Consider the following 144179-nt stretch of genomic DNA (forward strand, 5'->3'; position numbering starts at 1 on the left):
TACCCTCTTTCCTCTTGTGGGGTCCTCAAGTGAGATGACAAAATGCCCACATGATGAGATGAAGTGAGGTGAATGACGTAGGCTTCGTGACATAGCGTTAGGCTACTATTGACCTTCTTTCTGAGGATAGTGAGAAGAAGAATCATCTGCTTTTGGGCCTTGGTTGAAGGTGGAAAAGCAAAACTACAGATAAGGGAGGACCTACTGTACTAAACAGTGGAAACGTCCAGCTTGTGTAGTGAGTGAAAATGGTACACAGGTACTTTGAGTAAATATACTATAGGAGAGAAGAGAACTACGTTCGATAGGGTTCTACACAGTGTCACAAAAGTCCTTTTCTCTCTTGGAGAATTCTCATCACAGGAACCCATCCTCGTTAACACTATCTTCAGGAAGGGAAGCAAAGCTCCTATCAGTGTGATCATTTCTGCCTCCAATCAATCACAAAACTATATATGATATATCTTAACCCAATCATGCCGCTTCCCACAAGACTATCTGTTCCTACTTCCTGTTCCTTCTTTAAAATTGAAGTAGAGTTGACCTATGATATTCTGTTGAATTTTAGGTGCACATAACATATTGAATTGGCAGTTACATATATTACAAAATGCTCACCATAGTAAGTCTAGTTATCATCTGTCACCAATGTTATTACAATTTTATTGACTATATTCCTTATGCTGTACTCTCCTATAGTCCTTCTTTTTAAAATCAGTTTAAACAGGGATTCTCATAGGAAATAAGGCACAAATAAAACTGATTTCTTTAAACAAAACACTTGCCATGATGGGAAAGGAAAATGTGACCAAAAAAGTTTGAACAAGGAAAAACTAAAGCTTGCAGAGCAACAGGTCCCTTTCTCATCTGGTTATCTCACACCCTTTGCACTTTTAAAACGCTGTATTTTTAGGGAAATGCGAAGTGTAGTTCACATTAACATTATATGGTTCTCTTCCCCATCTTCTTCACCAAGACAGCTGGCCGGTATGCAGGCATTACTTGCAAGACATAAATATTACCCAAGGTCCCACCGTGGCATATTTATCTAAATAATCTGTGAAGTTTCTAATTAGAACAGGACAAACCACACCCACACTACAAAACCCCACAATTATTAACAGGAACAAGTGAAACAGTTAGGTATGATTTAAAAGCATATTCCATCATATTCTTAATGTATTAAAAAGGTAGGAAAACCACTTACATTAATATTTTAATGTAGGATAATAAAAGGCAAATCACAGACAAGCATTAAAACTTTTCTTTCTTTCTTTTTTTACATTCTAGGGTACACGTACTAAAAAAAACAGAAGAGGAAAATCTGTTCAGGGGCTTTTTTCTGAACGAATGACATCATAGGTTTTCCTGTAACATGCATCTAAGCAACTAAGTTTAATCTGTCACATAGGACACTGAATGGTGACAGTCTCTCACATTTGTTACTTATGATTCCTAAGTGGTCAATATTGAGTATTTTCACTTCTGAGTAAGAGAAAAGGCATTTTGGTCCATTAATTCACCCACTCGCTCCTGGAGGACATTAACCAACTCTGCTATAACGAAGACATGAGTGTCATCAATGTCTTGAATGATGAACTTCTTTCCTAGGGCATTTGATTCATCCAAGTACAGCAAGAACTGCTTCATGGCTGGGTCACTGCAGAGAAAACACATAAAGATGAGACGCCCTGTTGTCAAATTTCACGGGAACAACTAGAATTGGGCTTGTAGAATTTTTAGGATAATTTAGAAGTTCTAAACTGTTAACTCAATCCCTCACTCCCTCTCAAGCACTAATGATCTGTAGACATAGCTTCATTTTAGAACTGCTGGTTCAAGTTTTAGACAAAGAGACCGATGATAAGATTTTAAAAGAGTAGTTTGTCACTGACAAGTGAAAAATAATGTTCAAAGCTTGGTAGTTAACAGGGCCAAAGAGTCACAGCTCCCTTCACGGATTGAAAAAATGAATTTCCTTACTTGCCCATGACCATGACTTTTAAGAAGCCAAAGGATTTTCACTACCTTGCCAGTGAAAAATTTATTTACAAAACCAGTCACTTTGCAAAAGTCAGAACTGCATTCAGTCTCAGCTTTATCACTTACTTGTGTGACCCTAATATGTATTTAATCTCCCAAAGCCTCAAAATGAGGCTACAGGGCAGTTATGAAAATTACAGAATAATGCCAAGAATAGGCTCTGGCTTGCAGCAGGTGCCCAAGTTATTTTTCTTCCTTAAAATTTTAAACTTTGTAAGTCTGAACTATCATTCAGAATCTTTAAGGGAAATCCTACCAAAATCTCCTAGAGAATACTGAGCTCAAAGAGATCCAAATTTAATTCTATTTATTTGTGGTTTTCACTCTGTAATGAATAGAGTAAGTCACAAAGGAAAAAGGGATATAATGTCTTGGATTTACAGAAACATATCTGTCATAAAAGCTCTGAATCACACAAAAGGGACACCCTTTAGACCTAATGTACAATGTATTTAGCAAAAATTGAACATGAAAATGTCAAGCTGCATACAGTTTTCAAATCTTAGAGAAGATGTAACTTTACAAACTCTTTTGGTTTATTGAGGAATAACATCAATTGCAAAGATGCTTTAATTCAAAAAGGGTCAGTGTAATTTCCTGAAAACAAAACTGAATTTTAGTTCCTTCAAGTACAAACCAGGTGTGAGCGAAACTAACAAAAGTAAAGGATTTATTTCAGTCACTAAATGGGTATGGTTCATGGTGTATTACCTATTAATAAAGCCAAGTCTTCCTGAAAAGATGATTTTCTTAATTACTTTTAGTAACTTACCATTACAATGATTTTATGAACATTTTACAATGTAAAATGATGTGAATAAATAGGTCTGCCCTTATCAGATCTGACACAGATTTTAGTTTTTAAAGTGTATTTATTTATTTATTTATTTTATTTATTGAGAGAGAGAGAGAGAGAGAGACAGACAGACAGACAGACACCCAAGCAGGCTCCACACTATCAGTTCAGAGTCTGATGTGGGGCTCGAACTCACGAACCATAAGGTCATGACCTGAGCAGAAGTCAGATGCTTAACCAACTGAGCCACCCAGACGCTCCAAAACTGACACAGATTTTAAAATTAGTTTCTAGTATGTCTGTCATCTTAGGCTTAGGTTCAGAACACTTAAGTTACACTTGTCCACACAGATTTGGCAAAATTCAGTTACAGTCTATGGTTAAAGTATTGGAATGACCATATTAACATGCAGAATCAATTGGTTCAGATGTAAATTTGCTAAAGTTCACACACTCATTCAATAAATATTTACTCAGCACCTGTCATATGCTAGACCCTATTCTGGTCCTGGGGATTCAGCAGTGACAAAACAATCCAGCACTCTCCTGTTGGGGTGCCTGTCTGGCTAAGTCGGTAGTGTACGTGACTCTTGATCTCAGCGTCATGAGTTCAAGCCCCATGATGGGCATGAAGCCTACTTAAAATAAAAGTTAAAAAAAGGAAAAAAAAAAAAAAGAACCCTCCCTGTTACTAGAGCTTACATTTACCAGTAGTGCTACGATACTGCACATGCACAAAATAGGGAAGCGGGATGAGAACTGGCAGTCATGAAACTGCGAGACTCCCAAGTTCAAACAGGGGAGGCAGGGAAGGCCTGACTGAGCAGGTGACATCTGAACAAACACCAGGAGGAGGTAGTGAGTGAGCCACGTGACTCAGGCAGAGAGAAACAGCAAGGCCACAGAGGTTGGAGTGCGGTGACTAAAGGGAACAGAAGTGGGAGATGAGGTCACCAAGTTCGCTGTAGCTGGGCCAGATCACAAAGGGCCTCAGAGGTGATTTTAGCAACTCTGGCTTTTACTGGGAGACATGATTTAACTTGCAAACTGACTTAAGTTTTATTATTATTTTTTGGAACGAGAGAGCGAGTCCATGCATGAGCAGGTGGGGAAGGACTGGAGGAGAGGGAGAGAGAGGATCCTAAGCAGGCCCCACATCCAGCACAGAGCCCAACACAGGGCTCCATCTCACGACCATGAGATCATGACCTGAGCTGAAATCAAGAGTCAGACACTTAACTGACTGGGCTACCCAGGTGCCCCCAAACTGACTTAAATTTTACTTTTTAAAATATTTTTAATGTTTATTTTTGAGAGACAGAACTTGAGTGGGGGAGGAGTAGAGACACTGAGAAACACAGAATCCGAAGCACAAAGCTTCAGATCTGAGCTGTCAGCACAGAGCCCGACGTGGGGCTCAAACCCACAAACCGCAATATCATGACCTGAGCCGAAGTCAGAAGGTCAACTGACCGAGCCACCCGGGTGCCCCCAACTGACTTAAATTTGAAAAGGAAGGATCATACAGCCTGTGGGGTTGAGAAAAGACTTGGGGTGGTGGTAGTGGTGGAGGCAAGGGTGCAAACAGGGAGACCGATCAGAAGGTGAATGCGGTAACCCAGGCAAGAGATGATAATGGTTTGGAAGTAAGTGGTAACGGGGAGATGAGAAGCAGTTGCATTCTAGACACACGTTGAACGTAAAGCCAACATAATTTGCTAAGACTAGACTCCGACTTTGAAAGAGAAGAATTAAGGGGACTCCCAACATTTTTGGTCAGAGCAAATGAAAAAAATGGAGTTGCCTTTTAGTGAGATGAGGAAGTAGGAAGAACAGGTGTGCTGGGAAGATCAAGAGTGGGTTTGAGGCACGTTGCACTTGAGATAGGTTGGCACCCAAGAGCAAAACTGCGTAGGAAAGTGGGCATACGATTCCGGATTTCAGTAGCAAAGTCTGGACCGAAGAGCAAAAGTCAGTCATCAAACCCCAACAAGGAAGTGAACACAGCAACAGAGAAAAGAACATGGACCAAGCCCCAGACTCCCCAACATCAAGAGGTTAGTAGGAAAAGGACAAATCAGCAAAGCAGACTGGAAAGGAGTGACTGCAGAGGCAGGAAGAAAGCCCTGAGTTCTGCAAGGTAAGTGAACAAAGGACATTTGGGGAGAAGAGGTGATCCACCGTGATAGGTGCTGGTAACAGACAGGTACAGGAAATAAGGATTGAAACTTGACTACCAGACCTTGGCAAGAACATGTTCAGTGGAGTCACAGGACAGAAATCAGAGAAAGTGAATTTAGACAAGTCTTCCAAGAAATTCTTTTTCACAGAGCGGGAAATAGAGCGGCAGCTGGAAAAGGATATGGGAATCGATAGGTTTTGCTCACCTCCTTCCGGGGGTGGGGATGGGGGTGGGGGTGGGCGGGTATCACAACATGTTTAGAATGCTGATGGGAATGATTCAGTAGAGAAGGAAAAATTACTAGAGCAGGAGGAGGAGGAAGGCTGCTGGAAAGCTGTCCTGAAATAGGCAAGAAGGGATGGGGTCCAGTTCCCAAGTAGAGAAGCTGGCTTAAGACAGGAGAATGGATACTTCATCATAGCCAGTGGGGGGAAGGGAAGAGTATATGCGCACAGATCAATGGGACACACTTGCCGACTTTCTCTCCCAATTGCTTTTCCTGTATTTTTGCAGTGAAACAGGAGAGTTTTTGGAGGTAAAAAAGTTGAAGGTATGAAGTACCACATTCGTCTATTCTAAGAAGTACATTTCCCCCCACATTTTAGCATCTCCAAAATCAAGATGACTCTTGCAATCAATGGCATGATACAGTATACCTGGTAGTGATTTTTCTTGGAGGCACAAAAAATACCAGTAAGTTTTAAAACTACTGAAATCTTGGGGCACCTGGGTGGCTCAGTTGGTTGAGTGTCTGACTTTGGCTCAGGTCATGATCTCACGGTTCGTGGGTTCTAGCCCCGCATCGGGCTCTGTGCTGACAGCTCAGAGCCTGGAGCCTGCTTCGGATTCTGTGTCTCTATCTGTCTCTGCCCCTCCCCTGCTCATATCCTCTCTCAGAAATAAAATAAAAAAATAAAAAAAATACAACTACCAAAATCTTGAATTTGATGAAGTAGAACAGCTGTATTAAAAGGGGGACAGTAAAAAGACTAAGAAACAGGGATTTGCCGGCTAGCATTGAGGGTCCACATGAGTTTAGGAGTCGTGAATTTAAAGCCGTGGAGGTAAAGGTTCAGAGCAGGTGCAGAGTGGCACAGAATCACATTTGGTTAGTGTGAGAGAGAGGCAAGGGAGCTGACGGTCTTTAATTGAACGAACAAATGCGGCCCGGAACCGTGGAGCCTCAGCGGGCTGAGGAGGACGTGGGGTGCTGCTGGGAAGGTCAGGGGAAGGCGGGAGATCAACAGACCGCAGGCCTGGCAGAGCTGAAGAAATTAGAGGGAGGGCATTAGAGGGAGTGAATGGGCAAGAAGGGGTGGAGGTCAGGGAGACGCCCGAAGTGGAGAGAGTGAAGGGAGGGCAATACTGGCAGGGACAGATGAGGGCCGCCCACGGCAGCGAGAAAGGCTGGGACAGGGTGGAGGACAGGCTTGGGAACAGGAGGTCAGGAGACTGAGAAGTCAGGGTATTGAGGGGACGATCCACGTGGATACTGAAATTACCAAAATGCGCAGAGGAGAGCTACTCAACAGTGACAGCCTTCACGGAAAAGCCTTGAAGGGAAAGACGTGGGTGTGTGCACATGATCACATGGGGGAGGGTTAGTGAGCGGGGTCCTCTGATGGTGAGAGCTGTGGGTTTCTATGAAGACAAGTCGCCATGTCTGAAGTGGCAAGGAGGAATAAGGCAGATACCTATCCAGTTTCCTGGCCCCAATGGTACATGAGGTACCACAGAGGAGTCAATGCTTGGGAGGGTTGTGGGAGAAGTGGTGTGCTCAGGAGAAAGCTCGTGCTCCCACAGTGAGACAGAAACAGGGGGCTGGAAGACACAGGGGGTCCTGCGTGGCTAGGGCTCAGAGGGGTGGAGGTGGGGAAAAAGCAGATGACAGAGCTGCAGGTATTGAGTGTCACAAGGATGAGGGGTGGCCTGGAAATCTGTGGCTTTCTGGGTGACTGAAAACAGGAAAAGTAGGGCTAAAGAGTATGAGAATGAGGGTCTCAGGGCAGGTAGAGACACAAGACTGAAGGCCAACAACAGGCAGATGTGGATGCATCAGAGCGGGGTCTTCTAGAAAGATAATGTAATAGTCACGGATTTAAGCAGATACAGATAAACTGCACATTTCCAGGAATTCCCTAATTTTGGCAATTACACAGAGTAAGAAATTTTTGTAAACCAGTTAATATGTTGTACATTGAAAAATCTCACTGAGGTAGACAAATTACCAATGACTGACAAAAAGGCTGTGAAACAAAGTTAAAAAGGGCTTAAAGAGCAAGTCTAGGGCGCTGGTGGCTCAGTCCGTTGAGTATCTGTCTGACTTCGGCTCAGGTCAAGATCTTATGGTTCATGGGTTTGAGCCCCACGTCCGGCTCTGTGCTGACAACGCAGGGCCTGGAGCCCACTTCGGATTCTGTGTCTCCCTCTCTCTGCCCCTCCCCTGCTCATGCTCATGCTCTGTCTCTCAAAAAAAAAAAAAAAAAAAAACACAAAAAAGCAATTCTAGAAAGAAGGGGAGGAGGGGCGGCAGGGAGTAACAAGCAGGTTTAACAGGGTTCTTTCAGTTGCAATTACAGAAATGGAATCGAGGAGGTTTACAGAACAGGGAAATCAAAGCTTCAGTGTCTCTATAATGCCATTGTTTTTAAAAACTGTGTTGTTTCCCTAAACGTTTCCTTGCCCATACAAATAAAAGGGGAGTGGGGAATAAAAGAGGACTCACTTAACAGACGGGGGTGAGGGACAGACAGAAATAATCGGCTTTAGTGTTCTGCAGCTGGGCCATTTCCCGTCTCTCCCTTCTCCCTCTGCCATCAGGGGACAGGAAGACTCACTCATCTCTCACATGGAGGCCCTGGTGCCCATTTTACCCTCAGGTCCCACAAGAATCTCAGTATTTTCTTTCTTTTTGAGAGAGGCCGAGGAGGGAGAGACAGACCCCTAAGCAGGCTTGCCATCCAGCATGGAGCCTGACACGGGGCTGGAACTCATGACCAAGAGATCAGGAGCCTACGCTGAGTCAGACACTCAACCGACTGAGCCACCCAGTTGCCACAGATCTCAGTACTTTCAATTAAAATCATTCAGAGGCTTCTTTGAAGGATATTCTTCACACAACAGAACAATTTAAAATAGATTTCGGGTCCAAATCTGATAGATTACCTTGTTACTGTCTGAGCTCAGCACATTCACAGAGGACACCAATTTATTCTAGTAATTGGCTGCTCTAAGAGGTTTTAGAGATAGCAAAGGTTAAGTGGTTATAAAGACTAATAGATCCCCAGAAATCTTCTAGATGAAATAAATTTACATTATTTCAACGAAGTGAACCCCAAACAACTGAAACTAAGAAGTGTCAGGGGAGCTCACGTCTGTGCTCTGATTCAGCACGCTGGTGTTTTCAAAATTTTTGCCATTTGCATACCATCCCTGCTATTTTAGTCAGCTCTTGTAACACCTGCATTACATATTATTTTTTCTCTAAATTGCTTTTAAAGCAACTTAAAAAAATTTTTTTTAAACATTTATTTTTGAGGAATAGAGACAGAGCACAAGCAGGGGAGGGGCAGAGAGAGAAGGAGACACAGAATCTGAAGCAGGTTCCAGGCTCAGGGCTGTCAGCACAAGCCTGACGTGGGGCTTGAACTCATGGACAGTGAGATCATGATGTGGACCGAAGTCAGACGCTTAACTGACTGAGCCACCCAGGCACCCCTAAATCAACTTTTAAGCCTAACTTGATCTGGTATGAATCATCAGTCATCCTGATGTGTTTTTTTTCCCCCCAACTAAATTAAACTGGTCATATACAAACTATTTTTGTGTTCTCCCCCCTCCCTTTTGTGTTCCACTACAAATCATCTTGAACACCAGTGGCATTCCCCATACCTGGGGAAACACTCCTAACTGACAAATGAGATACTTACTCACTGGTCAGTGAGACAATGAAATGACTATTTCTGTTATTAATTGCCTCAATTAAACTTTTTGAAAGGAAACAGAAAGCTGTCAATTTCAGACTGAATTCTCAAACATGTACCTAAAAAATATAATTTGTAATGATTCAAAAGGACACTCAAAGTTTAGGGGATCTTTGTTACGAAACACTGAGGGACTGGAATATCTTGCCTGAATACAGGGTTATTTATTCCACTTTCTCATGAAGAGAATCTATGGGAGAGTCTGCTGGTAAGAACAAAGCAAAAAAACCCCCAAGTGCCCACAGACATACTCGGTTAAAAAACTGGGATCAGGGGGGCCTGGGTAGCACAGTTGGTTAGCGTCCGACTTTGGCCCAGGTCATGATTTCGCAGTTTGTGGGTTCAAGCCCCGCATTGGACTCTGTGCTGACAGCTCAGAGCCTGGAACCTGCTTCGGATTCTGTGTCTCCCTCTTTCTCTTCCCCTCCTTCGCTCATGCTGTCTCTCTCTCTCAAAAATAAATAAACATTAAAAAAAAAAAAGTTAAAAAAAAATAAAAACTGGGATCAGGGCTAGTGAGCAAGAAACAAACGTATCTCCGCCCTGGAGATGTGACGGGCAAATGTCAATCAACCCCTTCCTACATAACCTGAGTATAAAACGTGATTCTAAAAAGTATTGCGAAGTCTCTCCTAGATGATGTAGTTAGCTATACGACAGATCACAGAGTCACGGGTCACCTGCACAGAATTGTCAGCACTGCTCATACCATCAGAATACTAAGATTGGCTCAGTCAATGGTAAACAATCCTTCCTGATCATAATTAGCTACAAGGTAGAATTCCTTAAAAATCTTACACTTGCCATGAGTAGGGTCTTAAGAGAAAGAAAGGGCCACCACAGGAGTCATTACATCAACCAGAACGACTGTCCCAAGTCCCCAATAGGACACACAAGAGGTTTATTGTTAAACAGACGCAAGACACTAAAGAAAACAACTGGGCTCAGCCAAAGCCCAATCCCCACCTCAGTCAAACAAAATATGTATTATCTATAAAATCACTAACCCTCTCCATGTCTTAGGGTCCTAAGTAGTAAGATGGAGAAGTGCCACTTATGTTGCAGGGTTGCTGGATTAGAGACTATACCTAAAACACTTTGCTCACGGTAGATACTCAAATGAAGAGCAATTACAGTGCCAAGAGTTTCTGGGTGTGTGAAAGGATATAGGTAGAAAGGTTCAAATGACCCCCTTCTGTCCCCATTAAAGGATTTGCTTGTACAAAAATGTTGTTCTGTTATTATTCCGTGAATACATATGATATTATTCTAAGGCTGCACATGCACAAGTCCTTTTACAAAACTTAACACGACATAATGCTTAGTTCTGTGTTAGACAGATTACATAAGGCTTATTTGCGTGGGTTCTGAAACCAGAATACTGTGGTTTAAAATCCAATCTTAGCAGCTGTGTAACCCTGAGCAATTTATTTCTCTGTGCTCAATTTCTGCATCTATAAAATGGGGATAATAATACCTATATCTCATAGGGTTGTTGCGAGAACGAACAGAATATTACCAAGTGCTTAGTACGGTATCAGTAAATGTTCAGTGTTACATCATGAAGGCATTCAGCCCTTTTTATTTAACACTGTATCACACAATATCATCATCCCAGATCACTTGAAACGTTTGCAAATATTTTAATAGCTACATTATCCGATTAGGAAAAAAGTCACAATGTTTTAAGTTTTCAATTCCAGTTAATGCAGTATACTATTAGTTTCAGGTGTACAGTATAGCAATTCAACACTTCCATTCGACGCCTGGTGCCCATCACAAGAGCATTCCTTAACGCCCACCACCATCAATTCTTTATAATTAAGAGTCTATTTCTTGATTGTGTCTTTTTTCCTTTTGCTCATTTGTTTCCTTAAATTTCACATGGGAGTGAAATCACATGGCATTTGTCTTTCTCGGACTTATGTCACTTAACATTACACTCGCTAGCTCCATCCTCAAGGCGTCATGTTTTATTAGCACATTCAGTCACCTACATTTTCATCTGCAGTTCTGGTCACTTCCTTAGGATAAACTTCTGGAAGGGGAATTACTGTGGTAAAGCATATAAATGCTCAAAAACCTATCACAAATTGCTTTCTGTATTAGGTCTTTTTAAAGACTGTGCTTCTATCACCCCTATCGTTAGCTCGGTGAGAGCTGCTTTTTAAAAACTAAGACTGGAAGCCAACATTCACTTCATTTAAAAGCTCTTTGATGTAACTTGCCAAAAAAAGAGGTCTGGTGCACAAAGCTTTTTTGTACTGAAACTTGAATCCAAGTTATCAGAACCTATTCTTATCTCCACTATTATCACTGTGCTAATAGAGAAGCTCTAAAGGAACATTAATACTCTGGGATTTAGGCTGAGATTACATTCCTTGGCTCAATTATGTTAACAAAATTCATTCAGTACACAAATATTTACTAAGCATCGCCCATGTATAGTTTAGGCACTCTTCTGGGTAGCCAAGAAACTTCTGTGAATATGGCCCTTCTAAGAAGCAAAGGGTCACAAGAAATATATAAATGCTGCGAAAGAACAGAACAATGGTAAGACTAGTTTTGTCTTAGTTCTTTTTTAAAGTTTATTTATTTTGACAGAGACAATGTGAGTGGGGAGGGGCGCAGAGAGAGAGAGAGAGAGAGAGAGAGAATCTCAAGCAGACTCTGCACTGTCAGCACAGAGCCCGGCACAGGGCTCAAATTCACAAAACCGTGAGAACATGACCTGAGCCAAAACTGAGAACTGGACGCTTAACTGACTGAGCCACCCAGGCGCCCCTTGCTTTTGTTCTTAATTGCTCTCTTAACAGTATAGGTTTAGAAGCCGAACCCGTAAATCTAATAACTACTATTTCTTCAGATTCTTTGCTATTGTGCTGTAAGCTAGTTGGGAATCGCACCTTTATAACAAATCATCTTGCTGAAGCACTTGCCGCACCCAGTAACCAAGATAACGGTCGCCCCAGAGGTCTGCTCTGGCACCTGCAACTGGACGAGGCCATTTGTTGGACACAGGCTGCTTGCTTCAGTACTGCTCTGGTTGGCTAGATTTGGGAAATGCTTAGTGTGAGGCTGGCAGTTGACAGTGGTGGACCCCAACAAAGAGGAAGTTTTCACCAACCTCATTGATACATAAAAACACAAATTTGTCAACAAAAAATTTCAATTTAGCTTTAGATTTTGGCAGTTGATAAACTTTGTGAGGAAAGAATCTTCTTATATCCTAGCACCTTGATTTTTCAATTCATAGAGTTGGGCCTAATGGCCACCACCATAATCTGACTTATTTGCTTCATTTATTAGAGACTCCAAATCAGTTGAAAGGAACTGACAGAGGTGAAATTTATATGGGGCACGAAGTTCAGCCATTCTAAGACAGATGTCAAATTAAGACTCCCTTCTTGAATGAGGCCCTACATGGCTGAGAAGTATTTTGCCGGCTGCCTGAACAGAATATGTGGAACAGCGCTATCCATGCCATTATAGATGACCACGTATGGTGATGTGGCTGGAATTTGGAAAGAATCACTGCAACAATGAAAGTAGTTTTAAGAAATTCTTGAGTGGTTTGCCTATGAACTCTAGACCTATGAGATTCTGTACTCCACACACCTACAGGCCCCACACAATCCATGGGTATTATGAAGTAAACAGACTTATGCTAATACTATATTACTAAGAATCTTCTTTTTGGCATCAAATACAGACATGAGGGAAACTGAAGGACTTTTCCAGTTACTGTCCCAACACGGACACCTGATTGTGGAGTTTCCATCAGCCCTGACCATGCCCTTTATAAACCTATTATTTCTTAAGCCTGGAGTCTTTTTGGAAGATTTCTATCTTTGGGAAGACAGTAACCCTGTTGAAAAATTGTGCAGGCTACACTTTGGAATTCACCTTAAAGGAAAAAATTCAAGTTTTGCAAGGACAGTGTCCATCGGCAAAATAAAACTTTAGTAGTTTTGGTGCAAAACAATTCTCCATAGGAAAACTCATTATCAGACTTAGGCCAGTTAAGTGCTTCTCTTCCCAAACTTTAAATGCCTTTTAACAAGTATCTTTGCATGCACAATTCTGATTTAGGAGACTTGGAGCGAGGTCTGAGACTTTGCATTTCTAACAAGTTCCAGATGATGCTGTTGCTGTTAGTCTGGGGATTACACACAAGAGCAGAGTGATAGAGGGGCCATTAGAGCCTACGTAGAATTGAGGCTTGGTTCCATGACAGCAAACTGGGCAGAGAGCTCAGCCAATAGGAAAGAAAACTAACACCTCAGGTCCTCTTACAAATTTATACTAGGTCCTCAAGGCTACAGTGAAAGCCTACCACTGAGATCTTAATGAGCCTCCCAGGATTCTGCTCTTTAAAATGCAGTCCAGCCTTATTTTTTCAAATTAAAATATAGATCTAACACAATCTTAACCATCAGGCCAAAAAGATTATTTTGGAAACACACTAAATTATTCTGAGGTATTCTTTCTTAATTTTTTAATACTTATTTTTGAGAGAGGGAGAGAGAGAAGAGCTTGCTGAGTGGGGGAGGGGCAGAGAGAAAGGGAGAATGAGGCTCTGAAGTGGGTTCCGTGATGACAGAAGGGAGCCCCACGCGGGGCTCTAACTCACGAACCACCAGGAGATCATGACCCAAGCCAAAGTCAGACGCTTAACTTGACTGAGGCACCCAGGCGCCTCCTGAGATTATTCTTGAATAGGCAGCAATGACAAAGAAAAGAAGGGATGTGGGACAGGATTAAGGAAAAGTAGCAGGGAGAGTGAAACAATGTGATAAAAGGGGTATCATTAGAGAAGGGAATGAATGGTGTGAAACACATGTTCAGCTAAAAAAAAAAAAAAAAAGGCAAATTCAAATCTTTGCCTAACATGCCCTTCCTCCCAATAAATTCTAGATAAATGAAATTTTGCACATCAACAAAAACTAAAATACAAAAATCCGACAAGAGAGAAGTTAAGATTTATCAAATCCAGGGGTGGAGATCAAACTTAAAATTGGAAGAAACAAAAGGGGAAAAGCGGACAGCTGACGCTGTATGTATGTGTATGCTGTATGACTCTGCAGACGCTTTTAGGCAAATAGGCCTGAGAGATGGAATGTGGAAAGGGCTCACAGAGACCATCTGAATACAAACAGGCCCATCAGGAGATCCACCTCAAAATATCCAGAGGCCCTAACTGACCAATGGGCTACTTACAACCAGGCATAGTTACCAAAAAGGGGAGAGAGAATTCGTTCGGTTCCCATCCCCACACCTCATCTTCCTCCTTTAAAAACAGCCTTCACTCTCTCTGCTTGCTGCTCCCGTGCAGTGTATTCCATAAACTTCTATCTCCTTTGTTCTGTCTTGGGTGAATTTCCATCCCCTGCGCCATTGGCTTCCACTCGGTCGTCGCCCCACATGTGGGGGCTCCCATCTGACTGGACAGACACCACATTTAGACACCGTATCCTCTGTGTTAAAAAACAGTAGCATTGAAAGACCAACCAGGAGAATGTTTTTATAATTAACGAAGAAAATTTTTAAAAATTTATTTATTTTGAGAGAGAGAGTGATGAGAGCGCACAGTGGGGGAGGGGCAGAGGGAGAAAGAGTGAGAGAATCCTAAGCAGGCTCAAACAGCACGGAGCTTGACGTGGGGCTCAAACCCATGAACGTGAGACCATGACCTGAGCCGAAGTCAGACGCTTAACCAACTGAGCCAGCCAGGTGCCCCAATTATGACAAAGTTTTAAGAAACATACAATACAAAAAAACTAGCTTAAAAGTATTTTCCAAAAGAAAACAGCACTTTGTGTTTAGAACTTATGGGACCTAGATCCTGTCCCCTTGCTTTCCTCAGTGAACACCTCTCCTCTGTGAGTAGTTTGTTCTCATCAACATAAATTCTATTCTCTCCATTAAAACCAAAATAACAAGAACCAGATTCCCTTACCATATCCCTCTTCAGCTTTCAATCCAGTTCTCCATTCCTTTGCTTATTATTACAACAAAACTTCTCTGAAGATTCTCCACTTCCTCATCTTCCTTTCCCTTTTCAAAGTACTCCAATCTGGCATCTATCTCACATTTCCACTAAAACAGCTCTCATCTTAAAACAAAACAAACCAACAAAAAAACGTTGCCTGGGTGGCTCAGTCAATTAAAGGTCTGACTCTTGATTTAGGTTCATGTTATGATCTCACAGTCCTGAGACAGAACCCCAAGTAGGGCTCCCCGCTCAGGGTAGAGCCTTCTTAAGAGTCTTTATCACTCTCTCCCTCAGCCTCGCCCCCACTGGTGTGCGCATGCTCTCAAATAAATAGATTAAATTAAAAAAAGAAGATACTAGGAAAATCACTGACTTCCAGTGTCTTCACCTTATTCTCTCTCAGGCCCACTCACCTTCATTAAACATCCCCTCTTAGCTTCCCTCCCACGTCAGTGGTTCTTTTCTTCTACGCTTGTTGTCTCCTTTATTCCAAACATTAAATCAACCAGCACTGCTCACCACTGAGCACTTGAAATGTGGCCAGCCTGTGATTTGGGCTGCAGAAAGTAAACTACACACGGCCGTATGAAAAAAGACCTAGCACGATTTTGAAATCTTAATCAACTTTGACGATTTAGGACACGTTGAAATAGTTTGGATACACTGGGTTAAATAAAATGTATTAATTTCACCTGTTTCAATTTACTCTGACCGTGGCTAATAGAAAATTTAAGACAACGTGTGTGGCTCACGTTGTATTTCTATAGGACAAAGCTGCTTTGATGCCGCAAGTATCCTAGGGTTTGGCTTTGCTCCTCCCCCAGCCTTAGCATCACAAACAAGTGGAGACAGAGCAAGAACTGGTCCGGTAGTAGAGGTCTTCAGGCCGTGGTACTTGGCCCTAGATAGCCTGCTTTGAAATTCAATGCCGCTCATTAAGGTTTCTAGTTTCTTCTTTGGAACGTGTGCCTCGTTTAAGAAACCTTCAATTGACTCTTGACTTTCTTACTCTTTCAAGACCATAGTTTGTGATGGTGGAGACTCAGGCAGACCCTAAATTCTAGTCAATCCCTGAGGGTGGGATGACAATGCAAGTACTGCTCCTCCAAAGAGTGTTGATCTAAAAAATACACCTTCCCTGGAGGCACCTGGCTGGCTCAGTTAAGCGGCTGACTTTGGCTCAGGTCAAGATCGCACAGTTCTTGGGTTGGAGCCCCACATAGGGCTCTGTGCTGACAGCTCAGAGCCTGGAGCCTGCTTAGGATTCTGTGTCTCCCTCTTTCCCACTCGCGCTCTGTATCTGTCTCTCTCAAAAATAAACATTAAAAAAAATACACTTCCCCTGACCAAAACGTGTTGGAAATAATGCCACTTATGCCACTGGCCAGAGACACTGAAATCTGGCACAGGAAAGAAATATACCAACAAAATCTGTTCCACTTGTTATATAAGAAAAATGAAGTTAAGAAAGTTGAAAGACTTGATTCGTTTAGATCTTAAAACAAAAACATGGATTTTAGAGGAGGTATACATACATCAAGATTCAACATGGAGATTTAAATTTCATTAAGTATCAAAACTACTAACCATTCTATCAGCACTCCTTTCAAGACGTTGACCATCTTTTCCAAGTCAGAAGGTGATGACCTTTAAAATGCTAATAAAAGAGATAAGGTGACAATAAATTCGAAAGCACCGACTTCAATATACTTTGGAGATTTGCCTCTGAAATGAGACAAAATGTTAAATGTCAGATTAAAGAGTTAAGTCTATGAAAAACATAGGGCTAACGTTAACAAGACATACAGTTATTCTGATTTTTAACAAAATTAAAATGAGCCTATTGGAACATTAATGCTTCTTGCAAATGCTACCCGAGTCGACCCAAAAGAAAGCAAGCCACCTAAGTACGCCCGCGTACCCAAACCAGGTTTAGAACATGAGTCACAAGATTTCTATTCCCACCTGGGCTAATGATAAAAGATACGATCCTGGGAAGCAGGAATCACAGAATGGTAGCTCTGAAAGGGATGGTGAGGCCATCTCTTTTCACAGAAGAGCTAGAGCAAAGGGACAGAGCTAAAGCTCCCGGGTTAAAAAAAAAAAAAAAAAAAAGGAAGAAGAAGAAGAAGAAAAAGAAAGAAAAAGGGGGGAGAAGAAGAAGAAGAAGAAAAAAGAAAGAAAGAAAGAAAAAGGGGGGAGAAGAAAAAGAAAAAAAGGGAGAAGCCAGGTCACCAGATCATGTGTTCCTTTACCAACTAACTCAGTTCCCCAAGGATCTGCCCTAGGAGGAAAAAAAATCCCACGCGGCAGATGCGAACTTAATCCTTAAACTTCTCACACGGGGTGCGAGCCATTACCTCCCCTATTGAATTCCACGGCTCAATTACAGCGGGACAGCCTCCAGGCCTCTTCAGGAAGCGCCCCGAGGGGGTGCGAAACACTGCCCGGTATCCCAGCACTTGCAGGACCGGCTTCTGAGTCTCTTCTCCCCCTCCCTTCCTTGGAAACCCACGATTTTCTACGCACCCCACTTTGCCGTCTCGCTGGAGGAACTGACACCACACACCTCTACCCACAGATCCAGCAGTAACTCCGCCTTGCAGCGTCTGTGCCGGCTACGTCATCGGTCAGCGACGCTCTTGTGGGCGGGGCGCTAGCTGGGCCGAGGGGGCGGGGCGCGACGGGGGCGGGGGCGGTATCACGTGCCGCCGGGAGGCGGCTGAAGGGCTCCAGCTGCGAACTGCCGGGAAGGGTTCGCTGCCTGCCGACGGGGGTCGGCGGTGAGCGGCTGAGGGAGGGCCGAGTCCGCGTGCCGGCAGGTAGGAAGGGGAGTCCGGGCTCATGGGGGCGGGCGAGGGTGTCCGTGAAGCCGGCACGGCGGGGAGTGGGGAGGGCGGCGCCGGGGCACGGCTCCCGACCGACCTGCTGACCCGCCGCCCCGCTGCCCCGCCGCCGGGCTTGAGGGCCTCTCTCTGAGCCTGGGCCGCCCGACCCTTCGTTCCCACTCGCTGCCCAGCTCCGGCACCTCTCTGAGGCCCAAAAAGCACCTGCCGGTACCATCAGCCCCCCCCCCCCCCCGGTAGTCACGGAAAGATGATGGGAAGGAGTAGGAAACAGTCCCCTCATTCAAATCGGCACCTGCCAAACCACAGCTTCTAGCTCTGACCGGAGAGGTTGAATACATTGAATGCTTTTAGATTTTTAAACCCGGTAACGGTCATTTTAAAGTGGAAGACCCCAGAGGGTTCTAAAATTAATTCTTTCCCCAAATTTTGATGTATAGTCTAATAGAGCTCTCACTTTATTTTTTACCAGTGGAGGGATGAGCTTCTTGCTTAGGTTCCTTAGGTTAAATTGTACTTCCCCAAATAAGTTACTGCTGCATAGTATTACTTCGTGTGTTTGTGTGATTTATGAACCAGCTCTTGTATTCCATTTTCCTCTTTTTAGCCCTCAAATTTTTGCCTCTTTTTGGTTTCGGTATTGCTGCTTCCATGTGCGTGCTCTCTAGGTATGGTTCTTCCAAAGTGTCTTTTTTTATTAATTTTTTTTAATGTTTATTTGTTTTTGAGAGAGAGAGAAAACGAACACAGATGGGGGAGGGGCAGAGAAAGATGGGGACAGAGGATCTGAAGCGGGCCTTGCACTGACAGCAGAGAGCCCAATGCGGGGCTCAGACCCACAGATCGTGAGATCATGACCTGAGCAGAAGTCGAATGCTCAACCGACTGAGCCACCCAGGTGCCCCCCCCAATTTTTTTAATTTTTAAGATTTTTTAATCCAAGTATAGTTAACATACAATGCCATTATAGTTTTAGGTGTGAACAGTATAAAAATTCAACACTTTGGTCATCACTGTAAGTGCACACTTAATGTCCTTCACCTATTTCGCCCATCCCCCTATCCACCTCCCCTCTGGCTACCACCAGTTCTCTATATTTAAAAGTCTGTTTGCCTTTTTTCTTTGTTTTGTTTCTTAAATTCCATGTAGGAATGAAATCTTACTGTATTTGTCTTTGACAGATTTATTTCACTTAACATTATACTCTCTAGATCCATCTCTGTTGTTGCAAATGGCAAGATTCCATTCTTTGTTATGCCTAATAGTCCATGAATAGATCTCGTTTGCTTTATCCATTCACCTATGGATGGACACCTGTGTTGCTTCTGTGTCTTGGCTATCATAAATAAGCCTGTAATAAACATAGGGGTGCCCATATCTTTTCGCATTAATGTTTTTATTTGGGTGAATGCCCAGTAGTGGAATTACTAGATGATAACGGTAATCCTGTATTTTTTTTGAGGAACTTCTATACTGTTTTCCACAGTGGCTGCACTAGCTTGCTTTCCCACCAACAGTGTATGAGGGTTCCTTTTTTTTTTTTTAAAGTTTATTTATTTATTTTGAGAGAGAGCCTATGTGCGCATGAGCAGGGGGAGGGGCAGAGAGAGAGAGAGAGAGAGAGAGAGAGAGAGAGAGAATGAATCCCAAGCAGGCTCTGCACTGTCAGTAGGGAGCCCAATGTAGGGTTCAACATGGGATTTGACAGTTCAACAAACTGTGAGATCTTGACCTGAGCGGAAACCAAGAGTCAAATGCTTAACTCACTGAGCCACCCAGTCTCCCTGAGTGTTCCTTTTATTCCACATCCTTGTCAACACTTGTTATTTGCAAGTATGTTTTCTCTCTTTCCTTTTTTTTTTTTTTCCTTGCATGCATTCTACTTGACCGTTTGGCCCGAAGCCTACACATTAATCACCTGTGTGTAATTCGAAGCACCTCCTCAAAGTGAACTAGTTCTCATCCTTCGCAGTTACTTCAAAACCTGCTTTTCTTCAGGTGTTTCCCTGAATTGTCCAGATTTAAAATCTCCATCCATTTATTCAGCAAACATTTTCGTGCATTTGATATGTGCCAGACACTGTTCTAGACACTGGGAATACAATGATGAACAAACAACTAATTACAGTGGGAGGAGAAAGACTAAAATCAGCTAACAAGAAGGTAGATGGTGATGTAACAGTGACTGGAAAGACTGCTTTGGTTAGAGGGTGTCAGAATGGCCTCCGAACCCCCAAATCATATAACTTAGGTAGGTTCTGGTGAGGAATCTGCAAAATGATTGTAATATTCACCTGGCAGAGTAAACTAACAAAGAGCTAAGAAAAGTTTGAGACAGAGGAGTAATGTTATAAAAATATAAAACTACAGCATTTAAAACAGAGTGACAGTAGTATGAGACAAAGCAATGGAATCGAATAAACATCCCAGGAACAAAAGAAAAATATGTGAGTATATGTGTATGTACATATGTAGGCATACATATGCATGAATTTATGAGGTAAGAGAAAAGATCACAAATCAATGGAAAAAGGAAGTTTTATCCAATAGTGAAAAAAATGGGCTTCAGGAAGGTTTCTGAATTAAAAAATGACTGTTATATACCAGCAATAACTAACTAGGAATTTTAATTTAAAAAGTTACTATTCATAACAGTATTCAAAACTAAAGGTATCTAGAAATAGATCTGTACTGAGCTGTATAGTCCCCTAGGGAGAAAATTACAATGCTCTATTGAAACACAGAAGACCCAAGTAAATGAAGAGATATACCATATTCATGGGTGGGAAGACTCAATATAAAGGTGTCAGTTTCCCCCAATTCTACAAATTCAGTATAGTTACAATGAAAATTGCATGTGATTTTTCACAGAACTTGACACGCTGAACCTAAAATACATATGGAAAGCCAATGGACTAAGAATAGCTAAGTCAATTTTGAAAAAAATGAAGTCCCTTCCTCCCAGATATCAGAACTTAATATGAAGCTATAATAATTAAGACTGTTTATTCTTAATTACTAGTATTGATTCAGGCATAGAAAAGTAGTCTGATGGAATAGACTAGAAAGCCTAGAAATGCATCCACATATATATGGGAGCTTAGCATACTATGAAATGGTCTTATAAAACCAGGGAAAGCATATGCTATTCACTAAATAATGCTGAAATAAATGGTATCCATGTAGAATAAAGACTAAATTAGGTTCTTATTACTGTCTGTTCACAATAGTGATTTCCAGATGGATTAAAGACTGCCGTATGAAAGACATCTATATAATATTTAGAAAAAAATATAGAGAGTCTGTATTGTTTCCAGGAAAGTTTTTATTTTTCACATAAGATTTACCATTTTAACTCCTTTTAGGTATATAGTTCAGTGGCATTCATGTTATTGTGTAGCTATCACTACTGTCTATCTCTGGAATTTTTTCATCTCACTGGGAAGGATTTCTTAAGTTACAAAAAGCACCATTGAGGTTGCTATTGCATTATTCCAAATGAAAGATAATGTTGATTTGAACTAGAGGGGTAACAGTGAAGATGAAGAAAGGAGGATGGATTTGGGATGTGTTTTGATGGCAGAGAGCAGGAATTGTGCATGGTTTGGATAGGGGGTGAGGGGAAAACAAGGAATCAGGGGCAACATCTAGGTATTTTGCTTGAACTACAAGGTAGATCACTTATCATTTATCACCAAAACCATTTGCTGTTTGGTGACAATGAAGAGGATGAGTGGAGGAAGACTATAGGAAGAAAAAAATAGAGAATTCTGTTTTGGATTGTTAAGTTTGAAAGACCTGTTTGACATGCAAGTGGAAATGTTCCAGTAGTGGTTGGATAGATGAGTCCGGAAAGACTGTGGCTGAAGGTGCAACTTTGGAATGACTGGCATATAGATATATTTAAAACTGATCTATTAGAATTGGATTTGGCTGCATTACACAGAAAATGATAATAATGGCTTAACTCTGCGTATGATTCCATAAGTGGGCAGGCCTTGGCTGGTGTGGCAGCTCCATGGTCATCAGGGACTTGGGCTCTTCTGTCTTGCTGTTCTGCCATCTTCAGCGTGCTACCTCATGGTTTAGATGGCTGCTTTAATTTCATATGCCACCTGCTCATAGCAAGAAGGAAAAGGAAAGATGAAAAGCATATATTCTTTTTTAGAGAGCGAGTCGGGGAGAGGGGCAGAGGGAGAGAGAGAATCCCAAGCAGGTTCACACTGAGCCTGATCGACATGGGCTCACCTGCTCCATCCCATGAGCCTGGGATCATAACTTGAGCTGAAATGAAGAGTCAGATACTCCACTGAATGAGCCACCCACACACCCCAAGGCACATGCTCTTTGAAGGACACTTTCCAGAAGTGGCACATGACATATCCACTTATAGCCCATTAGCCTGTTTTTAATTAGTGGTCACCTTAACTAGAGGGAAAGACAGGTAGTCTTTATTCAGTTACCTGTATGCCCAGCTACAATTCTAGTGTTTTATTAATAAGAATGAAGAGGAAATTGGATATTTAGTTTCAGTTTGGTTTCTTCTTCAACCAGGGCAGTGAAAATGGTGAAAGCCCTGGTGACCCCCCTGTTGTTAAATTTAATGGAGCTTTTGAATATTTGTTTCATGTGGTACTCATAATCCCTCCCTTTTTACTTTCTGTGTCTTTCAGAATTTCTCCTCTGTTATTAAAATTAGCATTTCATATTTAATGCAATCACAATCATAATCCCAAAGATTTTTTAAAAATCAAAAATTGACAAGCTGACTTTAAAACTGTGTGAAAGTGCCAAAGACCTAGAATAGTCAGTCTTGAAAAGGAAGAACAGAAACAGAGAACTTGTACTACCTAGCTTCGAGATTTGTAATATAACTCTAATAATCGACATGGTATGGTATTTATATAAGGATGGACAAATAGATCAATGAAACGCAGTAGAGTCCAGAGATATGCCCACACTTAAATAGTCAATTGATTTTTCAACCAAGGAACAAGTTAATTCAGTGAGGAAAGTAAAAGGTTTTCAACAAATAATGCTGGAACTGTTGGATATCCATATGGGGGTGGGTGGGTAGCGAAACTATTGCATCCAATATACAAGAACTAATTTGACATGGATCAAAAACCTATAAGTAAAAGGTAAAACAAACTCAGGATTTCTGTGGCTTTGAGGTAGGCAGCAATATCTAAGATAGGACACAGAATGCAATAAAAAAAGATTTGATAAAAGAGACTTGAAAATTAAAACTTCTGTTCATCAAAGGGTATCTTTAAGAAAATGAATAGATAAGTCACATACTAGGAGAAGATGTTTGCAGTATATATGTACATATATCTGATAAAGGATTTGGTTCCAGAATGAGTAGAGAGCTAATAACTCATTTAAAAAACACAAACAGTCCAAGTGAAAAATAAGTAAAAGCCTTGGCAGACACTTCACGTACAAAAAAATGAATGTAAATGGCTAACACAAATATGAAAAAGTGCTCGACATTGTTAGTTTTCAGGGAATTGCAAGTTAAAAACACAAGGAGATACTGAGGCGCCTGGGTGGCTCAGTCGGTTAAGTGCCAACTTCGGCTCAGGTCATGATCTCGTGGTTCGTGAGTTCGAGTCCCGTGTCGGGCTCTCTGTTGACAGCTCAGAGCCTGCGGCCTGCTTCGGATTCTGTGCCTCCCTCTCTCTCCTCCCCTCCCCTGCTTGCTCTCTGTCTCAATCTCTCTCTCTCTCTCTTTCTCCCTCTCTTTTTCAAAAATAAACTAAAAAAAAACCACAAGGAGATACTACCACGTGCCCACTAAAATTGCTAAAGTCAGAAAGGCTGACAGCATCAATTAGTGGTGAGGATGTGGAACCACTTGAACTCTCATGCTCCTTCATTATTGGTTACAGTGTAAAATGGTACAATCGTGTTGGAAAAATATCTGGCAGTGTCTTATAAAGTTAAACATATATCTGCCTGATGACCCAGCAATTCCAGTCCTAGGTATTCACCCAAATGTATGAAAATGAAAATGTATGTCTAGAAAAAGCCTTGTATCAGAATGCTCATAGTAGCTTACGGTAGGCAGAACACTGGTCCCTCAAAGGTGTCCATGCCCCAATCTCTGGAACTTGTGAATATGTTATGTATGTGGCAAAAATATTTAGCAGATGGAATTAAAGTTCTAGGACTTAAACTAAATTTAGATTATCTGAGAGAGCCTAATATAATCACATGGATCCTTAAAAGTGGAAGAGGAAAGCGGAAGAGTCAGAGATAAGGCAATGTGGAAAGCATAAGCTGTTGCTGGTTCTGAGATGTAGAAGGCTACCTGCCCAAACCAGAGGGTGGCCCCTGAGAGCTAAGGGTGGCACCTAGACAACAACTAGCAAGGAAACAAGGAGCTCAGTCTGACAGCTGCATGGAACTGAATTCCCCCAAAAACCTGAATGAGCCTGGAAGTGGATTCTCCCCCAGAGCTTTCAATAAGGACTGCAGCCCTGTTAACACCTTGGTTTCAACCTTGTGAGACTGAAAACAGAAAGGCAATCTAAAATAGTGCCTAAGAGTCTGCATATTAATAATCTGCTGATAATCTTAAAATGACATTTTGAGAAGCACTTTTTTATACACTGTTTTTTTTTTTTTTAATTTTTTTTTTCAACGTTTATTTATTTTTGGGACAGAGAGAGACAGAGCATAAACGGGGGAGGGGCAGAGAGAGAGGGAGACACAGAATTGGAAACAGGCTCCAGGCTCTGAGCCATCAGCCCAGAGCCTGACGCGGGGCTCGAACTCACGGACCGCGAGATCGTGACCTGGCTGAAGTCGGACGTTTAACCGACTGCGCCACCCAGGCGCCCCTACACTGTTTTTCAATAAATTCACCCCAACATATGATTTCAATTCATAGTGTGTACTAATGACTCATTAGTTTGTATGGCTTAGACGTGTTTGCTAAACCCACATAATTTAATAGACCTTTTACATGAATATTTTATAAGAACTTTATATTGAAATTGGGAATTCGTCCTTCTTCTCAAATCAATTACTCTTCCTGTATTTCCCTATTTTGGTAAATGTTTTCCCTACATACTCAGTATTCCAAACCAGAAACAACCATAACCGTCTCCTCCCTGTTATCCATGACTCTCCACCTCTTATTCAAGTGGTTATCCAATTCTCTTAATAGTTCCTAAATCTGTTTCTTCATCATTCTCAGAGCAATTGCTTTAATTCAAGTACACGTTTCTATTCGAATTATCATTATAAGTCTCCCTATTGGTTTTCCCCATTGCTGCTTTGGCTTTTCTCCAACTCATTTCCAACTTTGTCAAGTTAAAAAAAATTACTTTTATCATGTTACTCCATTTTCTTAAGGTTAATCTCCTAACAGCTTCCCAAAACTCAGGGTAAACTTTAGACTCCTTAACTTAGCTAAAAAGGACTTTCATGATCTGACTAGCCCCTGCCTTCAGTACTTCCATGTTAGTAACCAACAGAATGAGTTGACATAAAATCAGTAAGGAAGAGAAGACCTAAAAAACACTATCAACCATTTTTCCCTTATAGAGATGTGTAGAATCCTCTTCTCAACAACAATAGAATATACATTCTTTGCAAGTGCATGTAGAACATTCACTAAGGTAGACTGTATTCTGTGCCATAAAACAAATCAAGTTTTAAAAGAATTCAAAATATACAAAGCCTGTTCTCCAGCCACAGTGGAATTAAGCTAAAAATCAGGGATATCTGGAAATTACCAAATACTTGGTAATTAAATAACACACTTCTAAATATGCCATGAGTCAAAGAAGAAGTCACACTATAATTAGAAAATATTTTTAGGGGTGCCTGGGTGACTCAGTCTGTTAAGTGTCTAACTCTTGATTTTGGCTCAGGTCATGATCTCACAGTTTTGTGAATTTGAGCCCCATGTCAGGCTCTGCACTGACCACAAGGAGCCTACTTGGATTCTCTCTCTCTCTCTCTCTCTCTCTCTGCCCCTCCCCCTTGCTTGTGCTCTTTTGGTGTCTCTCAAAATAAATAAACTTTAAAAAAACTTGTAAAAAATTTAAAAGAATATTTTTAATTGAATGAAAGAACACTAGTATATCAAAATTTGAAGGATACGGGCAAAGCAGAACTTAAAGGGAAACTTAGTGTTATAAACTAACAGAAAAGAAACCTTAGAACAGTGATTTAAGCTTCAATTTTAAGAAGTTTGAGAAGGAAGAACTATTTGAAATCAAAACAAGCAGAAGGCAGAGACTAATAAAGATAAGAGCACAAATCAATGAGATTGATAATAGAAAAACAAGGTAATTCAGTGAAACTAAAAGCTGCTTCTTTGAAAATATCAACAAAATTGATAAACCTCTAGCCAGAGAAGCTAAGAGAAAAAGAGGGAAGACACAAATTGCCAAAATCAGGAATGAAAGAGAAGACTGCACTTTAGACCCTAAGACCTGAAAAAGATAATATAGGAATACTACTTAAAGATACCAGTTCTACACAAACTCTTCCAGAATACAGAAGAACATGGAACACTTACCAGCTCATTTTGTAAGACCAGCATTACCTTGATGTGAAAGCTAAAGACATCACATGAAACTAGAGACTAGTATCTCATGAACATAGACATAAAAATCCTTAAAGTACTAGCAAATTGAATCCAACAATATATAAAAAGGATAATGGTGTATCATGACTTCAATTTGTCCTGGGAATATTAATCAAGTAATATATTAACAGACTACAGAAAAATCAAATGTTCACCTTAATAGATGAACAAAATGTTTTTGTCAAAATTCAGTAATTTGGGAATAGAAGGGAATGCCCTCAAACCAATAAAGGACATCTACAAAAAAGTCTACAGCTAACATTAATGATGAAAGACTGAGTGCTTTCCTCCTAAGATCAGGAGCAATAGAAGGATAGATCTGCCTCACTACTTCTATTCAGTATTGTTCTGGAGGTCCTATCCTGTGAAGTAAAGCAAAATTAAAAAATAGAAGGCATATAGATTGGAAAGAAAGAAATTGAACTGTTTTCACTGGCAACATAATTGTGTATGTCAAAAATCCCCAACGGTCTCCCACCCCTGCCAAAGAAGTCCCAGAACTAATGAGTTTAGCAAGGTCACAGGTTATTAAGGAAATACACAGAATCAGCAATTTTCGTATACTAGGAATGGACAATTGGAAATTGAAATTTAAAAAAAGCATCCTGGAAGTACTATTTACATTTGTACCAAAACCCAGGAAATACTTAGGTATAAGTTTTTAAAAATACATGGTAATATTTGTATGCTGGAAATAACCAAACATGGGTGGAAAAATAAAAGATGACAGAACAAATGGAGAGATCATTTATGTTCATGGCTTGGAAAACTCAGTATTAATCTCAGAAGAATTTTTTGTAGAAATAAGCTGATTCTAAAATTTATATGGAAAGGCAAACAACTAGAGTATCAAAAACCATTTGAAAAAAGAACAAGTTCAGATTTTAAGATTGTATATCTACAATAATCAGCACTGTGGCAATGGAAAAAAGATTATAGCAGTAGACAACATATACACATGGTCAATTATTTTGGTCAATTATTTTTTGGCAAAGATGTAAATAAAGGCAATTAAATGAGGAAATGGTGTCTTTTCAACAACTGATTCTGAAACAATTGCACATTCATATGCAAAAAAATTTCACCCCAAACAGAAGTTCCCTTAGAATGTATCATGAGTCTAAATGTAAAAACCTGAAACTATAAAGCTTGCAGAGAAAGTTATAGGGGAATATCTTAGTGACCTGGAGTTAGGCAAAGACTTCTTTTATGCAATACCAAAAGCATGATCCATAAAGTAAAGATTGATTAATTTGACTTCATCAAAATTGAGAACTTCCGCTCTTCCAAAAATACAAGAGAATGAAGACAAGCCATAGACTGGAAGAAAATATTTGCAAATCATGTAACAAAGATCTTTTATCCAGAATGTGTAAAGTATTCCCAAAAGTCAATAATAAGAAAACAAACAACCTTATTAAAAATAGGCAAAAGAGGGGCACCTTGGTGGCTCAGTCAGTTAAGCATCTGACTTCGGCTCAGGTCATGATTTCACGGTTCATGAGTTCAAGCCCCACATCAAGCTCTGTGCTGATAGCTCAGAGCCTGGAGCCTGCTTTGGATTCTGTGTCTCTCTGCCCCTACTCTGCTCACACTCTGTCTCTCTCAAAAATAAAAATAATAAAAACATTGAAAAAAAACTTTAAAAAATGGGCAAAATATTTTAACAGATTTTTCACCAAAGAATACAGACACGGCAGATAAGCACGTGAAAAGATGCTTAATATTACTGGTTACTGAGGAGATGCAAGTTAAATCAATGATGAGCTATTACTACACACCTGTTAGAATGGGTAAACTAAAAGCAACTGACTGCGAATAAAGTTTGGCACTTTCTTATAAAGTTAGAATATGTTTACCTTTTGACTCACATCTAGGTTATTACCCAGGTGAAATCAAAGCTAATGTTTATACCAAAAAAAATCTGTATGCAAGTGTTTATAGCTGCTTTATATATAATTACCAAAAACTGGAAACAATCCGACTGTGTCTCAGCTGGGGAATATATAAACAAACAAGTAATATCCATATAATGGAATAATAGCCAATAAAAAGAATGAATTACTGATATAATAACACAAGATGATTCTCAGTTGCCTTTTGCTAAGGAAAGGAAACCAGACTTCTAGGCTATGTGCTATATGATTCCATTTATAGGACGTTCTTAAATTTTTTTTTTCAACGTTTTTTATTTATTTTTGGGACAGAGAGAGACAGAGCATGAACGGGGGAGGGGCAGAGAGAGAGGGAGACACAGAATCGGAAACAGGCTCCAGGCTCCGAGCCATCAGCCCAGAGCCTGATGCGGGGCTCGAACTCACGGACCACGAGATCGTGACCTGGCTGAAGTCGGACGCTTAACCGACTGCGCCACCCAGGCGCCCCTATAGGACGTTCTTAATAAAGGTAAAACTAGGGTGAGGAAAACAAATCAGTGGTTTCCAGAACTGTGTATGAAAGAGATTTGACAAAAGGGCACAAAATTATTTGAGTTGATAAGAGTGTTTCATATTTTGATTTGATTGCATTTGTCAAAACTTTGGAACTGTACATTTAAAAGGTGAGGGGTGCCTGGGTGGCTCAGTTGGTTGAGTATCCAACTTCAGCTTAGGTCATGAACTTGTGGTTCGTGGGTCTGGGCTTGTCTGTGCTTCCCGTCTGTGCTGACAGCTGAGAGCCTGCTTTGGATTCTGTGTCTCCCTCTGCCTCTGTTCCTTCTCCATTCACACTCTCTGTCTCTCAGAAATAAATAAAGATTAAAAAAAATTTTAAGGGGAATATTTAAAAGTGTGTATAAGTTACCATTAAAAAAAGGTGAATGAACAAATTTTTTTTATCACTTTTCCTCTGAAACTGAGATAACCTGCAGTACTCTAGATAGATAACTTAGTACCACTAATTTCCTAGAGACCAAAATTTTAAGAAATACAGATTTCGACAGTGGGGAATTACTGAAAGATTTGAAGCAAGGGAATAATATGATTAAATTTAAAAAGTTACTTTTAGGGACTCCTGGGTGTCTCAGTTGGTTAAGTGTCCAACTCTTGATTTCTGCTCACGTCATGATCTCCCAGTTCATGAGTTCAAGACCCGCATTGGGCTCTGGGCTGATAGCGTAGAGCCTGCTTGAGATTCTCAATCTCTCCCTCTCTCTGCCTCTTCTGTACATGCATGTGCTCCCAAATAAACTTAATAAAAATAAAAAGTTACTTTTACTTTTAGGCAGCACCCTTGCTTCATGCATATGAAAACTTTAGTTAAAATGTAATGGAAGAACTTGGAATTGTGAGAAGGAAGAGAAGAAGAAACTCAGAAGAAAGTAATAGCACTGAGGGAAGGTTGAAGCATTTGCAGGATTATTACAAACTGATAGAGAACTTAATTACTTGAACCTAAGTTCATGTAGAGTTAAAAATGATGTCTAAAGGCATACACTTTGGGGCACCTGGGTGGTTCGGTCAGCTGAGTGTCTGACTCTTGATTTTGGCTCAGGTCATGGTCCCAGGGTCATGGGATCAAGTCCTGCGTCAAGCTCCTCATCGGACTCTGTGCTGAGTGTGGAGCCTGCTTAAGATTCTCTCTCTCCCTCTGCCCCTCTCCCTTGCTCATTTGCTATCTCTAAAATTAAAAAAAAAAAAGGCATACACCTTCAAGGAGATAGGAATTAGAAAATTTCTTCCCATTAGACTATAGAAATAGTATTGGAAACTTCCCTTTTTTTTTTTTTTTTTTTTTAAGAGAGTGCACTCAGGGGAGGGGCAGAGGGAGACGGAGAGAGAGAATCTTAAGCAGACTCCATGCCCAGTGCAGGACCTGATGCTGGGCTGGATCTCACAACTGTGAGATCATGACCTGAGCCAAAATCAGGAGTCAGACAACCAACTGAGACACCCAGGTGCCCCAGAAATACCCTTTTTACTAGGAACATGAAAGAGTGGAAATTTGTACTCTAAATCTGTACCACATATGTCTGTGGGGTTTGTATTAACATTGTCCTGATAATGCTGGGAACCCAATTTGAGAAATCTATAAATTGGTAATACCTGTCCTGTTTTGGCTGAGAAAATTTGAATTGTTATAGCTCACGGTGATAATAGGATTCCCACCACTGGGAATGAACTCCCACTGAAAATGAGCTCTCAATCAAAGATTACAAAGAATTTAAGCAAACCACCAAGAAGCCAGCCCTAATTATTAGAAATAGTGGTTCTAACAAACTTTAAGATAAGCCTAAAGTGTAAAGGAATGTTTAGAAACCATATGTATCAGTTAGCTAATTGCTGCAGTTTAAATTCCCCCAAAGCCTAATAGCAAAAAGAACCATTTTATTGCTTACAAGTCTAAAGTTTAGATAGGGGGTTCGTAGGGACAGCTAGGAGTGAATTAGTCTGGGATGCTCTCACATGCCTGGCAGTTGGTACTGGTAGCTGGGCTAATGGGGATGTTGGACCACGTTTCTCTTATCATCCAGCAGACTAACTGGGCATCTTCACATGGTGATCACAAGGATCCCAAGAGCAGCAAAGACAGAAGCCTCAGTGCTTCTCACGTGTCTGCCTGCATCATTTTTCTGTGGTCTTATGGCCAATGTCAGGTATAAAGCCACCTCCCGAATCAGTAGAGGGGGGTACTGCCAAAACCAAAAACTACCAAAAATAAAAAAAGGAATAACTTGTGACCATTTAAGAAAAAGGGCACCTGTTGGGATGAGCACTGGGTGTTGTATAGAAATCAATTTGACAATAAATTTCATATAAAAAAATAATAAAATTAAAATTCTACCATACGTTAAGACAAAACAAAATAGTGTGTCAAAAGGGAAGAAAAAGCAGGCAAGATGAGCCAGCTAGAAAGTTTAAACATAAAAAAAGTTACTGAAATAGTGGATAGATGAATGGCAGCTTAAATACATTTTAAAAATGAATTGGTGAATTGGAAGATAGATTTGAAGTTCTATCTTGACCCATAATGTATATCAGAGAGATAGAAAGAGGAAGAAATTATGGAAGAAGTCGAGATTTAGAGAACAGCAAAAGAAAGTCGAACGAGAAAAAACTGGAATTTCTCAGCTGGAGGGTATAGCATGAGGTAAAAAAGAGAACCATAAATGGAAGTCACTGGAACACTAATCTTTAAGGGTCAGGTGGAGATAGCCCCACCCCACTTGTAAGCCCAGTAATGGCAGGGGCCATACTTCCTTATTCACATCTTAGGTTTCCATCCCTGACGGTTGATAGGTGCTCAGCACGTGTTGAATGAATAATGGGATGGAGCAGCCAGAAATGTGAGAATAAAACCAGAAGCCGGGAGTCATAGTAGCTAGAGAAGGAGAGAAGTCAGATGCTTCAGAAAAAAACAAGAGGAGGACTGAAAAGTGGGTTTAGAAACAAAGATGTCACTCACTGCTGACTTTCGGGAGTGCTATGTCAGTGTTAGAGAAGGACAGTGGAGAGAGAATCTTAGGGAAGGTGAGAGGAGAGGCACTTGGAGGGAGGGAGGTCCCTCCCCCCAGTCATTTGTTTTCGTGTGTTGATGGGAGAACGTTGGAAATCCGGTATTTAAGGGAGGAGGCGTAGGAAGAGCTGAAAGAAAGGGAGTGAGGATTAAGACAAGAAAAGCGTTTCTAGTGAATGAGTCCAGGTCCCTGTGGAAGTGAAAGAGATGAGACCCAGGACAAGATTTCCCCTTGGAAAGGGGATGAGATGTTTTCCTCAGAAACTGGGAAGAACAGTGCAGAAGATCCATTTGGAATCTGGAAAAGGCAGCACAGATGTGTATCATTTGTAGGCCAAGGTGGATTGACCAGAGAGTCAAGAACCTGATGCTTCGGGCACCTTACTGGCGTGGGCCCCTTTGAGTGCTAGGAGTTACCAGGATTTGTAATGTCCTGAGGGGAGAGGGGATGCCAGATTGTGGTCCAGAAACATTTTTTCCACAAGCATTTCTGACAAATGGCCTCATGAAATCTCAGAAGAAAGGTATCAAAATTTCTAAGACTTCAGTCATTTGTTATCATATCTTTTCTCATTCTAAATAGTTTTTATTTTAGAACCTAATTTGGCATTTGTGATTTTGTGTTCTTTTTTTTTTTTTTTTTTTAAAGAACTTCCCCACTTCCTTCCTCCCCATGTGAATAAATGTTAAGCCCTTCATTACCTGGATCTATCCTTGCTTATAGGTAAGGGGGCAGAAGTTGAGGGAGTTTGTAGTTTTAACTTTCTCAGTGAAATAAGAGACCATTTGAGGACAGCGGTAGGGAGGAGGCTTCGCAGGGAATGTGGGTCATTTAGAGCAGTCGTTGTGGGGACGAAGAGAGAACGGATTAGGGACAGCAGAAACGATTCTGAGAGCCCGCTCCCAATTTGTCTTATTCTCCCCAAACCACTCTCCCCCACTCCACCCCATTTTGGCTGTCCACTTGTAGAAAGAACACATGTTTTCAGATTAGGGTTGCAGGCTACTAGAAAGAGGAGAGGTCTAGCACTGTTGAGGGAGGAGGCAGAGAGTGATGTACCACGGGGTCAAGGCAGGGTGGGGAGAGAAGCACAGCCACAGGACAGGCTGCTCGCTCCCAGATGAGGGAGGGATGGGAGGTTAGTTGGGGCTGGAGAGCAGAGAAATCAAGACTCAGAGAGCTGAGAGAGAGTTAGAAATGAAGCGGTTTATACTGGAGACAGCTGCCAGGGCCAGTGAAGTCACCTGAGGAAACGCAGAAGGAAATAAGAGGACGACATACATTTCCAGTGGACTCCAATTTATTCTCAGGATTTAGTAGAAGGGAAGCCTGCTGGGGGAAGCGGGGAGGTATGTGTAAGTTAACAATATAAAGCTTTTTAGGCCAGAGAAGTAATAGCAAAGAGCGTTTGTGTAATGTTTTATAGTTGACTGCTTTCCTAGTGTCAAGATTGAAAGAAGCAATAGGTATTACTGCTCTGTGTTTTTGTTTTACTCAAGTTGTTGTGTAGTAATTAAAATACAAATCTATACACAAACTCAAAGTAGTTTACATTGCCTTCTGCCCTGGCTTCACGAGCATCTACTTCATTGCAGCCTTTATATCATCTTTACCATTATCCTTATGTCTCATGGAGAAGTAGTAGCAACCCGTTAAAAAGGTGAGAAAATATGAAACAATGACCTTTAAAGCAGTGACCTTCACGAGTTTACCTTTTGCCTAAATCAGTTGGCTTAGTCATCAGTTGATGTACTGGAATTATGAGAAAAAAATATAAAAGTTTTATTTTGTGTTATCTCTAACGGATATTTCTTACATATACACACTAAGTAATTTCCCCCTTATCACTATAAAGCTGCTAGAACTTCTATGTTCAACCAAAGGACCTTTTCTCACATGAGTCCCTGAAGGCACTTTCCTTTCTTTTCCTTTATAGCAATCACAAAAGAAGAGCAGTCTTGTCCAAAAGCAATCTGATAATGATTCCAGAATACTGAGTTGTTCTAGAAACTATTGCATCATATTTCGATCATCTTTACTCAGTTGATGAAGTAGTTGAGTGACAGTTCTCCTTCTCTGATAGGATGCCAACAGCTAACAAAGGATTTTAAACCGTGTTGGGTACCATCCTGAAGTAGCTAGAGAAAAGCAGAATGCTTGCAAGGGTTCTAAGTATGTCTTCCATTCAGAGCACTTTTCATTTCTCTAGGGCCTTTGGTCATCATAGGTAAATATAAATATCTTTATCCATATGCATATGTATATATATATATATTTTAACAGACATTGAAAAAATTTTGAATTCCTATATCGACATTCTGATTAATCTGTATTTTCTTGCTTCCTACGAATCATTGTTCACAGTTGGACTCAGTTTGAGTACTACCAAAGTATTATTCTAGTATGTCTTTTTTAAGGATGAAATTTCTTTTTTAATTGAAAAGTTTTTTTCCTGGTCTTGAAAAACCGAAGTCTGTAGGCAGTCCAACTGTGATTGTGGTGTGTTCTTATAGTCGAATGTTTTAAATTAGCTGTCAAATTAAATATGTTATCATTGTTCTAAACACGCAGAATGTCCCTGGCTGCTTATTGTATCATCTGTTGCAGAAGAATAGGAGCCTCAACTCCTCCTCCCCAAAGCACCACGTACTGGAGAGACATCAGTGAGTACACTTTCAACAACAGTATTTCATATGGAAACAGTGATAGAATTATTTTCTATACCAATGGTGCACCCCAAATTTGTGGGCCCAGAGCCATGCCATGCATATTCCTTTCTCTTGAGAATCTTTTTCCTCCCCTATGTTTCCTGTCAAATTCATGCTCATCTTTTCAAAGTCGAGTATCACCACATTCTCACTCAGCAGTAAGTTTCTGCAAAAACAAGTGCCAGACACATGTACTGCATTCTGGGAATTCAGCGGTGAGCCAAGAAGATAGTGTACTTGCCCTATGGGCGGTTAGGGTCTAGTGCTGATTTAGTATCTTTATTTGTAAATCTTTATTTACCTATGTATTACTAACCTTTATTTGTAAAAGAGGAGATAGGCCTAGATCATCTTTCATTCATTTGGCAAATTATTTATTTACCATTTACTCTATGCCAAGTACTATTCTAGGCCCTTAGGATACAATATGGATTGAGACAAAGTCCTGTTTTCAGGGAGCTTCTGTTTGCTCTGTAAGATAGATCTTTTTTGGGGGGGGGGTGGGGATAGGTCCTTTTCATCTAGAAAAGTTCTGTGATTCTGTTTTTGTTTTTTTTTTTTAAGTTTATTTTCAGAGACAGTGAGTGGGGGAGGGGCAGAGAGAGAGAGAGAGAGAGAGAAAGAGAGAGAGGGAAAGAATCCCAAGCAGGCTCCACACTGTCAGCCCTGAGCCCGACGCGGGGCTCAAACTCACGAACCACAAGATCATGACCTGGGCTGAAATCAAAAGTCGGACACCTAACCGCCTGAGCCACCCAGGTGCCCTGTGATTGTATATTTTAAACATAAAAAGAGGGTGGGGAGAGAAAAGGGAGCTTTTTCTCTCGTCATTTCTAAAGGACAAACTCAAGAGTAGTGAATTAACTTTAGGATAGGAGAAAAGGCTGTGAGACTGTATTCTGTTCCCAGGGCCTAGTAAAAAGAAACATAGCAAGTGGTAGCAGTAGAGAAAGCAGAGAGTGGCTCCCAGGGCCTCCAGGGTGAGCATGGAGGGAAGGCAGTCCAGGAAGCCATCTTGGAAAGAAAAACATCCTAGAGGAGCTGCACAGTCAGGAAGCTTTGTCTCAGCTTTGAATCTCATCCCTGCAAACCTCCTGGAACTGTCTCCTTCCCGGTTCTGGAACCACTACTCAGGTCTTAGAGTTTGGGAGGAATGTCCATCTTCCATGCCCGATGCCTAGAGAAGTCAGTTGAGGAGAGTTCCTTATCCCTCAGTAGGGAGGGGAAATATGTTGTCAGCAGCCTAAGTGGAGAGTCTGACAAAAGGCCACCTCTACACATCCAATAAATTAAAGGTTATGTAGGTTTTGTGGACTGGTGGCAGACCCTAACCATCTTGGGTAATGCATCAGTTAAGGTTGTGTTCAGTGCATGTAACAGAAGCTTGACTACAGTGGCTTCAATTAGTAAAGTTTTCATTTTTCTTACCTAACAGTCAAAAGAGAGACTGTTTAGAGCAGGAATTGCAGTTTAGCAATCCTCCTATCTTCCTGCTCCGTTATCTTTATTGTCCTCATGGTCACAAGATGGTTGCTGAATCTCTAGACATCCAGAAAGCAGAAAGGCCAAAAGTCATCTTATGAAACCTTGTCTCTGTATTTGGAGAGGGATCTCTACTTACGGACTCGCATTTATATCTAATTGGGTGTAACTGTGTTGCATAGCCAGCCCTAGCTGCCAGAGTCAGGAATTCAAATATTTTTAGATAGTAATCAGCTTGTGCAGTATGGATTAAGGGGCTTGTGTGCATCAGATAGACAACTATCTGTGTTTTCCACTAGGAGTTCTTTTTTACATTAAAAAATATTTTTATAAGTAAACTTGAAGAATGTAACCATTATTTTTAATTGGGTTATGTACATATGGCACTTACCCAGCAACTATAACATAATTACTTTGGGAAAAGTCACTTTGTGTCCTTATGTCACAAGCATAATCCCTTCAATACAGCCCTAGTAGTGATAGAACTCTCCCCATCCTTCTATTTTACTGGTTGTGAACTAAAAGGAGTCAGAAGGCAAGTTAGCTTCATGGCTGTTGCATTCAGTGGAAGCACTGTAGGCCTGGCGTTATCAGTAGTGCAGCAGGTCTAGGGTCTCTGATTTGCTGGGAATGACAGAATAAGAGATGCAAGAAGGGGAGAATAGTGTGAAATGAGGAGGAGTATGAAATGCAGATTATATGTTTTTACCCAGTGTTTTTTGGTTCGTCTGCATCTGGGGTTAGGAAGAAGCCTTGTGTTGGTAGTAACTGATCATGTTCATGGAAGAATAGCAATGACTTCTTATCCAATTGTATAATATAAGGAGAGACACTTGCCTATTTCCTGTCACATTTTAAAAATGAAACTCATCCCATTGACTTTTTTCCTTTCTTTTTGAAGGAAATATAATAAAGTTTACTGGATCACTTATTTTAGGGTAAGTATCAACTGTGAAATGTTAATTGGCTTCTTTATACTACTATTTGAAATCTCAGTGGAAGTGATTTCCAGGTAGCATAGGGTGGCAAATAGGGTACAGATTTTGGAATTAGGTGGATTAATCACTGGTTCGACCCCTTCAGTGTTGTCTCGATTCAGTTACTTTACTTTCTGAGGAGTGCCTTATCTTGGATCCAAGGGTATGGGAGGCATTCTACCCACCAGGCATTGTTGCTCTGGGGAGAGCACTTGACACGCATACAGAACAGGTGCTGGTTAATGAGCTCTCGTGCACCTAAAATCACATCTCGTGTTGAGTTCTAAAGTGGGTAAAAAAGGTGAAAATTGACTGTAGCCAGAATAATTTTTGAAAACCCTTTAAGTCACCATAGAGCTCTCGTGAAAGGAAATTGAGGCTGAACTGAGAAAAACAACAGATTGGCATCTTCCATCTCATGCTCTTCAGAGGCACATGCTTAATGAATGGAGCGACTTTCCTTCCTTTTTTTGGGGGAAAGGAGGGTGTATATGTTAATATATGTCTAATACAATTCTCTATTTGTTAATACTACTTTTTTTTTAATGTTTTTATTTATTTTTGAAGGAGAGACAGACAGAGCATGAGTGGGGGAGGAGCAGAGAGCGAGAGGGAGACACAGAATTTGAAGCAGGCTCCAGGCTCTACGCTGTCAGCACAGAGCCTGACGCAGGGCTCGACCTCACGAACTGTGAGATCATGACCCGAGCCAAAGTCGGATGCTTAACCGACTGAGCCACCCAGGCACCCCGCTATACTACTCTTTTTTTGCTGTTATATATGAGATCATATAGATATATACACACACATATACAACTCTTAGGTGCTAAAACTATAAAAGAGGCATATTTGGCCTTTTATTCAAATACATACACTTCTCCATGACACCAATGTAAGGCAAAAGACAGATGATTTTTCTCTTTGAATCATTCCAGGCAAAAGATAAATGTAATACACTTTGTCTATTTTGCAATTATTTCGCAGGAATATAGTGAAAATTAATCGCATAGTTTCTAGTAAAGAATTTTGTCTTTCATGGAAAGCATGATAAAAATACTGAATGCATTTGCTCTTTTTGGGTGCTCAGATAGTTCCCCAAGAGAGGAGAGGATTCTTCAGGACCGTCTATTTCTCTGGTGCTGGCCAGCGTCTGGCCTTTCTGTCTTGCCTGCTTTAACTTTAGGGTGGAAACCAAAGATCAGAAGAATGCTTACTATAACTGATGTTATAAAGCCCTGAGTCCAGACAGTACAGACTTTGTGTCTGGATTTAGGGAGCGTGTAGGTCAGTCTGATCAGGGAAAAACCCCTTTATTTCCTTCATTTTGGGTACATAACAACGTTGTATTTCACATTTAAAAATTGACTTTAGGAGACTTTAACTTGACTTGAGGCTCTTAGGAAAGGAGAAACTTTCGTATGCTGGTGGTGGGAGTACAGATCGGCTTATCTTTTTGGAAAAACAGTTTGACAGTATCTAATAAAGGTGAATAGTATATATATAGTCAGAAAGTCCGTAATTCTACTTCTAGATGAGTATCTTAAAGGAACAAATCCACATGTGTTACAGTGTAGATGTGTAAGATGTGTAACAGGATTGTTTGTAATAGACTCAAGCTAGAAATTCCCTGAATGCCCATCTGTGATAGAATGGGTAAGTTGTATACCCATACAATGGCTACATCACAGACCATAGGAAAATACAAACGCACAAACTACTGATACATGCAACACCAGGAATGAATCTCACAAACAAGAAGCTGAGCAAAAGAATACGTAACAGTGTGATTCCATTCCTATGAAGTCTACAGACAGACAAAACTAAGCTCTGTTGTTTAAGGATGTGTGTATAGATGGCAAGCTATAAAGAGAAACAAGGACATTATTATAATAAAAGCCAAAATGATAATTAGCTATAGAGATGAGAGAGTGGGTCAGAATCAGGAAGGGACGCACTGTGGGCTTCTGAGGTACTGTTAATGTTCTGCTTTTTGCCTGGATATTGTAATTATTATTATCCATTAAAATGAATAATAGTTCATTTATTATAATGCATTATAATAATTATTCATGAATAACAAATATATACATTTATATATGTGTACATAAATATAGTGTATATTATATTCACATTACTGTATATATATTCTATTTCACAATAAAAAATGAAAAAGTCTGCTGCAAAAAGCTTAATAATATACTGGCTCACTCAACAGTGTATATATTGAGGGAACTTCTGTTTATTACGGGGTGCAAATTGATGGTGTGTATAAAACTTTTTGTTCAAAACACGTTTTATCTCACTCAGTGTTTACTAAGTACTATTTTCCCATCCTATTTTGGGAAATTCTGCCCTTTTACCTTTTTCACCACTTATAGGAAATAGTCTTCTCAATCTACTGGTTCAGGAGCTGGGCTGTTGTACAGGTTGGGCCATTCAATTTATGTGATACTCAATAATCTGATGAGCTCTATAGCCAATATAATTCTGTTATTCTGTCATGTAAAAAAAAAAAAAGTGACTCTTATGTTATGTTTACATCATGTATTTATGATGAATTTCTTGTTTCTTTTTAAGCGGTTCTTTATTTCTTACATATGAAGTTCTGGCTCTGAAGAAGTCTTTGACATTAGATACTCAAGTAGTAGAAAGAGAAAAAATGAAGTCATACATATATTTGCACACAGCTTCTTTAGATAAAAGAGAAAATTATGGTAAGTTTATGGTAAAGTAATCCCATTTTTGTGAAAAATGGAAGCTAGTTATTAAATTTTAAGATGAGTGTTTAAAACACACTATTAACAAGATAGGTTCAGCTGATTCTAAGAATCACCAAATCCTGTAAGAACCACATTCCTAAAGATTAATGGAAGGCCAGATTTTTGACTTCCATATTTAATTTGGTTTGCAATTCTTCTGTAACTAAACGACACGAAGACGAGCTGGCTATTTTAGTCTAACCTTGGAATTCCACACCGTAGTGAAGGTCATCATTTCAGAGGTTGGCCCTCAGTTTGGCAAGTATAAAAATATGATTTTTGTTACTTAGATATATTTCTGCTTTAAGGAATTTATTCATGCAAACTAAAATCATCTCATGGATTCATAAATGTGAATACCAACTTATTAACAGAGGGCAAAAAATCTGTCACAGAGGCTGGAAAACCTGTCTTTATTAGTCAGAACATTCCTGTTCTCCATATTTAGGTCACATGGAAACCTAATTAGTAACCAGACAGTTGTTTGGTGAACATGAAATTTTAGAGCAGAGGCATACATATCTTTTCATCAAGATATGGGTAGCCTGGTGAGTCACTACACTTGACTTACAGCTGCCTGTTCCTACATTGTTGGCCAGAATAATCATGCCTGGTAGTACATTATGTTCCCTGAGTGGGACAGGTTCTGGTTTTCCCTGTCTGTAGCTGTCTGTGTCACCACTCTGTCCTGTTTGTATTTATTATTATCTCACCTGGTGTATTACAATTTCAATTACACAGATAATTTTTATAGTTTACAATTTATCTGTATCACAAAGATAAATCTCATTAAGGTATCCCCAGATTTCAGTTTGAGAAGGGCTATTGTTAAGGGACATTTTCCTGAATGTAGTTAAACCTATGTTGCATGTGAGGATTTTTGTTAGCTTTAGTTAGTGTTTTTGTTTTTGTTTAGTTTTTTACTTTTTTCCTGACTTGGAGAGAAGTCTTATTTTGGGATCTAGTGTTCTGTGTTTGCATAATGGTTTTAGTTGTTTTGATAGTATGAAAGAGAAAAATGATATTTTATGTTTTTCAAAAAATTTGTAGCTTATATATTTCTCTTTGAAGTATTAGAGCATAGGATTAAGCATATATACTTGGTTTTATCTAAATTTGTAATCATTTTAGGAATCACTTACCAGGCAAGAAAAGAGCTTCACAAAGCAGTAAGAAAAGTTTTGGCAACATCAGCCAAGATACTGCGGGGCCCATTTGCCGGTAGGTACCAAATATTTAACTTGGAATCTTTATCAGTATCTGAAAGTCATTTGGTGATCAACTTGAGATCTTTTTTCCCCATCTCTTATACTGACATTTATTATAGACATGGAAGGTTGAGTGACATTATTCTCTTGGGCTCTATTTAATTTTAAGGGCTTGATGGACAGTTTTCTTCCTTCCACTTTGTGGATGTTTTGTTGTTAGATAGCTGTAGGGGAATATCGAGACTAAATATATCCTTTTCTCTTGATGAGTGTTTCAAAATTTTAAATTTAGAAAATCACTCCCATGCTTTCTGATCATGAGAAATTGCATCAATAATGTAGATTTTACAATCAAGCAAATCTACACTGTGGAGTTAGCTATGAAAGAGCTTACTCAATCTCTTTACAAAGTTGGCATCATGAAAAAGGTGAGAACATTTTTAAGAATTAAAAGATACTAGAGGTGCCTGGGTACCTCAGTGAGTCAAGCATCTGACTCTTGGTTTCGGCTCAGGTTATGAGCTGACGGTTTGTAGGTTCGAGCCCCGTGTTGGGCTCTGCGCTGGCAGCATGGAGCCTGCTTGAGATTCTGCCTCCCTCTTTCTCTGCCCCTCCCTTGCTTGCTCACTCGCAAAATAAATAAATATTTTTTAAAAAATAATTAAAAGATACTAAAGAGACTTAATCAAATCCCGGTTTTTAAAAAACAGCTCTGAAGATATTTTGGGGACACTTGGAGAAATTCGAATATGGCGATAGGCTGGATTTTAGATGGTTTTGGAAGATTTTTGTTTTAGTGTTCTTGGGTGTTATAATGGCATCGTGAGTATATAGGAGAATGCAGGCTTATTAGGAGATCGGGTTGACTGAGAAAGGGTGAAATGTTAGTCTGCAGCTTCCTTTCACATGTTTAGAAAAAAATACACACACGTGCATATAAAGTAAATATGGCAAAATAATAAAATTGATTAAATACAGTTGTGGTAAACATATGGATGTGAGTGTATTTGATTCTATGTGTTTGATATGTTTCATAATAGAAAAGTTTTTAAGGAAAAAGAACAAGAGACCACTTTGTGAAAGCAACATAGTATATAAAACAAAAGGACCTAATAACATACATAATAAATATAACAAAATACTATGGCAGAACTGAGAACAACCCTGTCAGTCATTATCAATACCTGGAAATGGATTTTACTCCGTTATTGTGGATTTCAAATCCTTGCAAACTACCATCTTAAATAAGCGAGAGGACACAATGTTGTTTTAACTGTTCACGCTGTTTACGTGGTCTTGTTCTTTTTTCTTTCCGCAAAGACACTTTTAGTACCATCGATGTGGAGGATCATGAATGTGCTGTGTGGCTGCTCCTGAGGAAGAGCCAGTCGGGGGACAGGACAGCGCGATTGCAGGCCGTACAGGAGATGTCGGAGACCCACCACTGGCACGGTAATGAGCCCCTCTGTGCACCTGCCCCGCCACCAGCTCGTGCCTGACCTCTGATATGAAGGGAAAGAAAGGAGATGCTAGGAAAGGAAAATAATTCAGCATACCTTAATATATACAAAAATTATTTTCAAAAGTTTTTGAAAGAAACTCCGGTGATAGAGAAAGTAGGAAGCCTGCTGGCCTGGTAGCCGGATAAGGTTGGTTAAGAACAGCCTCAAAACTGGGGAAGATCTATCTATTTGTGTAACTTTCTACCAGAATGAAGTTTTGCTTGGTTAGAGAAACTCTTGGTACCGATTAGCTATAGCCTAATGTTGTATTTGGATCTTCTTTCAGTTCCTATTTAATGACATATTTTAATCACTTGCTGTACCATACAGTTATATTTGCTTTCACTTTGACAGTCTGCTTGGCTCCAATACTAATAATTGGCTAAATGTACCTGATTTGTGTGTGTGTATTTTTAAAGGAAGATTTAAAATATTTACTTGTATTTAACAACTGCATCTTCTGCAGTATAAGTACATAAGCAAGAGTTTAGATCTGCTCTGATTACAGTGACTAAAGTGTACTTTTTTAGTAGAGTTATGTTATAAAAAGGGGTTAATAAAAAAGAATAGTGTTATGGGTGCCTGGGTGGCTCAGTAGGTTAAATGTCCAACTTCAGTTCAGTTCATGAATTTGAGCCCCACTTCGGGCCCAATGCTATCAGACATATCCTCTGTCTCCGTCTCTCGCTGCCCCTCCCGCACACTCTTTCTCTCTGTCAAAAATAAGTTAATTAAAACAATTAAATACAAAATAATGTTTTCAAAGAAAAGTGTCAGAATAAGATCTCTGCCTCTATACATCCTGATTAATTGATTGGTGGGTGTAATTTTAATAACGTACAATGTAAGCTTACTTTGAAGACTTAGAATAAAAATCTTTAAAAAAAAAAAAAAACTACCTTCCAGGATTCCATTTCAGATTTACTATATCAGAAAAATCAGAGTTGGAGCCCTAGCATGTAGGTTTTGGAAAAGTTCCCCACTTGATCTTGAAGAACTCACCCATTATTAAAAATAATGTCTGCTTCAGGGTTGCAGTTTTGTTTACAATACATAGCTCAGTCCATTTGGGCTGCTATAACACAATACCATAGACTGGGTGGCTTATAAACAATAGAAATTTATTTCTTAAAGTTCTGTAGGCTGGAAAATATAAGATCAGAGGGCCAGCAGATTGGTGTCTGGTGAGGGTGTGCTTCCTGGTTCATAGATGACCAGCTTTTCACTGTGTCCTCACGGGGCGGAGGAGACAAAGGATCTCTCTGGGTCTCTTTTATAAGGGCAGTAATCCCAGTCATGAGGGCTCCCAGAGACTTCACACCTCCAAATACCATGACACGGGGGCTTAGGTTTCCATGTATGTATCAGGGGAGGGGGGACACAAACATTCAGGGCAATACATAAAGGATGGAGTGGTGAAATCATGAAGACTAAAACAAAGTACCACCATCTGGAACCTTACATTATTCATGGACATCATGTAATGCCAAAGCTCCATCCCGTATCAGGGACGGTAGATCTCAATGCAACCTCAGGTTTTTTGAGTAGTGAGCAAAACAGTTTTTAAATACTAGAATTATTACAAAAAAAAGGAGAAGTTAAATTGGTTCTGACCTATCGATTTTCACATTTAAGGTTCAGTTCTTCAAAAGGTTAGTTAGATTGTGATATGCCTACATATATGTTGAGGAGAATTGTGAGATCAGTCCTGGAAATGTTGGACATCTGGCTTACTGGTATTGTAAAGGCAGTTGACATTGTGAACAGAGACTTGGGAACTTTTGAATCATAAACTTGTAGTTTAAAAATTGTTTATTTAATTCTTGAAACAGCTATAAGCCAACTTGGGTGCTAACAACATACTTTTACAATAGATTACCAGTATAGGATAATTGCTCAAGCCTGTGATCTGAGAACTCTTATCGGTTTGGCACGAAGCAAAGAGAGTGATCTTCGTTTTTTCCTGCCACCACCTCCTTTGCCATCTTTAAATGAAGTAAGTAAATAAAATAATCCAGTGAGTGAAAAATAAATTAACATATCACATCTTCACTCTGAAGGGTGCAGAGTAACCTTTCAAAAAGTAGTTTGAAAAAAACCCAAAAACCCACCAGTTTGTTGTCTACTTTTCACAAGCAGGTGAACTAGATACAAAGCTGAAATTGTAGTTTTTATACCAAGATTTCCTGGTTTATCAGGAGATGTTGTTTCTCTTGTGTTATTTTCCCTTTTGGGTATTGGAAGTCTCTATACACCAGATGGTAACTTCATAGCCTATTAACATCGATGAGTTGGTCACTTGTTCTAATATTGCTATAGATCAGTTCTTCTCAGCCTCAACACTCCTAACATTTTGAGATGAATAATTCTTTGTTGTTGAAGATTGTTCTGTACATTATAGGGTGTCTAGCTGCATCTCTGGCATCTACTCTTTGGATGCCAGTAGCATCCCCAAAGCTGTAACAACCAAAACTGAAGATCTTGCTAAATGTTTCCTGGGGCTCAAAACAGCCCCTGGAAAACCACCACATGTAGATACTAACGTATCACTTTGCATAGATATTTACTAACCACTACATGTAGGTATCAATGTAGTACTCCTCATAGTTGTTAAATACTAACCACTAATAGGTATTAGAGTATGCTTCTTGAGCAGCTTTTCTAGGCCTTCCTAGAAAATGAAAATCAGAAAACTTGCAATCAGTTGTTGAAAATTAGAAAAATGAACATGCTAGATGTAAGTTATTAGAGAAAATGACTAATGAGTTCTGGGTTTTAGAAGCAAGAACATAATAGAAGAAGAAAGAGTATAACAGTCCATTTTAAATCGAGAGCTAAACTGTGCAGTTTTTGGACTGAGGTAGCAGACACGGAAGTCCAGAACTCAAAGTTCAGTGATGCTCATTTACCTGGGTGGGTGATGGCTTTCAAGACTAAAAGCACCAATTTATCTCTGCTCTTTTGTTTCATTTCGTTTTGTTTTGATTCTTTGGGTACTTTTGTTGTACTCTGTTGTTGAGCTTAACTATGGGGCATTGTTTCTCCTGTTATTCCAGGATACTTGCATTGAAGAAGAGCTCAGACAGTTGCTGGCTTCTTTACCTCAAACGGAGCTAGATGAGTGTATCCAGTATTTCACATCTTTGGCTCTGAGTGAAAGCAGTCAAAGTCTAGCTGCTCAGAAGGTTAGCTCATTTATTCATTGAGTAAATATTTTGGAGTGCCCGCCCACCCTTTCTAGGATCCTGTGCCAGGGGCCAGCATTCAGAACCCTAGAAGAGTCATCCATCCAGGAACAGAATAAGCATGGTGACTCCTGGTTGTATTCCAGGCACTGGGCCAGGTGTTAGAGATGGTGGGGAGACATGTAAATAAACAAAGTCCCAGAGTGTGTAAGAGAGATACAGGTTACTTCCAGAGCCTTTCACTGTGCTTAAGAGGTCGTTTAAGGCTTTATGGAGGTGCCTCTGAAGTTAAATCTTAAAGAATAAATAGTAATTTACAAGGTTTTAAATATCACCTGTATGCTCCTAATGCCTAAAGTGATTTCTCTACTCTTATGTTCTAACTCAGGCTCTGGATTTGAATATTCAACTTCCTGCTTGATGTCTTTGCTTGGATGTCTAATCCAAGTCCCAAACTCAGCACGTTCAGCCCACCATCTCTCCACTAAGCTCTTCCTCCTCTACTTCCATTTCAGTAAATGGGGCAGCATACAGGTCGTTGCTTAAGCTAACGGCTAGGAATTCTTGTTGATTCCTTCCTTCCATGTTCAGCCAGTCCGCGGTTCCTGAAAGCTGTCCCTTCACATATAGCTTGAGTCCATTTGTCTCACTGTCTGCAGTGTAGCCACCTTCTCCTGGCCACCGTCATCTCTTTCTCAGACTGTCCTGTTCTTTCATCTTGACTTCTGTTCTTGCTTTCATTTTTTAAATAATTTTAGAATCTCTTTCAGTCTCCTATTATTTTAAGTTCATTGAGGTGTTAATTCCTGTCTGTGATGGCATCAACTCTTATGTTGGATTGTGGATTAATATGGGTCATGTGTTTTTACCGTGAGCTTGTCTTTAGCTGAATGGATCATTTTCTGTGTAAGTCCCAAGCACCCTGGATTGTAAATCTGTCCCCACAGAGCAGTTTTTGTGTTTGCCCCTGTTGGATACCCCAGGAGGTTCGCTGTCACTGGACTAGTTTGATATGAATTCCCCGGTTTGGGATTCCTGTGGCACATAGGAAGTATAAATTCAGATACATCTGTAGAGGGCTTAGTGTTGGGGTTAATTTCTCATCCAAAGCCCCAAACAGAAACAGGCTTCCATAGGCTGGTGAGTAGAGTTTTTAGGCTCTCTTGGAGGAGGCAAACTTTTCAGGGCTCTGCCTTTCTAAAGGGATCCCAGATCTAGTTCCCACTGAATATGACATCCAAAACCACATCACTTGCACTGAACGAGGAAAATCCCATCTGAGGAGCCTGCAGGCATCTTACCTCGGCAGTCCTGTGCTTCCCACTTCTGCTGCAAGTTCCATCTTCAGTTCTCGCAGAGGTTCTGCTTTCTTTCTTCTTCCCATTTTCTTTAGAACTTGGCTATGTTTTAAAATAGTTTTGTATTGGGGCGCCTGGGTGGCGCAGTCGGTTAAGCGTCCGACTTCAGCCAGGTCACGATCTCGCGGTCCGTGAGTTCGAGCCCCGCTTCGGGCTCTGGGCTGATGGCTCAGAGCCTGGAGCCTGTTTCCGATTCTGTGTCTCCCTCTCTCTCTGCCCCTCCCCCGTTCATGCTCTGTCTCTCTCTGTCCCAAAAATAAATAAACATTGGGAAAAAAAATTTAAAAAAAAATAGTTTTGTATTGCATTTCATCAGACATTTCTACATGTTTGTAGTGGGAGGGATTCACTTAGAAGCCAAGTTCGCCATCTTGCTGGATCCAGAAAGCTTCCTTATCACATCTCCATCATCTCAGACCCCACAGCAGACTCCTTACCTGTCTCCCCAGTTCTGCGCTTTCACATCAGCCAGAGTGATTTTTACAAAAACATGAATTCGATCCACTCATGTTCCTGCATTAAGCCTTCCAAATGGCTTCCCATACATGTCGAGTCTGAGCCCTTCTTATGATCAGGGCATGGACTGGCCATTGTTTATCAGAGTGGCTGCCCCTTGGAATGGTAAGGAAGTTGACAGGAGAGGGACAGTAGGGTGTAAAGTTTGCATAGTGGCGATCGGTGGGCTCAGCTGTGCGTGCCATCTCCTCGGAGCTCTCCACGTGCTCCACAGGGCTCCCCACACCTTTGGAGTAAGACTGCCTCGCACATGAAAAGCCATTTTGGTTGAAGGGTTTATGTTCTCTCCCCCTGCATCCCCTCCTCCCACTGCTTTAGCTGTGGGCCCGTTCACTGGATGTAAATAAGTGGCATGCGCAGCAGAGGCTTCATCCAAGTGAATCAGAGCGTGGTGTCCTGAGGGTAGTAGCCTAAACAGACTCCCAACTCTGATCCACCTGAGGGCAGTCTGAGCCCATTGGCAGTCGCTCTCTATTGCCCCTTGCCCCAGCCACTAATGTACTCCCATTCTCTCTCAATTTGCCTGTTCTGGACATTTCACATAAGGGGTACCATCTAGTATGTTACCAATATGTCACCTTTTGTGTCTGACTTTTGAAAGTTCGTCCACGTTGTAGCATGTATCAGTACTTCTTTCCTTTTTGTGGCCAATAACGTTCCATTGTATGGATAGACTCCCATTTCGTTATCCATTCCTCAGCTGATAGATATTTAGGTTGTTTGCACTTTTTGGCTATCATGAATAATGCTGCTATGAATATCTGTGTACAAGTTTTTGTGTGGGCATATGGTTTTAATTCTTTTGGGTGTCTACCTAGGAGTGGAGTTCCTGGGTCCATATGGTAACTCTTTGTTTAACTCTGAGGAACTTTCAAACCATTTTCCACAGTGGCTGCATAATTTCTCATTCCCACCAGCAATGTATGAGGGTTTTAATTTCTCCACATACTGGCCGACACTTGTTACCCATCGTTTTTTTTTTTTTTAATTTGTTTAATGTTTATTTATTAGAGTGAGAGAGCGCGTGCGTGAGCGTGAGTCGGGGAGGGGTAGAGAGAGAGACACACACAGAATCCGAAGCAGGCTCCAGGTTCTGAGCGGTCAGCACAGTGGTCTGACGTGGGGTTCAAACTCACAAACTGCGAGATCATGACCTGAACTGAAGTTGGACCGTCACTTAACCTACTGAGCCACTCAGGTGCCCCACCTATGTTTTTTATTACAGCCATCTCATTATGTGTGAAGTGACATCTTTATTCTGGTTTTGATTTGTATTTCCCTAATGATTAATGATGTTGAGCACCTTTCTATGTGCTTATTAGTTATTTATATACTTTTTTTTGGAGAAATATCTGTTTAAATCCTTTGCCTAATATTTTAATTGGGTTACTTGTCTTTTTATTCTAAAAATTCTTTGTATATTTTGGATAAAAATTATTTTCAAATATTTCTCCCAAACTGGGTATTTTCACTTTCCTGATAGTGTCTTTTGCAGCACAAACATTTTTAATGGTGATGAAGTCCAATTTGTGTGTTTTTGTCTTTTGTTGCTTGTGCTGCTGGTGTCCTGAAGACCATGCACCTCTCACTCTGAGTAATTCCTTATCTGGACCCTTCTCCGTTCTCAGACTTTCCTTTTCATCAGGGAGGCAGGGAGCACAGCCTCACTTTCAGCAGGTCTTGTCCGGCTTCTGATAGCTTGAGCTTTGCCAGGACCAGACTGTTTTCAGCAGGATAGTAAGCACAATGGGGTGGATGTGCCTCCCTGCTCTCTGCCACAGGTGTCCCACTGACCTCTGTCCCCACTATCGTCACTCCTCTCCTTGTCCCCATGCCAGAGCTCCTGGTACCTGGCCTGATGTTCTTTTTCAGCACAATAGATTTTCTTTTGCTTATTACTATTGAGTTAAGATCATCCTAACTTCTATAGTGTTCTGTCACCTTCTATAGCATTTTTTAACATTTTGCTAAGTCAAGAGAGAGAAAGTAGTTTGATATACTATGCCACCTCCTTTCTGCCCAGAAGCCATGGCCTTGGCCAGCAGTTTAAAGACCCTAGGACTTTGTGTGTGTATACCTATGCGCGTTCATAATTAACATATACTGTGTGTATGTGTTCTTTGATATTTACTACCCTGGAGATGATGTAGGTTTCCTGTCATCTGAGATGCCCCCCCCTCCTTCTCAGCTTATTTTATTTTCTTTTTTTAAAGATTTTATTTTTGAGTAATATCCACACCCAACTTGGGGCTCGAACTCACAACCCCGAGATCAAGAATCACATGCCGCACCAACTGAGCCAGCCTGGTGCCCCTCAGTTGGCTTATTTTAAACAAAATCTTCCCCTAAACAAAGTGATGTCTGAAAAAGTAATTCATGTGACCTTTTAACTGCATTGACTTGACTCTATTCCAATCAGTATATTTAGGTATCATAGATCACAGTGGAAATGATGAAACTGATATTTACTCAAAACATTTTGTTCTGCTGGGCAGACTACATGCATACATAGATTTATCCTTTCAGTAGAAATTTCAAAAAGAAATTGTTTCTGGTACTTAAAAAAAAAATGAATGCTTTGTGATTAATGAAGTACTTTTGATTTTTCATTTGGAAGGTGCTGCTTTCACCTTGATTTGCCTCCCTGTCCTCTGAACACTTTTTTTTAAAGAGTTTTTATTTAAATTCCAGTTAGTTACCATACAGAGCAATATTAGTTAACAACATACCGCATAATACTAGTTTCAGGTGTACAGTGTAGTGATTCAGCACCTGCATACCTCACAGGTGCTCATCACAGCAAGCGCCCTCCCTTAATCCCCCTCACCTACTCCCCCAGCCCCCCACCCACCTCCCCTCTGTAACCACCAGTGTGTCCTCTAGTGAAGAGTCTGTTTCTTGGTTTGCCTTTCTTTCTTTTTTACCCTCCTCTGCGTGTTTGTGTTGGTTTTTAAATGCCACACAGGAGTGGTATTTGTCTTTCTCTGACTTCTTTATTTTGCTGAGCATTATACTCTCTAGCTCCATCCCTGTTGTTGTAAATGGGAAGATTTCGTTCTTTTTGATGGATGAGTAATATTCCGTTGTACATACACACATGTATATGCGTATTTATGTATGTGTGTATATATATGTATATATACACACACCACATTTTCTTTATCCATTGATTAGTTGATGGGCACTTGGTCTGTTTCCATAATTTGGCTATTGTAGATAATGCTGCTGTACACATGGGGGTGCATGTATCCCTTTGCATTAGTATTTTTGTATTCCTTGGCTGAATACCTACTAGTGCAATTGCTAGATTGTAGGATAGTTTTATTTTTAATTTTTTGAGGAGCCTCCATACTAGCTTCCACATTGGCTGCACCAATTTGCGTTCCCACCAACAATGCAGGAGGGTTCCTCCTTCTCCACATCCTCACCAACACCTGTTGTTTCTTGTGTTGTTGAGTTCAGTCATTCTGACATGTGTGAAGCGATAGCTCATTGTAGTTTTGATGTTGAGCATCTTTTTATGTATCATCTTTTCATTGGCCATCTGGATGTTTTTGGAAAAATGTCTATTTGTGTCTTTTGCCCATTTTTAAATTGGATTATTTGGCTTTTGGGTGTTGAGTTTGAGAAGTTCTTTATATGTTTTGGACACTAACCTTTTATCAGATATGTCATTTGCAAATATCTTCTCCCATTCCATAGGTTGCCTTTTAGTTTTATTGATTCCTTTGCTGTATAGAAGCTTTTTATTTTAATGAAGTCCTAATGGTTTATTTTTGTTTTTATTTCCCTTGCTTCAGCAGACATAGCTAGTAAGAAGTTGCTACAGCTGATGTCAGAGAGGTTACTGCCTGTGTTCTCCTCTGGGATTTTAATGGTTTTATATCTCACACTTAGGTCTTTCATCCATTTTGAATTTTTTTGTGTGTATGGTGTAAAAAAGTGGTTCGCTTTCATTCTTCTGCATGTCGCTGTCCAGTGTTCCCAGCACCAGTTGTTGAAGAGACTGCCCTTTTCCCATTGGATATTCTTTCCTACTTTGTCGATGATTAGCTGTCCATATAGTTGTGGGTTCATTTCTGGGTTCTCTATTCTGTTCCATCGGTTTACGTGTCTGTTTTTGTTCCAATACCATGCTGTTTTGATTACTTCAGCTTTGTAATGTAACTTGAAGTCCGGAATTTTGATGCCTCTAGTTTTGCGTTGCTTTGCTTTGCCTTTTCAAGGTTGCTTTGGTTATTTGAGGTCTTTTGTGGTTCCATACAAATTTAAGGGTTGCTTGTTCTAACTATGTGAAAAATACTGTTGGCATTTTGATAGTGATTGCATTAGGTGTGTAGATTGCTTTGGGTAGTATAGACATATTAACAACGTTCTTCTGATCCACGAGCATGGAATGTCTTTCACTTTCTTTGTGAGCTCTTCAATTTTTTTCATCAGTGTTTTATAGTTTTCAGAGTACAGGTCTTTCACCTCTTTGGTTAAGTTTGTTTGGGAAGGAAGAAGCAAAATTACTACTTGCAGAAGACATACTCTATGTAGAAAACCCAAAAGACTCCACCAAAAAGTGGCTAGGACTGATACACGGATTCAGTAAAGTCACAGGATACAAAATCAACGTACAGAAATCTGTTGCAATCCTTTTTTTTGTTTTAATGTTTATTTTTGAAAGAGGGAGAGAGAGCACATGCATGAGTGGGGAAGGGCAGAGAGAGAGGGAGACATAGAATCCAAAACAGGCTCCAGGCTCTGAGCTGTCGGCACAGAGCCCGACACGGGGATCAAACTCACAAACCGTGAGATAATGACCTGAGCTGAAGTCAGATGCTTAACCAACTAAGCCACCCAGGTGCCCCAAATCTGCTGCATTTCTATACAGCAATAATGAAGTAACAGAAAGAGAAATTAAGGAATCAATCTCATTTACATTTACAACAAAAACAGTGAGATCCCTAGGAATAAACCTAACCAAAAAGTTGTACTTATTTAATTAATTTAATGTTGAAAAAAATATTTAATTTCATTTCTGAAGCTCTATCTCATCAGACCAATAAGCAACTCCATCTCAGTTATTCTCCCCCCACTACCCCTGTCTAGTCTGGCTTCTCAGATTTTTTACTTGCCAAGAAGTTGGAAGTGAAGAGGTAGGAGGGGTGTCCATCTGGTTTTTAGAGATCTGTCAGACCTGCCTTGTGGCAGTCTCTAAGCACCCTTCAAGGGACAGTACGCTGCTTCTATACAAAACTGCCTCCTCACTGAGGTAACGCAGCCTTGGCAGGTGTCCCACACAGCTGTTGGGTTCCAGGGCATGGCTTCTTCACCTTTGTTAATCGCCATGGACCCCTTTGGTGATTTAGTAAAGTCTGTGAACTTGTTTGTAGATGCATAAAACTCAATACACAGGATTATAAAAGAAACCAATTATATGGGATACTGTTACCAAAAATAATTTTGGTATCATGTATTTCTTGTTCATGCATTAAATAACAGGAAGAGACCTGTAAAATGGGAAAGTTGAAGTTTATTTTTAAAACACTTTAACTTTTGGGGTGCCTGGGTGGCTCAGCTGGTTAAACATCCAGCTCTTGGTATTGGCTTAGGTCATGATCTCACGAGCATGAGATCAAGCCCTGCGTCGAGCTCTGCGCCGACAGTATAGAGACAGCTTGGGATTCTCTCTCTCTCCCTCAGAGAGCTACCACAAATGAGATGTAATACGAAAATATCTGTACTCTCTATTGCCGACAGAGTCACACAGATTGTTACCATTACCATGGTTTATTGTCTGTGTTTACAAAATTTCTGTTAGATGTCGGGAAGATAAAGATGTAACTTTTTCTCCTCCAAGCATGCACCCTACCGACCCTGAATTCTGTCTACTCCAGGCCCTTAAGAATGACCCTGGGTCTGCAACTCATGCTTTAGAATGAATGCACCGTCTCTCTTTTTTTTTTAAGTTTGTTTGTTTATTTTTTGATTTAGAGAGACAGACAGTGCCAGCTGAGGAGGGGCAGAGAATGAGGGAGAGAGAGAATCTCAAGCAGGCTCTGTGCAGTCGGCTCAGAGGCCAACACGGGGTTCCATCTCACGAACCATGAGATCACTCACTACCTGAGCCGAGATCAAGAGTTGGACACTTAACCGACGGAGCCACCCAGGTGCCCCTAAACACACCATTTCTAAGCCCAGTTAGTTTGCATAATTTGCAGAGTTCTGAGGTTGTCAGTTTTTATGCAGAAATGCCAGGGATTAGCTTTTACACACTTTAAAACAGAGGGTCCCACAATAAGAAGCAGTAGCAAGACTCTCTGTCCCCCTGCTCTCCACCCATCCTGGCAGTGATCTGCCTACTCGCCTTTTGTTTTCAGATGTCACATCTCTTGGCAGCTTGCCTACATCTGTCTCTTCACTACCTTTCTGACCGTCCCTGCCCTCCTGCTCGTTCTCCCTCACGCTCACTGTATTCCAGCCACGCTGGCCCTCACTCTCCGTTCCTTAAACTCGCTACCTGCTCGAGTTCTCTCTGCCTGGGATTCTCTGCCACCAGCTTGTCATATGGCCGCTTTTTCATCCTTCAGCTTGTCAGCTCCTCAGACAGACCTTCCTCTCCATCTCAAATGTTTAGTGCATTTATCGCCCTTTGTAGCATTTATCCCATTGTGTAATTATGCTGTATATTTATCTGTTTGCTTATTTAATTGTCTTACTCCCTTCCAGTGGTCGATAATAATGTCCCTAGTACCAAATACAGTGCCTCCCACACAATATGTTCTCACAAAATATTTATGGAATAATGGATGAATGAATGATGACATTGCTGAGGGAGCCAGCTGTGCACAGATTTATATATGCTTAAATAACAGCTGGTATATTTCCGTTATGAGTCAAAGTATTTTTGCATGGCAGACAAAAGTGTGGATAACTATAAGGATATTGTTTAAAAGGAGCATAGGTTATATGGTAACAAGGTATCTATTATGTATGAAATCATTTGGCCATTATAAATTTGTTGAGATACATTTGAAAAATACCATGTTAATCCAGAGTAATGTTGTGTCTCAAATTGAGTATGATATTTACAAAATGATACATAAAATTCTTTGTTACACTTACGACTAATATAGAATATGGATGTAAATTCTTTAGTAACTTTATTAGTTGACATCCCTCTTCTGCTTTGTTACTTGCCTTTTGATTTTTATACCTTACCCTTTATTTTTAACATTGTCACTCTCTTTCTTTTCCTCTGCATTTCTTTCATTCTTAAGAAATTGTTTTTTGGTTGCACTTACAGAATTTGATGTGTGGCATTTCTTGAATTTTTACGAATTTATGTAAACTTGCTCTGTCTTAATCTAGTGATAAAGCAGCAGTAACCTATGTATGTTTATTTTCATGTTAAGAATTAGAATATATTCCATATGCTCACACCACGAGTTTATACCTTTTACTTATTCCTTTTTCTTGTGTTTTTAACTGCCACACAATCTGCCAGTTCATAAATAACTTAGAAGCTTTGCTAATGAGGTTGGAATTGGAACTATATTTTTATTTCCCACTTAGAAAATGATCAAGAGAAACGTAAAATCCTAGGTAGTTTTTTTCCTTTTTTATTTACTTGGAGCATTTAGCTTAGAAAGAGGTCAGGTGATTTGGGGGTGTGTGGTAGGGAGAAGGATTTGGGGGAGGCAGGTTGTGGTGGTAAATCTTTTAAGAAAAGTTCCCCATCCCCCAAAGCCCACCAGTTCACTGTTTACCCTTATCCCTGCTAGAGGAGAGAATGACTCTCAATGAATTAGTCCCTTGCCAGGCCTCTACTTAAGTAGCATAAACGTTTGAGATCTAAGCATGTTTAAACTTGGAAAAACAGAATGTGACATCAAGAGAGGAGGGCATGAGTATTATAGAATGATCAAACATTTTGAATATTTACTGGGTTTACTGAGCCATGAGCCCTATAAATTAACTCAAAATGGAGAAACTTATGGATTATATTTCCTATAGGAAACACTGGGCTTTCTATATACATTTTTGAAAAACATTACCTTGTAGTTGAGTTCTTTTGCCAGCAGGTGGCCTGTATGCACACAGTTACGGCCCCTCGTGCAAATACGAAGCACTTCAAAGGAGATGCAGTAATGTCTTCTTTTCATCCCTTCTGTCTCCCTCACCCAGCGCACATGCACGCACATGCACACACACGCACACCCGTTCACAGTTACACATACTCTTTACACATATTATAGCATACAGTACACATTCTTCTGCCCTTTCTTTTTCTCACTTACGGGTTCATCTTGGAGATTGGTATATGCCAGCATACGAGGAGACTCAAAAATTTTTATATTCTTTTTTTTAACGTTTATTTTATTTTTGAAAGAGAAAGAGAGGGAGGGGCAGAAGGGATGGGGGACAAAGGATCTGAAGCAGGCTCTGAGCTGACAGCCGAGAGCCTGACGTGGGGCTCGAACTCATGAGCCATGAGATCATGACCTGAGCTGAAGTCAGACGGTTAACCAGCTTAGCCACTCAGGTGCCCCCCAAATTTTTATATTATCATAGCATTCCATTGTACAGTGGTACCATCATTACTTAACCAGCCCTCTGTTGATGGCAGTAGGTAGTGCTTACAAAGACTGTCGCCGTGAACAAACCTGTACCTGTATTACTCTGCCTATGTGTGTCTCTCTAGGTTGGATTGTTGAAGGGCACGGGCGCTTGTAATTTAGACAGCTGTCCTTAAGTTGTCCTCCATAAAAGTTGCAGGGTGATGGGAATGCCCGCTCCCCCACCCCTCTGATAGATGAAAACTATCCTTTCTCATGAGTGTTGCCACACATGCCTCTCATTATAAGTTATGTTGGGCATTGTTTCGTAGATTTCCTTTCCTAGGAACTTTCTGTTTATGACTGTTGCTCATTTCTCCATAGCATTGTTGATACTTTTGCCACTGATTTGTAGGGGATTATTGCATACTAGTGACATTAGCGTTTGAGCTGTGATGATAGTTGAAATTTTCTTTTCCCAGTTTATTCTTATATTTTGCTATTAGGGCTAGTGCGCACTCCTCTTCTGTCTTCTGGTTTTCCTAACCCTTCTGTTTATTCTTCCATATGATCTTGAATTTCAGTTTAGGAAGAGTTAAAAGTTCTCTGATCATTGTCATTGTTTGTCTTCATTTTATATTTTTCCAGCAATGCCTTTTCTCTTTTTTATTATTTTGATTAATAGACTTCAGGTAGACTCCACCACCATCATCTGACAGTAGAACATTATGGTCAACCCTAGGCTTTTCTTACTTGGTAAAGAATTGTGTGTCAGTCTTCATACTTTGAGAGAAGAGGACACAGAAGGAAGAAGTAAGGAAGATGCAAAGATCGCCTCCTCTAGAAATGATCCCTTATGTTTTCTGTTCTAGTAAGCAACAACTTGCATAACTAGTTCCTTTCAGCTTCCAAAATAGGTTGTGTATAATACAGGGATTTTTTCGTGTGTGTGTGTGTGTGTGTGTGTGTCAAACAAAAAATATGAGTCACTCTTCTCAGTAAACATTTTAATTATCTTTCAGGGTGGCTTATGGTGTTTTGGAGGAAATGGACTTCCTTATGCTGAAAGTTTTGGAGAAGTTCCTTCAGCTACAGTGGAAATGTTCTGTTTAGAAGCTTTGGTAAAACATTCTGAGGTAACTTGCATTTTCAAAATGTGGTTTACTTTTTATGATCGCAATAAAAAAATTGTACATCATGGTTCATTCAAGCGAAATAATCCTCATTTTTTATAAAAGAAAAGAAGCTTTTTGCTTATTTAAAAATTTTCTTTTCTCCCCATTTAGTTGTAGAATTGATAATCATGACTTAGCACCGATACATGTATTTCCTTTTGCCAAGTATTTCTGAAAATGGATTTAATCTTAATTGCACATAAAGAAAGCAACCCATTGTTTAAATATGGCGTTGACCTTTGAATTACGCTATCTTATGCTACCTTCCTCAGATCTTTTTTATAAATAATATTACCAGGTAGTTAATTTCCAGTAAAACATCTGCCAAAGAAGCCAATATAGAAAAAAGGTAAATATTTGGATGGCCATACTCTTGAATTTTAAACAGAGCTTATATTAGTGGTTTTTAAGTTTTTTGGCATGTATGACAACTTTTCTGTCATGATCATAGTTTGATTTGAAAAGAAAAGAGCAACAGACTTCGTGATGCTCAAACATGAATGCATAAAAACCACTCAGGAAGCATGTTTGAAAGCGCACATTTCCTGGTCACCTCTAGCAGCTTCAACTTAGTAGTTGTGGGCTGCTGTCCGGGAGTTTGTGTTTGTAACGGGCATCGCTGGCGAGGCTGCTGGAAGTGGTTCATCCCTCATCGTGAGAAACTCCATCCTAGAGATTTTAAACTTTCCAGTTTAATTTTGAGGACCATTATACACGGCCCAGGAGCATAGTGGTCTCTGGTCCTCTTTAGTTCCCACCAGCGGAGTTAGGAACTGCGTACAAAGCAGAGGTATTAGTGTTGTAGCTCAGAAGGGCACATGGGAAAATATGCTAGAGGTTTTGTGGCTTATGATCAGTTTCTGAAGCATTAGATCTGTCTTCAGTAGAAAGTACAGTGTGTGGAATACCTTTATTACATTATCTCACTGACATATGTCTAAAGGGCATACTTTTAAATGCACTTAAAATGTGATCAAATTCAGTAAGAACTTAGAGAATGAAAATTGTTGCATATACAGGACACAGCGTCATGTCAGTGAGTACAGCTAGTGATGGGAAGAGGCCAAGGTCATGCCGGTGACCTTGGCACACTGTGAGGGCTTGTTGGTCAATACTGTCGCCTTTCCATAATATTACGTATTTCCTTTGGCTGTATTTTATCCCTTTTCTCCATTAAAAAATTCATATCCCCTTTCTTTCCTTTTTATTTTTATCATTTGATCTTTCTCTTTAAAAAATGTTTCTGACTCCTGAGTTTTAGGAGAGCCCCAGACCTGTGGACTTGTGTGGGCTGGTGTGCAGGGCGGCACATGGTGCCATTCTCTGGGAGTTCTTGTTTGCAGAAGCAAAAGCTGCCACTTGAATGGGGTTTTTCTTCCCATTATCAGGTGGCAGGTTTCTCGGTTAGAGAATCTTTTTAAGGTAATTTCAAGCCAGTCAAAGTATCACTGTAAATTGAAACCATTCTAGGGGTGCTGGGGTGCCTCAGTTAGTTGTCTGACCGGCTCAGGTCATGATCTCATGGTTCTTGGAACCTGGAGCCTGGAGCCTGCTTTGGATTCTGTTTCTCCCTATCTCTCTCTGCCCCTCTCCTGCGCTCGCTTGCTCGCTCTCTCAAAAATAAACATGAAAAAAATTAAGATAAAAAAATTGAAACAATTCTATAATAATGACATTGTCAAGTTACATCCCTCCAAGAGCTAAGCAGAGTAAGAGTAAACATTTCAGAAGCCCTGTTGAGATGCGCCTTAATTTTTTTCAGTGATTTTGAAGCACCTCCCGCATAGATAGGAATTTGCTTATTTATTTAAGTGAGCTGCGAGGAGAGTGTTGGGTGGTCTCTCTGGGTCTCTGTCCTTGAGCAGGAGCCCCTAGCTGTGCCGTCAGCATGTTGTGTCACCTCGCTAGTGAATTTGTGCAACATACGGTGAGCTTTCATTAATTTATCGTGCTAGATACCCACACACTGTGATGAAATTGAAGCAAATGGAGGCTTGCAACTACTTCAGAGGCTGTACCAACTTCACAAGGATTGTCCCAAAATACAGAGAAATATAATGCGTATCATTGGAAACATGGCTTTGAATGAACATCTTCATTCTACTATAGTTCACTCAGGTAACACCGTTATATACTGAGTATTTTGGATCCGATCCTTTGTTCCCACCTCCACCCCTCATGATACGTTAATCGTTTTATTTATTTATTTATTTATTTATTTATTTATTTATTTATTTAATGTTTATTTTTGAGAGACAGAGCACGAGCAGGGGTGGGGCAGAGAGGGAGGGAGACACAGAATCCAAAGCAGGCTCCGGGCTCTGTGCTGGCAGAGCCTGCCGAGGGGCTCAAACTCACGAGCCGTGAGATCATGACCTGAGCCAAAGTCAGACGCTTAACTGACTGAGCCACCCAGGCGCCCCACAATACATTAATCTTTTAATAGACTTAACACTTCGCTTAGGGTTAGTTATGGGTCTTTAGAGCATATCGTTTTAGTAGGGGCATGGAATTGCTTGGGACTTGTGTACTACAGACCTGAGATCATCGGTGTGCGGACAGTCAGAGGAGAGCAGTTTTTGCCTTGACGACCATCTAATGGTCTACATCACCTTTGATAGGATTCGGTCGACCCAGAGTACGTGTACTCAGTATAATTAGTGATTTTCCCCCTTGCAACTAATCAACTGACTGTGGGGAGATACTTAGGACCATGCAGATATCCAGCTCCTCATCTACTGAACTCCCCTGCCTGATCCAGTCTTCATCGTGATGGTTGCAAAATGATGATTTTCTAACTGCAGCACGCCCTCCCCGTGTACTTTTCAGCATTTGGCATTTCCCTGTAAGCAAGAGCCCTTCCTTCTCTCTCCTTCCATCTGTCTCCCTTTCTTCCCTCTTGTCCCTCCCTCTCGCTCTCTCCCTCCCCATCAGTATGGGCACATGGATTCCTGGTTGTTTTTTTTTTAATGGTTTATAACTTATTACTGTACTTAACATTAGATGCCAGATTGTTTCGGTTTTGGTCAGTGGGAGCCCGACAAACCGGCTCCCTGTGTCCTGGCATATTGGCAATATGCCCACCTCGTCTGGGGAGGCATTCCTTATTACTGTCTGAATAACAAGATGTTCCAGGCTCCTTCCTCTGAGGAGAAGTGCAGATTGATCTTAGTGCAGATTGATTTTTAGAGACCAGGATCTGGGTGCTCGGTGTGCTTATTGTTCCTGGAGTGTCTTCGCTTCTTGGCTCTTTCAGTGGAAAAAGCAAGGTGGTAAATATCAGGACACACACAAGTATGCATTCATATGTGCACATATACATGCATATGCTCATAGTTGTTAGAGACTGAGTTTACGTTTTTTCTTGTGTCAGTCTCTATTTTTTTGTTTGTTTACATTTAAGAGTGTTTTGATCAATAAAAGTTTTTAATTTGATGAAGTCTCATTTAGGGATCAGCAAACTTTTTCTATAAAGAACCACTTCCTATGGGCTTTATTTGCTCCACTTTTTTAGGTGCTTAAGGTAGAAACTTAGATCCTAATTTTAACCTCTTCTTGTTTCAGACATCTGTTACTGTGTATCAAACACAAAATTCATTGGTTAAAATAGTAGTCCTATATTTTCCTTGTGAATCTGAAACTTCGGCCAGCCTCTGTGGCTTCATGCAGCACTAACTGGGGCAGCTCGGCTGCGGGATGGAGGGTACATTTTCATGATTGTCCCTCATGTGGCTTGCATACTGGTACTGGCTGTCAGGTAGGAGCCCAGCTGGGGCTGGGGACATTGGCCCCTTCCTACATGCGCCTCACTGTGCAGCTTGGGGTTTCTTAAAGCATGGTGGCTAGGTTTCAACAGCAAATGTCTCAAGAGAGGACCAGGCATACGCTCTTTTTTGCCTCTTATAAGCAAGCATTGGGAGTAATTTCTGACCTACTCACTAAGGGTTGCTCATATTCAAGAGGAAGGGCTCCGGAAGGGGTTTAGACTCATGACCTCTTGATGGGACAATAGTGTCAAAGCATTTGAAGACATGTTTTCAAATCACTACAATTATTTTTTAATACGAGTATTTAAAGCTGTAAATTTCCTCTAACTTGTTTTAGATGGATCCCTCAAATTTTGAATATATTGTATTTTCATCATTATTCAGTTTGAAATATTTTCTACTTTTTCTTGTGATTTTTTGCTTTGTCTCATGGGTTACTTAAAAATGTGCTGCATAGTTTATAAGTATTAAGGATTTTTTAGATATCATATGTCCGTGATTTCTCATTTAATAGTCCATGTGTTCAGAGAACATACCCTGTAAGAGTTTAGTCTTTGGAAGTTTACTGAGACTTATTTGATAGCCTGTTTTGTGGTCTGTCGTGATGCATGTTCTGTGTGCACTTGGAAAGAATGAGTGTTCTGTAGTTGTTGGCGAAGTGTTCTGTATGTAACAATGAAACCATAGCATTGCTCAAATCTTCTCTGGATCTTCATTGAGCTTGGTCTCGTTCTCAGTGAATTACTGAGAGATGTGTTGAACTATAATTGTGAATGTCTGTTTTCCTTGTAGTTCTACCAGGCTTTTCTTCCTAGCAAATTATTCATTTTTTATTATTAGTGATGTCTCTACCACTGGTGACACTCCTTTTCCTTAAGTCTACTTTACCTGGTATCAAAATAGCCACACTGGCTTTTTCTTTTTAAAAAAATTTTGTTATTGGGGTGCCTGGATGGCTCATTTGGTTGAGCATCTGTCTCTTGATTTTGGCTCAGGTCATGATCCCAGGGTTGTGGGATTGAGCCCCACAAGAGATTCTCTCCCTCTCTGCCCCTCTCTCCTGCTCGCACATGCTCTCTCTCTCTCTCTCTCTCTCTCAAACCAAGAACAATTAAAAAATTTTGTTATTGAAGTATAGTTGACATACAGTATTATGTTAGTTTCAGGTGTACAACATAGTGATTCTACAATTTTATACATTACACAGTGCTCACCATTGTAAGTGTAGTTATCATCTGTTACCATACAACATTATTATAATATCATTGGCCATATTTCCTGTGCTGTTCTTTTTGTCCCTGTGACTGATTTATTTTATACCTGGAAGTTTTTACTTCTTCATCTCCTTCATGTATTTTCCTCATCCCCCCCATCCTCCTCTCGTCTGGCAACTGCTAGTTTGTTCTCTGTATTTATGGGTCTGTTTCTATGAGAGTTTTTGGTTTTTGTTTTTTAGATTTCACATATAAGTGAAACATATGGTATTTGTGTTTCACTTTCTGACTATTATTTCACTTAACATTATACTCTCTAGGTCTATTTATGATATCACAAATGGAAAGATCTCATTCTTTTTTATGGCTGAGTGATAGTCGATCACACACACACATACACACACACACAAACCCCTTCTTTATCCATTTACCTGCTGATGTATTCTGGTTTTTTCCATATCTTGGCTATTGTAAATAATGCTGCAGTAAACAAGGGTGCTTGTGTTTTTTTGAATCAGTTTTTTCATTTTCTCTGGATAAGTACCCAGTAGTGGAATTAAAGGGTTATATGGTATTTCTGTTTTTAATTTTTTAGTAACCTCCATATTGTTTTCAACAGTGGCTGCATCAGTTTACATTCCCACCAACAGTACATGAAGGTTCCTTTTTTCCCCACATCCTCACCAATGCTTGTTATTTCTTGTCTTTTTGATTCTAGCCATTCTGACTGGTATGAGGTGATACCTCATTGTGGTTTTGATTTTTCATTTCCCAGATGATCACTCTGGCTTTTTCCTATGCTTGCTGTTTGCAGCCCTATCTTTTATCTTTTCCTTTTCCCCTTCTTTTGCGTTCATCTTTCTGTGACTTTATTTTTTTTTAATATTTTAATTTTTTTTTTTTTTTCAACGTTTATTTATTTTTGGGACAGAGAGAGACAGAGCATGAACGGGGGAGGGGCAGAGAGAGAGGGAGACACAGAATCGGAAACAGGCTCCAGGCTCTGAGCCATCAGCCCAGAGCCTGACGCGGGGCTCGAACTCACGGACCGCGAGATCGTGACCTGGCTGAAGTCGGACGCTTAACCGACTGCGCCACCCAGGCGCCCCTATTTTTTTTTTTTAATATTTTAAATGTTTATTTTTGAGCGAGAGAGAGAGACAGAGTGTGAGTGGGGGAGGGGCAGAGAGCGAGGGAGACATAGAATCTGAAGCAGGCTTCAGGCTCTGAACTGTCAGCACAGAGCCCAGTGAGGGGCTCGAACTCACGAACCCTGAGATCATGACCTGAGCTGAAGTCGGCCACTCAACTGACTGAGCATCTCTCTGTGACTTTAAAAGTAAGTACATCTTTTATAGACAGCATAGAGGTGCATCTTTTTTTTAAATCCGGCTTGATCTTTTTTAATAGGGGTGTTTTGTCTTGTTACTTCTAATGTATTTATGAGTATTGTTTCCTTTTTTTCTTGTTTACTGACTTTTTTGGGTTACTTGAATATCTTTTACATTCTGTTCTTTCTCCTGTTTCTGCTTTTTATATATTATTATTTGTGTGTTTTTTTACTTGATGGTATCCTTATCACAGTCTACCTTGAATTAATATGATACCACTTTATCTGTAGTGTGAGATTCTTACAACAGTATAGTTCACTTCCCACCTCTTGCCATCCTTTCTGGTATTGTCTTAATATATTTTACTCCTCCATTATGTTATAGACTTTGTGATACATTGTTGTTATTTTTTAAGAGTCAAAGACTATAAGAAAAAAAGAAAGTGATTTTTGTTTATTTACACATTTATAGTAGTCCTCTCTCTTCCTTCTTTTCCTACATTTACACCTGATACAATTTCCCTACAGCCTAAAGACCTGGGTGTGCTGGACAAATTCTCTCACCTTTCATTTTCTGAAAGTCTTTTACTTTGCCTCTATTTTATTATCCCAGGAAAGAGATTTTCCATGGATAAAGAATTATTTGTTGGCAGTATGTTATTTTTTCTGTCAGCACTTTAAAAATGTCATTCCATTCTCTCCTAACTACCACTGTCTGATGAGAAGTCTCCCATTCCCATTTTCATTCTCCTGTATGTAACTTGTCGTTTTTTTCTCTGGCTTCTTTGAAGTTTTTATGTTTGGTTTTTAGCAGTTTGACTCTGAAGTGCTTGGTTCTTTTTTTATATTTATGCTTCCACTGAGCTGACTGAATCTGTGGGTTGATGTTTTTGATCAGATTTGGAAAATTTCCAACCAGTGCATCTTAAAAAAAATATATATATATATATATATATATATATATACATATATATATATATATATATATATATATATATATATATATATATTGTCCCTTTTTGGTCTATTCTCCTTTTGGGGCCTCAGTATATATATGAGACCTCTTGATTCTGTTCCACAGGTCATTGGGAATCTGTTGATTTCTTTTCAGATATTTTTTTTTCCTCTCTGTGTCTTACTTTGGATAATTTCCATTGACTTATCTTCAGTTTCTTTAATGGTATAGAGCCTTGATCAAATCAGTATTTTATTAAAAAAACAAACCCACACTCTTCCTATAACTGACACTTGGCTCTACCCCAAGTCCTCAGTCCTCTCTGGTGATGTCAACTTGTACTGGACAGTCCACTAAACGCCTTGGTCTCTCAGTCCCTTGCCCTTCTCATCTCTGTCGACTTCCTTCTCTGCTCCTGATTGTCTAGCACTCTGTTCCTGTGCCACACCTTGTCCTTGTCATTGCCTGAAACCGCTGCACTTAACAAGCCAGTGACTCACTTCTGAGCACTACTTCCTCTCGTTCAAGCCTGTGTTTGCACCTGCTGCCACAGGGACTGTTTTTCTTCTCTCCAGGAGTCTATCTCCCTGGCCCCTTTATTTTCTCCCAGCCCATCAGTCCTCTTTCTTCTTCACCTCACTCCTGAGCCAGCATATCCATGCCCTGTGGTCTGTCATTTCCGTAACACACTCTTCAGTGCCCCGGAACTCCCCTCCCCTTCTTTCAGCACACCCTTGCTCAAGACCCCAACACTAGATAAAGCCTACTGTCCGCTTCTTCTGTGGCTGAGCACAGACTCATGGCAGATGGGTCGTCATCTTCAGTATCGCTCAGCAGGCCTTAATATGCTTAGCAATACCTATTTAAGCCCCCTCCACCTTCCTCAGCCCGTTCATATGCTCTATCCCTCTTGGCAGAGGACCTCTCCTACTTCAGTGAGACTGCTGAAATCCTGAAAGGAATTTTCCCTCAGTTTCCCACTACCAAAACCAAACCCGCCTTCTCCTTTTCTGCTCTTGAAAATAGGAGAAGGGACATCTCTTAGGAGACCTCTAACTGTGCCTGGCTCCTGGCTCCTTTCACTGTCTCAGGAATTGCTAGCCTTTCTCGTCTATGTGGTCAGCAGCTCCCTCTCAACAGGACCCTTCCAATCAACACACATTAGGGGGCAATGTGACAAACTAGTCTCAGTACCACATCCCCCTGGTTTTTCAGCCTCTCCTCTACTCTTCCATTTTATGTCTAAACCTTTCAAAGAATTATCTGTACTTCTTTCTGCTCAGCTCCCATTATTTCTGAATATTTCAGTTTGAATTCTGCCGCCCTACCCTGTTTTATTTTTTCTTGAGGTACCTGTAGCTTTACCTGTTCTTGTGTGTGTGTGTGTGCACGCGCACGTGTGTGTGTAAATATTTTTTTGTTGTTGTTTATTTCTGAGACAGAGACAGAGCATGAGTGGGCAGAGAGAAGAGGGAGACACAGAGTCAGAAGCAGGCTCCAGGCTCTGAGCTGTCAGCACAGAGCCCGACGCGGGGCTTGAACTCACAAACCGTGAGATCATGACCTGAGCCGAAGTCAGTCGCTCAATCGACTGAGCCACCCAGGCGCCCCTGTAAATCTTAATAGTATCAGGTCTGTAACTTCTTGTTAAGTTTATTTCAGAGAGAGAAAGAGAGTGCCTGTGATGGTGGATAGGCAGAGAGAGAAAGGGAGAGAGAGAATCCCAAGCAGGCTCCACACTGTCGACACAGAGCCCAATGTGGGGTTCAGTCCCACAAACTGTGAGATCATGACCTGGGTTGAAATCAAGAGTTGGGCACTTAACCAGCTGCACCACCCAGGTACCCCACAGATCTGTAGCTTTTTACCATCCAGATTTACAAAAGTTAAAAAGATGTTGATAATATCCACTGCTGGTGAAGGTGTGTGAAAACTGCTCCTCTGGTACATTGTTGGTGGGGATGTAAATTGATTCAGTTTTTTGATGGGTACTTAGTAGTACCTATTAAAAGAATGTATATACCATTTGAAATAGTAATAATACTACAAGGAGTCTCCTACCTAAATACTCATGAGTGTTATTGAAGATTTGTATATAAAAATGTTTATCAGACAGTTGTTTGCAGTATGGAAAAAATGGAAACAACCCAAATGTCTGCCAGTAGGAATAATGGTTAAATAAACAGTGGTATATTCCATCCATGTTAAATGCTATAGTTAAAAAGAGTAAAGCTGATGTATATGGAGAGCATTCCAAGACACATTGCTGAAGTACACGATCAAGTCATGGAACAGTAGGAATAGTAAGATTCCATTTAGGAAAAAAAAATGCATGTAGAGCCACAGTGTATGTGTATAAATGATAGGTATGCGACTGAATTTTTTAAAAAGGTTTGGAAGGGTGTCCACCAAACTTTTAACCGTGGTTACTTCTGAGGATATACATGGAACTGGGAAATGATGGGAGTGCTAGAGTGGGAATTTGATTATTAAGTGCTATTTTTTAAATATAATTTGTTAATTTGTCAAATTTATTATTAAATTGGCTAACATACAGTGTGTAAAGTGTGCTCTTGGTTTTTGGGGTAGATTCCCATGGTTCATCGCTTCCACAACACCCAGTGCTCATCCCAACAAGTGCCCTCCTCAATGCCCATCACCCATTTTCCCTCCCCGCCCCATCAACCCTCAGTTGTTTAAGAGTCTCCTATGGTTTGCCTCCCTCCCTCTCTGTAACTATTTTTTCCCCTTCCCCTCCCCCACGGTCTTCTGTTAAGTTTCTCAAGATCCACATATGAGTGAAAACATATGATATCTGTCTTTCTCTGACTGACTTAGCATAATACCCTCCAGTTCCATCCATGTTGCTGCAAATGGCAGGATTTCATTCTCATTGCCAAGTATTATTCCATTGTATATATCAACCACATCTTCTTTATTGATTCATCAGTTGATAGACATTTAGGCTCTTTCCATAGTTTGGCTATTGTTGAAAGTACTGCTATAAACATTGGGGTACATGTGCCCCTATGCATCAGAACTCCTGTATCCCTTGGGTGAATTCCTAGCAGTGCTACTGCTGGGTCATAGGGTAGGTCTATTTTTAACTTTTTGAGGAACCTCCACACTGTTTTCCAGAGCAGCTGTACCAGTTTGCATTCCCACCAACGGTGCAAGAGGGTTCCCATTTTTCCACATCCTCGCCAGCATCTGTTGTTTCCTGAGTTTTTAATTTTAGCCACTCTGACCAGTGTGAGGGGCTATCTCAGTGTGGTTTCGATTTGTATTTCCCCGATGAGGAGTGACGTCAAGCATCTTTTCATGTGTCTGTTGGCCATCTGGATGTCTTCTTTGGAAAAGTGTCTAGTCATGTCTTCTGCCCATTTCTTCACGGGATTATTTGTTTTTTGGGTGTTGAGTTTGGTAAATTCTTTCTAGATTTTGGATACTAACCCTTTATCCAATATGTCATTTACAAATATCTTTTCCCATTTCGTTGGTTGCGTTTTAGTTTTGTTGATTGTTTCCTTTGCAGTACAGAAGCTTTTTATCTTGATGAGGTCCCAATAGTTCATTTTTTCTTTTAATTCCTTTGCTTTTGGAGATGTGTCAAGCAAGAAATTGCTGTGGCTGAGCTCAGAGATATTTTTTTCCTGCTTTCTCCTCTAGGGTTTTGATGGTTTCCTGTCTCACATTCAGGTCTTTCATCCATTTTGAGTTTATTTTTGTGAATGGTGTAAGAAAGTGGTCCAGTTTCGTTCTTCTGTTTGTTGGTGTCCAGTTCTCCCAGCACCATTTGTTAAAGAGACTTTTTTCCATTGGATAGTCTTTCCTGCTTTGTCAAAGATTAGTTGGACATACATTTGTGGGTCCAATTCTGGGTTCTGTATTCTATCTCATTTGTCGATGTGTCTGTTTTTGTGCCAATACTATACTGCCTTCATGATTACAGCTTTGTAGTAGAGGCTAAAGTCTGGGATTATGGTGCCTCCCGCTTTGGTTTTCTTTTTCAATATTACTTTGGCTATTCGGGGTCTTTTGTGGTTCCATACAAATTTTAGGATTGTTTGTTCTAGCTTTGAGAAGAATGTCAGTGCAATTTTGATTGGGAATGCATTGAATGTGTAGATTGCTGTGGGTAGTATTGACATTTTAACAGTATTCTTCCAATCCATGAGCATGGAATGTTTTTCCATTTCTTTGTCTCGTCTTCAATTTCCATCATAAGTTTTCTATAGTTTTCGGCATACAGATCTTTTACATCCTTGGTTAGGTTCATTTCTAGGTATTTTATGGTTCTTGGTGCAATTGTAAATGGGATCAATTTCTTGATTTCTCTTTCTGTTGCTTCTTTATTGGTGTATAGAAATGCAACTGATTAATGTATATTGATTTTGTACCCTGCGACTTTGCTGAATTCATGGTATCAGTTCTAGCAGCCTTTCGGTGGAGTCTTTCGGGTTTTCCATGTAGAGTATCATGTCGTCTGCAAAAAGTGAAAGTTTGACTTTTTCTTTGCCAATTTTGATGCCTTTGATTTCATTTTGTTGTCTGATTGCTGATGCTAGGATTTCCAACACTATGTTAAACAACAGTGGTGAGAGTGGACATCCCTGTTGTGTTCCTCATTTCAGGAGGAAAGCTCTCAGTTTTTTCCTACTGAGGATGATATTAGCTGTGGGCTTTTAATATATGGCTTTTATGATGTTTAGGTATGTTCCTTCTATCCCGACATTCTTGAGGGTTTTTATTAAGAAAGGATGCTGTATTTTGTCAAATGCTTTTTCTGCATCGATTGACAGGATCCTATGGTCCTTATCCTTTCTTTTATTAATGTGACGTATCACATTGATTTGCGAGCATTGAATCAGCCCTGCAGCCTGGGAATGAATCCCACTTGATCATGGTGAATAATTCTTTTTATGTGCTATTGAATTCAATTTGTTGAGAATTTTTGCATCTGTGTTCATCAGGGATATTGGCCTGTAATTCTCCTTTTTTGTGGGGTCTCTGTCTGGTTTGGGAATGAAAGTAATGCTGGCTTCATAGAATGAGTCTGGAAGTTTTCCTTCCATTTCTATTTTTTGGAACAGCTTGAGAAGGATAGGTATTAACTCTGCTCTAAATGTCTGGTAGAATTCCCCTGGGAAGCCATCTGGCCCACGACTCTTATTTGTTAGAAGATTTTTGATAACTGATTGATTCAATTTCTTCACTACTTATGGGTCTGGGTCTGTTCAAATTTTCTATTTCTTCCCATTTGAGTTTTGGTAGTGTATGGGTGTCTAGGAATTTGTCTATTTCTTCCAGGTTGTCCAGTTTGCTGGCATATAGTTTTTCATAGTATTCTCTGATAATTGTATTTCTGGGGGATTGGTTCTGATAAGTCCATTTCCATTCGTGATTTTATCTATTTGGGTCCTCTCTCTTTTCTTTTTGAGACGTCTGGCTAGGGGTTTATCAATTTTGTTTATTTTTTCCAAAAACCAGCTCTTAGTTTCATTGATCTGTTCTACTGTTTTTTGGATTCTATATTGTTTATTTCTGCTCTTATCTTTATTATTTCTCTTCTTCTGGTCTTGGGGTTTCTTTGCTGTTCTGCTTCTAGTTCCTTTAGTTGTGCTATTAGATTTTGTATTTGGGATTTTTCTTGTTTCTTGAGATAGGATTGGATTGCAATGTATTTTCCTCTTAGGACTGCCTTTGCTGCATCCCAAAGGGTTTGGGCTGTCATGTTTTCATTTTCATTTGTTTCCCTATATTTTTTAATTTCTTCTTTAATTGCCTGGTTGACCCATTCATTCTTTAGTAGGGTGTTCTTTAACCTCCATGCATTTGCAGGTTTTCCAAACTTTTTCCTTTAGTTGATTTCAAGTTTCATAGCACTGTGATCTGAAAATGTGCATGGTATGATCTCAATTCCTTTACATTTATTGAGGGTTGTGTTTTGACCCAGTATGTGATCTATCTTGGAGAATGTTCCATGTGCCCTCGAGAAGAATGTGTATTCTTTTGCTTTAGAATGAAAAGTTTTGAATATATCTGTTAAGTCCATCTGGTCCAGTGTATCATTCAGGACCATTATTTCTTTACTGATTTTCTGCCTAGATGATCTGTCCAATATATGGCCTCTGACTGGCGGGCACAGGCAGTCTTTGTCCTTTAAATGGTTATTTATATACCGTCTTCCCACAGCACTCCAGGGAGGGGATTGCTTTCTCCCACTGTGGACTGTGCCTCCGAACTAGGTACCGAGCCAGGGGCTGGCTCTCCTTCTCCCCAGTTGCGCAAACAGGGCAGCTGGCCCCAGTCCTGAGAAAGCCCCGCAGTTAGAGATTGGATCTTTGTCCATCCTGGTCTGTGGTTTTTCTCTTGTCCGGATACAGTCCTACACTTCCCCAGACTCTCTTCTGCAGAAGGGGATCCCTCCCATCCGTGCCTACCTGCCTGTTTTGTCACCTCTCTCAGTTCGCTATCATGCACCTGTGGCCTGCCAGGTTGTCCCTGTGGGCCCCTGGAGATGGAATCTGTCACTCTGCAGCCCAGACTCTTGGAATTCAAAGTCCTTTGGTCTCAACACTGCTGTGTTTGAGGGACGAGGGAACTTTGGGTCCCCCTACTTTTCCGCCATGTTGATTTCCCGTTATTAAGTGCTATTTTTAAACAATTGCTTTTATAACGAACATGTATTCAGATGTCACAGAATTTAGAAGAATTGAATCTTAAAGATACAAGTTTTCCAAGGGACATTTGATGTTTTATAAAAGGTGAAGCATCTCAGGCATTGTGAAAATACTTTGTCAACTAAAAAAAGCCATAGAAATGGCTTGCACCTTGCTTTCTGTTGCGTTTCCTTTCTTGGGACTCCATTAAAAATAAAGCCATCTTTTTGAATGTATACCAGTAATATACCTGTGTATCTCTATAGGTAGAATTTCAAAACATTCTTATATTGTTATTATAAAGCATTCTTGAGAACATTTTGAAGGGACATTTTTTTTTAATGTTACAAATTTGAATATTGTTAAAAAATGATGATTCGGTCTGAGACTTCTTTTGGGTTATTAAATACTGGCCTCCTATCATCACACTGATCCTTAACACTTTTGCCACGGAGCGTGGGAGGAGGACATGGGGACAGCTGAGTGCCTGCTGGGCTTGGTATGTGCAGTTTTTATTTGGATTTATTTATTAGAACCTTCTTCCAGCCCAAGTAACTTGACTGAGGTTCCACAGCAACGGTAGGGGACAGAAATTTTAAGCCCAAATCTCTCTGCCCTCAAGGTCCATGTTGTATTATTTTAAGTTATATAAATAACATGTGAATAGATTCTCCTGGTAAATAACTTCAGAGAACATAGAGCAAAAAAGTTAAACCCACCTTTTTACGGAGCCCTCCCCAACCCAACTCCCTCCTATGAGGTGATGACTAGGCACCAAACTAGGTGCCTTTATAGGTGTGTGTGTGTGCATGCATGGGCGTGTGTTTACATGCACTTCCATACATATTTATGTGCAAAAAGTGTCATGTTTTAAGTACCAAAAACATGAAAAATAAATGAAGCCATATTGCACATAGTATGGCTTTGTGTCTCTTTAAAAAATAATGTTTTGGGGGCACCTGGCTGGTTCAGTCAGTACAGCATGTAACTCTTGATCTCCAGGTTGTGAGTTTAAGCCCCACGTTGGGTATAGAGATTACCTAAATAAATAAACTTAAAAAACAACCCATACTGTAGCCATATTGTAGTATAATCCTATGTTGTTGAAGAAAAAAAGTGCATTATAAAGTATATAGCATGTATATATTAGGGGCACCTGGCTGGCCCAGTTGCTGGAGCCAACTCTTGATCTCTGGGTCTTGAGTTTGAGCCCTATGTCGGGGGTAGAGTTAACAAAAAAAAAAGGTCATTGAGAAGTCAAATAGCTGTCAAATACTGTGAATCTCTGAGCCGAGAAAAAAACGTTTCCTTCCTGAACCCCATGTTTTACAGACTTTCATATATCAAGCACTATTACTTTTTTAATATTCTTTTTTTAAATTGAAACCTAATGTACAGTGTTATATTAGTTTCAGTTGTACAATATGATTCACCCATTGTACGTTACTCAGTGCTTATGATAAGTGTCCTCTTTATCCCCTTAACCTGTTTCTCCCATCCCCCCACACCCTCCCCTCTGGCAACCATGTTTGTTCTCTATAGCTAAGTCTTTTTTTTTAGTTTGTCTCTTTTTTCTGTTTTCGTTTCTTAAATTTCACATATGAGTGAAATCATATAGTATTTGTCTCTGACTTATTTCAATTAGCAGGATACCCTCTAACTGCAGCCATGTCATTGCAAATGGCAAGATTCTTTTTTTTTTTTTTTTTAAGGCTAGGCAATATTCTGCATATATACCACATCTTCTTTATCCACTTATCTGTGGATGGACACTTGAGTTGTTTCCATATCTTGCCCTTCCATATTATAAATAATTCAGTATACATAGGAGGACCTATGTCTTTTTGAATTAGTGTTTTTGTTTCATTTGGGTAAATACCCAGTAGAGGAATTACTAGATCCTATGGTAATTCTATTTTTAATTTTTTGATGAACCTTCGTACTGTTGTCCACATTGGCTATACCAGCTCACATTCCCACCAAGGTTCCTTTTTTTTTCCCCATCATTGCCAATACTTGTTATTTCTAAGCAAGCTCATTATAAAGAAATCATTTCTTATGTGCGTTAAACACTGCTAATGTGACTGACAATCAGGATGAAATAACTAGTATTAAAATTACTGAGTTTAATAATTCTTGCTGAAAGCAAAATACCCTATTTTCTTAGTAATTGCAACTTTTGTTAGATTTTCTAAATAAAGAAAATGGCTCTTAAACCCCTACCTTCTTTGAGACCTCCTATAGAGGAGAGGGTACCTGGCTTGGGACATGACGTGCTGTGGGACCCAGAGGACCTTAGGGCAGAATGGAGTTGGAGTAGTCGCTCTTTTCTGTGAGACAGACGCTGGAGTCTGCCTTTCTCCTGTTATTTTCAGCCAGAAACCGCTCATAGTCTGAGATGGAGTAGCGTCGGCATTTAGGAGCTTGTTCTTCTCACCAGGTTGGGTTTCCATACTGGCAGAAGCAATGAAGTCTCCCCGCATAATGGAGGCCTCACATGCCGCCAGAACCCTGGCTAATCTGGACCGAGAGACCATGCGAGAAAAATACCAGGACGGCGTGTACGTACTACACCCCCAGTATCGCACAAGGTAAGAAAGCAAATGGTGTCGCTTTGTCTCCTGTGGGGAGGTAAAGCCTAGAGGGCTTATCTTTTTATTTTGTTTCTGCGTAATTTAGATGTTAAATGCCTTACAGATAATCCTGATAACCTTATATACTGACTCCACTTGTCCATAATAACCTCAGAGAATTGCAGGCTGTCATGAAAATATGGAACTGGCTAAATTACCAGCGTGATTTTACACCAAGGGCCAACCTTCAGTAAGATAGTGTTCACCTCTTGGAGTGTGGCCCGCTTGAGTTTTGTAATGTGGGTTGTTTGTTTCACTGCTGGGTTCTTGGAGATCTGAGTTAATAGCTGATTAGGATTGTAGAGGTTGATTTGCATGGAAGGAGATAGGACACTCTATGCAGGCAATCCTATTAGTCTGGTTCTGGAACTCAAAAGGACTGCAGAAAGTTTATGCAAGTTATAAAATCATGCACTAGAAGGAAGAAGTTGTAATAAATTTGACTCCTACTCCTCAAGGTTATATCTGGTCACCATTTCCAGTTGTATCATTGCTGAGATCGTAAATATAGAAAGGACCACAATGAAAAACTTACATATTTCTGGGATTTTTGTCAGGCACTTTATGTATTTATTTAGAATTTTTTTTAAAGTTTTTATTCATTTATTTTGAGAGAGGGGGAGAGAGAATCCCAAGCAGGCTCCCTGCTGTCAGCGCAGAGCCCTTTCGCAGGGCTCGATCTCACAGAACCCTGAGATCATGACCTGAGCTGAAATCAAGAGTCAGACCCTTAACCAATTGAGCCATCCAGGTGCCCCTTGTCAGGCACTTTAAAATAATACCTCAGAGGAGTGCCTGAGTAGCTCAGTCAGTTAAGCATCTGATTTCGGCTCAGGTCATGATCTCCTGGTTTGTGGGTTTGAGTCCTGTGTCAGGCTCTGTGCGGACAGCTCAGAGCCTGGAGCCTGCTTTGGATTCTGTGTTCTCCCTCTCTCTCTGCCCCTACCCTGCTCACACTCTGTCTCTCTCTCTCTGAAATAAATAAACATTAAAAAAAAATAATACCTCAGAAAATAGCAAAAACATTTAATTGAAAAATGGATTGCCTGGATAATTCCAATTTATAAACAAATAATATGGAAATGTATTTTATATGTATTGCATAATTGTGTGGGTACCATAAATAACTTACAAGTCATACGCTATGTCCAGTTTTTAAAAATGTCCTGAAGACAATAAATTACCTTAAAATCCCATTTCTGCTAAACATTTCCCTTGATAAGTTTTAAAAAATCTCTCATGCATACTCAATTTGAAACTACACTAACTTAATTTCTTAAATACTTTTATTGATTTGTGGAGTATTCTCATGAAATTCTTCGGAGGGCAGTCTATGACATATGTTGCTTCATTGGTCACCAAACTTATTCCAGTTGACTTTGGTTGGTCTACTGGCTGGATCTGTGTCCACTTTTATCGAGTAGCAAGCACGCTCCGGGTCTCTGTGCCCAGACTCCTTACAGGGATCCTCAGCGCACCTGTGCTTACACGGCCTGCCTTCGTGGTTTTATCTGCCGTCATGTAAGCTTGCTAAGCACCATCCACAGAGTGCCGTGTAGATTCTTTCCCAAGCAGTAATGCGTTTATTCTTCTTTTTGAAACTCTCTCCCCCTCAGTCAGCCCATTAAAGCAGATGTCCTTTTTATTCATGGCCTTATGGGAGCAGCATTCAAAACATGGCGCCAGCAGGACAATGAGCAGCTTTTAACTGAAAAGATTTTAGAGGACGATGCCAGGTATACAACATGTTGGCCTAAGGTAAGGAAGTGCTGACTTTGGTTAGGCCACCTTCTTCATGACACATTGGTGTCTCCAGCTGTCAGGGCCTCATTGTGATTTGCTTATTTTTCTCTTTCTACTGGGATTTTTCTTCCATGCAGATTTTCTGTTCCTTGGGGACATTCGTAGTATATTCCTGAACAGCTCGGCTTGTCACCCTGCCTTCTGTTGTGTAATTTCTGATCAGGGTGTGGGCTATAACTCTCAAGGAGTATTTCACTAAGTTAAAAAATGGGTGAGGGCCAGTATTTGTTCACTCCTATTAAAAATATAACCCATAACATATTCATAATAGTTAGCTAGTTCTGTGACTTTAATAATTATAAAAACAGAAATACTTTGAAGAAATAATTCTACTTTGGATTTCCTTGATGACATTTCTTCTGAGAGCCTTAACTCTGAGATGAATGCGTCCAGTGGAATATACCTAAAGTTTAGTGAACACGGTTGTTGCACACGTGCAGTTTCTTGGGCTTTGTCCCACCATGGCTTCCTCACCTTCACAGAGGCTTATCCCGCAAAGAATGGTTTGCACTTGGTCTCTAGCAACACTGAAGTACGATAGACCCTGGGTCCACAGACAACTGTGACTCAATTAGTATCTCTGAGTTCCAGGTCAGATCTTCCACCGTCATATTCTCTGTGCTGAGATCATAACTTTCTATTAAGTGCTCTCCAAAATCTAATTTGATCTGGATTCCAAGAACTCCTTGCTTTTGGCTATAGTGCATTAAAATTGAGAATATGTTCTGGAAACTTGCATTGGCCTTATGCTTATAAATATTGGTGCCACCTTGTGACCAGAGACATAAAAAGATAAAACATTGGAACTGGTTTTCTAGTCACCTTTAACCTTTATTCTAATGCTATGTTTATTAGTCGTCAGTATTACAGTGACCTTTAGTTACAGGTGTCAGTTACTAGGAAATAACTGAAGCAGTGGAAATTCATATATGTTCTTTTGTACCTTTTAATTATATAGACATGGTTGGCAAGAGACTGTCCTGCTCTCCGAATTATATCTGTGGAGTATGACACCAGCCTGAGCGACTGGAGAACGAGGTGCCCGATGGAAAGGTAACAGAGGAAGCTGTGGGCTGGGAGGAAGGGCCAGGGTCCAGGCCACAAGTGGACCTTCTGGGGTGGGGAGAGGGGCTTTAGCTTTTGATGTCACAGACAGAATTTTATTATGAAAACCCTAGCCTTTTTTCTCTTCCTTCTAGAAGGAGTTAGTAATATATAAACAATGAAATAGTATAAGGCTTAGATACAGCGTCAATGTTGGATTCCTAAAGTGGTTCATTTGTAACTATTCTCATAGTAAGGACCAGTGGATTCTATAGCAAAATCTCCTTTACTCTCAGAAGTAAACATGAAGCTTTTTCCTTTCGTGTTCACAAGTATATTGACTAAAGGAAGCAAAGAAAAAGATGCTGAGCATTATAGGCTCCTGGTGTCACTTGTAGGTCACATGTGCTGACTGTATATACATGAAGGAGCCCTGGACCTCTTGGCTCCGGGACCAAGACTGTAGCTGATTGTACCTTTGACCCACTGTGTGATCAATAAGCCATCTAACTTGTCTGGGAGGCTTGGTCTGCAAATTGAGAGAGTTGGTCGGAATCACTGTTACCAAACTGATTGGCACTGGTGAATGGCCCCCACTTAGGTGCCAGAGAAGTGTTCTGAGGGCCAGTGGGCAAGAGCTCAAGGGTCCTTCCCCATTTCACCTGGAGGAACTCTGACAAACCTTTATTGCAAGGAAAGGATTCTATATCTATAGTTTATTTTTATTAAAAAAAAAATTTCTTTTTAATGTTTTTATTTATTTTTGAGGCAGAGAGAGACAGAGCATGAGTGGGTTAGGGGCAGAGAGAGAGGGAGACACAGAACTCGAAGCAGGCTCCAGGCTCTGAGCTGTCAGCACAGAGCCCGACCCAGGCCTCAAACTCACGGACCGTGAGATCATGACCTGAGCTGAAGTCGGACGCTCAACCGACTGAGCCACCCAGGCACCCCTAGATAAACAGTTTAAAACTACCAGAATACATAGTTTTGAAGTTCCCTTTTTGTTTGAAAATTACTTTGAATTTTCTGATTCTGATAGCTTTCTGGTATTTCTAAATAACCAAAATGACGAAAGCTTAATGTTTGCAGCATAAATACAAGTAGAACTAACCAGCAATGGCAGGTGACCACATAGGTGAACTCACAAGAGACAACATGGTGTTATTTTCAGGCCACATAATGAGAAAGGACACACATCCTAAGTGGTGGTAGCAGTTGGTGCGAGACCCGAGCTTGACTTGTAAAAATTGCCACACGCATATTAGATGCTCAAACCCTGCTTGTTGAGTAAACGAGTGGTCTGTTCTGGGCCTAGATATTCCCAGTTATGCCAGTGTGACTAAGAAATGGGAAATGAGCAGTTGTAGAAATCAAGCAGAGAGAATAGGGGTATTCCTGACCCCAAAATGTAGTGTATGATATTGGCCCAAAAAAGTTCTTGTCTTAAACAATTGGAGAATAAAATTTGTGGCGGGGAGGCAGTAGCCCCATGTTATTCCTGCTGGTTTCTTTTCGTTCAGGAAGTCCATTGCATTCAGGAGCGACGAGCTTCTGAGGAAGCTCAGAGCTGCTGGTGTTGGGGACAGGCCAGTCATTTGGGTGTCACACAGCATGGGAGGTAAGTACATTTCATCTTTGTGAAGCCAGTGCTGTGAGGCTGTTACCCCAGCTGTTTCACTTAACACTGGCCCTTTCCCCCCAAATTAACGTTTTTGGCTGTGGCTAAGTTTTTAAATTACTCTCCTCTCTTTCCCTGCTATTTGTTTTTCTACAAGGGGACCACAAGGAACAGGAGTTTGACAACATCATGATCTCATGTAGTGAGAATCAGTAAACAGCAGAAGCAGTCTATGGCTTCTATAAGCCTGACCTATAAATATCCCTCAGCATTCCTGGCTGGTCCTTGTGCTCCCCACTTCCCTGCACCCCCAACCACTGCGGAGCCCACAGCCCCAAGCCTGCTGAAGGGGAGGTGTGATGGCATCTGGGACCTGGTGTAGGCTTGCTAAGCAACATCCCCTGCCCCTCCCAGCCCACTCCCCACCCCCTTTCTCTGCGAGTTTTCACCAGCTGCCCTGCAATGGGCCTTGTTGCAGCCTCTGACCTCGTTTATCTGATGAAACGCTCAGGATTGCAGACTCAGAGTTGGGGCTTTTTCTCAGAGAAAGGAAGATGTAGCCGTTTGTGTCCGCAGAGGTCTACTGTCACCATCTAAGTGACCTTTGTGTTGCATCATCAGCTTCAAGCCCAGGGTAGGAGGACAGAAGAGATGGTGCCTTCCTGGGTGCATTTGCCTACGGAAGGTTTGTTTTCCTTGGGGGTCAAGCTTTAGGGGACTCTCTTTTGAATATTAGTACTGTCCTCATGGTGTGGCCGTTAGTGGGTCACTGTGGGCAGGATGGGGAGACTAGTACTGCACATGTACTTCATTGATGGACACCCCAAATAGCAATGCCCGGCACTCCTTCTGTGGGACAGTGCATCCTGTGGTAGAAGATCTGCATTTCAGGTGAGTTTGTAGAATCTTACCTGTTTGTAGGCTTGTGTTCTATACAGTTGGCCCTGGAATAGCATGAGGACTAGGGGCACTAACCCCTGCATAGTCAAAAATCTGCATATAACTTCTGACTCCCCCAAAACTTAGCTACTGACAGCGTACTGTTGACCAGACGCCTTACTGATAACGGTCAATAAATATGTTTTGTGTATGTATACCGTACTGTATTCTTACAATAAATAAGATCATGAGAAGATATATTAACAGTACTGTACGAAATCCATTATGAGTGGACCTGTACGTTCAAACCATGCTGTTAAAGGAACATCTGTATTCTACATTATCAAGTGCTAATATTTTAAAGCCCTGTCTGTTGGACTATAGAGAATTGTTTAAACTTTTAAAAGAAACATCTCTTTTTGTGTATATGTTCCCTACCACCACCCCCCGCCCCACTTTTTTTTTTTTTTTTAGAATAATGGAAGGAAGAAAAACAGCTCATGCATTCTTTTTCTTTGTACAACTAGGTCTTCTTGTCAAAAAGATGCTGTTGGAAGCCTCTAAGAAGCCAGAAATGAGTACTGTTATAAACAATACCAGAGGAATAATTTTTTATAGCGTCCCTCATCATGGATCCCATCTGGCTGAATACTCTGTTAATATTCGCTATCTTCTCTTTCCCTCCTTGGAAGTCAAAGAACTCAGCAAGGGTAATATTACCTTCTGTCACGAAGGGAATTGGGATTGTATTACAATATTAGTTATACAGGACAAGGAGGAAGAAAGTGTCTAACTTGGCTATATTATCCCATTTTATTATTTGCACTTGGTCTTAGCCAAAAGGCCAAGAAGTGATCCCATTTTATTATTTGTATACAAATCATGTTTAGACTGTCATAGAAAATTTTTAGTTTAGGCTTGATTTTTCTTTGATACTTTCCCTTAAGCCATTATTTGCTCAAATATAACAATTTTAATACTATCTTAAATATTTAAAATTTTAAGTATTATTCCAAATTACCAACGAACTGCTTTTTTCCATGAGTTCAGAAGGTCAACTTATTAAGACGTAAACAAAGTTTTAAGATTTTCAGGATAGTAATTATAATGTACTATCTTTACTTTGATTGATAAGCATTTTCTCTTTTTCTGGAACACCTATTGATCATTTTGGAGCCCCTGGTGAGCCTTAATATATCACTTGTCTTTTTGTTCAGATTTGCTCTCCTGCTTTATGGAGAGTTACTTCATCTTCTAAACCTTCTATTGAACTTTATTTTTGGCAGTTGTTTTATTTTCCACAAACTCTTTCTTGTTCTCTGATTCTTTTGAAATCATTTTAACGATACTAATTCGAGGTTTTTCTTAAAGTTCTTTTCTGTTTCTTCACTGAGTTCTGTGTCTTCTGTGCCCAGGTTTTTTCCCCCCCCTTTCTTTTCTTTTTGTTCACCAGGTCTGTCTCTTTTAGGTTGTAGGGTATCTTCTAGGATATGGTCTGTCCTGGTTGCCTTTTCCTAGTTGAGGGTGGGGGACAGGCATTCTGTGATTAGAGACAGGCTCTGTTGATGGGAGGTTGGGCTTTAGGGTGAAGGTGCCAGCCAGCACACTGAGGGACCCCTCAGTCCCACATACCACATTGCCCTACATACTTCCAGTCAGCCAGTAACATGTGGAACCTCTCCCTCTGCCTGCTGGCCTCTGTCAGTTCTGGGGTGGCTTTAACTCTTTAGTCTCATCTTAAAGGCTTCTTGGGAAGGAGAAAATAAGCCACGAACTTTCATCAGGACCCTAATTTTCTCTTTAGTACATTTTATTATGAATTGGGTAAACAATTTGTCACAGTCTTGTTTTCTGTAATTTTACAGATTCTCCTGCACTTAAAACACTACAGGATGACTTTCTGGAGTTTGCTAAAGACAAAAACTTCCAGGTGCTGAATTTCGTGGAAACACTGCCAACTTACATTGGTAGCATGATTAAACTGCATGTGGTACCTGTGGAATCAGCAGGTATTCACTCTTGTGAAATTTGTTCCCTATGAGATGCCTAGTTGGTGGTACCTATATTTAATCAGAAGCAACCCGTTTTTATGTTCAGCTTCTCAGCTAAGGAGACAGTTTTAAGAAGATCTAGATTCTATGATTCTTTTCAGCTATAGATTAAAATTTCTCTGCCAACATACAACCTTGGCATTACTCCTCTCCATCCCTGCATTTAACTGACTAGCTGGCCAGGGTCCATTGGCTACTTCTAACTTAGCCATAACCAGTGAGCTCTGTCGCATGAAAGTAAGAATACAGAGCCCTTCTGTCAGAACGAAAGGAGCATTTCATTTAACAGACTGATGATTGATTTGTTAAAGGTTTCTACATGCAGCTAAAAGTTTGGAAGCTTTAGTAAATGGAGGATTGTATTTTTTTTAGTTTTTTCCATTGGAATCTTAGATGGGGAATATTCAAACACCAGTTTTTGTGTTTTTGTTTTTTTTTTTTACAATACTGGAAATAACCAATACCTGTTACTATGGTGTATTATAATGTATCACAGGCTCTTTGAGGGTAGGGCCCAAATCTTAATTCTCTTTATAGCCTCCGATATTACTCTGTATGTAGTATATAACCCACACATTTCCCTTCTTGAACCAGTTTTCCCTCACCTGGTCAACTGGATCACCTCTGATACAGGGCTGGGTGCTCTCTGGTGGTATTTGGCCATACTGAGGGCTCTCAGGGACAGTGTGGATCTGGAGTGTCTGGCAGATGGTTCTTCAGCCTGTATAACAAGTTTTGTCCTAAGTCCATTATGTATTGAGCCTAAAGAGACTTTACCGAAAAGTAATACCCCATAGGGTGAGGAGTTCATGGGTTGAAGAACTTACAAAAAGGACTTTGGAACTAGGACCTCTTGTCACTTCCAGCTAGGTGGACTTTGTTAGGCTGAAACGTCAGAAACTCTACTAGATCTCTCAAGCACTAAATCTCTTACCCTGGTAGAGTGAAAGATGGATCCCATGTGAGACGTTCCCATTCTTGTCAGGATAAGGGAGCTCGTTATGAAGTATAACAACATAAACTCTAGAAAAAGAGGTGGTTAAAAGAACCGTGGAATAATTTAGTAATAACATGCAAATATATAAAGGTTTTGAGGATGATACTACTCGGGTTCTGTTCACTGTTAGCAAGTAGGCCAGAACACATAAATTCTACAAAGAGTTTATGAAAAGCATAAAATTATACCTGAGAATCCATTCTCATGTGATTAGTCACATGTAGTTTAGCAATGGTCACACTTCTGGTTCCTTTATCTTTTTAGAGTCCATTAGTACCACCAAATCACATTTGGAACCACCCAACTGTCCTCGTTCAGTATTGACAGGGGAAGCCTCTATTTTTAGATTTTGACATTTTTGTTTTCTTCAGATTTAGGCATTGGAGATCTAATTCCTGTGGATGTTGACCATTTGAACATTTGTAAGCCAAAGAAAAAAGATGCTTTTTTATACCAGCGTACCTTACAATTCATCTGTGAAACTTTAGCCAAAGATCTTGAAGACTGACCGTTATCTTCTTCCATTTTGCAAGAAATTTGGTGTTCTCTTTCTCTTTTAAAGCTCTAAGCAATCATGCAAACATATTCCCTATGGCATCACTGTGGTCTGAAGCATGTTGCAGGCAACAGCCTATTCTCATTTCATGCACTGAAAAGCACAAACCTAAAGTGGCAAAGAATGAAGGGCTAGACTGGATTCTTTTGATTTAAAAGAAATTCCATGTGCACTAGCTTATGTTTTGCAGCGTTGGCCCTGGTGCAGAGAGCAAGCTGCTACGGACAGAGACTGCCTTTTGTCATCTGTGACTGTCTCCAGCTCATACCAGGAGGAACACTGATGGTTTCTCAAGGGAGAGCAATCATCACCTTCCATAAAAATGCCATTTGGAGAGTACCTAGACTAGAGAGGAGACTGAACTATGGAATATAATATATAGAATATAAATATTTTTTGTTCTGGGTTTCCATGTGCTGTAAATTTAAAAATATATATCCGTGTAAACCTTTGTCTAACATTAACTGTCAGACTTGTCATCCATGGGCAGTTCCTTACAAGTTTTTATTTTCATATTGCTGAGAACAAATAATTCTCTTTTTAAAAGAATTGTAGCCTCTAGTAATTCTTTCCAGATTGCAGCTACCTATACTTGTAATTTTTCCCAGATAAGGATAAAGTAGCTAATCCATTATATATATATATATATCAGCAGTACTTAGTATGAAGATTCTCTGATTCTCTTTAGCTAAGTAACATAGACCTTTCTTTCATGCTCATTTGAAAGTTGCATCAATTGACCTTGAGCATGTAAGAAATATGAAATCACGTTAATGACTTTTTAGTTTTAAATAACAGCATTAAGATAGAAATCGCGTAATATTGATCCTTTTAAATATACAGTTGATTTTTAGTGTATATACAGAGTTGTACGACCCTCCCCACTATGTAATTTCAGAACGTTGCATCATCCCCCAAATTAACTCTATACCCATTAGCAATCACTACTCACCTCCTTTCCCTTCAGCTCCTGCCAAACACTAATCTACTCCCTCTATGGATTTGCGTATTATGGACATTTCATATAAATGGAATCATACAATGTGTGGCCTCTGTGTCTGCCTTCTTTTAGCATAATGTTTTCAAGGTTCATGTATGATGTAGCATGTATCAGTACTTCATTCCTCTTTATGGTCAAATAATGTTCAATTGTGTGGAGATATACATTTGTTTATGCATTCATTGGCTGATGAATATTTAGGTTCTTTTCACTTTTTGGCTATTATGAATAATGCTGCTGTAAACACGTACAAGTTTTTATGTGGACATATGTTTTCCATTCTCTTGGATATAAGGAGTGGAATTGCTGGGTCCTTTTAAACCTATCTTTAGCATTTTGAAGATGGTAGACATTTGTAGAATGGGATAACCAAAGCTAAAACTATAAAGTACAGCATCTGAAGGTAAACTCAGGTCACTGGTAAACTCTCAACATGTAATTATGAACCAACCTAACAAGTGACTTAACCACTTGTTTTATTATGTAGATACGGTGAATGTAAGGATGAGCTAGCAATGGTAAGCTGACAATAAATACTAGCTAAGGGAGATCGATTTGCAGCTCTTAAAAGCTGCAGCCTGAGGCTCAGACTTCTAATTCAGCACACCTCTAGAGGCTGACTGTGATCCTCCATGGAGACTGGGGAGGCAGATGGGAACCATATCTGCATTCTCCCTCTGGCCCATTTTAAGTCCCTGGTGTTTCCCTGGGAGAACCTTGCAAGCCAGTGCCCTGGCTTTTGTGGCTGCTACCCAGAGAATGCACCCCTCAATTGCTGGGCTCTGGTGGCCAGCAGGGCTTGTGTTTGCGGGTCCCTCAGGACTACAACAAACACAGAAACCAGTCAGGGCTCAGCACAGGCAGAAACCCCCATCTTGCAGTCTTCCCCTAGAAAAAGTCTATTTACATACTTTAAAAGCCCAGCTTCCAGTCAGCCTACATCTAGGTACTGATAGATCCTCCCCTTTGTAACATTGACAGGTTTTGGCAGATTCCCAACTAGTAGCAGATATTAAGAACAAAGAAGGTGGTTTGGACAGTCACAAAGCTTTGAGAGATAATCAAGAACTCAGACTGAATGACAAGTTTCGTCTAAACAAGACCACTCTGTCAAGACTGGGAGAAGTGGCTCTTTGATCCAATGTACAGAAACCAACAGAGTGTTGAGGAAAATGAATAAACATGAATATAGAAGATAAAACTTGAGAAATAGATCTTAATAAGATGGAGATAAGTAATTGACGTGAAAGAGTTCAAAATAATAACGATTTTCATGAAAGACAGAAAATGTAATCAAGTACCAAACAAATCACAGAGCTGGAAAATACAGTAAGAAACTGACAAATTCAATAGAGTGTTTCAATGACAGACTAGACTGTGTGGAAGAAAGGAACAGCAAACTCAAAGATGGCAGTGGAATTCATCCAATCAGAGGAACAAAAAGAAAAAAGAATGAAAAAGAGTGCTGATTTGGGACTTATGTGCATTATGGGACTCCTTGAAGGAAAAGAGAAAGGGACAGATGGCTTATTCAAAGAAATAATGGCTGAATTCTTCCCCAGCCAGGAAGCCCAGAGAATACCAAATAAGATGAATCCAAACACATCCACACCAAGGCACATAAATTGCCAAAAATTAAAAATCAGAGAATCTTAAGAGTAGCAAGAGAAAAATTGTTATGCACAAGAGAACACCAGAATACTATTGGATTTTTCAGCAGAAACTTTGCAGGGCAGAAGGGGGTGGCATAATATATTCAAAGTACTGAAAGAAAAAAATTGGCAACCAAGAATACTCTACCTGGCAAAGTTCTTTGGAATTGAAGACCTAAAGAATTTTCCAGACAAGAAAGAGCTTAAGGAGTTCATCACCACTAGACCAGCCTTACGTGAAAGGATAAGGGAATCCTTCAAGCTGAAATGAAAGGATACTAATTAGTAACAAGACATATGAGGGTATAAATCTCACTCGTAAGGGTAAATATGTAATTAAATTCAGAATACCCTAATGTTATAATAGTGATGGGTAAATCACTTGTAAATCTAGTATGAAGGTTAAAAGACAAAAGAACTAAACTATAAGTATAATTTGTTAATGAATAGGCAACATAAAAATACATAATTTGTAACATCAAAAAAATAAAATGGGAGGAGTAAAAACAGAGCTTCAGTGGGCATTTGAACTTGTTAGTTTAAATAAACTTATAAATATGTTTTATGTAAGCTTCATGGTAACCTCAATGCAAAAACATAGTAAATACACAAAAGAGAAAGCAAAAGGAAAACAATTAGATCAGACATGGACTTACTATTGCTATCTTATTAACAATTACTTTAAATATAAATTGACTTCTCCAATCCAAAGACAGAGTTGTTGAATGGATTGGAAAAAAACAAAACTATATGCTGCTTATAAGACACTCACTTCAGCTTTAAGGATACACACACACTGAAAGTGAGGAGATGGAAAGAGACATCCCATGCAAATAAAAACCAGAAAGCCAGGGTAGCTGTATTTCTAGCAAACTTAAAGCTAAAGATTGTAATAAGGGGAAAATGTCATTATATAATGATAAAAGGGCTAATCCAACAGAGAATATAACATTTGTAAATATTTACAACATAGCACCTAAATATATGAAACAAATATTAACACAACTGAAGAGTAAAATGCACTGCAATATAATAGTAGCAGGGACTTTAATACCCTGCTTTTCAACAACATATATATCATCCAGACAGAGAATCAACATTGGACTTAAATAACAGATATTTACAGAACATTCCATCCAACGGTAGCAGAATACACATTGTTCTCAAGTACACACAGAACATTCTCCAGATTAGGTCATACATTAGGCCACAAAACAACTCAATAAATTTAAGACTCAAATCTTATCAAGTACCTTTACTGACCACAATGGTGTGAAACTAGAAATCAATGAAAAGAAAACTGGAAAATTCACAAATATGTAGAGATTAAACAACATGCAACTGAATAAGCAGTGGGTCAAAGAAGAAACCAAAGAAAAAATACCTTGAGATAAAATGGAAATACAACATACCAAAACTTGGATGTAGCAAAAGCAGTTCTAAGAGGGAAATTTACAAATGCCTACATTAAAAAAGGTTTCAAACAACCACCTTTGTATCTTTTTTTAATTTTTTTTTAATGTTTATTTTTGAGACAGAGACAGCATGAGCAGGAGAGGGCAGAGAGAGAGAGAGAGAGACCCAGAATATGAAGCAGACTCCAGGCTCTGAGCTATCAACACAGAGCCCAACGCAGAGCTTGAACTCACGAGCCGTGAGATCATGACCTGAACCAAAGTCTGATGCCCAACCGACTGAGCCACCCAGGCGTCCCCTGACCTTTATATCTAGAAAAAAACAAACTATGCCCACAGTTAGTAGTAGGAAAGAAAGATCAGAATGGAAATAAATGAAATAAATTCTTAAAAGAGCAATGAAATTCTTAAGAGCTGGCTTTTGAAAAGATAACATAAACCTTTAGCTACTCATAACAAGATAAAAGGGAGAGAGGAGCCATATAAAATTAGAAATGAAAGAGGAGGTCCTTCCGCTGGGGGAGCCATTGAGCAGCAGTCATGGCTCTGTGCTACCCTATGGCCATGGACTCAGCAAGGTGTACAAGGTGAACCTGAGCACAGCCGCTGCTGCAGGCACCTCACCAAACACACCAAGTTCATGTGGAAGATCCAAGAGGTGTGCGGCATCGCCACATAGGAGTGGCATGCTGTGGAACTGCTCAAGGTCTCCAAAGACAAGTGCGCCCTCAAGTTCATCAAGAAAAGGGTGGGGACATATATCTATGCCAAGAGGAGGAGAAAGGAGCTGAGCAACATCCTGGCAGCATGAGGAAAGTGGCAGCCAAGAACTGAATTCCTCCCCTTTAAGTAATAAAGCCTTTTTGGAACTTACACACACACACACACACACAGACATTACAACACCACACAAATACTGAGAATCATAAGATACTAATAGGAAGAATTATTAGCCAATAAAGTGGACAACCTGGAAGAAATGGATAAAATCCCAGACATACAATGTACCAAGACTGAATTGTGAAGAAATAGAAAATCTGCATCAAAACAAAATCCAAGTACTAGTAAGGAGATTGAATCAGTAGTCAAGATCCAACACAAGTCCTGGACCAGATCATTTCACTGGTGAATTCTACCAAATACTTAAAGAGGGATTAATACCAATCCTTCTCAAACTCTTCCAAAAAGTACAAGACGGGGGACTACTTCCAAACTCATTTTATGAGACCAGAGAAACAAAAACGTGAGAAGGACACAACATCCCTGATGAAATAGATGCAAAAATGGTCAGAAAAAAAATAGCCAACTGAATTCAACAGTCAATTAGAAAGATCATGCATGCACCATGATCAGGTGGGATTTATTCCAGGGATTTGAGATGGTTCAACATCTGCAAATCAATCAATGTGATACACCACATTAACAAAATGAAGGAAGAAAAAACATTCACCAAAATTCAACATTCATTCATGATATAAAACTCTCAACAAAGTGGGTAGAGAGGAAATGTATTTCAACTTAATATGACAAGCACACAGCTAATATGGAAAGGTGAAAAGTTGAAAGCATTTCCTCTAAGATCAGAAACAAGAATACCCATACTCTCACTCTCACCACTTTTTTTGGGGGGGGGGGGCTTTATTCAGCATAGTATTGGATATCCTAACCAGAGCAATTAGGCAAGAAAAAGAAGTCATCCAAATTGTAAATGAAGAAGTAAAACTTCCTATTTGCAGATCACATTTTATTTAGAAAACTCTAAGGACTCCACCAAAAAAACTTTTAGAATAAATGAATTCAGTAAAGGTGCAGGATACAAAATCAATATACAAAAATCAGTTATATTTCTATACACTAATAACAAACTATTAGAAATTAATTTACAATTACATCAAAAGGAATAAAATACCTATGACTAAATTTAAATGAGGAGGTGGAAGATCTATACACTAAAAACTATAAGACATTGATGAGAGAAATAGACACAAATAAATGGAAAGATATTCCATGCTTATGGGCTGAAAGACTTAGAATTGTTAAAATGTCCATATTACCCAAAGCAATCTATAGATTCAATGCAGTCCCTATCAAAATTCAAATGGCATTTTTCTCAGAAACAGAAAAAAAGACAACAGATCAGAATAGAGAGCCCAGAAATAAGCCCATGCATATATGGTCAATTTATGGGAAAGGAGCCAGAATATATTGATGGGAAAGGTAGTCTCTTCAATGGATGGTGTTGGGCAAACTGGACAGCCACATGCAAAAGAATGGAACTGAACCACTGTCTATACCATACACAAAAATCAACTCAAAATAGATTAAAGACTTGAATGTAAGACCTTCAACCATAAAACTCCTAGAAGGAAACAGAGCTGATAAGCATCTTAACATTGGTCTTGACAATGATTTTTTGGATTTGATACCAAAAACAAAGGGAACAGAAGCAAAATTAACAGTTGGAACATTATCAAACTAAAAAACCTCTTTCTGCACAGCAAAGGCAGCCTACTTAATGGGATAAAATATTTGCAAATCACATATCTGATGAGGGATTAATATTCTAAAAAATATAAAGAATGCATACAACTTAATAGACAAACTCATGAGACCAGCATACAACTTAATAGTAAATATCAAACAATTTGATTTCAAAATGGGCATTTTTTCCAAGGAAGACATAGAAATGGCTAACAGGTATATGAAAATGTGCTCAACATTACTAATAATCATTTCAGATCAAATTCAAATCAAAACTACAATGACATATCCTTTCACGTCTATTAGAATGGTTATCATCGAGAGAGAAGAGATAACAAGTGTTGGCAAGGATGTAGAGGAGAGGGAACACTTGTGCACTGTTGGTGGGAATGTAAATTGATATGGCCACTATATAAAACAGTATGGAAGGTTCCTTTAAAAACTAAAAACTACCATATGATCCAGCACTCTTATTTCTGTATAAATATCCAAAGAAACGAAAACAGGATATTGAGATATCTGCACTCCCAAGTTCATTACAGCATTATTCACAATAGCCAAGATGAGACAACCTAAATGTCTACTAACATATGAATGGATAAAGAAGATTTGGTATATACATACAATAGAATATTATTCAGCCATGAGAAAAGATGAAATCGTGCCATTTCTGATTACATGATGGACTCTCAGGGCATTATGGCTAAGTAAGCCAGACAGAGAAAGACAAACAGTGTAGGGTATCACTTATATGTGGAATCTTAAAAAAAAAAAAAGGCGGGGGGGGGGGGTCAAACCCATATAAACAGTAGAAAAATGGTTTGCCAGGGGCTAGAGGTTGGAAGAAATAGGGAGAGATTGGTAAAAGGGTACAAACTTCCAGATATAAGATGAATAAGGTCTGAAGATCTAATGTAAAACATAGGTACTATTCAAATTTGCTAAGAGTAAAACTTCAGTGTTCTTACACACACAAATACACACACACACACACACACACACACACGACATGTGAGGTGATGGATGTGTTAACTTGTGTTAACTAAATGTGTTGATGTGTTAACTAGACAGGGGAAATCCTTTCACAATATGTATTTGTATCAAATCACCACAAGTATAGTTTAAATATCTTAATTTTATATGTCAATTATACCTCAATAAAGGTGAAATTAATTTTTTCATTAAAAGTATTTTAAAATATCAAAAGCCTTAAGAATTGCATATCCTGTTTATCTTCAATCAAGTCCACTTCTTCTGTTTCTATTTCAGATAGTTCATTATATTCCTTCAAGCAGAACTCTTCAATTGTTTGACTTCCTTTTCCCATATATGATTAATTACCAAATGCTGTCTTATTTGCTTAAAATGTACCAGAATCCTTTTCCATTTCTACTGCCAGTCTCCAGTTCAGGTTTCACATTTGGCCTGAACTATAATAACCTCTTAGTTGGCTTCTCATTATTATAATAAAGGAGAAGTGTAATTCAGTGAACACTTACTGAGTACCTATGTACCAAGTGTTGCTTTATGTAAGAATATGAAGTAGATTCAGTCCAATCCCTGTCAAAATTCCAACGGCATATTTCACAGAACTAGAAGAAAAATTCTAAAATTTGCAGGAACACAAAAGCCAGAGCAATCTTGAGAAAGAACAAAGCTGGATGTATGACACTCCCTATTTTCAAACTGTATTACAAATCCACAGTACTCAAAACAGTATGATACTGGCACAAAAACACACAAACAGATCAATGGAACAGAATTGAAAGCCCAGAAATAAACCCACACATACATGGACAGTTAATTTATGACAAAGGAGCCAAGAACATACAATGGAGAAAGGATAGTCTCTTCACTAGATGAGTTTTGGAAAACTGGTCAGCAACATGCAAAAGAATGAAACTAGACTCCTATCTTAGACCATAATACAAATATTAACTAAAAATGGATTAAGAATGTGGATATAAGACCTGAAAGCATAGAATTCCTAGAAGACAGGTGGTAAGCTCTGTGGCATTTGTCTTAGGAATGCTCTTGTGGGCCAGACTCCAAAATCAAAGGAAACAGAAGCAAAAACAAACAAATGGGACCACATCAAACTAAAGTGCTCCTGCGCAGTGAAGGAAATCATCATCAAAATGAAACAGGCAACCTACTGAATGGCAGATGATAACTGCGGTCATATATCTTATAGAGGTTCATATCTAAAATATATAAAGAACTCCTACAACTCGACAACAAAACAAACCAATTAAAAACTGGGCAGAGGATCTGAATAGACATTTTCCCAAAGAGAACATACAGATGGGCAACAGGCACATGAAAAAAATGTTCAATATAGCTAATTATTAGGGAAATGCAAACCAAAATCACAGATTATCACCTCACACCTGTAAGAAAGGCTATTGTTAAAAAGAAATAACAGGTGTTGGAGAGAATGTGGAGAAAAAGGGACACTTGTACACTATTGGTAGGATTGTAGATTGGCACAGCCACTATGGAAAACAGTATGGAGATTCCTCAAAAAAATTAAGAATTGAACTAACATATGATCCAGGTGGGGTGCCTGGGTGGCTCACTCTGTTAAGTGTTGGACTTTGGCTCAGGTCATGATCTCATGGCTTGTGAGTTCAAACCCCACACTGGTCTCTGTGCCGATAGCTCAGAGTCTGGAGCCTGCTTCGGATTCTCTCAGTCTCTGCCCCTCCCCGGCTCATGCATACACACTTTATCTATTTCTCAAATATAAACAGACATTAAACTTTTTTAAAAAATACTAATTTTAACATATGATCCAGCTGTTCCACTACTGCGTATTTATCTGAAAAATGAGACAACTCTAATTCAAAAAGATATATGCACCCCTATGTTCATTGCAACATTACTTACAATAGCCAATGTATGGGAAGCAACCAATGTCCATTGACAGATGAATAGATAAAGATGTACACATACACATGTTGGAATACTACTCGGCCATAAAAAGAACGAAATCTTATTGGCAACACAGATGGACCTAGAGCATATTATACTACATGAAATAAGTCAGAAGAAGAAAAATACCTTTTGATTTTACTCATACGTGAAATTAAAACAAAACAAACTCAGATACAGGGAATAGTTGGCAGTCTCCAGAGGGGAGGTGTGTTGAGGGGTGGGTGGATGAAAGGGGTTGATGGTAGGGTGATGTATGGTAACTAGACTTTTGGGTGTATCACTTTTGGGTGTGTTTTATATATACAAAATAGCTTTATTAGCCATACTAGGAAAAAATCGTAAAACTGGTACAAAGTGTCAACACTTTGAGAGTGAAAGTTAAACCCAGTTTTTATCTTTATTTTAGAGAGAGAGAGCGCACGAGAGTGCAAGTAAAGGAGAGGGGCAGAAGGGGAGAGAGAGAATCTCAAGGAGCCTCCATGCTCAGCACTCAGTACAGAGCTCGATGTAGGGCTTGATCCCACAATGTTGGGATCATGACCTGAGCCAAAATCAAGAATCAGACACTCAGCTGACTGAGCCACCAGGCACCCCTCCAGTTTTGATTTTAAAATCTATGCATGTTTGTTTCAATATCTTCATAAAACATTTCACATCATTAATTTTATAAACTGACAAAGTCACAAGAGCAAATAGTCTAGGACTTTGAAGCTGATCTTACAATTTAGAATTTTTCTCCTCAATACCTAATTAAAAGGAGAAAAAAATAGGAAAAAAGAGGAAAAGTAGGAAAAAATAATTCAGCAGCAAATGATAAATGAAAGGACTAAAAGCTCATGCCATAAACTTTGAAAACTGGTGGTTAAGAAAATAAGTAATATTAGGCAAGGTTAATCAAAACAATCTTGAGAATTTTGATGATAGTTCTGTATTTTGTGGAAAAAGAGGGGGAAACATAGTGCTGAGCAAAGTTAAGGAAAAAGCCTTGAGGTTGGAAACCTCATCTCTCATTGAAAATGTTAAAATACTCAAAAATTGAAACAGCAAGGCTTTGTTTTCTAAAGCCCTCATGAAATAAGATGTTATCATTCTAAGTGAAGCAGACCCTAGCATAGTTACAAACCTCCAAAAGATGCACAAAAGGCCAGATCTTCTAACAAAGACAGCATAGGACTCACCGCAGCTATGCTGGAGGGGCAACTTTTGCCCTTTCCTACCTTCAGATAAAGGAAGACAGAATGAGTGGTAATGTCAAACATGGATGGCCAAAAAGGAGCCTCAGATAAGGAGGGAGAGTTATCAGGACAGTTCATCCTCCATTTAGGTCACATGGATCTAGATGAAGTTTATTACGCACAAGCAAGATGAAAAGAAATTACATGACACAAACAATAAAGCAAAAAACAAACAAAAACCACTCAAGTATATATAGATGTCTGAAGGTTCAGTTCTAAAAGGAAACATAGTCCCTGAATAACAGCAAAAAGTGACATATAGGGAAAAAGGCAGAGAGAGAGGGACAAAATGAAAACCAAATCAGCACAATTATAGAATAAAATAGAGACCATGTAAAAAAAATACAGACAAGGATGAAAATCCTCTTAACACAGTGATGGCTCCATGGATGCAGAACCACAGTAGACACAGAAAGAAGATAAAATAATTAGAAGGTAATAGATTAAAAGTTGTTCAGTTATAAAGGCAAAAGACTTACATTGCCAACATAAACTCAAGGCAATAGGGACCCATGTGCCTCTTCTGACAAATTTGCTTATTGACTAAATCCAGGCTTACAGAGAAACAAAGGATGAAAATACAGCACTTTATTTATTAAAAAAATTTTTTAATGTTTATTTTTGAGACAGAGAGAGAGAGGGCGACAGAGAATGAGTGGGAGAGGGGCAGAGAGAGAGGGAGACACAGAATCCGAAGCAGGCTCCAGGTTCTGAGCTGTCAGCACAGAGCCCAACACAGGGCTCGAACTCACGAACCATGAGATCATGACCTGAGCTGTTGGATGCTTAACCAACGGAGCCACCCAGGCATCCCCAAAATACTGCATTTTAGGATGCAAACAAAAGTCCTAAAAATAAGCAAAAAACTTGTGTTAGAAAACAGTAACTTTGGAAAGCAAGAATTGTGTACTCTGCTAAATTGCCCTTGAAATGGCTACAAAAGCAACGGAACAATGTGCTGAAGCCTAAGGAACTCAGAGACTATTGTTAATCAGTTCTTGTAGTTTGATCCTCTTAGGTTCACTTCTGGTGAACTGAGTTTATTATGTTACTGTATCTTACAAACAGATAATTTTCTAGGATAATAGCGTTAATAATTATTTCTTGGTCAATTTGGGGTGAATTTTTAGTTTTTCATATTTTTCTAGAATAAGTTTTTATGAGTTGTTAATTTGATACACATTTTATTCTAAAAAGGAGGCTCTGTAGAAGTCAAAAATTCAAATCATAGCCACTGTGATTAGTCAAGTTATTGCAACATACATAAGCTAGAGTATATCTTAGAAGAACAAAGATAAGTTGAAATACCAGTGGAAAAGGAATCTTAAAAATTAACTATAAACTTCTGCTTTCAGTAATAGCAGGCTAGATAATTTGGAACTAAGTCCCAGTGAGGACAACCAATAAATCTGGATGAAATGTTTTTCAACTGATCAAAGTGCTAACACAAAAACTATTGACAAAATAGAGGATAAGGCAAGAAACCGGAGAGGAAAACAGCAGTCGAAACTACTTTTGCTTGAGGCAAGGATGCCACTGACATGTCCAGTAGCCCCTCTGCTCAGGTATTTACAAAAAATGTCCCCTGGGATAAGTTTTAAAAGGTCCTTCTTCCTCCAGCACATGGCTTGTGACATAGAACAGGGGTTATATTTCTGATCCCACTTACCCTCCTTAGCTGGGCATCTTTGTGCAAGGCCCCACTTTGAGGTCATTTGCAGAGCCAAAAGAAACAACAGAGATTGAGCTGTGATTTTTGGCGAATTTCCACGGTGAAGGGGACAGAAGTCAAAGGACAGGGTTGGCCAAGGGATCTGATAACTCCACACATTCATTAAGCTGGGACTGCAAAGGGCTATAGATATAAAATAAGGATGACCTGGAAGTAAACATCCTGTGTTCGTGACTCTTGAGTGGTCCAGGGAATCGCAAACTATAATTTGAATCAGAAGATCCCATACTGGTAGTGTCCCCAGACATCCGAGAAAGGAGGAAGATACATTCATACCAGCCCTTAAATTATTCCCACAAATACTTTTCCAAATGGCATAATCAATAAACAAAGATAACTGGCATACAAGGAGATAACACAAATGGGAACAAATAGCAAAATCCCTCTCCTCAAAAAGTCCTGAGAACTATCAGATATAGATGATAAAAATACCTATGCTTATTATTATTTTTTCAAGCATACAAGGTTGAAATTTCTCTAGAAACAGGAAACAAGGGGTGCCTGAATGGCTCAGTCAGTTAAGCATCCAGCTCTTGATTTCAGCTCAGGTCATGATCTCATGGTTTGTGACATCCATCCCTGCTTGGGATTCTCTCTTTCCCTCTCTCTGTGCCCCTTCCCTACTTGCACACACACTCTCTCTCTCTCAAAATAAACTTAATTTAAAAAAAAAGGAAACTATGTAGTTACTTAGATTTTACAAAGTACCAAAAATAGCTTCTAGAAAAGAAGGCTGAAATTATATTAGATACAACTAAAGAAAATTAGTGAGGGGTGCCTGGGTGGCTCAGTCAGTTAAGCGTGTGACTTCAGCTCAGGTCACGATCTCGCGGTCCGTGAGTTCGAGCCCCGCGTCGGGCTCTGGGCTGATGGCTCAGAGCCTGTAGCCTGCTTCCGATTCTGTGTCTCCCTCTCTCTCTGCCCCTCCCCCGTTCATGCTCGGTCTCTGTCTCAAAAATAAATAAAAATGTTAAAAAAAAAAAAAGAAAATTAGTGAACTGGAAGAGAGGTCAGAAAAATTATTCAGAGTTCAGCAGAGACAAAAAGATGGAAAATACAGAAGAGAGACTAAGGATATAAGCAAGTAAAAAGATAACAAATTCCATTATATATTTCATTAGGGTATCAGAAAGAAAGGAGAAAAAGAATGTCCCAGAAGTAGTATTTGAAGAGATAATAGTTGAAAAGTTTCCAGAACTGACACCAAACCACAGGCCAAAGAAGTTCAACACATCCAAAGGAGAGCAAATAAAAATAAAGCCACACTTATACACAACATAGTGAAACTGAAGAAAAGCCAAGACAAGAGCAAAAAAGTTTAAAGGAACAACACTTAAGAATGCTGCTTGTTGAGAAGTCACCAGTCGATGGAAGCCAGAAGACATTGCAATGGGATCTCCAGTATGCTGAAGGAAAACTCTAGATTTATACTTTCAGTAAAAATAAGACATTAAAAATATTAAGATGAGATAGATAATTTCATATAAATTAAAACAGTTTACCATCAATAGACTTTCAGTAATGGAAATGTGAAAAGATGCACTTCAGATAGAAGGCAAATAAATGATCTAGCCAGGGGTGCTGAGATTTAAGAAAAAATGTAGTGTGAAATAAGAGGCAACTATCTGGATAAACTAAATAAAAATGGATTGTACAAAACAAGAACAATGACATGAGTGGGTATTAAAATATGTACTATTTAAAAATATATATACAGCAACTATATTTGGGATGGCATATATGGGGTTATAGTGTTCCAAGGTCACTGTCCAATTCAAGAGGAAGGTAGACTAAAAGTTAACATTTAAACTTGGAGAATTTAATGGCATATGTTGTAATTTCTAAGATAACCAATAAAAATGTAACCAACAAAAATGGTACAATGACTTATAAATTAAGAGAAAAAGAGGAATGATAAAAATCCAAAAGAAGGCATTAAAGGAGGGGAAAAGAAACAAAGAACAGGTAGTACATAGAGAAAGTATAGACAACCTGGTAAAATTTAACCCCAAATATAGCAATTATTACATTGAATGTAAATGGACTAAATATCCCAGTTAAAAGATAAATATATCAGGCTAGATAAGAAAATCACATTCAATTATATGCCATTTATAATAGACCCATCTGAAGCCTGAGGGCACAGAGAGGTCCGAATTTTAAAAGATGGAAAAAGACAGGTCATGTAAATGCCAAAAGCAAGATGGTGTAGCTATATCAGATAAAACACACTGTAGGGCAAGAATTATTAGAGAAAAAGAGGGTCATTTCATAATGAAAAGAGATAAATTCACTAGGAAAATAGTAAATTTTAATTGTATATATAAATGTGAATATATGGTCTAAAATTATATAATGCAAAAATGGAGAAAACCAAAGGAAGAAATAGACACCGTGGGAGATTTTATTAGATGGTTCTTGGAAGTGATAGAACAAGCAGGCCAAAAAAAAAAGAGGGGGAGAATATAAGATTAGAACTACATGCTTTCCAGACTTGACCCACTGAAATATTTAGAGTACTGTACCTAAGGGATGGAGAATATACATTCTTTTCAAATTTGACCAAATGGTTGAATGGGCTAAGCACTGGTCTCAAGAAATTAGAAAAATGAACAGCAAAATAAAATAAAATAAAATAAAATAAAATAAAATAAAATAAAATAAAGAATTTAAAAATAACACAAATTAGTTAAGTAGAAAACAAACATAAAACAGAGTCTCAACAAAACTAGAAGTTGATTCTTTGAAAAGGCTAATAAAATTGACAAACCTCTAGTGAGCCCACTTAAGAGAAAAAGGCACAATTTATCAGTATTAGGAATCAAAAGGAGTTATCACTATAATGTAAACATTAAAAGAAGATATTATAAATACTTTTAGGTCAGTAATATTAAATTTTAGATGAAATAAAAATTCCTAGAAAAATACAGCTTACCCAGCTGGTCCATGATGTAGAGAACTTGCTCGTGAAGTAGAGACTAGTAGTCCTATGAGTATTACAGAAACAGAATCAGTGACTTAAAAAAATCTTCTCCCAAAGAAACTACAGACTTGGTTGACTTTACTGGTGAACTCTACCAAAAATCTAAGGAGAAAATAATTCCAATATCGAATTCTTCCAGTTAATAGAAAAGAGCAGACCCCCCAACTTGCGAGGTTAGTGAAACGTTGATACCAAGGACAGTACAAAAGAGAGAATCTCAATTATGAACATACTTGTAAAAGTCTTAAAAATACTGACAACCTAAATCTAGTAATAGTTTAAAAGATAATATAATCTGTCCAAGTTGGATTTATATCAAGAATGTAAACTTGTTTAGCAGTGAAAATTGATCAGAGTAATTCACCGTATTAACCAACAAAAAGGGGAAAAATTAATCCTCAATACATGCAAAAAAAAAAAAGTCTGATAAAATTCAACTATTCATGAAAAAGATACATTTAGCAATCCATGAAGAGAATTTCCTTAACCTAATAAAAAGGGTGTCTAAAGAACAAAAAGCAAGAGACATCATACTTAATAGCAAAAATATTAACACTTTCCTTTTGAGGAGAATGTCTGTTATCAACAATTTTATGTAACATTGTGCTAAATGTTCTAGCCAGCTCTATAAGGCAAGAAAAAGGCATAAAAAGGTACAGGGATGGGAAAAGCAAGAAACAAAATGTGTTTGCAGGTGATAAGCTTGTCTACATAGAAAATCCAAAAGAACTACAGAGACCATATTTTATCAATTTTATGACACATTAAAAATTATTTTAACATCTGTAATTGGGCTGCATCTCACAATAGATGAACAGTTGTAATTAAGTCGGAAGCCTCTTATCTGTTCGGGTTGCTATAGCAAAACACCAGAGGCTGGGTGGCTTATCAACAACAAACATCTATTCTCACAGTTCTGGAAGCTGGATGTCCACGATCATGGCACCAACATGGGCATGTTCTGGTAAAACACCTTTTCCAGCTCATAGCTGGCACTTCCTGCTGTGTCCTCACATGTGGAGAAGGTGAGAAGTCTCAGTGAGGTCTCTTTTATAAGAACTCTAATCCCAGGGAGCCTGCGTGGCTCAGTCAGTTAAGCGTCTGACTCTTGATTTCTGCTGAGGTCATAATCTCACAGTTCCTGAGATCGAGCCCCACGTCAGGATATAGAATTCTCTCTCTGCCCCTTTCCTGCTCATTCTTTCTCTTACAAAATAAACTTAAAAAAACAAACTCTAATCTCATTTGTGAAGTTTCCACCCTCATGACCTAAGCACCTCCCAAAGATCCCACCTCCTAATTCCATCATCTTTGGGGGTTAAGATTTATTTCAACATATGAATTTTGGGGGGACACAAACATTCAGCCCATAGAACCTTAAGAATAATAGTATATATATGGTATATCTTATAATGGTATGGTATAGTATGGTATATGGATGGTGTGTTAGGTATACTGAAATACAGTAAATTGTTAGAATTTCATGAGAGTTTAACAAGAATGATGCGGTCAATACACACACACACACACACACACACACACACACACACACACATTTTGTATCCTACTACTAAAAAATTTTTTATTCTACCTTGATGAACACACTTCAAAAACTAACATTGCACTTGACCATAGAGCAAACCTTAATAAATTTTAAAAAGTAGATGTTTATCTAGGTAGGGCATATTCTCAGGTCACAATCCAAAAAATTTGGCGTAAACAATTTTTAAATGCCAAACAAACCCTTAACTACTGGAAAAGTAGTCTCCCTTGGATGAAAGAGTAAATAAAAGCAAATTAAACTAGAAAGTAATGAAAAGGCAAACATCAATTTCATGCCAAAATGCATAGGGTGCAGTTAAAGCTATAATCAGGAAAATACAGGAGTTTAAATGTCTTTACTATTAAGTGAGAAAGACTAAAGATAATGAAATCTAGTGCTTTTAATTAAGAAATTAAGAAAAGGAAAAAATAGGAAAACACAAAATTAAAGAGGCAAATTAAAGATAAGTTGAAGTTAATGAAAAATGTTTAAAAAAACCAACAGAAAAAAATGAAATAGGCTGTGTAAATCCCAATGTTATTTGAAAATGTCAATAAAATTGAATAACCTTGAGAAACCTAATTAAAGGAAATAAGGGGAATGGTTACTTAATAAATGGTATATGCAGTATAACTATCTCTCAGCAAGGTGATGTTGGCCCTCTACCTCACTCCATTTATAAACTATATTCCAAGATGCTTTGAAGACTTGCTATTAGCCTAGACAAAGCCTGCAATCCTAACACTCTAACACACAGATTTATGTAGGTAGTTCTGCTGCCCACTACTTCTGTTATACACAGAATAATATCCTAAACAGTCATTTACGGTCCACTGAAGTGCTTTCCCATCAGCTAACATCTTTTCCATGTACATAGACCCACTTTGCTATTTGTCAAATTCCTAATCCTCTCCTCTCAAATATTCCTTGACCTCTGTTCACAATTAATTATTTCTATCATTTGTACTCTCCTACCTCACTGAGATAGAGGTTATTATACAGGCATAAACAGTTTGCCCTATATGACAGTGAGTTTCAAATCTTTCTTCCACCACCTTGGAAAAGGCAGGCATTGTAACCAGCTGTTTCCTTCCTGCCCACCCAAGTCACAGAGCTGTGCGTTCAGATTAAGTGAATTCAATATCGTACTTACTGGTCAGGAGAGACTAGCCAACTTTACTATTTTGAGATGGTACTTTTTTGTTCACGACAATCATCTGAAAACATTTATATTTAGTGTGGTAATTAGCTAAGAACAAACCTGGACAGAACATAGTTTGCTCCCTTTTTCCTGCTTCCACACAATAAGGTACTCACATCAACCTAGCAGTCTAAGGTTTTGGAAGCTGTTATGAAATCCTATAGGAAGAGAATTCTTGTATCTCTCAAGTCTTATAGATAATGTAGCATGAGGTTATTACATATATTATTGCAGTGGTCCCTGCTGGCAACATTCAAGTCATAAATTCTTAACCATATTATGAATTTGAGGTTTTTTCAATGTAATGTGATGGTTGAAAAAGGCACCAAGACCCAAACTCAGAAGAATAACCAGTAATCACATTTCATCCAGAATAGAAGGCTAGCCAAAGAAAATATCCCATAGTTCTCTCCACACCTGCAAAGAAACAAGCCAAATTAAAAAACAAAACAAAATATTTAATAGGCATTTTTACAATTGCAGTACAAATTATCACTTCAAATAAACATTACAGGGTTTTTATTAATCACTAGTCACCCAATAAATAATTTTTGCAGCTTTCTGAGAAAATTGCTTCATTACAAAGTGAATGTTTTAATGCATTACTTTGTTTGTACTTCTACGTATCAGGAAAATTTTATTGTATCTTGAATTTCAACAACTTTAAACTTTTACAGGAATTGCTTGGGCAGATGTCCTAATTTCAGTCATTTACTGAAACAAACTTTAAAATTAGGCAAGATGTTGGAGAAAATTACATTGGAAAAGGGAATATAATGTTGGGGTCACAGAGACAATATTGAATTATAAAGTTCTGTGCTTCAAATCCTCTGCAGTGAACTGGACCGTCTTACAGAGTAGTAATGAAAGAAACTGCACGGCCTGTATGGGAGCAGAGAAAGACCAAAAATAAAAAACCCACAGGATGAAATCCCCAGGATGGCAGCTGCTCACTGCCCAGATTATTCAACCAACTCTGCTGTGAACCTAGGGAACCTACAAACTATCAAAGCACTGATTTAAAAAATAAATAAGGCAATTCCAATTGTCCTTTTTTTAAAGAGAACATTGGTGTGTGAACCTTACCTATACGATCACCTCAAAATTCAGTCTACGTTGTTCACCAAATTTGAACACCTCTTATCACATGTTTGTTCAATTCTTTATGTTAAATTACTGATAATTTTTCTTGTGACCTGCCTCCTGAGGTCAACATAATTCTGTGTTAATACTTAATGTCAGACTCTTATGAGCCACCTGTGTGATGAGCACCTTTCTTAATTAAAATTCTGTTCTCTGTCCCACTTATGGCTACTTGCATCTAGAAGAAGAAACCTTAAAATTAGGCCTATTTCCATCACTGCAAGTCACTGCTGTGATACACACAGCTGCTTTCAAATTCACCTCCTTTTTGATGGGAAAAAGAGGTGACAGAGGAAAGAACATTTGAATTAAGAAATCTTTGATTCCGTTCCCAATCGTACCCTCAGTAGCAAAGGGGATCCCGGCAAATCACTTCACTTCTCCGGGATGCTTACCGATCTTGTGTTCCTTCTCCCCCTAACTCTTCAAGAATGATGTTGTTTACTTGTGTTTACGAGACGTAACGGGATATGAAGTACTTACTACAGAAAACGTCCTCGTCAGCTAAGGCCAGAAACATCATCTTTTACCACTGGTCAATCACATATACTCTCAGTTTATCTCTGTGGGTCACTAATACCTTTTTCTCTAATCGGTTTTCAGATGAAATGTGATGAATGTGGTGGTTTTCTTTTTGTTTTGAGCGCCAAATTTAAATAACCTGCAGGGTATCCTGAGAGTGGCAATGAGAAAAAATTCTGAAACCCTAGAGGTCAAAACAGAGCGGTTACCCCCCAGGAAGGATGATTATCACCATCCTAACCATGAGCATTTAGTGCAGGAATTCTCCGGTCACGTTAGGGATAACACAGAATCACTGCCGTAGGACTCGAGGGCCTTAAAAACTCCTAAAGATGGTATGTGGCACAGTAACATTTCACCAGTGAATTTCTTGTTACCGAAAATACGGTATCCTCTCCAAACGGATTCTACACCTTATAACCTTATTCTTAAAATGTAAACTAATATTTAGGTGATACCTTTCTAAATGATGGACTAGGGCAACAAGTGGTGTTGCAAATGTATAGAAAAATGTATAGACAAAAACAATAAGCCTAATAAACAGATAGATAAGCAAACCCAAAAATGCTGCCCTGGGGTTTCTTATATAGGGAGGCACAGGCTAAAATAAATATTCTTCATAATACAACAATGAGGACCAATGTCATGTGCCGGTATGGGTTTTCACGGTGTGTGCTTTTACTTGGTATGGAATGTAAGAGGAGAAAGAGGCCGCGAGGTTTTCTCTCACAGGGAAGAGTCAGTGTATAAAAACCAGTTTCGTACACGTGGGCTCAAGACTGTAGCGCTTTATGGGGCAGGCACTATCCAAGACGTGATGCGGGAAGGAGTCTGCAGCCGGCTTCAGCTCAGGTTCAGCAAACGGGATATACTTCAGACCCAAAACCGTGTGGGACACCATTTCTCACGTGATCAGGGTCAGTTTACACGTATATAAGTAAACACAAGGGCTCACAGGAATGTATACTCATTTGGTTGATCTATTGGGGGCTTCCATTACTATTACTATTTTTTGTAACCTCGTATCAGCAGGCCAGGTATGGTCCCAGACACCTTTTAGTTTTATGGATCAACCTTCAGGTGGTTCACCGTAAAGTTATTCCCAATATCTGTAAGATACAAACAAAAATTTAAAAAACCCACATACACACATAAATTGAAAAACCATTTAAAATCCAATGAGAGAGAGACTCTTGGACATTATCAGCTAGATTCTCTTTCCTCAAGTCTACACGCTGAATCTAACCAGATTCTAGGAAACTAAAATGCACACGTCTGGAATAAAACGTATCTTGGTGGCTGAATAATTATCTTATTGAATAAGAGACACAAGAGTGACAGAAGGACAACCGTGTTTTCAGTGTGCCTTTAAATAGAGGTCTCTTTTGACCCGGGAGGGTGAGGCCAAGGTGTGGGGCTGTGCCCTGGAAAGAGATGTCAGAGGGAAGAAGGCACACGTTCTCGGAAAGAGCTGTGGTCCATGCCTCCTGCTCATGTTTCTGCCAGCGGGTCAAACACCTGCAGCACGGTCCTCTTGTCCTTGTCACTGATTGTCATCCAGTGACCCAAGTCGCTCGGCCCGTGCTCCGGTGGCAGGGTGTCGGCCGCTGAGGCGCTGATTTGCAGCGAGGCTGTGTGTGCTCTTCCGAGGCTCCCAGTCCCGGGGGCCAGTGGGTCAGAGTTCTTGGAAAGCCAGGCATTCTTCAACAGGTGAGTGTCGTGGAGAAGGTTCCAGAAAGGATCCTGGTAATCACCAAGAAGGGAGGCCGCCTCTGGCTGTGTCTCCTTGGTACCATCCGCTTGGGCACCAGCAGCAGACAAGGGGCCAGGATGAGCCGGTTGTGGAAAGAGCACGCCCTGGTCAGGCCGGGGCGCGGGGGGACAGTCACTGCTGCTACAGGTGAGGCTCTGGAGAAGCTGGCTGTTGCTCTGCAGCACCTGCAGGTGGAAGGCTGCGGGGGCGGACTTCTTCCTCCTCGGGGGCGCCTGCGGCGCGGGGGGCAGCACCTCCAGAGGGGGTGGCGGGGTGGCTCCGGCCGCAGGAGGGGCGTCGTTGGGCACCGGCTTCCCCCCACTTGCCTTCCTGTCAGTCCCCTTCCTGGGCTGAAGTGTTCTCGGTTTGGGAACAGGAGGGACGGCTGCTAGAGGAGGGGTTTCAAGGCTGGTCTCTGGGGGCCCGATTGTGAAATGGACAGACTGTTGCCCACACTGTTCTTCCGGTGACTCAGGCTGAGAAAAGGCAGGACAGAGAGTGTAAGTCAGTAAGAGGCCAGCGCTGGGGGAGCAGGAATCAGCACCCAGACGCTGTCTGCAGGGGAGCAGGGATGGGGCCGAGATGACATTCCAGCAAATTCAAGATTTGAGAATGTCCGGGATGCGCAAATGTAACCAGATACAAAACGGCACAGGAGAAACACGTATGAAGTACCAGGAGGTCCAACAAAACAGGAGTGGAAGCTTTAACACCAGGGCCACACAGTGACTATTTTAACACAAGTTTTTTGGGTTTTTTTTTTTCCTGTTACCTTAGAAACGGGGTTATGCTCTTCCTTGATTAAAAGCAAACCTCCAAAAAAGAAAAAAAAAACAAACCAAAAAACAAAAAAAAGCCCCGATCTTTTCTGAGGCCACGGCTTTGAAAATTCAGTGTGTACCATGCTAGGCTGAAGGAAACTCCCTTACAGTGTGCAGCTCACCGAAAGGCTAATGGATTGGCTTGCTCCTTAAGCCTTTGATTTTTGAATTTTTTTTTTAACGTTTATTTATTTTTGCGACAGAGAGAGACAGAGCATGAACGGGGGAGGGTCAGAGAGAGAGGGAGACACAGAATCGGAAACAGGCTCCAGGCTCTGAGCAGTCGGCACAGAGCCCCACAGACCGCGGGCTGGGGCTCGAACCCACAGACCGCGAGATCGTGACCTGAGCCGAAGTCAGATGCTTAACCGACTGAACCACCCAGGCGCCCCAAGCCTTTGATTTTTAAATACAGAAGATGGAAATTTTCGCACGGGAGTGTCACTTCCTTGGCCCCAATTCAAAATGATCGCAGAACTGCACGCAGCCAAAGGAAGCTTCCGTACTGCGGGGGCCGTTTGTACCATCAGCATCAGCACGTCCTCTGGCTCTCTAGAAAACAAACTGCAAAAACCACCCCTTCTCCACCAGCCTTTTACTGTAAGCCCTGTGCAGTGGCCTGAGAAAATGAATCCATTTCTGCCCTGGCTTCCTAGAGACAAGACAGAACAGGGACAGGGGAAAGGAGGAGGAGGAAAGAGGTCTGCTCCCTAAGGAGGCCCGGCAGATGGACACGTGTGACTCGCAGATGGGGAGGCAGACGGATGCTGGACACACAGAGCAAGCGTCAAAGCCACAACGCACACTTTCCACAGGTGGAAAAGCAGCGGTCACCCTGTAATGACCAGCCAAGGGATTACCGAGGGTCCCGTTACTAGAACAGTGGGATCAAACGGAAGATCCAGATGTCTCTACAGGTGCCAGTCTTTGGGCTGCGACTGTCCTGACAAACTCATGTCTTTGAAGCAGCAAGCGAGGCTGAGAAGCTTGAGAGCGAGAGCAAAAAACAATCTGCAAGAAAAGTGGCAAGAGAAGCCGTCGAAGCCCCAGCGTCCGAGCCGCCCACGAGCTCGTCGACACCGCTAATCCAGGAACCCCCTGTCGGTTTTCTGGCGCAAATCAAGTGTGTACGGTGCGACCAGATATACACGAGCGGGAAACACAGGAGCACTTGGAGAAGCTCATCCCACGGCGGCTCCATCTGGGGGCTCAGGCGGAACGTTTGGGAAGCGCGACGCCTCCAAGCTGCTCCATGGCAGCTCTGCTCGGCTAGAGCCAACGACGCGGCGGGGATATGAAGGAGGAAGCGACGGCCAAGCAGTTTCTCACGGACGGGGCCGTGTCTGGGAATCCTCTAAGCAGACACTGGAGCTACTCCGGAGTAAGGGACTTCGCTCCGGGTTCTTACCTTTCCGGTCCTCCTCAAGGTTGGCTTCTTGATGGCAGGAACCCTGGGTGCAGGCCGACGGGGAAGGAGCGGGGCCACCGCTACTGGGGGCTCTGGTTTGGAAGTCCCTTGGTTCCTCAGGGCTGTGGCATTTACGGCTTCTCCTGGGATGCCTGAAACATACGGTCGTATGGATGGTGACGCGGGCAGGACAGGGCAGTGCGCGGCATGATTTAATAGCCAGACGGTCTGCTACACGCTAATGCTAATTTACTCAGGTGATGTGTTTCCTTTTTGTTCTAAAAACAACCACAGCAACATCTTTGGGGGGATGTCAGGACCAACCAGCTAGGTTTAGCCCCCAGCTTCTCATGTTCGCCTTCTCGACACGGATTGGTCTTCACGGGGGGGATCAGTGAGGCCCAGGCATTATACACAAAGTTTTATGTGTACGTGTGTTTCTCTCAGGGGAGGTAATCTGAAACTTCTCAAAATCTCTGCAGGGCCCACGACCAAGGAAATGTCAAGTTGGGATCCTGGGTAGATTTCGAACCTCAAACCTCTCCTAACCACCACATTCATAAAAAAACTTCTTTAAAAAGCTTTATTGGGGTGCCCAGGTGGCTCAGTCAGTTAAGCATCCAACTTCAGCACAAGTCATGATCTCACAGTTCGTGGGTTCAAGCCCTGCACTGGGCTCTGCTCTCAGCACAGAGCCTACTTCGGATCCTCTGTCTCCCTCTTTCTCTGCCCCTTCCTCTCTCTCTCAAAACAAAACAAACAAAAAACCAAAAAACCATTAAAAAAAAAGTAGCTTTACTGAGATATAATTCACATGCCATGAAATTCATCCTTTTTAAGAACACAGTTTAGTGGTTTTTTAAGTGTATTCCTAGAATTGTACAACTACCACCACTATCTTTCCAGAATATTCTCATTACCGCAAAAAGGAACCCTGTCCCCATTAGCAGTTGCCCCCCCCTTTCTCCCCCCCCAGCCCCTGGAAACAAGTAGTATGTTTCTGTCTGAGTAGATTTGCCTATTCTGGACACTTTGTATAAATGGAATCATACAATATAAAGCCTTTTGTGTTTAGCTTCTTCCCCTCAGCATAATATTAAGATGTACCCATGATAAAGCATATATATGAGTGCTTTTTTCTACAATTTTTTTAAACATTTATTCATTTTTGAAAGAGAGAGAGAGACAGAATGTGAATGGGGAAGGAGCAGAGAGAGAGGGAGACACAATTCGAAGCAGGCTCCAGGCTCCAAGCTGTCAGCATGGAGCCCGACGCGGGGCTCGAACCCACAGACTGCAAGATCATGACCTGAGCCGGTGGGCCACCCAACCGACTGAGCCACCCAGGCGTCCCTGTATGAGTGCTTTTTAAGGCTGAATAATATTCCACTATATGGTTACACTACATCTTACCCACTCATCAGTTGATGGTCATGTGGGTGGTTGGTTACATCTGTACAATTATTTATTATTATTATTGTTACTTGAGAGAGAAAACACCAGCAGGGGAGAGGGCAGAAGGAGACAGAGAGAATCCCAAGCAGCCTCCATGCTCAGTGCAGAGCCTGACATGGGCCCGATCCCATGACCCTGGGATCATGACCTGAGCTGAAACCAAATAAATAATAAACCAAATAAATAAATACATAATTTTAAATGGATAATTTTAAATGGATAATTTTAAATGGATAGTAATAATTTTAAATGGATAAAATTTAGCAGTTCAGTTTTATCAAATGTTGCTAAAGGGTGTTTCCATTTAATACTGCCTCCAGAAAGAAGGAAGTTACTTTCTCTTCTAGGTCCCTTCTAGTAGGAAGAGGCAAAGAAAAGACCAGAAGCAGAACCCCAGCGGACCACTCACCCCCTCTCGCTTCCAGAAGACATCGGATGGCTGCTTCTGCCTCCTGGGCATTGGTAGTTTTGATCTGCTTGACATTGTAGGGTTTACTTATCCCCGTCCTGGCTTTGGGCTTCAGGACAGAGTCAAGAAGAAAAGCAATGTTAACACAGGCAGGCAAACAGACTCACCTGGTCTGATCCCTGCCTGCTGATCTGTTCACAAGCGTGTGATGCAAGGGGCTCCGTCAGATGGTGGTTAAGACGCAAACTCCGATCCAGACCGCATCCCTCAAGCCTCTGTCCCCCCGGAGTACTCTGAGATGAATGCAGTAATACTGAGACCTGACCTCCTGTCCCCAGCCGGATGGTTACAGGTCTTGGCAATGCGGCTAAACCACCTTCTGCTTTGCTAACCAGGTAAAAGCCAGAAAGCATCATCAGAGGCCACTTTTTCGGCAGCTCAGCACAATTCTTGACACACCTTCCACGTTTTCTCAAAAGTGCCCTTTCTGCCTCTTCACCCAAACCTCTGGGTTGCCACTGACGGCCTGCCTTCACTACCATCAACTGCTGAGGCCTAGCTGTTCGTTCCCTCCCCTGCCGTCACACGGGACGTCTGGCCCAGCCGCCGCACCCTCCTGGCACAGCCTGCCTCCACCCAGCACCCCGGCTTCACCTCCCGTGCTCTATTCCTCTGACCTCCACCTACTGTCTTCCTACGCAGCTCACTGCCATCTTCTGGAACTTTCCACCTCTACAATCCTCCCTGTTGTTATCACTAGCATTCCCTTACCGCGAAATTGAGGCCCCATTACCTCTTCTCTCAAGACAGCTGACCAGAATTTCTCCTATTTTGCCTTCTATCAAGCACTTGTCTACACACACCAAGGTCCAAGTCAAGCCTCGGAAGGGAGAGAAGCAGAGGGGTCTGGGAACAGTCCCACCACACAGGGACACGTGGGATTTTTTTTTCGTCAAACGTGATTTTCTCTCTAGCCCTCTTACAACCATATGAAAACCCCGTAAAAGACCTAAACTATGGGTTTGGGAAAGAGCTGTCAGGCAGAGGGTAAAGAGATACTAGTCTCTATATTCACTGAAGAGGTGATCCTGCCTGATCTCAGGGGCTGGAGGTGAGCCACGGCGCAGACCCCTGGGGTTGGGAACGCTGGCCCACTTTGCTTTGAGCAGAACCTGAAAGAACTCACCGCGTGCTGGGGCGCTCCTGGCAGAAGTTTTGCCGTCTGCAAAATCGAGTACTGCCCGTGGGTGCCAGAGGAGATGGACACGTCCGAAGCCGACTTTTTCACCATTAAACCAGCTGTGAAAACCAACCAGGCAGAGTCCCCATCTCAGCGAGGTCACTGGCTGCCCTGGAGCCACGTCCCAGCGAGCTGGGAGCCAGGCCAACCACACACGTTCGTAGGGTCCGAGCCCGGGGGGCCGGTGGGCATTCGCAGAGTCGATACTAACTCTCTCCTTTGATTCTCAAGCAGTTTGTGACTATCCTCTGGAGAAATATTATTTGAACACAAATTTTAATCTAACATCCTGGCGGGGGGGGGGATTCAAATCGGATTTAAAAGCCAATTCATTTTTAAGTGGTTTAAAACGCACTGCAGTTATTAGGACTCAGTTTCAAAAATGGTTTGTGGACAAAAATCTAAAAACCAAAAACAAAAAACCAAAGCAGAGGAATAAATGCATTAAATCGCACTCATGGTCATTCAGAAATCATGTTTTAGAATGTTCAATGACATAGACATTAGACGAAAGACAAAAAAATGGCCGCCAATTTTGTAAAAAAATAAATAACTGTATGTAGGTATAGATACATATATTTAGAAAAAGGCTGGAAACGTTGTGATTAACAATTGTTATCTGTAGACAGCCAAGTGAATTTTTAAAAGTTCTGTATTTATCTATTTTGGCAAAATTTCCACAATATGACCTAAATCTTATTTATGTAGTATTTTATTCTCTGAGTGTTAACTCAGAAAAGAAAAGAATACACATAAAAAGTCATGTGCTTCTGGCTCACCATCCATCACTCTTGTGACGTAAGCCAAGGTAAACCTAAACGGAAAGTAAAGCCTGAGGAAAATCCCTGTGTCTGACTGTGACACGTTTGGGGTGAGGAGAGAAGTAAACAGTAGAGGTAAAACAGAAGGTGCTCAAAAGCACACCACAAATATCTTTGCAGGTTGTTGAGGAAAAGCTTGAGGGCCAAGCACTGGTTCTGGGGGAGCAGGAAGAGGTGCACTTTCCTGGGGTTCACGGGGAAGGGCCTGTCCTCAGGTGGCCGGATGCTGGAGGCCACAGGCCTGGGCCTGCAGAAGACAGGACGCCCGGTTTGAGGCGGCCCTGAGGTCGCCTGGAGTGTTGGGCGTCTGGGCTTACTGGAACCCTGGGAAGCAGGGAGAGGGCGGGCAGCAGGCGCGGACAGAAGGCCGCTTCTGCAGGAGTGGGGAGGAAGGTGCTGGAAGGTCCTCGCTCAGCAGTCGCCTCAACTTTCCATTCTCTACTGTCTCAAACAGAAAGCGCCTTAAAGCGAACCGCAGCTACAGGAGAGTGAACAGCTCTGTCAAAGATTCACATAGTTTCCCACGAGAAACACGACCATCTCTGACACCAAGACAGAAAGGAGCCTGAGGCGGGGAAGGCGCTGGGGACCCGGGTGAGGCAGCAGCGGACTCAGAGGGAGGTGCTGAGTAGCAGGCCACAGGCGGTTATTCCCAGCAGGCACGGTGTAAGCCGAAAGCAGCAAAGTCTTACTTGGAGGGGGGGGTCTCTGCGGTGGGTGAGGTGGCCGAGGCCTAGTGGGAACCGACAGAGACCTGCTTGGAGAACGGTGGCGGAAATCCCCGACTGCTTCCAGCTCCTGCGTGAGCTCCGCCAGGTCAGCATCATCTGGAGGACACGGCGGAATGCGGGTGAGGGGAGTCGGGGCTCAGACTCGGGTCTGTGCCGAGCTGATTGTGCAGGAGGGCCTCCCGAGGACAGGGGACCCCTCTCTGCTGGCGCGAGGGGCAGGGGAGGGAGGGCCACCCAATGCCTGTGTGGAACATGAGATAGGAACCGTGGACAAGACTTCTCGTCCAGACGTGAGGGACACGGAAATATTTCCAAGTGTAGGTGTGTTTCCTTCTGAAAAAACAAAGGAGGCTCTCACACAGAGTAGAGGAGACCATCGGAAGACCAGAGCCCCTCGGTTTTAGTTCCTCACTCGAACACAGGACAGCTGTTTGGGAAGCTGACCACGCTCTCTGCCATCCTGTGACGAGCTCCTCGTACGGAGAATCCCTGCTCACCCATCATGTTCCCAGTCCCATAGCCCGCCGCCAGCTACCTCACAGGCGTTCACCCTCCTGGCTTGTCCTGCAAATAACCTTTGAAGACTAGGAGGGGCGTGAGGAGGTGACTGCTTTGGTTTTATTACATATATATTTATTAACATAAGTTCAGGACACTTTCGGATCTTTTTTCCCACACTACAACACAGCCCAGTTAACTTCATTTTGGCCTAGACATTCCACCCCTCACATTTCCAACAGCTCAAACTCATGGCTGTTTGAGGTTGGTGCTGGGGAGAAGCAGGGTTTCTCCTTCTAATAGGAATGCCTGATCACCCACAGCGTTGAGGACAGGCCCTCTCGATGCCCACAAGGCGCCATGCTGCTCTAATTTTTTTTTAAATTTTTTAAATGCTTATTTATTTTTGAGAGACAGAGACAGAGCATGAGCAGGAGAGGGGCCGAGAGAGAGGGAGACACAACATCCAAAGGAGGCTCCAGGCTCTGAGCTGTCAGCACAGAGCCCAACGCGAGGCTTGAATTCACGAACTGTGGAATCACGACCTGAGCTGAAGTTGGACGCTTAACTGACTGAGTCTCCCAGGCTCCCCTGCTCTGCTAATTTTTCATTCAAAGAGGCCTTTATGCTCATACATGCCCTCCCCTTGGGAGGCTTCCTAAATGACGGCCACCTCTGAAGAAAGGGACCATTTCCTGTCTGAAGAGCACATCCCTTCAGCCACTTTGGCCCCAGGGCAGGAGCCCTCCGGATGTGGGGTGCATAGAACCACCTCGATGCATGGACAAAGTCTGCTGCCTCCGTATTGGGCAGCAGACCGCAAGCCCAGCTGTGTGCTCAGTCACCCGGGGAGCTTGATGAGATGCCAGATTTCCAGGGTCCCAGCCCACCCCTGCCAAATCCATAGCTCCTTGATGGGGCTCAGCAGCCTGGAAGTTTAAAAGCTTCTGATGGTTCAATGCAGGCAGGCTACTAACCAACTTTGGGGCTACTGTACAATCAAAGGGGCTTTGGGGTGTCTGCACCTCTCTTGGCAAATTATCTTCCCTGGGAGGCATCTCAATTCACTTTCACCCCATTCTGTACTCTCAGTCCCAGCTTACAGGGGCCTGACACCTGCTAGGGTCCTGGACCTGCCGGGCACAGTGGTCCTCCAGTGTGGGAGGTACAGTGACCGACAGCTAGAAGGCACTTGTGGCCGTGGGTGATACTCCTGACAGTCTGAGGCTGGAGCATGAACTACCCTACTTCCCAGCTCACGTAACACCAGAGGGTTTTTAAACTTACTCAAAAGGGCCATTACACTATATAGCCTAGGGCTTTGCAGTTCAATCTGGAGGACTTCCAGTCCCTCTCTGCTTCAGTCTAAAATGACAGAATGATGCTAATTATCGTGTTAGTGTGCAATAACATATTATATAAGTGTAACCACACACCAGCACTCAGGACCTAGATACCGTATGGACCTAGAGAGCATCTTGCTAAGTGAAATAAATCACACATAGAAAGACAAATACCATATGATTTCACTTATATGTGGAATCTAAAAGACAAAACAGACAAACAACAGCAAAAGAAAACCCCCCAGAAACTGACTCATACATTACGAAACCAGTGATTGACTCGGCGGTGGGGGTGGGGGGGGTGGGGAACGGGCGAAATAGGTGAAGGGGATTAAGAGGTACAAACTTCCGCTTATAAAATAAGTCAGTCACAGAGATGAGAAGTATAGCATAGGGAGTATAGTCAATAACATTGCTTTAACACACAGTGACAGACGGTAACTGCACTCACTGTGGCAACTATTGCGGAATGTACGGAATTACTGAGTCACCATGTTGTTCGCCCGAAACGAATATAACGTCATCTGTTAACTATACTTTCTTTGCGGTCAATTATATTTCAGTAAAAAGAAATGCCTATGTCTCTTACGAGATTGAAACAGAAAAGTTTTGGAGAGGAGAAACGAAATTACAAATGTAAAACCAGTTTAGAGCTGTGGCCATTTAGACATACAGAGGAAACGGGAATTAACATGAATCTGGTGTGTTATAAGGGTACCAGTTGTAAAAAAATAAATAAAATTAAAATAAAATAAAATAAAATAAAATAAAATAAAATAAAATAAAATAAAATAAAATAATAAAATAAAATAAAATAAAATTAAATTAAATTAAATTAAAATTAAAATAAAAAGCACTAGAGAAAATCAGTGTGGTGGTAGCTGGATACAGGCCCAGGGCCCAGTTTCCACCACTTGCTATGACCTGTTTGTTTGTTTTAGCCCTTTCGTGGGTGTGGGCACTTGATTGGTGGCATCGTTCAATGCCCTGCTGCTGAGGGAAAGAACGAACTCAATGCCAGGGCCAAGCTACCTTTGTAGGTCGGGTGCCGCGTCTTTTTAGTGAGTGCAGGTGACGTGTCGGCAGGCACCGCTGCTGTGCAGCTGGGGGCTTCGGAAAGGTAGTCCCCTGCCGTCTCACCATCTGAGACCACAGGCTGACTTAGCTCATCCACCAAGTAGTCTTCGTCATCTTCAAGAATGTCCCCTTGGGGAAGGAAACGTCACAGCACACAATTAGGGTGACTGGCACAGTCTCTCGGCAGTGGGTCTGTTTCAACATCCGGGCTTGTGGCTCAGCATCAGGACGCCTGCCCCAGGCCCGGGTCAGCAGGTACGGGACCCCGATTCCATTCACACCGGGACACGGGACCGAGGCCACAGCGCTGACAGCCTCAAAGCCACCGTTTTCAGTGTAATTCTGGATGGCCGTGGGTCTCAGCTACCAGTTCCCGCATCACCCCTAGACACGCACACGGCCCAGCTTGCCACGTGGGCGAGCACGCTTGCACTTCAAGGACCCTCGGTAACCTTTACGGACAGGGCGTTAGAAGGGGGTCTTGAAAATCTCATGCTGGCTGCCGGAACGTCTGGCCTGCCCGCCTCGCCACAGTCACCAAAGAAGTCTTGCAGGGACCATACTCACCCTCTGACTCATAGTCCAAGCTGGTGAAGTCAAAGTTCTCCTCCAGCAAACAGGAATTGGCGGTTGGAGACACGGAGGCCATGCTATCCCGCTTTCGGATGATCTCCTCCTGCCAACCCTTCAGCCAGTCCTTGGTCTTTGGTCTGATCTTCACTGCTCTGCCCTTCACCTGTGAGGACAGGGCGACCAGCCGAGAGTGAACGGAGACGTCAGAACTCTCTTTCCTTTCAAACTTTTCCTTGCTCAAACTCGGGCATCAGGAGCAGGCCGACCTTCCTGTTTTACCAAGAAAAATCGAGGGTCTAGACCTCAGGGAAGATCAGCACGGCTCACATATGGTCTAAATAAAAGTGGAATTATCATCTTTGGTTTTTCATTCCATGTGAACGTCAAACCAGGATATTACCAAAATGGAAACCACCTGTACGCGGCATATTCCGAACTACGTGGGGAGAAGGATTGCAACGCTCTCCCACGTGCAGGTGCGAGCTAAGACAGACCCGGTGACTCAGCGGGATCCGTGCTTAAGAACTTGCTCTTTCTCCCAAATTTTGCAAGTGGCCAGGGTGGACATCAGATCCCTCACCAGAAATAGATACTGGAAGGAAGAGTACTAGCTCATGCAGCGCCCACATCTAGACACACGGTGAGGAGATGCCATGGCCACGCAAAAGCACAAGAAAACCCTGGGGAGTAAGCAGCCCCCGCGGCACAGCTGACCACGCACGACTCACCTTCATACCGTCCACGTCCAGGACGCTGAGAGCTGAGTGACTGTCTGCAAAAGTCACCAGCATCTGCCCTTGGTTGACCCTGGAATAAAAGTTGAGCCAAGTCAATGCCAAGTGCAACATGGCGACTCAACGGGGCTGGCATGTACGTGACGTGCACGTGGGACCCCGTGCCAGCCAGGGCAGTACTTACCGGACAAGAACAATGGTCCCATAATTGCCCAATGTCTGCATGAGTTCTGTGCGCACATCCTCAGGAAACTCGTTTTTCTCTTCTACAGTTGGTGACTGAAGGTTGACGATGACGGTAGCATCCAGGGGGCCCTGGAAAGAGGACACTTCCTGGAACACCCTCTCCCGAGCACCCACATCGACTTCTTGCACTTCCACCTCCACGATCGCCAGCACGGGTCTGCGTTAGACGTGAAGGGAAGATAGGTACCGGTTAGCGAGCTGAGCAGCTCCCACCCCCACAGCTCCACTGTCAACAGGGAACATCAACACCCCGTGAGTGTGGCCCCAGCACAGCACTGTGCTGTCCTAGGGTTTCAGACACTATCTCTGCCCAATCCTAGCGTTGTCTTGGCATTTTTACCTACGGGCAATTTAGAGAAAACAGCGCCAGCCACTAGCAAAGATTTTTTACGTGGTTTTCACCAGTACTGCCGAGGACGGTGGGAGGTGAGAATTCTCCCTTTGCTAGGGAATTCAAGCTTTTTGGAGGGCGACTTGGCAACTGATGTGAAGAATCTCAAAAATGTTCATCTCTTTTGACCTACTAATTTCAATTCTAGGACTCTGTTCTAAGAAAATGACCAGGGATTCAGACAAAGATTTATATACAAGGTTGATCATGACTGTTGATGGGAGGGAAAAGGAAAAGGGGAAATAATCTAACTGTTCCGTGACGGCGAAACACGTTATGGTGCAGCCGTATGATAATATCTTATACAACTAGTAAGAATGATGTTGGAGAAGTCTAGTGGACACACACAAGAAAACAGATTGGCAGGAAATAATGTAATTGTTATTATTAATCTTTTTAAAAAATTAGGGTTTTTTAAAGATTTATTTTTAATGTTTATTTTTGAGAGAAAGAGAGTGTGAGCAGGGGAGGGGAAGAGAGAGAGGGAGACACAGAATCCAAAGCAGGCTCCAGGCTGTGAGCTGTCAGCACAGAGCCTGACGTGGGGCTCGAACTCACAGACTGTGAGATTGTGACCAGAGCCGAAGTCAGATGCTCAACCGACTGAGCCATCCAGGCGCCCCAAAACAACTGTTATTGTAATTGTGATGGAGGATGGGTTTACTCTCTACAAAAATGTAGAAAATCCTCTATTATGAAGATCATGCAACCTTATTGAAGACATTTATAATATGGCATCGACTCATGATTCGTGAGTTTGAGCCTTGAGTCTGGCTCCGGGCTGACAGCGTGGAGCCTGTTTGGGATCCTCTCTCTCCCCTTTCTCACTGCCCCTCCCCTGCTGGCATGCACGCATGCACACTCTCTCTCAAAATAAACTTTACTAAAAAAATATATGTATATATAGAATACAGCATCGAGAGGAAACAAAACATAAGACAAAATCGTAGATCATATGGTGGTGACCTTTAAAACCAGGGGACACTGCAAAAGTGATATATAATCAGTATGATCCCCGAGATGTACAGCACCATTGTTAGACTTTTTTTTTTTTTTTTGCTTCTGGAACAAAAAAGAAGACTGAGAAGAATCTGACACAGGAATATGCACAAAGTGAGTGTTTTCTAAAAGTGGGTGGCTCAGGCAGTTAAGTATCCGACTTGATTTTGGCTCAAGTCATGATCCCGCCATCATGAGATGGAACCCCATGTCGGGCTCTGCGCTGACAGTGTGGAGGCTGCTTGGGATTCCCTCCCTCTGCCCCTCTCCTGCTCTCTCCTCCCTCTCCCAAAATAAATACAACTTCAAACAAACAAATAACAAAATTATGGAAAGGGAGGAAAAAGGGCAGCGGTGGACAGGGGCCAAGCAGGGGAGACAAGCGTGGCTGTAAAAAGGCACCATGAGGCATCCCTGTGGTGATAGAGACATTCTGCATCTGGACCGTGTCAGTGTCACCAACCTGGTCATGACACCGTGCTCCAGAGCGACAGTATCTTCTCACCGCGGGCACTGGGAGAAAGGTACATGGGGCCTCTGTATTATTCCTTACAGAGGAATTATAATCTATAGTTACCTCAAAATAAAAGATATTTTTAATTACATTTTTCCTAATATTCTTTTCAACGTTTATTATTTTGAGAGACAGCGCGAGTGAGTGCACGAGTTGGGGGGAACGGGCAGAGAGAGAGGGAGAGAGAGAATCCCAAGCAGACTCCACACTGTCAGTGCAGAGCCTGACCCTGGGGCTGGATCTCACAATGGCGAGATCATGACCTGAGCTAAAATCAAAGTTGGACACTTAACCAACTGAGCCACCCAGGTGCCCTCAAGAGAAAAAGTTTAATTAAAAAATATTAATGTAATAAGTTAGAAAGCAAAATGGTAAGTCTGCCTAACATAATCCCAATGTTCTTATACGCATTTAAATACTTAAAAGCACGTCTACACGTGAACATACACCACGCACAGGTGAACATTTTGGTGTAAAATCTTCTAACGTGCCTGGAAAACGCAGCCAACACATGACAAACCACTGCAGACACAGAACTATGGAGGCTTTGCTTGTTTATGTAGGTTTCCCCCTAACCGTCAATAAGGGAGATACTCTGCTTTTATAATTAGAAAAATCAATAAAAGTCTAAGACGCATCTGAAACCATTATGTCCAGATCTGTACCTCCCAGCATCCTGGCTGAGTGGAGGCTACTCCATCCTTGCGGTTGCTTAGGCCAAACCCTGGGGTCCTCCTCAAATCGTCCCCCATGCACATACATGCCACCCAACCCCGTGGGCGCCACTTTCAACATCCATCCAGAACCCAGACACGTCTTGCCACGGGGACCCATGACCACCTGGTTCAAGACTGGCACTGTTTCTTCCCCTGCCTGCTGCATTGGCTTCTTCCCTGGCCCCAATGGACTCTCTTCAGCTGATCCCGTCAACACCTCGTCAGATGACTCCACTCCTCAGCTCGAGTAAAACCCAACGTCTTTTTGCAGCCCGTGGGGTTCCACGTGGTCTACGTTTCTTGCCCATCTCCTAGGACTTCCTCCACTCTTTCTACGCCACCTCTATTCTCTGGATTCCTGAATGTTCACTGCCTTGCTCCTCACCCTGGAATGCTCTCCCCCCGACACCCCCATGGCTCACACTCTCACGTCTTTCAGGCCTTGGCTCCATGGTCATCATATCTGAAAGGCCTTCCCTGAACACTGGGTTTAAAAGAGCACCAACCCCTTGTCTGACTCTTGCCATTACTATTTTTCCTTTCACAGCACTTACACTTGTTTACTAGCTGTCTGTCCTCACTAGACAATTCCGTGAGAATGTGGTCTTGTCTGTTTTGTTCACTGCTAATCCTCAGTGCCAGGAACAGGGCCTAGCATACAGGACCCTGCTCAGCAAATATAGTTCGATGAACTGCTTCTAAAGACACTCACTGAACTAGCACACCTGGAAGTCCCATATCTGGAGATTTCCCGGGGCTCATTTCTGGGCACGTATTTGCAACAACAGGTTTCTCGAGAATTTAGAATAACTAAAGATTTAGACTTAACGGCTGACTAACTTCACCAGCAACTCTGTCTCCTAATTTCCTTCCTTGTAGAAGCTGAAACTGACAGGCAAGTTTGGTAGCAGCTGTGGGACGATCAAACCCTTCCTGTTCACACCCTCAAATGCCCTCCTCTGTCTCTTTACAGACGTTCTAGGAGACTGGTCTCGGGGCACACCGAGCTGACCGACCCGGCTGCTGTGTTCCACCCTTAATGGCCAAACCAACTGCTCAGAGCATTTAAGAACTCAGAATCCAACACTTAAAAACCCTATGGCATGGGGCGCCTGGGTGGCTCAGTCTGTCGAGCGTATCTCAAAGGCACTAAGTGACCAAAAAAGCAAGTTGCACAATGACATCATTTATGGGAATTTAAACGACAAAGTACCATAGGCTGCATCTTTGAAATTTTCATAAATGACGTCAGTTGTGATATGAGCAATGACAAAACACTACTAACAGTGATTATTTCTTGATGGTGGGTACACAGCGATCTGTCACACTCTTCTCTGTTGTTTACTGAATTCCACATGCCTGCACACCCGCATTCTGAAGGGGACAGCACACCCGTTGTCCGCGGGGAGCAGCGGACGCTGCTCTTGCCAGCACAAAAGTCCCCGCGGCATCCAGGACCGTACCTGTGATCGGATGCTTGCAGTTCCGCTCGGCCGTAATACTTGAGGGCTCCAGGAGACCAGGAATGTCTGACCGTGCTGTCCGCGTCTATGTCGTTGTCTAGCAGGTTGAGATCTCCGGCTACTCGCAGGGATTACGATCAAGAGACCCACACACAACACACGATTGTGTCAACATACGGAAAAGCCGACTGAGGAGCCTGGGCCACGGGGGTCTATGTCACAGACCACCCAGTCTCAGACTCGTTCCCTCTAACCCACTGGGCCGGAAACCACGCCAAGGCGGCTCTGGGGTCTGGGGCAGGTAATCCACGTAGGTCGTCCAGTGCTGCCTACTTCCTCCCCAGTGGACACACTCAGTGGCGGCTGTGGGCTTTCCACCCCAGAGGCCACAGGAACACAGGGCGTCTGCAGCCCTTCGTACGGTAGGAGAAGCAGAGACTAAGACCATGACGGGGTCCCTGCCTCTCGGTACCCTGGGGAGGTCACAGACACCCACAGAGCGATCTGAACAGTGTGATTTCCTGGCTTTGAAATCTCTGCATCCATCTTGCCAGAAAAGCTGAGCTGTTTTAGGTATAGGTGTTCTAAATCAGCCGCCCGTCCCAGCTGGCCATTGTTAATACTTCTAAACATACTGGAAAACTAATTGAGAAAAAACCCTCCTTCCCTGTGTCGGGCTCATGTCCTATTTGGAATTGGAGCTTTAAGCAGGTAAGAGTTTGGTTGAACAAAAGGGGCCGGATGTACTGCATGTTGTGGGTGAGGCACAGACATTGGACACTGACTTCTCTCCTGTTCGCCCCCCCCCAGGACAGAAGGCAGACGGGGTGGTGTGCGGGGACAGCCGTGATGCAGGGATGGGGAGAGCCAAAGGGGAGCTCCCCAAAGCACAACTTCCAAAGCTTAGGGGCCAACAACTGGAATGAATCTCCTGTAGCTTCGGGCTACCAAGAAAGTTGCTGTTTATAGCAAAGAACGCTGTGCTGCATCACTGTGACTGACTTGCCCTCTGTGGTTGTCGACCATTCCCCCTCTACCAGCTCTGAAGGTGCACAGGTCCCACGCACCTGTTCTGTCAAAAGGGTGCCTCTTCCTCCACCACAGGACCCTGTCTGTCCAGGCAGGGGTGCGGCATTTGTCACTTGTGTCGTAGGCGGCCGAGCCAACGTCATACTTGTAAGTAGGTCCAAAATTAATGGTGCCTTCATGAAAGTCTCTAAAAATCTATTGGGAGAAAAGACCAAGACCACCTTCGTTCTCCTAGATTCTGTGTGTCGTATGTAAAAACAAAAAAATAAAAAAGCACATACCAAAGGGCTCTCTTCCTTAAAAGACACAGGATCTACGTTGTATTTGCAAATATGTTTCAAACCGAACGTATGGGTGCTATTTAATTAGCAAGAGAGTGATGATTACTCATTGTACTGACTTACACACCACACAGGATCTCCCACCCACCTCAAGTACCCGATGTACCACTGTCCGCTTGCCAGTTCCCGGGAGACCGCGGAAGGCAGGCGGCGAGGCTCACAGGTGCCCCATCCGCACAGTCCCAGACCTAGTACGATGCCCGGCCATCGCTATCAAGGTCTCCATCGATATTTGCTAACTGAATGAACCGGGTCAACAGAAGCACAGAACTGAGACTGAACTCTCTTTCGGTTTAGCTCCGGATCCAGCCGCAGTGCCGTGAGAAGACCCTAGAACGGCCTGTACTAATTCACTCAGTGCATCTGTGGAAGGGTGTGGACAACACTGGTAGGAGGCAGAGAGAAGAAACTGTTGCAGAGATGTATGGCGTGGTTACTTTTCCATCTGGCCTCCCTTAGCAATCCACAGCCCTGGCAGGGTTGAGTGGGGAGTGCACAGAAAGCGTCAAAAAATGCCTGTCTCTTGCCGCAAGAGACACCTGAATCCCTCTCACCACACATTTTACCGGCTGCGTTTTCAAAAGGTAAATGGAATATGGCTGTGCACCTGCCCTCTCAGCCCAGCCTGCCACAAAGCTACCAGATACCAACATGAGCAAACAGTATGCATTGGAGAAGATCAGCTGGGTCATCGGGAAGCCGGCCAGTGTGACCTGGAAGAACTGAGGACAGATCCTACACCTGAATCTTTCCTATCGTGTCATTGCCTGAGGAGTCACTAAAAAACTGCACACGGGTCATTTGGGGGGACAAACATGAGCTCTGTAGTTTGACAATCTTGGACTGCATCATGGCTCTGTGTACTGACCGTGTGACCTTGGACTCATTTCACCTTGGCCTCAGTTTTCTTGTCTATAAAATGGGTATAATAACGTAATTTATAGGACGGTCTTGAGGATTACCCACGCAAATTGGTATATAAAGTATATTAAATACAGTTATAATTCATTAGTGTGTTCACCAATGAGAAACAGAACTATCATCCTACAAGGCTGGCGTGGGGTACGAGCTGGGTGGGCTTGTCTACATCAGCGTTCTCCATCCCCACCCAGTACTGTGCTTGCTGCTGACACGGGGCCCTTCGAAGCCGTTCTGATTCCCGCCGAGCGCGACCACTTGCTCCCTGGGGGGACACAGAGGACTGAGGGCTCAGTTTGTGTGAAGGACGAGGGACAGCAAGCCCACCTCTAACCGCAGAGCACGGGCTCTGGTGTTGGAGGAGGGGCTTCCGCTGCCACTGCTCCTGTGGCTGGTCCGTGTGCCCGCCAGTCTCCTGCAGGGGGGCGGCTGCTCCCGCCCCGAGCGGACACACAGACCCTGAGCACAGCCCATTGTAGGAGGACCAGGCAGTGGGTGTGAATGGACGCTCATGTTTAACTTCACACTCCACACATCTTAGCATCAGAATCACTGTTAAATCCACTCATGGAGCTTAATTTACCGCACGCCGGTGTAGACACTTAGATGCTACTCCATAGTAAAATATGCTAAGGCATATTTTAAGAGCACAACTTACTTTTCCACTTGATTTCTGCAGCTGGAGCTGATCAAATTCCAGAAGTTTCTTCCAGTCTTGGCGTTTGACAAAATAGAAGACTTCTTCGTAAGTGAGATCGATGCGGTAGTTGAAATCGCCGCACCAAAACACGTAATCGTGAGAGAAGATGTTTCTTCCCTGTCGTAAACAAAATCACAGTCATCCTGGCCCATCTGGCAAAGAAGGTGGGCGACGGGAGAAAAATTCACCATGCAGATAATACACAGATGCGCTGTTTCTTAAAATGTTACTTAAAAAAATGTCTCAGGGGCGCCTGGATGGCGCAGTCGGTTAAGCGTCCGACTTCAGCCAGGTCACGATCTCGCGGTCCGTGAGTTCGAGCCCCGCGTCAGGCTCTGGGCTGATGGCTCGGAGCCTGGAGCCTGTTTCCGATTCTGTGTCTCCCTCTCTCTCTGCCCCTCCCCCGTTCATGCTCTGTCTCTCTCTGTCCCAAAAATAAATAAACGTTGAAAAAAAAAATTAAAAAAAAATGTCTCATAATAGAGCATCTCGTCTTTCATTAATCCCATACACTTACTGAGGGGCTTTTGCGTAGCTTATTCTTTTTTTTTAGTTTATTTATTTATTTTGAGAGAGAGAGTGAGCAAGAACAAACACAGGGGAGGGGCAGAGCGCGAGGGAGAGAATCCCAAGCGGGATCCTGCCTGTCAGCCCAGAGCCCAACTCAGGGCTCAACCTGATGAACTGTGAGATCGTGACCTGAGCTGGTATCAAGAGACTGAGCCACCCAGGCGCCCCTACGTGGCGTACTTTGCTTAAAATGACGATGTTTTTGAATGGTTTGGAGAAAGCTCAGCTCTAACTGGGGAAGCATGACTTCGTCCTTTGCTGCGCCCACCCCAGCTCCGTGACTGGCTGTGCTCCTGCCTTCGTTATGTCTACACACCCGAAGAAGAGTGGCCCCAAACATTCAGAGTTAGGAGGATCAGGCATAAGAAAATAAGTGAAAATGCTCAGAACGTGCAACTTTGTAAAACGTCATGGATTTTGTCCATTTTCATCCTGTGACCCTCTGCTCCATTCTCAGCCCCCACGCCCCCCGCCTCCCCCCCGCCCCCGTCCTGGTCCAGCCCACCCTGAGCCCGAGGTCCACCAGCACAGCTCTGGAGAGCACTGGTCCTTGTCCTCTCTCCCTGCCGTGAATCACCAAAGACAATGACAGTGGCCACTATGCATCGCCCCTACCACCCATCCATAAGCACTGGGCTGTGTCCCAGGGCACTGCCCTCACGGCAACCCTGGGCAGCACGCACTATGGGCTCTCTTTTAGATTAAAAAAGAAAGTTCAAAAAGCTTGCTGAAGTTACACCACTAATGCACAATAAATGCAACATTTGAACTCAGATCTGCCTAACTCCAGAATCTGTTTCTGCTATACCCCCACTCCCTGCAAACCACGACAGTAATCTGGGCGGAGGATTAAAACGATCACAACCAAATAAATGTGTAGAGCGCTGCTGTCCAACAGAACTTCGGCAGTGATGGAAATGTTCTCCATCTGTGCCGTCCAGAACGGGAGCAGCTGGCCACAGGCAGCGTCACAAGCAGCCAGTGAGTGGCCATCAAGAAATGTGGCCAGTGTAACCAAGGGATTTTAAATTAAAATACTTGCTTGTGGCTACAGCCTAGTCTGCCGGGCAGCACAGGTGTAGAGCATTAACTGATCGGCATCCGCAATTTTCTGTTGTTGAAAAAAAAAGGCTCGTTTTGAGCCCTTTGAATACTTTGAATATGTCTAAAGTTTACTATTTCAAAACAGCACTTTAAGTGAGAAGGGTTGGACTATTTTTTTTAATGTTTATTTTTGAGAGAGAGAGACAGAGAGAGACAGACCATGAGCAGGGGAGGAGCAGAGAGAGAGGGAGACACAGAATCCGAAGCAGGCTCCAGGCTCTGAGCTGTCAGCACAGAGCCTGATGCGGGGCTCGAACTCATGGAGTATGAGATCACAACCTGAGCTGAAGTCAGATGCGTAACCGACTGAGCCACCCAGGCGCCCCTGGTTGGACTTTTTTTTTTTTTTTTAAATGAAGAGACACACAGAGAAAACACGCATAATGTCCTACGTAAATTAGAAGACTACACGTTGTAAATTTCCCAGCTCTGTTTCTTTTTTGATCCAAGAAACAAAAACTACAGCAAAGACTACAGCACTCACTGATGAAAATAAAAGAGTTTTTGCTTGGAGAGCCTATGCAGCCCAGTAAACAGGATGTCAGTTTTATGGGATCTATTTGCTCTCACACTCTGGAGCTCTGTGACCCAGCCAACGGTGTCACAGACACTGGCAGAACATGTGGTGAAAAGAGTTGGCCTCCCCTCACTGCTGGGAAACCGGTGGTTTGCACCAGGCTGAAGGTGTGCAGGCAGTCATGTTCATACAGGAAAAGAACATTCAAATCTGCATTTGAAAAGAAGATCCGCCGGCTTTGGGATGGAAACCCCTGCCACCACCAGAGGGCAGCATGGCGCATATTATCCTCAACCTGGAGACCAGGTGGAAGGATCCAGGGCTCCTTAGTCAGGAATCCACAGATTCAAAAACCGGGCGTTTGGGGCGCCTGGGTGGCTCAGTCGGTTGGGCGTCCGACTTGATTTTGGCTCAGGTCACAATCTCACAGTCTGTGGGATCAAGCCCCGCATGGGGCTCTGCGCTCACCTCACAGGCCCTGCTTGGGATTCTCTCACTCTCTCTCTGCCCCTTTCCTGCTCTCACACAGTGTCTCTCTCTCTCTCAAAATAAATAAATAAACATTTTTTAAAAATTAAAAGTAAAGGGGCGCCTGGGTGGCGCAGTCGTTAAGCGTCCGACTTCAGCCAGGTCACGATCTCGCGGTCCGTGAGTTCGAGCCCCGCGTCAGGCTCTGGGCTGACGGCTCAGAGCCTGGAGCCTGTTTCCGATTCTGTCTCCCTCTCTCTCTGCCCCTCCCCCGTTCATGCTCTGTCTCTCTCTGTCCCAAAAATAAATAAACGTTGGAAAAAAAAAAATTAAAAAAAAAATTAAAAGTAAAAAAACGGGCGTTCTTAGCTGCAACAGAATACATATGTGAAGACCACAGATCTAAAGAAAACCACGTCTCACACTGTTTGGATTCAGTTGTTCTCCACCAACTTGGACAGAGCATGGACCACAAGTGAGAAAATCGGAAAACACACAGGGATGCAACGAAAACGTATAAGTGCATAAGGACTTGATGTGGGGCACAGAACACTCCAGACCCCCTGGGCTCACCTCTGTTGTGCCATCCCAGCTCATCTCCCCTCCCCCAGCGCTGAGCCCCCAAGGGCAGGGACCCTCCAGCAGTCGCACCTCCGATGCCCGGCCTATACGGGCAGCTCAGAAAACCACGCGTGGGGCTGCGCCGAGCAGGGAGCCAGCACACGCGTCCCTGTCACATTCCGGGCCACCATCCACCCACGGCACGTTGCTCACCATCGGGAAACTGAGCTTCTGGGTGATCTCCCTGTAGTCGTCGTTCCTCTCCTTCACCTGGGCCTGCCCGGCCGTCAGGTGGCTGCACACGAAGCAGAGGCCGGTGCTGTGGAACTGGAAGCGGATGCCCACGGCACCCTTGTTCCCCGCCTTTCCTCCCATGCCGGTCTTCACCGTGTCAATCGCCACGTCTCTGGAACACAGAATGCACACGGGTGGCGGCTCCTTAGCGGTTAAGAAGGACAAGCGGAAACCCGCTTGGCTCCAGAGAAGAGCTGGGCGGCAGCCTGGGGCTTGTGGCTCAGAATCTGTTTAATCACATCGTCAGCGGCCAGGCCATGTGGTGCCCAGCGCGCCACACTCTCCTCTCCCTGCTGACGGCTGCCTCCTGGGAGGCCTGGAGGACCGTCTCCACAGCCCCAACTCTCAAGCGCCCTGCGCTCACAGAACCACTCATGAAGCTGTCACTTCCATCCCCGCTTTCTGCTTCTATGCCTGGGAAGCAGCACCGGCTTCCCCACCCCCGGCCCACACCCGCAGCCTTCCGGCAAAGCACGGATGCTGCAGTCAGGTAATCCACGCATGTTAAGAAACAGGAAACATCCAGTTATTTGTGCCCGGCTGGGTAGGCGGTTTCCATGCAGACTCCAGCTCGCATTCGAATGCCAGCCTGCAATTCCTACGAGTGAGTGTGTGGGTCCACGGGACTGTAGACTGAGGCACACAGAGGTCTCCCCTGCTCCCTGGGACCAGCAATCAGCGGACAAGGTGGCCAAGAAGCATAGGAGCTAAACAAGCTAAGGCTGAAGGAGAGGCTGGGGACCCTGGGCGGCATCCGGGAAATCTGGAGCTCCCCAGCACCGCCCTCTCTCGTGGTTCATCTCTAACCTCTACCCTGACCTTACCTTCACTGACTTTCACCCACTCACTTTGGACACTGCCCGACTGCCAGAATGAACAGTCAGGGGGACACGGACTTAAAGATTTTCTGAGCATCATAGATTACGGGCACAGAGCCCAGTCTTGCTCTCCAAGCTCTGCCACGGGCACGCCTCCTCTCCTCTAAATACACAGAGGTGTTCACCCAGGTAGCAGGAAAGGTTCAGCCCGGCAGGGGCGGTGAGAAAGACTGGAGGGAATGCTATGGACGTGGGCGAGACCCGGTAGCAATGGGAGGTTATGAGTCATCGAGGGAAAAGGTGAGTTCCTCCCAAACCTTACAATACACACGCACACATGTACACATGCATGCACACACACACCACACATGTATACATGCGTGCACACACATATACACACACATGCACACTCACACTTTCCTAAGAGGACACCCATTTCCTAAGTGTTCTCTTCCTGACATTTACAAAGCTGTCACTTTAGGGACATTGCAATGGGGTGACAGTGGGAGAGGCTTTCTGCCCACATGTCTTATTTAGAACTCTTTTAAAGAGCTGGCATTTCCTGATGGGTTACTCAGCTCTTGGTCAGAGGCTTCCTGTCTAAAACTTCAACGAAAAATCCCTTTCCTTGCACAAAACTGAGTTTGGGAGACAACAATCACTCTTTCTGAAAGAGCTCAGCTTCCTGACCTGGAAGGTTCCCACTGTGGCTTTTTAGTCACCAGACAATATTCTATTCAGCCCAGTTTTTCCTTGGGGGGTTTGCTACATTGATTTAGAATAATGGCAAGTCCCGAACCTGGTGCAGGAGGGGGGAGGGGGAGGAAGTCCGAACAAAACACCGAGACCAACAACCCCGTGTCCCCCAGACGTTCATTAACTCAATGTTCTTACCTGATGAATGGGACATGGTATGGACGTACAAAGATATACAGACAGACGCCCACCAGCTGTGCCGAAGTCAAGAGAATGTACCTATGAGAGCGTGAGATGGCTTTCTGGAGCTGCTCACCCCACATCTTCCTGTTGGTGGTACTGGAAGAGAAAGAAACGCTCTACCGTCTGCTGGAGATGGCCCTCCTACCCACAAACTCCTCCAGCCCTTAGTTTATTCTTTTTGTACAACTGGTGTCATGCTGTCCCCACTCCCATGTTAGTTCCCTGCCTCAACTCCGGCCATGGACTATCTGTGTATTTCTGGTTGTACCATACACATCACAGCACACGTCTCACCCCACCCCCTCCACCTAAAACCCAATGCAGTACCTCGCTCATTAGAGCTGCACAGACCAGGTTTTATTATTTGTTCAGAAAAGTCCTTGAAATAAAACCAACAAAGAAAAAGTCCAGTTGACCTTACAGAAAACATTAATACAGTGGTTTTCTTTCCTTTGCATCCGGTGGAGGGAACAGAAACACCGTCTCCCTGCACTTACCCTTCTCACCTACCCCAGGAAAGGTGAGTCGGCACCCTTCCAGCCTGGCCCTCAGCCCACACCTTCCAGGTGCCCACATGCCAGCTCACAGCATGACTCAGCCTCCACACACGGCTGAGAATATACAGCAATACCACACCGTCCTTCTATTTCCTTAATTTGCAAAGAAAGAGGAACCGGAGGTACACATCTGTGTGTGGAGAAGGAATGCAATCCCAAGTATCTACACGTCCAGGGTCCCAGGTTAGCGGACGCCGAAGCAGGATGGCCCAGAACCCCGCTCCTAGCCAGGCCCCTGGCTCAGGAAAGCCTCGGGTGAGTTTCAGGGTGCCGCCTGCACCCCTCGTGCCTGGATGCTCACCTGGCATTGACGATATTCCCTGCGCTCAGTTCCACCATCTCTTCAAACCCCACGGCAAATATGTCAGCTGGGCTGTCATCATCTGGGGGGGGAAAGGCCGGAGGTGAAGGACAATCAGACTCAACAAGGCAAACTTGCGGGTCAGCAAACTCGCGGGGCACCGAGTTTGCCTCTTTGAGCCCAGGTGTGCCCCGGGTCCGGATGCACGCGTCCCGATGACTCAGTGAAGCTTCGTGTGGAGCCCCACCTTCCCTCACGTCCTGCTGTGCACGTGGCCTTTCCCTGTCTACATCCTGGGGCACGTTACTGACCCCTCCAGACCTCTGTTCCTTTCTTTGCAGAAGGGACAGTAACCACCATCTCACAAGGAGTTATGAAGCATCCATCAGATGGCACGTGTGAACTACCCACTCCACCTGGCAGGTGGTAAGGGCACCATCCTGTCCGTCTCCCTTCCTTCCCGGTGACCAACACGTGCATCAGGCCCAAAGGCATGTGGGGACGTCACTGTCTCACACTTGCCTGTGTCCCTCAGTACTTTTCACAGTGCTGGGCCCAGCCTTGCCGGTTATGACTGACTGATGTGGCCCTTCCTGCCCCAGGGGACTGTCGTCTCGGTGGTCGGAGCACGGAAAACCCTGTCCAGCTCTAGGTGGTGACGGCTGAGGTCTGCTACCGAAATGCACTCTACAGGGCACACAGCCAGCCATGGTGCTGCTCATCCGTTCTCTCTGGGTCCCCGTTAACAGGGAAGCTGAGGCTTTAACACGACCCCTGCCACATCTCTCCAGTGCCCCCCCGCCACCTTCTGCCACTCGTTTCCTGAGCCATCATTTCAGGCTGTGGTTCAAAGCGCTGCACAAAGGGACACCCTGTGCTCCCTGACGCCATCGGGAAAGGCCAGGCTGTCCACTTCTTTCCCTGTTGGCCTCACAGGGCAGCTTGGAAACTTCAAGCTTGACTGGCTTAGAGCTTCTCTTCTTTGTTTAAAGAAAAACAACCCAATTCCTCTGATCTGCTGGCGACAGTCACCACAGCCCCTCCTCCCTCCCGAACCCGGTGAGTTTTTCCGGTTAGGGGGCGCTGCTGAGCCTGCGTCCCAATAATATGCCCCGCAAAGTGACAACAGCTTGCTGTCCCCACCCACCCTGCCGGCTGGCAAACAAAGAGCCATTTTTCGAAAAGGGGGAGGGAAGTTCTCTCTAATGTCTGCAGCACTTATGGGGCCTGCTCCGGTGGGCATTCTGAACGGTCCCCACCGACACAAGAATCCCAGGACCCCCGAACTGTGCGCTCCAGCTCTCCTGCACCTCGAGGCAGCAAGCGGGGTGCCGACCGTGCACGTGATGGTGGGGGGTGGGGTGAGCTCCAGGCACCTCTCAGGGCCGCTGTGGAGAATGAGAGGCTCTTACACGTCCACAGAGAACCGGATCACGGGTCTCTTGCAGAATCCAAGGAAGCCTGAAAGAGCCAGGCCTCCGCATAAATGCTGACTGCAGAAAATCATTGATTCTCCCAACCCTGCAATGCTGAGGCCATCCAATACTCCCTTGCATGATGTAAGACACAAGGTGAGGCGCCCAACTTGGGATTATTGTACTCCTAAAAGGCACACAAATTCTTTTGCAACTGCTTAGAGCGGATATGCAGACACAGGTGGCTGGGGAGAAGGCTGTGACACACGTGCTTGGTCAGCAGCAACACGACCCGTGTGCCTGGCTCTGGCCCAGCTTCCGACGGCAACGTGGCTCCAGGAGCCACGTGCTCCTCCTCACGACAAGAAGGTTCTAGTGAGCGAGACCCACAACTGCAAAATCTCTGTATGTGAAGAGAGAGACTCCCCACTTCGACAGCCCTTCCAAACACGCGGAAAAGGGAAGGCGTCAAATAATTGGCCAGGTGTGTCCTAGAAAGTTAGACCACGGCACTTTCTAACCTTTCTCAGGAGTGAGAGCACCAAATACCAATTCTCAGGAGGCACCAGCTGCGGAAAAGGTCAAACCGAGGCCCTCGTGGTCGCAACAGCTGCACGCACTCACCCGGGGACCCTGCCAGGCCCGAGAGCTTGGGGGAGTCCAGCAGCCAGTCGGCCAGCTCTGCCGTCCCGAGGAGGTTGCTCCTGAACTGCTTTCCTCCGTTCACGTTCCAGGTCCCCATGGCGATTCGGATCCGTCTGAAATGTGTGAATTCCGACTGGCGCTCTGCCATGGCTCTCAGGATCCTGGGGGTCACTGTGAGGAGGCACGAAAGGGCACAGGTGTGTGCACTGCACAACCACACGTGTCCTCCAGAAACCTGGAAGGAGCTCCCTGTCGGGACAGACGGCCGCAGGTCCTACAGATACGGGCCAAGCACGCTCCTCGAGAAGATGGTGAGGGGCTAAGGCCACCATAGACACCGCACTTCCCTTTGGCATCTTTTAAAAGTTTGTTTTTGCATTTTGAGAGAGAGAAGCAGGGGCGGGGGGAGAGAGAAGCAGAGGGAGAGGGAGGGAGAGAGGAGCCCAAGCAGGCTCCACACTCAGTGTGGAGCCCGACGTGGGGCTTGACCTCACGAACCGTGACATCACGACCTGAGCTGAAACCAAGAGTCAGATGCTTAACCGGCTGAGCCACCCAGGCAGCCCTCCCCTATGGCATGCAAACACAGGATCAGACACTCCCTTCTCCATAACCTTTACTCAACCAGAGCCCCACAGGCTAGGGCATCAGACCACAGGAAATCTCAGCCTCAGCATTCCATCCACAGCCAGTGGGGACATAAGCAAGGGGACACTGCAACCTGCCATACTTTGTTATTTTTTTAATGTTTATTGTTTGAGAGAGAGAGCACAGAGGAGGAGCAGAGAGAGAAGAGGGCAGAGGATCTGAAGTGGGCTCTGTGCTGACAGCAGAGCCCAATGTGAGGCTTGAACCCATGAACTGCGAGATTATGTCCTGAGCTGAAGTCGATGCTCAACTGACTGAGCCACCCAGGTGCCCCGACCTACCAGGCACCCCAGCCTACCATACTTTAAATGCATACGTATTAAACTTGGAATGTCTTAGCCCATCTTTGCCTTTTCCACCTTCCAGCCCTCAAGCCTGAGATGTTTTGTTTACCTCGGACTCAAACCCTTAAAAAAGCATTACTCTGAACCACATCCACCCTCTGGATATCCACAATAGATTCCATTTTTTAAACTAGTGACTTACAGCAAATTTAAGTCATACTTACCTATCTACTTAATAAGACTCTGTGCTACTCAGACCTTCTCTCAGCTTTGACTGAGCTTACCTTATTTCTAGGTCGATACAAATATCACCTTGGCTATTTAGAGTCAAGGGGGCGCCCCTATGGAATCATGAAAGCAGCAAAGGGCTCTGAAACCATTTTAAACATGGGCAAATTAATTTTCCAAAAATTTCTAGAACAAAACAAACGTTTTTCTAAAGAAAAATGCTATGTTCTCCCCTTCTTCTCCACTAGCTCCATAGCATTTACAGTGTCCAGGGAATAAGAGACCATTAAGATTTCTTCAAAGAGGGGCACCTGGGTGGCTCAGTCAGTTAAGCGTCTGACTCTTAATTTCAGCTGAGCTCATGATTTCATGGTTTGTGGGTTCGAGCCCTGCATCGGGCTCTATGATGGATAACAGTGCTGAGTCTGCTTGGGATTCTCTCTCCCTCTCTCTCTCTCTCTCTGTCCCTCCCCTGCTTGCACACTCTCTCTTTCAAAATAAATAAAATTTAAAAATTATTTTAAAAATTTCCTAAGAAACCTCTGGTTCATTCATTTGTGGAAGCTAAAAACCAACCAAAAAACCCTAAAAACCATGAACTGACAGACACAGAGAACAGACTGGGGGTTGAGTGGGATGGGGGGGAAAAGGCGAAGGGAGTCTAAAGTTACAGTTATGAAATCAGTAAGCCCTGAGACATAATGCACAGCAGGGCCACCATAGTTAACACTGTGCTGCATGTTTCACAGTTGCTAAGAGAATAGATCTTGAAGGGTCTCATCATAAGAAAAAAATATTTTTTTGGTAACTGTGCACAGTGATGGATATTAACTAGACTTACCATGATCATTTCACCATGTATACAAATAGCAAATCCTTACGCTGTACACACGAAACATGATGCCATATGTCAACTGTAGTTCAACTAACAAATAGAAACCTCTAGCTGTTGATAGAAGCATGACGGAGTTGCCCCTGAGAGAAGGTGTCCTCATCCCTGGAGACAACTACTTCTCCCTCTATCAGTTCTACAGGGTCCTGGGGCCGTAACAAGCAGGAGGCCCCCCTCACTGGACACTCCCTGGGACAAATGATACCTGGCGATGGGACCAAGAATCCACTGGGGCTGAGAAAGGGTTTCTGGCAGGAGTTAGCACTCAAAGAAGCTGACACCTGTAGAATAGAACACAGACTCCTCCAGCATCTTCTCGACTTTTCCTTTCCTCTTGGCTCGGAAATATAGTCTAAACTAAGAAAGTACAGGAGTGGGCTCCCACTCAAGGCCAGAAAGAACAGGCTCCCAGGAAACACGGTGATAGCTGGTATCGCATTCATATTTTGTATATCCCTGTGCCTCAGTCATGCCAGGACCAGGTACCGTTCAACTGGAGTCCATGCTTATAACCCAAAGCCCACCAGAGTTATTTAAACTGTCCGATTCTAAGCTACTTACCCTCCTGCCTTTCCTGCAGAAATCCCAATAAAGAAACCCTCAATAAACCTCTGTATGGTATGCTCTCCATATCTAGGACCTGAGAGTGTAATAACATTTTTTAATCCGAGGTAAAATTGGTATATAAGTCTCAGGTGTAAAACATTACAGTTCTGGGGCGCCTGGGTGGCGCAGTCGGTTAAGCGTCCGACTTCAGCCAGGTCACAATCTCGCGGTCCGTGAGTTCGAGCCCCGCGTCAGGCTCTGGGCTGATGGCTCGGAGCCTGGAGCCTGTTTCTGATTCTGTGTCTCCCTCTCTCTCTGCCCCTCCCCCGTTCATGCTCTGTCTCTCTCTGTCCCAAAAATAAATAAAAAACGTTGAAAAAAAAAAAAAGTAAAAAAAAAAAAAAAACATTACAGTTCTACATCTGAATGCACCACACAGTGACCACCACCAAAAGTCTCATTACCAACCATCACCATACATTTGACCTCCTTCACCCATTCCCCTACCCCCACCCCCTCTGGTAACTACTGATATGTTCTCTGTTTCTGTAAGTTTGTGTTTTTTATTTCAGATTCCACGTGAGTGAAATCGCATGGTATCTGTCCTTCCCCATCTGGCCTATCTCACTTAGCATAATATCTTCAAGGTCCATCCATGTTGTTGCAAATGGCAAGCTTTCATTCCTTTCTGTGGCCAAGTAGTATTCCAGTGTGTGTGTGTGTGTGTGTGTACCACATCTACTTTATCCATCTATTGATGGACACTGGCTTGTTCCATTATCTTGGTTATTGTAAATAATACTGCAATAAACATAGGGGTGCATATATCTTTTTGAATCAATGTTTTTACATTCTTAAGCTAAATCCCCAGAAGTGGAACAGCAGGATCATATGGTAGTTCAATTCTTAATTTTCTGAAGAATCTCCATACTGCTTTCTATAGTGGCTGCGCTAATTGACATTACCACGAACAGCATACAAGGATTTCCTGATCTTTACAACCTCTCCAATACTTGCTGCCTTTTTGATAATAGTACGACCGGTGTGAGATTATACCTTATTTTGGTTTTGATTTGCATCCCCTAGTAATGAGTGATGTTGAACATCTTCTCATGAGCTGGTTGGCCATCTACATGCCCTCTTCAGAAATACTGTATGTCTATTCAGATCCTCTGCCCATTTTCTTTCATCTTTCATGTTTGGTTTTCTGTTGTTGAGTTGTAGGAGTTCTCTACATATTTTAGATATTAACCCCTTATCCAATATAGGATTTACAAAAATCTTCTCCTCCTTAGTAGGGCTGCCTTTTCATTTTGATGACAATTCTTTTCGCTGTACAGAAGCTTTTCAGTTTGATGTAATCCCTTCTGTTTATTTGTGCTTTTGTTTCTCTTGCCTTTGGAATCAGATCCTACACACACACACACTGAGGAGGCTACCACCTGTTTTCTTCTAGGAATTTTATGTTTCAGGTCTTATATTCAAGTCTTTAATCCATTTTGAGTTGACTTTTGTGTACGGTGTAAGACAGTGGTCTAGTTTCATTCTTTTGCATGTGGCTGTCCAGTTTTCCCAACACCATTTATTGAAGGGAATGTCCTTTCTCCATTGTATGTTCTTGGCTCCTTTGTCATAAATTTCCTGTCTGTATATGCATGGGTTTCAATCCGGGCTTTCAATTCTGTTCCACTGTTCTGTGTGTCTATTTTTATGCCACTACTATGCTGTTTTACTATAACTTTATACTTTAGTTTGAAATCAGGGATGTTGAGATCTCCAGCTTTGTTCTTCTTTCTCAAGATTGCCTTGGCTATTTGAGGTCTTTTAGAATTATTTGTTCTAGTTCTGCGAAAAATGCCACTGGAATTTTGATAGGGATTGCACTGACTCTGTAGATTGCTTTGGGTAGTATGGACATTTTAATGATACGAATTCCTCCAATCCATGAGCACAGAATATCTTCCCATTTATTTGCCTCTTTTTCAATTTTGTTCATTAGTGTCTTAATAGTTTTCAGAGTATAGGTCTTTCATCTCCTTGGCTAAATTTATTGTAGGTATTCTTTTTGATGCAATTATAAACAGAGCTGTTTTCTTAATTTGTCTGATAATTTATTGGCTTATAAAAGCCTGAAGATTTCTGTATGTCGATTTTGTATCGTAGTACTTCACTAAATTCGTTTATTAGTTCTAACAGTTTTTGGTGGAGTCTTTTGGGTTTTCTATATGTAGTATGTCTTCTGTAAATAGCAACTGTTTTATTCTTCCTTTCTAATTTGGATGCCTTTTCTTCTTCTTGCCTAATTGCTGTGGGTTAGACTTCTAATATTCATTGGGGCGCCTGGGTGGTTCAGTCGGTTAAGCGTCCGGCTTCGGCTCAGGTCATGATCTCGTGGTCTGTGGGTTCGAGCCCCGCGTCAGGCTCTGTGCTGACAGCTCAGAGCCTGGAGCCTGTTTCAGATTCTATGTCTCCCTCTTCCTCTGACCCTCCCCTGTTCATGCTCTCTCTCTCTCTCTGTCTCAAAAATAAATGTTAAAAAAAAATTAAAAAAAAATAATATTCATTGAATAAAAGTGGCAAGAGTGGGCATCTTTGTCTTGTTCCCATTCTCAGGAACAAGAGTATGTTGTTAGCTGTGGGTTTGTCATACATAAGCTTCGTTATGTTTAGGTAAATTTCCTCTATACCCATGTTGTTGAGAGTTTTTATCAGGAATAGATGTTGAATTTTGTCAAATGCTTTTTCTGTATCTATGGAGATGATCAACACAATTTTTATCCTTCATTTTGTTAATGTGGTTTATCAGTTGATTGATTTGTGGATATTGAACCACCCCTGCATCACAGGAATAATCCCTCTTGATCAAGGTAAATTACCATTTTGATGTGTTGTTGAATTTACTCTGATATTTTATTGCAATTTTTTACATCAGTGTTCATCAGTGATACTGGCCTGCAAGTGTGTGTGTGTGTGTGTGTGTGTGGCATCCTTCTCTGGTTTTGGTATCAGGATAATGATGGCCTCGTAAGAGGAGTTTGGAAGTATCCCCCCTTTTCAACTTTTTGGAAGAGTTGAAAAGGATAGATATTAAGTCTTATCTTTGAACATTTGGTAGAATTCACCAGTGATGCCTTCAGGTCATGGACTTATGTTTGTTGGGAGGGTTTTTTTATTTGTTCGTTTTTAATTTTCAGCCACTCTATTTTATTTTTTCAAATCTCTATGCCCCACAGGGGGCTTGAACTCACAACCCTGAGATCAACAGTTGTATGTTCTACCAACTGAGCTAGCCAGGAGCCCCTTTTGGGAGGTTTTTGATTATTGATTCAATCTCCTTACTAGTAATCAGTCTATTCAGATTTCGTATTTCTTCATGATTCAGTCTTGGAAGAAGGGCATTTATCCATATCTTCTAGGTTGTCTGATTTGTTGGCATAGAATTATTTGCAGTAGTCTCCTGTGATCCTTTGTATTTCTGTGGTGTCAGCTCTAATTTCTCCTCTTTCATTTCTGATTAGCAACCTTTTTCGTGGATGGTCTAAGCTAAAAGTTTATCGATTTTGTTTTATCTTTTCAAAGAACCAACCCTTAGTTTTATATATCTTTTCTACTGGTTTTAAATCTCTTATTTCACTTATTTCCACTCTTTTATCATTTCCTTCCTTCTACTGACTTTGGGCTTCATTTATTCTTCTTTTTCTAGTTCCTTCAGTTGTAAAGATAGACTGTTTGAGCTTTCTCTTGCTTCCAAGGTAGGCCTGTATTGTTATCATCTTTCCCCTTAGAAGTGCTTTTGCTGTATCTCAAAGATTTGGGTGTGTTGTATTTGTTTTTTGTTTTGTTTGTTTGTTTATTTTGGTCTCTAGGTATCTTTTGATTTCTCCCTTCCTTCCTTTGCTGACCCATCATTGGTTTTTCAGTAGCATGTTGTTTAATCTCCACATTTTTGTGTTTTTTCCCCAGTTTTCTTATAATTGAGTTCTAGTTTCATACCATTGTGATCAGAGAAGATGCTTGATATGATTTCAATCTTCTTGAATTTATTAAGACTAGTTTTGTGGCCTAACATATGATGCATCCCGAAGAATATTCCATCTATACTTGAGAAGAATGTGTTCTCTGTTGCTTTGGGGTGGAATATTCTGTTTATGCCTGTTAAGTCCATCTGGTCTAATGTGTTAAGGGCATTGTCTCCTTATTCATTTTCTGTCTGGATGATTTACCCATTGATGTAAATGGGGTATTAAAGTCCTTTGCTCTTTCTGTACTGCTGTCAAGTCCCCCCTTTAGGTCTGTTAATATTTGTAGATCTTAGAGCTTATATGTTTGGCGTATATATACTTATACGTGTTATATATCTTTTTGCTTAATGGGCCCCTTTATCATTATGTAATACCCCTTCTTTGTCTATTATTCGTCTTTGTTTGAAAGTCTCTCTCGTCTGCTAGGAGCACAGCTACACCAGCTTTCTTCTTGTTCTCATCTGCATAAAACGTCTTTCCCCATCATCTCATTTTCAGTCTACAGGTCCCTACTTCTGAGGAATAAACTCTGTTTTTTCCTGAGCCTCCTCTTGCGGCTGCACATGACTGACCGTCTCATACAAGAATACAAAACACAGCTGCAAGCAGTGAGGCTGAGGTCAGGGCCAGAAGTACACGCACAAAAGCTCAGCTCAGGGGAGTGTCACTACCTGCCATTTGAGATTGCAGTAGGACGAGGGGAAGGGCTGGCCAGCACCCCCAACACACATACTCCCTCTGGGCAGCAGGGCAGCTGGCACCTCCAGACAGTGGAGTGGGAACCCTCTTACCCAGCAGGGCCGTGTTGTCCAGGAGTACCCTTCCTCTGTCTGCAGACTCCTCGGTGTAGACATCCCCCACGAGCAGCAGCTTGATGGCCTCCTGCTTCACCCCGTCAAAGAAGTTGGACTGGATAGTGCGAGACACGGACCGGGCCCCGTCCTTCAGCTTCCCCACCTGCCGTGAGCCAGACCACAGGCTGTGAGAGGGACCCGTGCAGGCCCTTCCTTGCCCCCTGTGGTCTGCCCCTACCTTAGCCTTCCCTTCCAGGGCCCGGCTGCCCGTGAACATCTTGCTCAGGCTGTGCCCATTCAGAGACCACATGGCTTTGAAGGACTCCACGAAGCGGTCAGCAATGGGCTTGGAGTTCAGCCCCAGGCTCTCGAGCTGCAGGTGGAGAACCTGGGTGACAAGAAAGGGACAGGTGTCACTGCTCACCTGGAAGCTCCTGGCTTCCACAGCTGCCTCGGGTGACTTTCACCAGGCATTATCTCAGGGAGCTCCTTATTTGGCAGATTCTGGGTCGCCCTGTGCCCCTCTAGAGACTGAGGAATGCTCACAGCAAAGAACGGGACTTCCCACCACAACTCACCCCTATTTCGTCCAACTTTGTCTTTATCATTCCACCAGCCTTCCTCTGGCTCCCTTACTCCTGGCCACCTCCCTATGCCCCACCCCTGAGCAACAGAGGGGTGGCGAGCGAGCAGGGAGCTGGCAGGCAGCAGTGACTCCACCCCTCCTCCCAGCAGTGAGCCAGGAGAGGTCGCCCAGGCACTGGGCCAGCGGGCCATGGGACAGGCTCTGGTCTCCCTCCCAGGCTTCCGATCATCTCAGCCAGCCTCCCACTGCCCCTGCCAAACTGTATGCATGGTAATTGTGACACAGAACTACTGTTTCTCAAGGTGTCACCTGGACCTCTGTGCCACCATCTCCGGGATGCATTCCCAAAAGTGTGCCTACAAATGGGATGAAGGCATGCTGTGAATGGGCAAGCCAGCCGCCCAGGAGCACCTCTCGGATGCCTGTCACATCTCTGCCCCACCTCCTCACAGGTAGAAAGTTAACCCAGTGATGTCACCCTCATCTTGCTGATGGAAGGCATGGGACATGGCCCGGGTGGCCCGAGGGGCTTCACGACACAGAGACAGACCTCGAGTGCAATAAAGCTCTGCACGGTGTTGGTTCGGTCCAGGCAATCGAGACAGTTCATCCGCAGCGTGCCTTTCTGAAAACTTAGGAAAACAAGAAATGCAAATGGTTACAAGTTGTGGTCAGGGGAACGACAGCCATAGAACAATGGCCTGTAGACTCCCAAACAAAATGGTACCAGGAGTCACCTATTCTAGTGGCCCCCCAGAACCCCCGGCATACACCCTGAGGGACCCCAGCACCGCTGGAGTGGCACGTACCCTCTCAGCAGTCTGCACACCTGGGTCATTATAAAATACACCAATTCTCATCATTTGCCATAGTTAGGTTCCAGAAAGTTGCCGTGAACAATTCGTGCGTCGTACCATTGGCAGATCAGCAAACGCTGAACTACTGCTTCTAGAAGAATGCGGGGTGAGGTTCCCCCGAGTCTCTGTTCACACATCTTCATCAGATGATCGACATGTAACCTTGTTTTATGTGTATTTCTGTGTAAAGCCACCTTAATACAGATCGTCGATCCATTAACCCTGAACTCGCAGCCAACAGCACATAACACACCCGAACACAGCTTCTCCATCACACGTATTTCCCCCATTCGGCACATCACAGCCTTCCTGCGCTCGGGAACACCGGGCGGCGCTTGCTCCACGTTCGGGGGCCATTTTAAACAGTGAAATCACCAATAAGATGCATAAAAACGTGACCACGTGGCACTAAACAGACCACAGAAAGGACACTTTCTAGTAGAAGTGCTGAAACAGAAGGCATAGCATCACCTTACACCCTGAGTGAGTCCAATTCTTAACGGTTCTGAGCAGGTCTGTGACGACCGTGATGGGGCCATAAGGATGGATTTGGGGGGTTACAAATAAATTTTAGCAAGTGGACAAATCTGCAAATACAGAATCTGTGAAAAGTGAGGATTGACTGCATTGTGACTTGAGGAAAGCAGGCTTCCTTTTTCCGCTCAGCTCTGAGCAGGAAACTCCAGACCCCAGTGTCCTCGGGCAACGGGGCTCGTGCCAACTGTCCCTTTCACTCATGTGGGCTTTCATCAGTTTGGGCAATAAGTTCTTTTTCTTTTTTTTTTTTTTTAATGTTTATTTGAGAGAGTGAGTGAGCATGGGGGAGAGGGGTAGAGAGGGTAAGAGAGAATCCCAAGCAGTCTCCGTCCTGTCAGCGTAGAGCCCGATGTGGCACTCGAACTCACAAACCATGAGATCATGAGCTGAGCTGAAATCAAGAACTGGACGCTCAACCGACTGAGCCCCCCAGGCACCCCTCGATGATACGTTCTATGGTCACCATAACTCTATGTTTCAACCTAGTCCATTTATTAATAATTTATTTTGCCAGAAAACCATGCTTCACCATCTTCTCACAAACCTCAAGAGCACGTTCTGAAGGTGGGAAGGCGAAGGACGTGGCTGGAACCCGGGACCCCCCCCCCACATCCCTGAGCCTGTGCTCCAGGAAACTGCAAGGGCAGCTGAGCAGCAAGGGGGGCGCCCAGCCCCGGAGGCCCCCGGCCACTCCACTAGTCACCAGGCGGGAGCATGAGGACGCAGGTGGAGACTCACCGTGGACTTACATTCTCGCCCTTGGTAAACACACCAAAGTCATCCCAGTGGAGCTTCAACTGGGGCCTCAACAGGTTCTCCAACTTCTCTAGCTTCCCGCCTTTGGCAAGTTGATGGAAGTCAAAGTTTATCATAGGCGTGTCGCCGGCGTGGCCAGAAGCCCAGAGCAACTTCTGAAAGTGGAAAGGGAAAGGGTGGCAGGGGAAGGAGGGAAGGAACGCAGTGACAGCACAGCTGGAACCGTGTGGCTCCCCAGGGCACTCGCTCGAGCACACGGTTTAGCTTTAAGGCATATGGTGGACCAAGCCGTTCATCGGTCCTGACCCTGAGAGAGAAGAACAAAGACTTGGAGGACCATACCACACAGAGCATCTTGCCTGCAGAAGGGCAGAAGGTCCACCCTGGGCAAAACACAGCCAGAGCAGGTCTGGCTCCGTGGGGCAGCTCACAGCCCTGTACTGACATCACCCTCCCGCAGGACTCTTGGGCGGGCGCTGATGATGGAAGGACCACTCTGTTCTGCAGGCACCCAAGCGCCACGGGCCCATTAGGGACAGGGAGGCCCAGCAGGCTGTGGAGCTCATAATGCAGCTCCCTGTTGCCCTGGTAACCAGTCCCATACTGACAAGTGAAGCCTCAGGTGGGTGGGCTCAGAGGTGTCCAGTTCTCCCGTCAAGGTCCTCTGGATCCCCGTGAAGGGAGGTGCCTGAGGCACAGCCCAGTGAAGCTTCAGGATGGGGGTGACCGGTGGCCAGGGCCAGTGGGCCCAGGCTGGCACCTGACCTGGAAGGGAGGCGGGGCCAGAGATGGGGACACATAGCAGGTGGGCTCCAGGCAGCTTGGTGCTCCCGACCGAGGCCTCTCTTCCACACGAGGAACCTCCCCGGCCACTCCTTGGCTCTCTCTCGAGTCACATGATAGAAGATGAACCGGGTGTTTTGCCAGAGCACCTGGTCCCTGGTCTGTCCCACCCCAGGCCTTCCTGCGTAGTTTCAGGTCAGGCTTGTCCAGAGAGTCTAATGACTCTGAAAGACTAGAAGGACTTTAAACCTTGTGGTCCCTCCAACTCAAAGTGCCCATCCACTGTGAGCCAGAATGCCAATCAGTGGGTGGCTGCGAGCGTCGGGAAAGTCTGGCTATGAAAAAGAAGTCAGCCGAGCTGATTAGCGTACCTCTTAGCGACTTTACATTTTGGAGCGAGCACCGTGGCCACTTGTGGCCTGAGGGACTGCAGGTTGCAAGCTGGCAGCCGGTGCACGGGCCTCGGGGCTGAGGGAGCCACAGCTCTACGTGACACCGGCCGGTCACCTCCAGGTGGCATCCACCTCCTCCCTCCTACCTGCCCACCAGCCCGCCTTCCTCCTGCTGGCCACTGGACCACGGCTGCCTCCAGCCCCGCTAGTGACAGAGGAGCCCGTCAGCAGGGGACACTTCCATCAGCTGACGGGAGGATGCTGAGGACGTCCTCTCCCCACAGCTCACGGCATAAAGGGAAAAGAGATTCTTGGGTTTTCCCTTTTTCCCTTTCCTTAAAGTAAGCTGCCAACGTTGCTGCCAAGAGGGTAGGGACGGGGGGACAGCTCAGCAAGCTTGTTGCCAACAGCTACGCACTAAACAGGAAAAGCAGGTCTGGCCAAATGAAATTGGCCACCAGAAAGTCTGATCTGAGCACATGGCTTTTCCAAGCAGAGTGAAATGAGCACCCGCTGGGGTTCAGCTCCTACCGGCCAGAGGTCAGGGGTCAGGAAGGCAGCAAACACGGCCTCCCATGAGGCTTCGCAGGAGGAGAGGTCCGATTTCACTCTCCCCATATGTGGCTTCCCTGCCCTTGGAACAACCAGAGGGCTTCTCTCCGTGAAGTGAGGGACATGGGCCACTGAGAAAGGGGCATGGAGGTCGCCCACGGCTCATTCTGGAACTTTTCACGTAGTAGACTGAATACACACAGGAGCTCTGGGAACAGGAGGCCCCGTTTCCTTCCCTGGGTAGGCCCCTCCCCCTTACACCAGCCCCAAAAGTGCCCAGACAGCCTCAGGGAGCCCGTGGGGAGCCAGGCAAAGGAAGCTGCTTTCTGGGGCAGCCCAGACAGGGATGGGAGATTTGAAGGCCGAAGTTAAGCAGGAGGAAATCATGTAAGATTCCCTGCTTTACACTGAGTGGGAGCCCTTAAGAGCTCCACCGAGTGCCCCGCAGGTGTCTGGGTGAGCTCGCCAGGAGGCGCTGACCAGCAGCAGAGCCAGACCAAGCAAGGGAAGGGGAGCTCAGGCGCCCTGAGCAGTCAGGGATTGCGGGGCGAAGCCCAAACGTGTGCGGGTGTACGTGTGTCCAAGAGAACCAGGCAAAGGGGCCTGGCTATGCAGAGCCCTCAAAGCCCCAGTGTGAGTCTGGAGGAAGCACAGCTGGAGGAGGGAGATGCTTCGTTTTGACTTTGAGCAAATTCTCTAACCATCAGTTCATAAACATTAAGTTTCGTACATCAGGAGCCCAAATCACCTAAGGCTATAGAGCTGATGGGGAAAAACTCCCAGACGCGGCGAGAGCAGTACTATTGTTCCCAGTCCAGCACAGAAGCTTGCCTCTGAGCAGGGGCCCCTCACCTCCCTCACCCAACACCCCCAGGGCCTTTACCTTGAAGGCTCTGTTGAGCACCTCCTCTCCGCCTCTGCTCCCCAGCAGGTTCACGACCACTTGCTTCCCATACTGCTCCTTCAGAAGCACCATATGCCTACAACGGAGCAGGGCGGCACCGTGAGCCCACATCACCAGGACAGAGGCTGACGGCTCCACCCTCGAGGGGAGAGGGTACAGGAGGGACCTGCATGGCACTAGAGGTCCGGGCTGAGCTGTTCTCCAGGACACAAAATGGGTGGGGTTGGGGGGGGTGCGGGGAGAAAACCAGTCTCTCCCAGCCACCAACCCCACTGTCAGGGACAAGCATGTCTACAGTCTGTTTGCATGAAAGGCTCGGGCCAAGAAGAACTTACAGCACATCAGACTTCTA

The 144179-nt window shown here is 42.5% G+C and overlaps 3 protein-coding genes across 5 annotated transcripts in view; 1 reads left to right on the forward strand and 2 right to left on the reverse strand.

Annotated features, from left to right (window-relative positions):
* Positions 1 to 1203: 1203 nt before the first annotated feature.
* On the reverse strand, positions 1204 to 17603 carry GTF2H5 (general transcription factor IIH subunit 5). 2 transcript variants are annotated; one of them, XM_047102872.1, is made up of 3 exons: positions 17529 to 17603; positions 16587 to 16656; positions 1204 to 1660 (listed from the first exon to the last, which is right to left on the reverse strand). In XM_047102872.1, exons 2-3 carry the CDS (start codon positions 16619 to 16621, stop codon positions 1480 to 1482), a joined length of 216 nt encoding a protein of 71 aa, XP_046958828.1. In that variant the 5' UTR covers positions 16622 to 16656; positions 17529 to 17603; the 3' UTR covers positions 1204 to 1479. The 2 variants fall into 2 exon arrangements, with proteins under 2 accessions (XP_046958828.1, XP_046958827.1); XM_047102871.1 differs by lacking the exon at positions 17529 to 17603 and adding an exon at positions 17360 to 17516.
* Positions 17604 to 17753: 150 nt separating this feature from the next.
* Positions 17754 to 84094, forward strand: SERAC1 (serine active site containing 1). Of its 2 annotated transcripts, XM_047102751.1 has the most exons (17): positions 17754 to 17821; positions 34480 to 34571; positions 37000 to 37036; positions 39653 to 39789; positions 40966 to 41055; positions 42363 to 42494; positions 44419 to 44540; positions 45601 to 45729; positions 57172 to 57285; positions 59280 to 59442; positions 73693 to 73843; positions 75502 to 75643; positions 76647 to 76741; positions 78253 to 78350; positions 79757 to 79939; positions 81095 to 81238; positions 82649 to 84094. In XM_047102751.1, exons 2-17 carry the CDS (start codon positions 34481 to 34483, stop codon positions 82783 to 82785), a joined length of 1965 nt encoding a protein of 654 aa, XP_046958707.1. In that variant the 5' UTR covers positions 17754 to 17821; position 34480; the 3' UTR covers positions 82786 to 84094. The 2 variants fall into 2 exon arrangements, with proteins under 2 accessions (XP_046958707.1, XP_046958708.1); XM_047102752.1 differs by lacking the exon at positions 45601 to 45729.
* Positions 84095 to 101449: 17355 nt separating this feature from the next.
* Positions 101450 to 144179, reverse strand: part of SYNJ2 (synaptojanin 2) — a 69930-nt gene continuing 27200 nt past the window's right edge. The window contains exons 7-27 of the mRNA XM_047102107.1: positions 143807 to 143903; positions 141179 to 141351; positions 139597 to 139678; positions 138699 to 138848; positions 138458 to 138623; positions 131026 to 131217; positions 128987 to 129068; positions 128084 to 128224; positions 126291 to 126483; positions 122816 to 122974; positions 120937 to 121093; positions 119870 to 119987; positions 115725 to 115943; positions 115535 to 115613; positions 114801 to 114969; positions 114189 to 114362; positions 111277 to 111411; positions 109710 to 109822; positions 108524 to 108632; positions 106660 to 106811; positions 101450 to 104906 (exon numbers count right to left, since the gene is read on the reverse strand). Coding sequence (XP_046958063.1) covers positions 104169 to 104906; positions 106660 to 106811; positions 108524 to 108632; positions 109710 to 109822; positions 111277 to 111411; positions 114189 to 114362; positions 114801 to 114969; positions 115535 to 115613; positions 115725 to 115943; positions 119870 to 119987; positions 120937 to 121093; positions 122816 to 122974; positions 126291 to 126483; positions 128084 to 128224; positions 128987 to 129068; positions 131026 to 131217; positions 138458 to 138623; positions 138699 to 138848; positions 139597 to 139678; positions 141179 to 141351; positions 143807 to 143903 — 3598 coding nt within the window. The 3' untranslated portion in view covers positions 101450 to 104168. The remainder of the gene's footprint in view (positions 104907 to 106659; positions 106812 to 108523; positions 108633 to 109709; positions 109823 to 111276; positions 111412 to 114188; positions 114363 to 114800; positions 114970 to 115534; positions 115614 to 115724; positions 115944 to 119869; positions 119988 to 120936; positions 121094 to 122815; positions 122975 to 126290; positions 126484 to 128083; positions 128225 to 128986; positions 129069 to 131025; positions 131218 to 138457; positions 138624 to 138698; positions 138849 to 139596; positions 139679 to 141178; positions 141352 to 143806; positions 143904 to 144179) is intronic.

This window comes from Lynx rufus, unplaced genomic scaffold (genome assembly GCF_022079265.1).
Source record: "Lynx rufus isolate CCGP_SWC_20201006 ecotype Redwood Valley unplaced genomic scaffold, mLynRuf1.p SCAF_6, whole genome shotgun sequence".
NCBI lineage: Eukaryota > Metazoa > Chordata > Mammalia > Carnivora > Felidae > Lynx > Lynx rufus.

Excerpts from the sequence above, each read along its gene's own strand:
- GTF2H5 (XM_047102872.1), bottom strand. The coding sequence starts at position 16,621 with ATGGTCAACGTCTTGAAAGGAGTGCTGATAGAATG. Across the intron at positions 1,661-16,586 it reads AAAGGAGTGCTGATAGAATG|TGACCCAGCCATGAAGCAGT; the intron begins GTTAGTAGTTTT and ends TTTTCTCTGCAG.
- SERAC1 (XM_047102751.1), top strand. The coding sequence starts at position 34,481 with ATGTCCCTGGCTGCTTATTGTATCATCTGTTGCAGAAGAATAGGAGCC. Across the intron at positions 39,790-40,965 it reads AGATAAAAGAGAAAATTATG|GAATCACTTACCAGGCAAGA; the intron begins GTAAGTTTATGG and ends TAATCATTTTAG. Across the intron at positions 41,056-42,362 it reads ACTGCGGGGCCCATTTGCCG|ACACTTTTAGTACCATCGAT; the intron begins GTAGGTACCAAA and ends CTTTCCGCAAAG.